The sequence below is a fragment of the Pinus tabuliformis genome, chromosome 5_2, assembly GCF_031772625.1.
Source record: "Pinus tabuliformis cultivar Carrire ecotype Pingquan chromosome 5_2, CPIR1, whole genome shotgun sequence".
Classification (NCBI taxonomy): Eukaryota; Viridiplantae; Streptophyta; class Pinopsida; order Pinales; family Pinaceae; genus Pinus; species Pinus tabuliformis.
The window spans coordinates 584,117,500-584,261,678 of NC_142306.1; the positions used below are offsets into that span (position 1 = coordinate 584,117,500).

At 36.2% G+C, this 144,179-nt stretch overlaps 1 protein-coding gene and 2 pseudogenes across 1 annotated transcript; all 3 read left to right on the forward strand.

Moving 5' to 3' along the window:
• Positions 1–31,083: 31,083 nt before the first annotated feature.
• On the forward strand, positions 31,084–36,584 carry LOC149160340 (putative cellulose synthase A catalytic subunit 5 [UDP-forming]; annotated as a pseudogene).
• Positions 36,585–39,071: 2,487 nt separating this feature from the next.
• Positions 39,072–41,998, forward strand: LOC149160341 (putative cellulose synthase A catalytic subunit 1 [UDP-forming]; annotated as a pseudogene).
• A 1,320-nt stretch (positions 41,999–43,318) lies between these two features.
• Positions 43,319–88,776, forward strand: LOC149160342 (uncharacterized). The gene is made up of 5 exons (XM_089434588.1): positions 43,319–43,447; positions 43,605–43,658; positions 43,761–43,837; positions 86,628–86,840; positions 87,150–88,776. The coding sequence occupies exons 1-5, from the start codon at positions 43,319–43,321 to the stop codon at positions 88,096–88,098; spliced, it is 1,422 nt and encodes a 473-aa protein (XP_089290714.1). The 3' UTR covers positions 88,099–88,776.
• Positions 88,777–144,179: the final 55,403 nt, after the last annotated feature.

Sequence of the window (144,179 nt, forward strand, 5' to 3'; positions counted from 1 at the left end):
GGTCTCTGCTAGGTTGGAGAGTTGAGTTAACATCTTGTTTGTCTTATATGTTTAGTTTGTCAGAGTAGGAGGTAGGATTTTGTTTTTATCTTAATATCTATATTAGTCAAAGGTAGTTTGGTCGGTTAGGGTTATTTACTTGTCTGTCTTTAATAAGCAGTAGATTAATAATTGTCCTGTCATTTTAAGAGAAAAAGACAAATGTGTCTAAATGTAAAATCTTGTCATAAAGATAGAACCAAATACTTAATAGTTATGTAACTATAAGGTCTACAACTAAAGGTAACTGCACAATTTCATTAACTGTAGACAAAAGCATATAAATGTAACAATGAAAATCATGTACAGGGTTCAACATTTCTTTGCATTCAAGTAATAATAATAACAGAGAAGACAATTCAATCCATCTGTGTGTTTAATTATATTTTCGTTTTGCTTCCTAATTCACTAAACATCTGAATAGACAATACAATGCTCATGGACCAATTCAGTTAATTCTTTTTGTTTTCCTGAGAAGACAGTCCAGACAGCGAGACAAAAATGCAAATGCCAGAACAAGGGTTTGTATTTCCATAGAAGAAAATAGCACTGATTAAACAGGAGCGAACGCAACTAAGTACCAGGACAAGTAAAGCACCTACAGGCCATACAATAATCTTTAACTTTGAAATCGACCACCAAACAAATTCACAGAACAACCACAGAAATTTTCTGTTCATGGAAAAGCATACAAGCACAGTCGCAAATCAACAATTGAAGTTCGAAGGCGTAGAATCCAGATTGAAAAGAATGACAGCCTATTCATATCATTAAAACTCAGGTAAATTGAAACCGATATTCTTTCCTGAAAGTTTCCTTCAAAATACAAAAAGAAATGTATGAGAACATACAGTAGAATTCCAAAATAAATCATGGATAGTCATATAAGCCAATGGTCGACAAACCCTAGGTGAGGGTTTTGAGAACTGTTTTCATACATAGAAAGTTATAGCCAACAATCACCAAAACGAGAAAGCCTGAAGACAACAAAACAGCCAAAACGCTGATTACAATGGGAAGCCACATCAACTAAGTATCAAGGGGAGACAAACCCTCATACCCACATGCCTATTCTAAAGACAAGAAAAAGACTGAAGATAATTTACGTTGGCAGAGCCTAACAGGCGAAGACCGACGTGTTCGTTCCAAGTATAACCAACCACCAACCCCAACACCTATAGAGGAGCCAACACACTGTTGTTAGCACAAATTGACAGAGGAAAACGAAACCACAGTGCATGAAAGCAAATATACAGAAGATACATTCACCATACCTGAAGGATTTGTAGTGAGAATAGAGGACAAGTCTTCAACCCACGTGTTCCAACCAACGGCTGAGATGAAGGAGCAGTCACATTAGAAACAGAGGAATGAAAGTGGCAAATTGAATCAAGGAGAGAGGAGGCTACCTGCATTGAAGCCGAAGACCAGAGAACACCATTGTTTCGAGCCCTGAATGCATGCCAAACACTAAGTTTCCCAAAGAAGACAACATCATACCAGACCATGAGCTCAAGGAACAAAAACCAGTTGAGACAATAGTAGAAAAGGCACAGAACATTACTTACATAGGTGGCGGCAGAATCGTTTTTTGTTGCCCAACGAACCAGGGCCAGAGACTATCGACAGAGGCATAAAGAAAACAAGCACGAGAGTCACACTCTCAGACCAGCAAACAAACCAGAAGGTGCGCCCAAAAGTTGCAGCGCAGCAACATACCCAACTAACAGAACCATACCAGAACAAACCCTTGGAAAACACAAGAAAAATGACTGAATGAGCAACAAAGGAGGATTTTTGGCAAAACAAGAAGCGGGAAATGCGACCCGAGGTGAGTACATAACATTGATTGCCAAAATAAATGCTACCTATCACTTTCCATAAATATCCAAGGCATTGATAATCACAAATTAATCCACAGTTAAATCACATTACAATCATTTAATTATTGATAGTCCGAACAGTGTTGGGCTGGTCCCATCAAGAAGACAGAGAGCAAATTTAACATTCATCCATCTATACTATCATCTTAATACTGTGTAATTTTATTTCTCAATTATTAAATTCTTCAGCAATGACAAACAAAGTACAGGCATACAGTTTTATGTTTTTCCTCTCTTAATGAACAAAGTACTGTCAAATGCATACAAGTTTCCAGGACCAGAACGGATGAATAGTAAACAAGCTTGTGGCCAGGAGAATGTCAACACAGCAAAACAATTGAATGAAGAAATCAGAATCTGAGCATCGATTGGACAAACCAAATAGAGGTAATTCATTACAATCTATTAAACACCATTTCTTTTCCTTTCCAAATGAAACAGAGACAAAAAAAATATAACTGTTATTATTTAAGAGTCCAACATTACATTGTCGAGACAAATAGAGGAAACAATGACCAAGAGACAGGGCAGACCCTAGTCAAGGGTTTGTCATCGCGTAACCCTCGTGCCCAACTAAAGAGTTCAACCAACATGAATTACAAACTGGAACTGTAAACAGAGGTGTGCCCAGGTCATGTAACGACTCAAACAAGAGGCAGCAAACGAAAGTCGAGGCGCGGCCACCAGAAAACTACAAACCCTAGCTACAGTCCTACAAGTCTGTGGTGACAGAGCCTACCAAAAAAGCACCGAAGGGTTTGCAAACCAAAGCGTTGAATCCATCCACGCCCGAGGTTGAAACCTTGACCTGTGCAACCAGAACAAGCCATTGTCAATCACACCACGCATAATAGGCAAATGAGCAGAGTTATAATACAAGCAAGGGGAGAACGAAACCTTACTTGGGAGTGTGTTTGACCAAGAAACTGCATGCCACAGAGCCACAGGACACATAAAATTACCTGAGACAAAAGGAGCAGGCATTGTTAGCAATTGAACCAGGAGAAGGAAGAAGTAAATCATGGAGAGACGAATTACCTGAGAAGACATAGCAGAGCGAGCCAATGTGCCTATAACCTGAGCACACAGGAGTAGTAACAAAACAATTTTAGCAGCAGAGCCGTAGCAAAATAACCAACAATAGGAAGGAATGGTTAGAAACCAAACATAACCAACCAGCAATCGATTCTAAGTTCGAGCAGATGAAATAACCAATTGTGTAGAGGAAAACGAACAAACCAACCTCTAGAATGTGTAATAGGACCATACAGCAAAGAACATAGTCGCCAACAGCACAGGCAAGCCCGTGGTTCCACATTCATTCGCAGACAGAACCAAAACATGGCATCACCACAGAAACCCTCACGGAGCTCTGACATTAGAACGAAAATGTCGAAATGACCAAAATGCCTCAGGGTTTTACGTAATGACCAAGTGGGAAACAAGGATTGAGGCAGGATAGGTCAGTATCACATTAACAATCCATAACAAATGATTGCAACCACCACTGGAAAATATCCATTGATCATAATTGTGATTAAAAGCCTAATCATCAACCAAATCGAAATTAATCAATAGTGCGGACAAACATTGTGTCAAGTTATACATTGGAGTGTGGGCTGGGTCCCATCATAGTGGTATCAGAGGCAGATTTTTTTTTTTTAAGGTCAGTTAGAGAAATGGAGGTAGGAAGGTGAGGTCGTGGCAGAGGTGTTTGAAGGATAGTAGAGGAAGGACTGAGAGAGGAGATCAGGATTCTTACTACCCATTTGGAGGCAGTTGAGGCAGGGAGAAGAAGAGATCCAGAGGTAGGCGATGATAGTGAAGAGGAAGCTGAAGTGACAACAGATGGATCAGATGGAGAGGGCCCAGAAATGAGATTGTTGAGATAGGTCTTAATAGCAAGCAGTAAACCCAAACCAGAACTCCCAAATTATGATGGCAGCCTATCCACAGAGATTCTGTTGGATTGGATCAGCGAGCTGGATAAGTATTTCGAGTGTGAGGAGGTCAGTGAAGACCATAGAGTTAAGTTCGTTGCGACAAAGTTGAAGGGACACACAGCCCTATGGTGGAACAGTGTCCAAACAGAGAGAAGGAGATTGAACAAGTTGCTGATCAAATCCTGGTCAAGGATGGTAGCCAAGTTGAAGGGCAGATTTCTGCTGAAAGATTATCAGATTGCACTACACAGACAAGTGCAGAATGTGAAACAGAAAGGGATGATAGTAATGGAGTACACTAAAGAGTTTTATCGAGTGAACCTAAGGGCCGGTTATATAGAGGATACCATAGAAAAGATAGCCAGGTATGTAAATGGTTTAAGGCTAGAAATTTTAGATGAGATTAGTATGTTGTCTCCAAAGAACATTGAAGAAGCATATCAGAGTGCTATGAAAGCTGAAGAGAAAATTACTAGAAGGTAGAATGCTAGGAGAGGATGAGGAACTGGTAGAGGAAGAGTCCAATCCTATGGCAGAGGACGAGCTGCTAGTAGTAATGAGGAAGGTAGCAGTTCTAAAGCTTCCAGATTAGTAGATAAAGGTGATAATACGAGAGGTGGCAAGGCATATCACCGAGGCAGGGGAAATGGCTGAGGTAGAGGAGCTGGTTATCAATGTTACAGGTGTCATAAGTGGGGACACAGATCATTTGGGTGTCCAGAGGTAGACTAAGCTAGACAGAGGGGTGCATATGTTGCACAACCAGAAGAAGCAGAGGTGCCTCCCCAAGAAGCAGAAAATGCTCCAGAAACTGAGGAAGCCTTAGTTTTGAACAAGGTGTTGTTGAAACCAGCCAAAGAAACCACCGAACAAACGCAGTAGAAAGATTTGTTTCGGACAGTTTGTAAGTCACACGGTAAGTGCTGTAAGCTAATTATTGACAGCGATAGTACAGATAACTTAGTGGCCACAGAGATGGTGGAAAAGTTGGAATTGAAGCGGTCGAAACATCCCACTTCTTATGAAGTTTCATGGCTACAAAAAGGCCATTAGTTGCTAGTAGATGAGTAATGCAAGGTGGAGTTTCAAATAGGAAGATATAAGGATAAGGTCATTTGTGACATAATGCCGATGGATGTATGTCACATACTACTAGGCAGGCCATGGTAGTATGATAGAAAGGTGGTACATGACGGAATGACAAACTGCTATAAGTTTGTGAAGGATGGAATCAAGGACACACTTGTGCCCATCAAGGAGGAAGGAACATTAGGGACAAGTGAGCCAAGAGCATTGTTGGTAAGCTGAAAACAGTTTCTGAAACAAGTTGAGGATAGTGAGATGAGTTGTGAAGTTGTAAGAAGAGAAAAAAATGGTATTGTTGCATACAGAGGTGTCACATTTGCCCACAGAAATTCAGTAGTTATTGTAGGAGTTTCTGGATGTAGTGGTAGATGACTTGCCAGATAAAATGCCCCCCAAAAGAAGCATAAGTCACCATATTGACTTCATACCCGGAGCAAGTTTGCCGAATAAGGTAGCATATCGGATGAGCCCCAAGTACAAAGAGGAGATTAGAAAGTAGGTGCAGGAACTGCTAGACACAGAATTCATAAGGGAGAGTTTGAGTCCTTGCACAGTTCCAACAGTTCTCACTCCCAAGAAAGGAGGAGAGTGGTGGATGTGCACAGACTCGAGGGCCATCAACAAAATCACCATCCGGTACAGGTTTCCACTACCACGGATGGACAACATGATGGATTGCCTAAGCGGGGTAACATATTTTTCTAAGATAGACTTGAAGAGTGGGTATCATCAGATCTGAATTCAAGAGGGGGATGAGTGGAAGACAGCCTTCAAGACTAACGAGGGACTGTATGAATGGTTGGTTATGCCATTCGGACTGAGCAATGCGCCCAATACATTTATGCGGTTAATGAATGAAATGTTGAAAGAATACATTGGAAAATTTGTGATAGTTTACCTGGACGATATACTAATTTTCAGCAGGACAAAGGAGGAGCACCTTTGACATGTTTAGAAAGTGCTGGAAAAATTACAGCAAAGCAAGTTGCTGATAAATCTAAAAAAGTGTACTTTTCTGCAAAAGAATTGATTTATTTGGGCTTCGTAATAGCAGAAAATGAACTGAAGATGGGTCCGGAAAAGATTGCAGCGATAGTCAATTGGCCATCCCCAAAAAGCTTATTTAAGATATGTAGTTTTCATCGGCTGGCGAGTTTTTACCAGAAATTCATAAGAAATTTTAGCAAAATTTGTGCACCTATGTTGGACACTATTAAAAAGGCCAATTAGCCTTCTCGATGGACTGATGCAGCAGAAAGGAGTTTTTAGGTACTAAAGAAGAAGATCACAGAGAGACCGATCCTGAGATTGCCAGATTTTAAAAAGCTCTTTCAGGTTCACTGTGATGCTAGCGGTATGACTATTGGAGCTGTACTCAGCCAGGAGGATAAACCTGTTGCATTTTTCAGTGAGCAGTTAAATGAGAGCAGGCAAAAATATTCATCTTACGACAAGGAGTTTTATGCTGTCATCCAGGTACTAAAGCACTCGAGACACTATTTGCTAGGAAACTAATTTGTGTTGTTTTTAGATAATTTTGCAGTACAGTATGTGATGCAATAACACAAGCTGAATCACAGACATGCCAAGTGGGTGGAATATTTGTAGAGTTTCACCTTTGTGTTGAAACACATCAGCGGGCAGGCCAACAAGGTGGCAGATGCATTGAGTAGGAGAGCTTTACTTTTGCAGGAGAGTACTGTACAAGTGCTGGGTTTTGAGCACTTAAAATATTTATACCAGACTGACACAGATTTTAAGGAGGCCTATGAGGCATGTCAGAATCCCTTGGTGAGAGATAACAGTCCATGGTTGGACTACAACTTGCAAGAGAAACTGTTGTTTAAAGGAGGATAGCTATGCATTCCTGACTTCTCGATGAGAGAGAACATTATTGGGGAGAAGCACAGTGGAGGTCTAGCCGGACATTTTGGCATAGACAAGACACTCGAGCAGCTCTGTCATTTTTACTTTTGGCCAAGAATGCGAAGGGATGTACAGCGATTTGTGACTAGATGTAAGGTGTGCCAGTTAGCAAAGGGTCATAGTCAGAACACGAGACTGTATACATCATTACCTGTTCCAAGCAAACCGTGGGACTCAGTCGGCTTGGACTTCGTCTTGGGTCTACCTAGGACACAGCGGGGTTATGACTTGGTGATGGTAGTAGTGGACAGTTTCTCAAAAATGGTGCATTTTATCCCTTGTAGGGAAACTAGTGATGCCACTCACGTGGCCCACTTGTTTTTCACGGAGATTGTTAGGCTACATGGTTTGCTTAAGTCTATTCTTTCTGACCAGGATGTGAAGTTCACAGGGCACTTTTGGTGCACCCTGTGGAAGAAGGTGGACACACAGTTGAGTTACAGTTCTACTTATCACCCACAAACCGACGGACAAATAGAAGTGGTAAACAGAAGTCTGGGAAAACTGCTACGAAGTTTGATTGGTGGAAATTTGTGGATATGGGATCGAGTGCTTGCCGAAGCAGAGTTCATTATAACAAGTCGCCTAATCGCAGCACAGGTTATAGTCCATTTCAGATCCTGTACAACATGCATCCTCACGGAGTGCATGAATTGCGAGATCTCGGACAGCAAGAAAGGCGAAGCACAAATAGAGAAGATTTCGCTAACGCGATGAGAGATTTGCATGAGCAGGAGAAAATTAAATTACAGGATTGCAGCTAAAAGTATAAACAACAAGCAGATTTGAAAAGAAGGGAAGTACAGTTCAATGTAGGAGATGAAGTCCTCATGAATTTGTGCAAGAAATGCTTCCCTAGAGGTGCATACAATAAGCTAAAGTATAAGAAGATAGGCCCCTGCAAAGTCCTCCGGAAATTTTCAGCGAATGCCTATGAGATACAACTGCCACTAGGGATAGGCATTTCACCCATCTTTAATGTGGCAGACCTATTCCCTTACACTGCTGACCCAGAAGAAGAAAATAGAACCAGACGGCCTACATGGAATACCCACGATGGAGGAGAAACCTGGATGAGACAGATGCCTTACGTTCAACCTCCCGAGATCAAGAGAATCCTCGACACTTAGGTGGCCAAACGAACTCGGCGGAAGGAATATCTGTAGTACCAGGTCAAGTGGAAGAACCGTCCTATTGAGGACAGTTCATGGCTTGATGCCAGGCAAATTGAGCAGGGGAGTTTTTCAGTCGAGAAGCTCATGGACCAGAGTCATGATTTCTTTTTGCCCCGGGAGCCTGATGCAGGAGTATCTAGCTAAGATAGCATGACGAGGTGTTGGTCTTTGCCAGGGTGGAGAGTTGAATTAGCATATTGGTTTTCTTTATGTTCAGTTTGTCAAAGTAGGATGGAGGATTTTGTTTTTATTTTTAATTTCAGTATTAGTCAAGGGTAGTTTGGTTGGTTAGGGTCATTTATTTGTTTGTCTTTAATCAACAGTAGATTAATAATTGTCCTGCCATTTTAAAGGAAAAATACAAATATGTCTAATGTAAAATCTTGCGATATAGGCAGAACCGAATACTTAAATAGTTATGTAACTATAAGGTCTACAACTGAAATAGTAACTACACAGTTCAATTAACTGTAGACAGAGAACATAAATGTAACATCGAAAATCATTGACAAGGTTCAACATTTTCGAATACAAGTAATAAAAGAAGACAAAGAACAAATTTAACATTCATCCATCTGTACTATCATCTTAATACTGTGTAATTTTATTTCTCAATTATTAAATGCTTCAACAATGACAAACAGAGTGCAGGCATACAGTTTTATGTTTTTCCTCTCTTAATGAACAAAGTACTGTCGAACGCATACAAGTTTCCAGGACCAGAATGGACGAACAGTAAACAAGCTCGTGGCAAGGAGAATGTTAACACAGCAAAACAATTGAACGAAGAAATCAGAATTCAAGCATCGATTGGACAAACCAAATAGAGGTAATTCATTACAATCTATTAAACACCATTTCTTTTCCTTTCCAAATGAAATAGTGACAAAAAAAATATAATTATTATTATTTAAGACTCCAGCATTACATTGTCGAGACAAATGGAGGAAACAACGACCAAGAGACAGGGCAGACCCTAGTCAAGGGTTTGTCATCGCGTAACCCTCGTGCCCAACTAAAGAGTTCAACCAACACGAATTACAAACTGGAACTGTAAACAGAGGTGTGCCCAGGTCATGTAATGACTCAAACAAGAGGTAGCAAACGAATGCCGAGGCGTGGCCACCAGAAAACTACAAACCCTAGCTATAGCCCTACAAGTCTATGGTGACAGAGCCTACCAGAAAAGCACCGAAGGGTTTGCAAACGAAAGCGTTGAATCCATCCACGCCCGAGGTTGAAACCTTGACCTGTGCAACTAGAACAAGCCATTGTCAATCACACCACGCATAACAGGGAAATGAGCAGAGTTATAATACAAGCAAGGGGAGAACGAAACCTTACCTGGGAGTGTGTTTGACCAAGAAACCGCATGCCACAGAGCCACAGGACACAGAAAATTACCTGAGACAAAAGGAGTAGGCATTGTTAGCAATTGAACTAGGAGAAGGCAGAAGTAAATCATGGAGAGACGAATTACCTGAGAAGACATAGCAGAGCGAGCCAATGTGCCTGTAACCTGAGCACACGGGAGTAGTAACAAAACAATTTTAGCAGCAGAGTCGTAGCAAAATAACCAACAGTAGGAAGGAACGGTTAGAAACCAGACAGAACCAACCAGCAATCGATTCTAAGTTCGAGCAGATGAAATAACCAATTGTGCAGAGGAAAATGAACAAACCAACCTCCAGAACGTGTAACAGGACCATACAGCAAAGAACATAGTTGCCAATAGCACAGGCAAGCCCGTGGTTCCACATTCATTCGCAGACAGAACCAAAATAGAGCATCACCACAGAAACCCTCGCGGAGCTCTCACAGCAGAACGAAAATGTCGAAATGACCAAAATGCCAAAGGGTTTTGTGTAATGACCAAGCGGGAAATGGGGATCGAGGCAGGACAGGTCAGGATCACATTAACAATCCATAATAAATGATTGCAACCACCACCGGAAAATATCCATTGATCATAACAGTGATTAAAAGCCAAATCATCAACCAAATCCGAGTTAATCAATAGCGTCGGACAAACATTGTGTCAAGTTATACATTGGAGTGTGGGTTGGGTCCCATCAGCTTGCATGCTATGAAGATGAATGATGACCCCCTCATTAGTGCTTCATAAAGGCACAAATGGACCTTAGGAAATTGAGCACAACATTTTACTAAGGTTTTAGTAGACTAGTTTCAATGCAATGCAAGGGACACCTATCCTTGTCATTTACAATAAGATCCTCACATCACCATCATTCAATCAACAAATCCGGTGTAGGTTGGGGGAAAGGGGGTTAGAGTTGCGAGAAATAAAATTTAAACATCTAGGAATCTAGTATGCTATCCATAACTATAATATCTTTATTGGATGTTTGACATACTAATATAATTTAACTTAAATCAATTTCTTCTAAGAGTTTGATTTCACACTCCTATTGTGTATTGATATTATTGTACATAACAACCCCTGCTTGACTTATTCATGATCTCTAATTGGTTTGAAATTACTTGCAAATTATTTTAATGTTGAATCAAGTTAATATTGCTATTTACAAAAGAATGAATGTTGTTGAAAGCCTTGTAATAAAATAATTCCAAATTTAATAAAATATGTGTTATATTACATTAAAATTTAAGAGCATACAGAACCCCACACTTTATATTGTTTCCTGTTTTGATCACATATTTTGAAAAGAGCCAACAACGAGGACAATTTTGTTTATAACACGTACTAACAATGTGAGCCAACAACCGAGACCAGTTCTGTTCCTAACACATGAAAGCAAATCCTGATAAAATAGAATATGGTTTCGCTTGGTATGTCAAAAGCGTGTACGCCCTTTGTTGTCAAAGCGAGCTTTAAGTTCTGAAATAGAAGTCCAGATATAGGAAGATGTATTCTTAAATTTGAAGATGTAGATAAACAGGAATTGCAGCTCACGTTAGTTTAATATTTGGTTTAGAAGTTGTATTTTGCTCATTTTTACCATGGTTAATCTCAGACTCGGAGCTCAGCGCCCGAAGGAAAAGCACCTCGAATTATATCATATCGTTTCCAAAATTCTGCAACATGTAAGGATCACAACTATCTCATTACTCTATTCTGTTCACCGGAAACACTTTAACCTAATATTATGTTATATATATATATATATATATTTATTTATTTTATATTTTTTCATTTTTTTCCTCAGCTATTTTGCTAGTTCAAAACATTTTCGATTTATATTTTATTGGAATATTATTTTCTTTTACTTCCATAATTATGTTAGCCATAAGGGTAACCATAATAAGAAAAGAATTCACAGGAAGATAATTTTTTCCACAGTTAAGTTAAGTCGGTGTAGAAGAGGCCAATAGCTTTTTGCTTTTTTTGGATGGAAGAATTATTTATCTACAAACTGGATGCTATTATAAGATTATATAAAATTTGATGGAGCTTGCACCATTTTGATATAGTTTATTTTCCAAAAATAATTTCCATTTTCAATTCCTTGCTATAGATCGAAAACAGCATACAAACTAACTCATAAATCAATATATACACTTTGCTAAATATTATAATACTCAAAATATATTGTTTATATAGAAATAATATTATATATGTTTCTCCTTTATTTTGTTGGTTTTAATAGCTCGAAACAAACACACTTACAAATAAATTCGAAAAATAAGAAGCAACAAACACTAAGAGGAATAGACCCCACAAAAAAATTAATAAAATTAAGAGCACCCCATGTTACATGTAGTGTACAACTCTACTCTTATATAACTATAGGAAATCTTATATCAACCTTGTGTTTCCATTTTAACCATTTAACCACAATATACGTTCACTCCTGCTCTTCATCTCTAGCTTAATTTCACTGGTAACACAGAAATTACTCCAACACAACCATGATTATAATTTGAAAAATAATCAATTATACCATCCATATTACATGTAGTGTACAACTCTCATAGAAATTACTCCAACACAACCATGATTATAATTTGAAAAATAATCAATTATACCATCCATGTTACATGTAGTGTACAACTCTCCTCTTATATAATTATAGGCAATTATAAGAGTTTTCTCAATCTCTTTGTTTTAACCAACCACATAACCGTTCGGCCATATACTCCATCTCTAACCAGCCTTATTTCTGGGATGGCAGCTAAGAATTACTCCCAATTTCACTAAAAAAATCCCTTATAAATACACTATTGTATCGCCATATTTTTTTCAAAGGAGTTCCGAAGATGTTGTGACCCAGAAAAGATAAATTAAAGAGTTACTTCTATACATTCTAAATTTTGACTTGAAATTTTTACCAAACAAGCGTTCTTCTGTCTTGGTTTGGGAGGTTATGCAAATTATTTTGATTGTCAGGCTTTACCTGCTTTGAATTTTGAGTCACAGTCGTTGTGGCTACTCTCCAAACCACCTCGTCACCCACCGCTGCATTGAATCGAGTGAAATTCCAAAGTTCGTTAGTTTAGTAATGATTGGTGTGCAGAAGAGCTAATCTTGAGATATCTCTGGACTCTGGAGTCATATCTATAGGCTTAATCCTCTCGGCAAATGATTAAAGGTGATTCCACCGTACCTAATCGTAAACTACACTGAAAAGTGGCCTACCAATGAATTTTTACGATTGTGGTTTATCTTTAAACAACTTTCTGAGGTCAAAAAAAATTGATTCATACCAATGAATTTTTACGATTGTGGTTTAGCTTTAAACAACTTTCACGGGTCAAAAAAAATTGATTCGGTGAATGATCGGATAGCTGAACTCCATGCACCATACATATTACAAACTACCAACATGGCTACCTGTTAAGCAACGTGGAGTTACATCTAAAGCCGAAAAGCCATTCTGCCAGAACCCCACAAATTTACATGGAAATGCAAAGGTGGATGGCAGTCCAAACCACGCTTATAACGAAGTGCCCACGTGATGTCAGATGATGATGAGTACGTTTCAATAAAAGAACACTTGCCCTGCATCCTGTAGACTCGCGCTATCGACAAGTGATACAAGGTTGCACAATTCATCGATGCAATCGCTCAGAGCATGTTCACTCAGCCTTCAAGTTCTCAGGTTCTCCATAAGTGTAGGCGTTATATTAGAGTCATATAAGAGTTTTTCAAGGTTCCATTCCATTGGAGAACCACTGTATTAGTATCTGCAAATACCATCTAGAAAGCCCAGAAGGTTCTTATTCAGATGATAATCAGGCTGATGATCATGAGTATCCTCCTTATGCAGACGACGCCCAATATTTTGACATTGATATTTCAGTGCCCTTCTCCCCATCTGACACAACCCCAACCTCAAGCCCAGAAAACAATCGAAGCGAAGATCAATTTGCATTCAATTTCTCTAATTATAGTGCAAACTCCGCAAATCCAAATCACTGCATGTCTCCTGCAGATAACTTGTTTTACCAAGGCCAACTGCTTCCCCTGCAACTAATTCCCACGCCTCTTCCGTATGTTATTGATGTTAGGAATATTCATGCCTCACTGCACTCTTCTAATAATGTCCCTCCAAGAATCAAGACCCACTTCCCCAGGCTGCTCAAAACTGCTACCAGGTTGAAGATAGATTTGTTTGGATTTAGAAAGTTGGCTAAACATGGCATGGAATTGCAGTCTCCTCCTGCTAAATATACAGGTACTGGTACTTGTATGGGCTCTCCCGTGCCGAAGCAGAATAGATTCCTTACAGTGAAATTCAACCTGGAGGACGTACCGCTGGTGTCTCTTTTCACTAGAGATAATTTTATGAATGCGAAGAGAGATGACAACAATCATGGGTTTCAAAAGAAACCAGAAATTTTTTATGATGGAGAAGGTCAGATCTGTCAAAATATGTATAAAGACAAGAAGCAAGCAAAGGAGATTGTTGGGAAGTACGTGAAGAAGATCAAGCTTCTTTAGGTTCAGATTTCACAGAGGTCTAAGATAAAATTAGGTCCAGAGATGTGGAGGAAGCGGGATTTGCAAATGGAGTGAAAAATGGCAGATGTCAGGTTTCAGGAAGAAGTTACAAGCAGATGTCACTCTCAGATTTTTCTGGTATGTTGAAGATGGTTTACAAGCATTTGGGCAAGGCCGGGAAACAACCGCCTTCTGTTATGCAGCAACAGCTTCCTAACTACTATCGTAGTGAAAGTACATTGATGGAGGTAGAGAGTGTTATCCAAGAAGCCATCGCCCACTGCAAGCAGTCCTATAACACTCATTTATGGTAAGTAGGTTGGTAGCAACCCTACTGTCTGCATACTACCATTCCTCTTTTGCAATGATGCTTGGTAAGGCTGATAGACATTTCTCTTCTTGTTATCCTTGCTGAACTTAATGGGCGTTCCTCTTATGTTTTCGGTGTTCACAGTGACCATGTAGATCCTGATAGGCATTGCTGCCTATCACTCTTATTCCTTCTGCAACGGTCTCTCTATACCCTCGCAGTGTTCATTTGTCACTTTCTCATCACAATTGATTTTGGTTTTGATTTTGAGCTGGCTTTGTCCAAATCACGGCCCTTATCGAATGCTGATATTCAGAGCTAAAATGTTTAGAATTCCAAATTCCATCTGATTAAACATCCAAGTTCTCACCCTCATTCCCCTTCCTCATAATTCAGAGCTCAAATATTTGAATTCCAAATTCCAGCTTACATCCATGTTCTCACTTTCATTCCCCATCCTCATTGACATTATTCTCATTACCCCATCGTCATCGACATTCCATGACTGTCGCCCTGATGCAGACTAGACATTATCTTCTTTAATTTATTATCAGAATTGTCTCCAAGTCCAGAATTAGTTGTGTGATATCTCAAATGTGAACTTAAAGTATACTCCATGAGCATTGGACTAGAAGCTTCTCAATTTTTCTTATTACGTATTATGCATAACTGTCAAATTTCAGATCTTCCACTGAGACGTAGAAGAGGGCTCTTATGGAGGATAGCAGCAGGGTTATTGCTCGAAGTTGACCATTGAATACCTGCAATTGTGTTTTCGAAGATGTGACAGAGAGCTGTTGTAGATCTCCAAAGGAAACCAGGTAATTAGAAGAATAGGAAATTTTGAATGCCACTTGTTTTGACAGGTCCGTTCTTAGATGTTATTTGTCCAAGGTTTATCACTATTGTATATATCTTGATCCTTACGTCACTATTATGCACCCAATAGATATATCACTGTAATTAAAGGATATCTTCTCAGTTCGCTTTGTTTGTGATATTATACGCTATAAATTATTTAGGCAGAGTCTTTTCTTCCACTCAAAAGCAGCATACCTACAGTTTCGGTCAGAAGGGCTGGCATTGTAGTGTCTTTCCGTATTCTCGAGTGGGTTGTGATACATTTATGCCACATTTGAACTGAAATGTCTTTTGTCGTCGGGATCAGTTACCTCTATGTTGAATTTAAATTTGATGTTGGTTGTTTAAATTGCTCGTGGTCCTTCTAGTGCTTTGCTTACTGATATGCATTTTATCCGTCGAAGCTTTAATTTCATTAAAAAAACAAACTCATTCAATTTATTTCTATGTGAACACTAATACATGGCATGGCAAACTGGTGCAGAGTGAATGTTCGACAATCTTGAATCAACTAAAAATGTAATGCAAATGAATTGCAATTAGATCCCAATTTTGAAATCAAATAAAATTGTGATGCGAATGAATTGCAATCAGATCCTACCAAGTCTGTCGTATTCCTAAGTTGCAACAGTCCTAAGGTGGAATAATGTTATAGATAAAACTTCTGGGTTTAAGTATGGATAACTCCCAGTATTAAATTTTTTGGATTTTTTTCGACAATTGCCAGTAGAATTTGATTATGCCATTGTTGAAATTTGATAATACAATTTTGGTAAATTCCACTTTAATTTTGTTCAAACTGTTATTTTTGATGTATAGAATGATCTAGTGTATTGAGAAACCCCTAATCCATTTAAATTATGCCATTCAACAACTAGCTTATGCAATTCCAGTAATTCTTATGAATTTCTAACTAGATTTTGGGAAAAATAATTTAGAAAAAACATCCAGAAAAGATTAAAAAATCAATTATTTAAACTACAAGGATCAAGATTCATAAATTTCCACATTTTCCTGAATATCTTTAGGATCCACAATTTTTTTAATCATGAGAAGCTTTTTCCTTCTTTCTACTTTCTGTACATGGTTGTCTCTCACTGAAATTGTTGATTTAGTGGTACTTATTCCTATCTCAAATCACCTTTTCCAGTATTTGATTTAATGAGGGGATTCATTAAATACTACATTTAATGATGATTTTGTGGCAAGTAGGATCATATAATCTATATCCATTAATTACATCTTCATAACCAACAAAGACATATTTCTTTGATCTACTATGAGACTTAGAATGCTAGATTTTAGAACTAAGAGCATAGGCTTCACATCTAATTTTTTTAAAATTTGAGTAATTAGAAGAACAATTTGTCCACACATATTTAGGAATTTTACAATCTATTGCGACTATATGGTACGAAGTAGTTGCTGCCTCTTCCCACAACTCTGGTTGCAAATTGGCTCTGTTGACACTACTACACCAAGGGCACTTTTAAGACAAAAGATATCTTTTGTCTTAAAAAAATCACTTTTTATTTTAGTTATTTTACATTAAAATTTAATATCAATTGAATTGTCTTAAATATAAACTTTAGAGACAAAAATATTTTAACACAAAACTTTATATTTAAGACAAAAATATTTTAAGACATAAGTAGTTTGAGACAAAAATATTTTAAGACAAAACTTTATATGTAAGACAAAAATAATTTAAGATGAAAATATGTTGAGACAAAACTTTATATTTAAGACAAAATACAAAACTTTATATTTAAGACAAAAATAGTTTAAGGCAAAATTATTTTAAGACAAAAACAATTTAAGACAAAATTATTTTAAGACAACATTATATTTAAGACAAAAGCAGTTTGAGGCAAAAATATTTTAAGAAAAAACTTTATATATAAGACAATGACCACTTTAGATTAAACCTATTTAATACAATTAACAATTAAGACACAAACATATCAATTTAAGAGAATATTATCTAACAATTGCAAAATTTACTCTCACAATACACCCTAAGTCCACGAGCTTGTAGGCAACTATTGTCTTGCACCTATACCGAGGTTGCTATTTTACTTACCATTCACGTTATCTTATATAAAGAAAACGATTTGTTGGGCTCTTTGTTTTGTGGGGGTAGTCGACTAAGAAGAACAAGACAAGTTTTACTAACAAGATTTCTCAGACATCAATTCTTCATCTATCCCTTTCATATATGCTCATACGATTAGAGACAACTTGTCTATCGTTGCATTCGGCACTGCTACATGGGGGATTTTAAGACAATTTTTTAAGAGAAAAGAAATATTTTGTCTTCAAATTTTCAATATGAGGCGATAGTTAAAAAAGGTAAAGGTAAAGGATTAGAGATCTATCTACTAGCATTCACCAAGTGGTTGGTTTACCATGGTTGTGAAGTGATATTCAACAAAGGAAAAGCATTCCTAAGACACATAGCCACTGGGCAGATAAAGCTGATCAGGATTCGTGTGAAGAACCTGTATAAGCTAGATGTGGAAGACTGTGCTACATTAAGCACTAAGGAAGAGAAAGTGAAGGTCGCGATGTCGATGAACTTTGGCACAAAAAACTTGGTCATTTGCATCATGGTACTCGAATATCATAGAACAAATAACCACTAGCCTCCTAAATGAGTACTTAAGCAGTAAGATATATGCAAAGGATGTACGTTGCAAAAGTACATAAAATCTGCATTCCATGATCGGGACAACAAAGCACATGCAGTCCTAGAAAGGATCCACTATGATGTTTATGGAAATTTCTCGACAACCTACACTGTCAGGCACAAATATTTTGTCATTTTTATTGATGACTTCTCATGGAAGTGTTGGATCTTCTTCACGTTGAATACAGATGAGACATTCTCTAAGTTCATAGAATTCAAGACACTAGTTGAAAAAGAAGCCAGCAAGAAGGTGAAGGCTCTGTTGTAGAGGCTGCAACACCCTCCAAAATTTTGGCCTGCACTTAAATTTCAGAGCCTACTATGGATATTGTGATTGATCATTCCTTAGTCACTTATTGGTAAGTTGATGATCTCAAGCTCCCCTTTTCGATCTTAAGAGTTGTTCATGCTTTTATCTTTACATAGAATGTGTCATCTTTGGGCATGGGTGTAATCACTTGTCATGCAAAGGGAAGTTTGTTTTTCTTCAAGGGGAAATATTTATGAGAATGAGTTGTCCTCACCACATAGACATGTTTCACACTCATTTCACACACTATTACACAAGTGTTGCCTTTATCCTCCCAAAGTCTATAATCAGAGCCGCCCTTGTCGTAAGTTGCCACAAAGGTTGTTGCATTAAGCTAAGTATGTGTTATATGTTATGGATGGTCTACATTGTATTGCTAAGTTTTCAAGTATGTGATCATAGTCAAGTTTTATCATTGTTCACATCAGTTCCACTGATCCCACAATTAGCTAAATTTCGGAGTTTCCTTAGCAACCTAGCCTCATCCAACTTTCTTGAACTACACACTTCACATGTGTAACCCTCAAGCTTTTCCCTTGCCTTTTGGAACTATGTAATGTGCATAAATCCCAACCTCCCTTACCATTCAACATTGCGCAGTGGTTTCCTCTTGTGTCCTTCCCTCAGCTGGAACCAACTATCTCCTGAAACTATGCAGTTTTGTGCCGTGACTACAGAGTTTGCTTTGCATCCTGAAATTGTGTAGATGTGTCCTCCTAGGGCCTCATCCCATAGCAGTGCCTTGCATCCTAAAACTATGTAAATGTGTCCTCCCAGGGCCTCATCCCGCAACAGTTACTGCCCGTTGAAACTACACAATTATGTCTCTCACGGGCCACGAAGAAAGATGACATGATAGATGACTCTCATGGAGCTGAGGAGAAAAATAGGAACACCAAGGAACCCAAGGTATGACAGAATATCGGGACCGCATGAAGACTCCATCTGATGCATAACCCTTTGGAGGCTAGGTATGGAAAACAAAGCACATCTTCTGAAATACACCTCTTACTGTAGCTTAAAAGTTTTATAATCATTGTCGTATCAATCTCTCTTCAATGACATGCATGGTTGCAAGAACTGAAAATCATTCCATGTGTTTCATCTACGTGTCTTACTCCCTTTCACTTGCTTATTACATAGCTTAGGAGATGAAGAGTATTACCACTTGTTTATTTAAGCTACGGAGGTTGTGACCAACATGATCTTATGACTAACCAGGCACAATGCAAGGCATCCTAAGTGGGATGAAAGATGTTTGATGATATGTATATAGTGAGTACACTCCTTTTCATTACTCCTTTGCATTAATCCTTGCTTTGTATCTTGCATGTACCCTCATTGCTTGTCAGATTTGGCTACTTGTTGCCAGTAGTCTCTTAGCTCTTTCCTGACAAAGTAGGGGAAGGAATTTCCTTCAACCTAATTTCTTCAAGACTCTTCATAGAAATTACAGAGCTAAGAGAAGGAGATGTGGAATCTCACTGTCAAACTCTTGAAAATAATTTGCATGTTTGAATATATCCAAATGATTAATCTGCCACTCAACAACATTGTCAATCTTGGAAGACTCAAGAAAGATCACATCTCTAGATATTATAAAATTCTTATTCACTTCATCATAGAGATGGTATGCTTTGGAGGTATGAGTACCCAAAGAAGATACATTTGTGACTCCTTGAACTGAGTTTTTCTATCTGTTCGTTAGGTATGAGGGCATAACAGGAGGAACCAAAAACCCTGAGATGCCTCACCGAAGGAATGTGGCCATACCACATTTCATAGCGAGTATTGTTTCTAATAGAAAGAGATTGACACCTATTATTTATATACACAACACAAAACTAGATTAGCCCAAAACCTTATGAACTTAACGTGTGAACTATGCCAAGTTCATAGTGAAAGTAATACATTCCAATGAACTATGTGTTGAAAAATGCGGCAAGAAATTCTCAATTTGATTTTTCCTTGATTAAATTGAAAAATTTGAATTTCCACATCAACAAACAACTTGGATGATGTTAACTTGTGTGAAATGGCTTGTGTCACCTAGTTTACTCAGTAAATTCGAGTTGGAGGAGGTAGAGTTCAGTTATGCATATGTGATTGCTAATTTGTAGCAATAAAGGTCAATTATTTCAGGTTGTTGTCAGTTAAACTAGTTCTAACTTTTCGAGGAACTAGTGGAAGGTCATCTAAGCAGTGGGACTTCACTCAACTTGGTGATCATCTAGTTAACTAATAAATCAACCCAAAATAGTTGGTACATGAAGAGAAGTCAAGTTCCCTAATATTGGTGGAGATTCCAAGGCATTTTTAATTTCTTGTAGCTCACATACTTGCAAGAACTTTCTATAACCATAGTGGAGGAGGTAGCTTGAATAGGAGCTTATTGTGAAATTGGAGAGGGAGTGATTGTTGGTATCATTAATAGCCTACCAACAATTTGTTTTGCACCACACTTCAATGTTTTAGGCAGGGTTTTTGAGGGTGGATAATTTTTCTGATGCTTTTTTGTCATACACGTCCTCACTAAGTAACTTGGGAGGTATGTAATAGTTCCTTGCATCCATGTGCTCACTAAATATGTTTTGGGATGTTTGTACTGGGTCCTTGCAAAATTCTATTTCCCAAGGCTTAACTACTTATGATCTTAGGTGCTCACAACAATCCAACAGTTTATGCACTCTCCAAATCACCGTTCCTGAAAGGATCCAACAAAATGATTTGACATGAAGATGAGAAGGGCACACTCTTATTGGAACTAGCCTAGAACTAGTGGAATTGGTTGGTCCCAATGGTTTTAGAGTTGTACTAGTCTAGTTTGGTGGTTCAGATTGGATAAGGTTGGTCTTGTATTGAACTAACCTTAAAACACCAAAGTCACTAGTTCTCTAATAAACTGACCAATTCTGAAGAATGTAGTGCAACATAGCTAATGACCACGAAATAATTTTTTGTAATTAAAAATACTTAAAAGGAAAAAAAAAATATCTTAGCCGAGGGCCCTACAAAACCTAACCCTAGTAATTAATGGTAATATTTAATTTTTACAGTTAAAGTAAAAGTTGACATTCTCCTTAACTTTCCTTTTTGAAAAGGAAAGATAAGGATAATGCCAACTTTTACTTAAATTTTTAATATTAACATTAATTGTTTCAGGTTGTTTCAGAGTGGTTCCAACTTCATTCAATTTTGAGAAAGTGAAATTTTACATCCCATTCAAAACTTAGTGGTGATTGTTTGAACCGCTTCTCTGTAATGAGTCCTAGACTTCGACTTCCAATTTTTCAGGTGCATTTATTGCATAATCATATTCCTCGTGAGACTTTGTAGCAGAAGTTGATCTTTAATCAATTGCAAGCACTTGACCTAGCTTAGGGAACCATCAGCTACCCCTCCCAAGTTGCTCCTCAACATTGAAATTTTATTTATGAGGAGACATTCATTTTATCCATTAGATCATTTTTTCCATTATGGCAGTCCAACAACACCCCTGCTAGCATATGCTTAACAATCCATCTCATAATTACCGCTACCTTATAAACACTCTTAAATATTGTGTCTCGAATCTAAAGTAGGAAGAACCATAATGTTCCTTCTTGGCCATCTTCACAACCCACAACATGTTTTTCTTCTCTCTTGTGCTTACACTCTAGTCCTCTTGCAGCTTCAGAATGGTGAATCTTAAACACAGTCTCATGATGTGCATTCAGGGAAGCATAATTCACCCTTGCTTTGAATCAAATTACCTCCCTAGCATTCCCTTTACCTTTACATGCAAGCATATATTTTCCTTGTGGAGGATTGTTAAGCTTCCCATCTCTATTTCGCATCCCTCTCCTACCCTCATGAACCTGATAAGCTGAATTTAACAAATCTCACTATATCTGAGATAAACAACCCATCCAAATGAGTAGATTGAGTTGAGACCCTTTTAGAAACTAAATTCATCCCTCCACAATGATATATCCTTCTCCAACAACACCATCATGTTGTGTTCGAGATCTATCATTCCCATGATCACCATAAATTTCCTAGTCCTTCACTTACATCTTTGGTAACGTCATCATTCAGATCACTTATACTTTGTTGTATTGTTTCTTGTGTTATGATTTCCTTTAATGGAAATATCTCCCTAGTAGGCACGAGTAACGAAATTCAAGTTCTTATTGAACTATTATGTTAACATACTTAATTTTCATTTTGACCTATTCGATTTCAAATTCTAGTGTGGTTGGTTTACTCATTGACTGCTGCCATTCACCAAGTGGTTTTTGATGATCACAGTTAGTTTAGAGTGAACGTTGGACTTTTCCTTGAAAACCAAGCCCCAAGAATATGCAATTATCATGGAACATTTCAGAGCCCGTACTAGTGGAAGGCCAATTGTGTAGTACGACTTTAGTCAAACTCATTGATCATCCAGTTAACTCATCAGTCAACCCAAAATAACTAGTGCATGGAGAATTCCAGTTCCCCAATTGTGGTGGAGATTCCAAGGTAGTGCAACAACAATTGTATACTAGCCTTGAGTGTACAAGTATTGCATGCAATCAGATGATTGACCTTCGGAATTTCGCAATCCATTTTGTGAAAATTCCTAAATAATAGGGGCTTAATTTCTCAAGGAATTGCGCAAGGAAATATGGGCTCAAACAGAGGTAGAAATTTACTAATTGTGGGTTAGAGCTTCTCAGTGAGCAGAGAGATAGGTTATTCAATTGTAGGTTGTGCTCAGTTGAGCAAATAAATTGCAATACATCTCTATTCATCATATTAATGCAAGCAGAGTTTGGCTTTTTTAGCATGTTTCTTTCCCCAGGGAAAATTATGTGTGCATGTGTGTTATTTCTTATTGTATGTATGAAATTTTTGTTCTAAATTGTGAATTAACTTCCAAAGAGTAGTACAGTAGGTTTGTGTCTTGTGATTTTGATTAAAACTTCATAAGTAGTTTCAACTCTACACCATAATTTCTACAAGGATGGTGGAGGCAAATTATAGAATATTTGTTAGTGGACAATATGCCTACCTCAAAGTATCTATGACAACTTTTGTGAGAAGAAGATGTTGAGGATAAAAGATTGGATTGTGGAAGAATTAGTCACAAAATTCACAAGGTCAGTAATTTTGGTTGCAGGTGTGAAGGTAGATGGATTAAATATAATTTTGGCTGCAGGTGTGTAGGCAGACAAGTCATAGTTACTCCTTTGATATTTTTTGACAATGAGTTACTATTTGGTAGATTGACCTCTTTTGATCGGTCTCTGGATTCCTTATGAATAATAATAAATCTCATATGATTTCTTCTTACCTAGATGATGCATTGGTACTGGAGGTTTATCATATTTTTAGTCTTATCTCCACTGCATTGGATGCAGATTATAAATATCTTAGATTTATGCTCCAACCTAATTGTTATGGAATTAAGGATTGGAGTTGACTTATAGAGAAAATCCACTGTAAACTTTTATCATGGGCACACAGGTGGCTCTCCCAAGGAGGCAAGTTAACTCTAGTTCAAGTAGTCATTCAGAGCATCTCTGTATATTGGCTTCATATTTTTGCTCTACCTAAGAACATCAATAAATGTATATGTCTAGCTTAATCTTGGCATGGGACAAGTGTCATAAAGGACAGAGTGGGCATGGTTTTTGTTTACTCTGTATGGAGGTAATGGATGACTAGGCTCATCTATTTCTTTGATTCTCCTTAGCAAAATCAATTTGGAATGGTGTATTTAATATGTTGCATTTACAGGCAGATTAGAACTACTCTTTTGTGGTTGATTGTATTCGAGACTAGATTATTGAATATAAAACATTTGGACCACTTCCAATATACATTGGGGTTTCGACCCAAAGAATGCATTACTATCCCAAGCTCCTTTGTTGTGATACATCCACCTCCATCCTTGTCAAAAAAGCTAAAAGCCTCCCTGAACTTAGACATAACCTACATCCCATATTCCTTTAGTAGATGAAACCCTTCTCTTATTTTCTAACCATTCCAATCTACCCTCCATCCCATATTCTCTCATGAGGCCTGTGTAAACCACCATTTTAGTCAAGGATGGGGATTTGGATGCGTACTCTAACCATATTTGTTAAATACTTCCCCCTTTTCTTGCTTATGGTTTCTTGAGTTGGCCTCCTCTAAATATGCCCTACTCTCCTTAAATTATTTGGAAGGTAGCCTTTGGCTGCTAACCCCATTTTACCGGAGATTCTTGACATGTCCCTTGAAATTTTTATTCGGCCCCATGATCTATTTTATGCTACTGAGTCAAAATATTTAGATTTATTTGCCACATATTCATTCATGACCAAACACTATACCACTAGTTCTAAGAATCTCATGGATACTATCACCACAATAAATGCATATTGTATTTTAGAGGAGACAAGAATTGTATATTTCCCTTTGGGACACTTCAAAAATATTTTGATGCACCCTATTTCTCTAACTCTCTAGTCTACTTTATGGCCTTAATTCCCATTCCATGTTCATCCATGTGTATGCACTTTATGATGTTCTAGGACAACCTAATGTCCTTGTCAACTTCCTCTTATCTTCCTTGTCATGTTTTCTAGGACTTGTGTATCCAATAAGAAATTTGGGAGATGAATTCCATCAAGGTAGAAAATCAAGGGGGTTTCAAGTCATTTATTTAGGGCTCCCACTGGCATAGTCCCACCATATGATCCACGCAATCCCTAAATTGGGGTCTAGTGCTATTTCAATTAATTATTAGATGATCATGGTGGGCCATAATTCCAAGTTAAGTGTTATGACTCTTCATAGGATATTATTTGAGATACTTGAGGGGACATATTTTTGGCTAAAGGGTTAAGGGAGGATTTTGACTTCAATATCGAACCATCAACCATATCCTCAACATTTGTCCCATCAACCATATCCTCAACATATCAAACCAAAAATCAAGAAGACAACTGAGGTTAAGCATGGGAATCCTCTCTTGCCCATGTTATTCTGGATATATATCAATCTATGAATGCCTCTACACTTCACCAACTGTGCATCAATAAAATTTTGTGTTTCCCCATTGTCCACCAAGATGGATACACGTTGTCCTTGCACTATGCCTCTGATTGCCAAAATTGAAAAATTGGGATTTTCCATGTCAAAATTTTAATTCAAGTCTGACCATGCATTGGAAGGAAATTAACACAATATTAAGACATAAAAAATGACTAATTGACACAATCCCAAATACAATACATAAATTGAGTTTTATTTCACAAGGTATGTAGATGCTAATTGAGTAAGTTCACATGAAGAGAGAAAGGCAATGTCATGATACATTGTTCAATTTGTAATCAAGAGCATTATCTTGGATAAGGGAGAAGTAACATTCATTTTCTTTCTCATATACAAAGGAAAAAATATGAAGCAATGTCAAATGTCATTCGTGAAGTGATGTTGTGGCAAAGTGTGTTAGAAGGATGGCATTGTAGGCAACACCCTCACACCATACTAGATTGTGTTAACCAAAGCATGTTAACCATGTGCAGTGATCTCAAATTTCATGAGCCTGTTCAATGAGTGACCATAAATGAGGGGTGTCAGAGTGGCTAAGGATCATAGTTTATAGTGGATGATTGTCATCATACATAACATCTGTGGTCCAAGTCATTTGTTTGGTGCCCAATGTTGGTGAATCATTGTATTGCATCATGGTAGCATATATTGCCTTTTTTAAAGTAAAAATATATTGACAATAAATTAAGTTATGTCTCATGCAAATGTTCAATATTGTTGTGTTGTGAGTGGATTTCATATGATATGTATCATATATCTATAATCACTTATTTCAAGCCTACTTTAAGAAATAAAGGAAGAGGTGCAGGGCCTTGCCATAAGGACTCACACCAACTCCTCTCCTCGTAGAAATCTTTTAAACGTCAGCCCATAAAACAAACACATGCCCTTGTTTCTCTATTTTGGAAACCCTTGGATGTATCTGACAATGAACTCCTCCCAACCACTACTTTAACCATCTATTGAATGCCTTTGATTGGTATGTGTAAAAGATTTTGATTGATTCTTGGAGAGGTGTGAAATCTAATTTTGCATTGACATAATACAAACACCAATTTTAACCCATGGTAGCCAAAATTCCAGCCTTACAACTCTCTCCTGAAATATTAAATACTTCACTAATTAGTCGTGGGGTAATCTCCTTAACAATATATTAAGTATTAGAAGCATTCATATTAATAGAAAAAATAAGAATAGTATTTAATATTAAGTTATAATGCAGGTAGCTGCTAAGTTGACATATGAGACCCCCTTGTTTGTGAGACAAGGGATGTCTTCCATTAAATGCTTTAACTATTTAATATATGGATGTGTACATAGCTTAATTTCCTTTAGATCCAATCCTGTGACCTAAAGAGGAAACACTTTAACACAAATCGAACAAGTAAATACAAACTTAATTTGTATATGTATCAAAGTTACTTGAGAGTTTCATGGCACACTTAATTTTGTATAGAAGCAAAGGAAAACTTGAAGGGTTAATCACAACAAACATGTATGGTCAATGCCCCCGAAATCTGCAGTTCTTGGTCGAAGACCACTATGTTTTCCTGAATGCTTTGAACATTAGAGTCGATGCTGATAGGTTCGAAAGTTTGTAATGGGCTGCTAGGGTTTAAGCATGCCTCGACGAAATTTATTGCCTCAATCAAGAAACCTGGTGAAAGAGATAGTTGTTCGGTCAAATCCATTGATATTGCTATCTAGATCTAGATGGCGCTTCCTACCTAACCTAATCACACCTAACCTAGTCACAGTAAAACAAATTAAACTTTGAAGTTCCACTTTAATTCTTCCTGCTAAGTTTTTACCACAATCTTAAGGGACCTTGGTAAAATAAGTTCGTCGATGATTAGTCGTGAAATTATAGTGTAATAATACTTGTACATACCATAGAGTACATAACTCCACGAGTTTGGTTTTTGTATTAGTCAGTATCGAATATTTTTAATATTTCTTTAATCTTTAGATTGCGATTTTTTATGGGTGGCAACTGGATATATATAATTAAATATGTTACTGGTTATCAGTTCTTTGTTTCTTGAACCCCTTTGCTTCCATGCCATGGCAATCTCTTCAACTACTGCTACAACAATATATTCCTCTGAACATTAGAGTTGATGCTGATAGGTGCAAAAGTTTGTAATGGACTGCTAGGGTTTAACCAGGCCTCGACGAAATATAGGGTCTCAATTGGGAAACCTAGTGAAAGAGATAGTTGTTTGGTCAAATCCGTTGATATTGTTTTCAGGATCTCAGATGGCATCTCCTACCTAACCTAGTCACAATAAAACAAATTAAACTTTGAAGTTCCACTTTAATTCTTCTCGCTAAGTTTTACCACAATCTTAAGGGGCCTTGGTAAAATAATTTTGTTGGTGATTAATCATGACATTCTGGTGTAATAATACTTGTACATACCATAGATTACATAACTCCATGAGTTTGTTTTTTGTATTGGTTGGTATCGAATATTATTAGTATTTATTTAATCTTTACTAAAACTATACTGAAATATCAAAATAACCATACTCATATAATGCCCAAGCCAATCATTAAAAGATCTAACTAGTGTCAGGTCTTTGGCTTTGGAGCCCGACAACTTAGTTTGAGACATGCACGGGATATGTTTCTCTATGCATGCAAGGAAAGCATTTTGTTATTGGATTTGGTGTTGAATTAACTGAAATTCCTTATCAATTTCTTGAATTTCATCTGTAGGACCTGAAATGCTTGTAATACTCATTATCAAAGCCTTCGCTAGAAGGGTCATCATCAACCAAAAAATAAATAAAGATTTTTAATACTAAGAGCAGCAACCACGGGTATGGCTTGGGTTCTCCTCCAAGACTAGTCGTTGACCTAGTTAACAACCTTTACTTCCCATTAATCAATTGTCTAGTGGGCATGGGGGTGTGTATTAGTTCTATGTGCTCTGGAAGTTGCTAATATGAATCAAGTTTTGGTCCCATGTCCTTGACCTCTCTTAGCACAATATTTCTCACTCCCATGCCATCAGCCTTGACGTCTCCCCTAACTTGCATTATGAATGTGACCTTGGTGTGTCGTTGGTCGAGACATGAACTTCGATTCATTATTGTTGTATGGAGATCTAAAGTGTACCAATAAGGCGAGGCTCCGACTTACAAGTCTCGCAATGCGAACAACAAAAAATTGATTGGGAGGATGCCCAGGATGGATGAGCCCACAAGTTAGTTTAATTAAGGAGCCTGCAGCGTCTACGGGAACATAAACATGACAAAGAAAATAATTAAACCTCACTCTAAGGAACATATCCTTAATATATTCATGGATTTGAATTACGAACCCATCCCAATTCTCTTGAAGGTTCTTTTATGTATGGTGCATGAATTCCTCATGAGAATAAGAAATATCACCCATAAGCCAGTCACAAATTTCCTTTCTCATAAATTGCATGAAAGCAGAGTTAGAAACATAAGGCTCTATCTTGTCTTTTATAAAAAATTGAGAAGTATCCATATCCCAAGGTTTCCAAGCTCTTGGGTAGTCGGGATTACTAAAATCAGTCAGGGGCTTCCTGTTGAAAGGCCTCCCGACCGCCGATATGCAGGAAAGAGGGTGAACCCCATCCCATCCATTCATAGGAGGGCTAAACTCTACATTAGTCCATAATTTCTTATCTAGACCGACCATCCCCAACCATATACAAAACATTTATATCACAGAAAGAATTGAATTCATAGGGAAGAGAATCTGAACATATGAGGAAGGACTGAGAAGGAGAGGATGTGTCACACCTTCAACTTCCTAAGCCTGGGTGAAACTTCCATTTCCGAGAACTTCCCTAGAGAGATGCCTAATCCACAAAAAGCCTGTGGAGGAAACAACTTTTCCAGTTGCTACGAGTCTGAACAGATTCAAATCCAAATACGAAAAATACCCTCTCCCTTTGTGACTTAATTGCCTTGACATCTTATGCATGATAAGGTTTTTGTGGGGGTGGCCATTCCACCACCCTCACTATACCTTCAATAATTTCATGGCAGCAGTGCGAATCCCACCGTGCTCCTCCTCTCGACTCTCACCTTGATCGAGGGTAATTCATAATGATGATGCTTGTTTTTTTTTTTTTACCATAGTGGATCGGTAACTCATTGGTGTGATCTAGGCTAGCCCTAGGATTAAAACTTCAAATTGCCACGATACCTCTAAGAGTATATCGAATCTACCTATAAGACGAATATACCAGGAATATATGCCTTAGCAAGAGTTGAGACATCTCGTATTGACCACAAACATAGTAACTCCCTGGGGCCACATATTCCTCTAACCTCATCACAACATGCTTAACATGTCATTTCAAGGAATTGAACTTAGGTGGAGAGGGAGTTAACGTCTTGTCTTAACCACTCAGTTAACCTTGAGGGTTAGCTCAATTAGTTGAGTCCTTATTCTATTGTTTTACAATTGGCACTAGCTCACTTAGTTAAACATTACTTTATTGAGGAAGTGGTCTTGATTTCAAATCTCTTTGTCTCCTAGTAGAACGACCTAGTAATTGGCACACTGGGATGTTATCCTGTCCACCCATTTTTCTAATGAATTTATAATGACATTTTATATGCCATTTGAATGTGCTGGTTAGGGTTGTGACTTAAAAATAAAGAACTATTATAATTGTTTTAATAATTTTTTTTATATTAATTAAGATTTTTGATATAAATTTACAAAGATGTTTTATATTCAATGCCAGTGTGTTGGCTAGGGTTGTAAGCTGAAACGGGATTATGATAAGTGATTTTGACATGGGTTTTTGACTTATTAATACGATTTTATGTAAATTTGACATATTAATGATCATTACGGTCTAAAATGAAGAAGATAATGTGTATATCCTTAAAACATTTAATACACAAGTAGAGTGTGCTAACTAAAATTACAACATAAAATTAATGGGATAAGGCATTCACAACTTTACAAGAAGGTTGTACATGCAAATATAAAACATTAGTTAGGGCTTTGAGTTAAACTCAAAAATGTGTTTGCCAATAAATCTCAAATACAAATATGAGATGTTTGGTAAAAACATAATTGAAAATATGAAAAGTTTGGTAAAACAATATTGAAAATAAAAATTAAAGTATGGTTTATTTTTGAAAAAGATTAAATGTATAATTATCACATACTAATCAAAATTCAATTACAAATATGACATGTTTGGTAAAAACATGATTGAAAATATGACATATTTAGTGAAAGCATGATTGAAGAAAAGAAGAAGCATGACTTATTCACGATTTTTTTTATTTTTTATTTTTTTATTTTTTTTATGTTTTTATGTATAATTATCCCATATTAACCAAAATTATGATTTAATTCATAAGATTCAAATGAGTTAACTTTTCATATATTAACTATAGTCATAATTTAGAATAAAAAATAAAACATATATTTTTATATTTCTAACTTTTTTTTAATATGCTAATTTAACAAATTTATTAATCTATAATTTTTCTTAAAACATGTAAATTAAAGCTATAATTAATCTCAATAATCATATATAAAATCATTTATGAGATGGATTTGTAGACCCGCGAGCGAAGAGCCTAAATTTTATGGGTTTTTTAGTTGTTTTTCTAATTCATAATAAGCGCCAAACACATTATTGGTTCATTTTATGAAGTGGTATTGGGAATAGAAGGGGTCTCATGGTTTTGCATAGTTTAGTGTAGAGTTGGGGTCATTTAGCGCAATGTGGATATGGGTTATGCCCACCACTGCAATTTTTTTTTATTTTTTTGAAACATTGCCTGAGATTGCATAAAACAAAAGCATTGAGATTGCATAAAACAAAAGCATTCAGATCGGGAGATTAACCTGAGAGTTACACTATGGAGGCCAGTGCTGGTATGATTGTAGGTTCTCATAAGAGGAATGAGTTGGTTTTGATTCGCCACGAGGCAGAGATTGGTGTAATTTTCTAGAATTTATCTTTTTTCTCTTTTGGATCTAGAATTTGGGCTTGTATCCTTTTGGATTTTCATAAGTAATTAAGCTTAGATTGTTAATAGATGTGGGATTCTTGTGATTTCTTTTACTTTTAAAGATCTGAGCAAAGGGAAGCTGAGAAGAACAACATTAAGTCCTCTGCTCTTTCTGTAGAGTTTGAGGTTGTTCTTCCATTGGTTTGGAACATATCTGGCCCTGGTTTCCAGTTATTAGGTTAGGTATTAACCAGAGGTAATGATAGATGGAAAATTTTGGACCTGGATCTGAAGATATATTAACTTTGGACATTTCATTTTAGTTTTATCAGAGTACCCACTTCGTATTTTTGGTTGAAAATAGTCCTACGTTATAACTTGTTCTAGAGAACACCTGATAGGGATTGCGCTTGGGAGTGCAATTGAGAAATGACATTGCGTTGATTTTTGGTTCGATAATACCTTAGAAAAATTATCGTGGTTGGGTTCCCAAAAGTCCAAGATGAATTGAGCTGAGACTTCAAACATAATAAAAATAAACACAATAAGTTGACAGTGCAATTTAATGGGAATGGAACAATTATCATGAGCACATGAGACACCTCAATCGGCCTTCTATTTTGGTATCCAATAATAATGCTAATATGATGCAAGCTTACAAGATTTACAGACTCAGATCCCATGACTTAAAGACTGATGAATGTTTGACTAGGTCAAAACCATAATATGATCCTATATTAGGCTATCAGTGGTTTCTTTGATTCAGCAGAGCAGCACAGAGAAGAGTGGCCCAAGTTGTAGATTTGATTTTTCAACTTTTGTTTGTTTGGTTTGTGTCATTGAGACTACGTGTTTATTAGTGTGCAGGCGAAGCCTCTAAAGCACTCGAGCGGACAAGTATGCCAGGTCTATGGAGATAATGTTGGTGTGACAGTAAATAGGTTGCTCTTTGTTGCATGCAATGAGTGTGGATTCCCAGTTTGTACGCCTTGCTATGAATATGAGCGTATGGAAGCTAGTCTTGTCCTCAATACAAGACCAAATACAAGAGACACAAAGGTCATCATATATATTTTTGTTTTTTGTTGTTTTGGTGTTTAGCAAGTCATGGAAGCCCCACATTGCACAAAGGATATATTGCACAAATGATGGTGGCATTTTTGCAGATCTAGACTATGGGCATTTTAGTCTAGTTGGTTGTCTGCTTAGCAGCATCTAGGTAGTAACTGATAGCTATATTTAATATTGGGTGTTTTTCCATAGCGATTCCAAGAGTGGAAGGTGACGAGGAAGAAGACGATGTTGATGATTTGGAGAATGAGTTCAATTACACTCGTGGTGGAAGAGATGACAGGAAACAAAGGGCAGAAGCGATGATGCAGTGGCAGATGCATGAGCGAGGGGAGGAGATCGATTTAGTTACCTCTTTGAGACGGATCCTCACACTCCAATTCCTCTTCTCACAAATGGTCAACCAGTATAGTGTCTAATAGATTCTGAGAAAACTGCACTATCATTCTCCTTTAGCTACATCTGCGGTTGGAATTGGGATCTGAAATGTGACTGTATGGGCTACTATTTACAATCAATTTATCTTGTATGGGTTTAATTGTAATTGTAATTGTAGTTCCTTTTGGTAGGTTTCTAAGGAGTTTCAATATGTCTCCCCCGAGCATGTTCAAGTCATTTGTGACAAAGGTCTATTGCAATGTTTTGGGTTTGGCTTCCATGGTTGACTCATTAAGGAAAATGCTTGTATATTAATAGTCATTTAAATTGTTGTGTTAAATCATTGCTCAGCCAAATCTACGCATGCTCTTGCTTCCTTGGCCTTTATCGCAATTTAGCTACATCTTGTGATTAATATTGTGGATAGCAAGAAATTATGTTAAAACTTCAAATGCCATGATGGTGATTGCTGGAAGTTTGTGGTTAGACTAGTAACCATTTGGTATTAGGCTTTCTATATTTTATTTAAAGTTTACTTTCGTATGAAGTTGATTACGTAATATCTGTGGTAGAGATATATGTCAATATTTTTGCTTTGGTTTTTATGGTTCTCTCAATAAGGAAAATAGTTATAAAGTAATCGTCCTTTTTAATGTTTGTTTTAAATAGTTTTGCTTCATTCTTTGCATAGATCTTTGTAGCAACAACACAACTTTGAAAAAGTTTTCAAGCATGGTTTGCTTGAATTTGTTTATAGCTCAATTTTATTTTCTATGTTATTTGACCTTTCAACTCAACTCACTTGACTTAATCTCATCCCATCCAGTCATTTTCAATGCATCTTAGTTTTCTTTTTGCTTTACCAAAATCCTTAGACTAATAAATTTAGGCATGGGACTCTATGTTGAACTAAAATAGTTGTGGACCACTTAAAATTACTATTAGATGAGGTGGAGTCACTTCTGAGTCTTTTTCATGAATTTTCCATATGACAATTATTTCAAATCTACCAGTGGCAACCTTTTGAAAATTGTTGCCATAAGCCTAGTTTTCTTTGCATTATTTTAGACTCAATTATCTAAGAGGCATAAGTGAATGTTTATCTCATAGCATCGACTTCTTTCAATAATATTGATATGGTGACACCCATTAATAAAAAATAGGGGTGATAGCTTTTTAGATGGGCCATTATTAGTTATAAATCAAAGCATGGTCGATAATGGTCTGGTTGGGCATGAGTATCAACACTACATAGATGACTAAATTCAAATTCGTTAGTATCATAGGATCTTATAGGCTATGTCATGACCAAAATTACGAAAATTGATTTTTATGTGATTTAGATTAATTATTTTATGTTTTGATTTTTAATTTTGGTTATAAGATTATGGTTATGGTTAATTTTGTAATTCTTGATTATTTAAAATGTGTTTCTGAATGGGAAAATGGATTCAATACTGAGTTTGAGTTTCAAGATGTCTCCCCCGAGCATGTGCAAGTCATTGGTAGTGGAGATGGAAAGCGTGTTCACTCGGTCCCCTATGATGATCCCAATCAACCAGGTATTTGAATCATTTATGTAATATCAGCAAGCTTTGCTAATTATAGGATTGAAGATTAAACCAAATAAATAACAATATAATCTTGAACTGGTCTTGGGATTTCACTGGACAACTATGTTCATTTGGGGTTTGAACTGATTTACTTGAAAAATCTCATCAAATTGGATCAATAGATTTCAACTGCGACCAAGAATTTGAATAAACAAAATTATTAATTGACCAGAGTGATGTAAAAGATAAGAATCCAGTTGTAGATGTCTGTGTGCATATTAATTACTTACTTCTTATGTAATGAAATATATGGTGTGGAAGAGAAGTTTTCAGTTTTAATATAGATTTGCAAATTGATAATCCACTTCTTGCTGATACAGATGATGGATATGAATCGCATCACTTCAACATTACTAAAGAAACTATCGACGAAGAGAAGATTGAAGATTCCATTGCATGTATGCAAAATGGCCATGTGCTATTGAAGTGTTAAACTAATGAGAATTGGTTAGTTTTCAAAATAACACGTTTCTTTTTAAAGATGAACCATAAAATAATGAAGAATGTGAGTGGACTTTATCTTACTTCTCAAATGTCATAAAGTTGAATCAATGGATTTCAGCAGCAACCAAGAATTTGAATGAACATGATTGTTAATGCAAGTAATTGGAATGAGGGTGATCGATCTAAACTTCTCTGTGAGAAACAAGCTCTGGAAATTTTACCACAACAGGCATCATCCAGTGAAGTTCACGATTGTAAGGAATGCACTATACAGTACATTTCAGCTACTTCTGTTCAGGAAAATCCCATCTCACTTGTTAGTAATGAAACTCACAAGTATGGGTTTAAGAATTCAGAAACAATTGAAAGATATCAAGATCATGTAGTTGAAAAAGAAGAGAAAATTGAATAGGTTTCCAAAAGTGAAAATCACGATGATGAAGAACGAAGATCACATAAGAATTATAATAGTAGCTAAAATGATGGTTGTCCCATGTTGTCTGATGCAATTTCTTTGAAATTTGGATATCATCAAATGATTCATTCATCATACAATGAACCTCAAGAAGCTTATGAGAATATTTGAGTTTCAGATGTTGGTCTGCAACCTCATAACTCAGCTATTGAGGATGAAGTTCATGAAGACAAATTTCATTATTCAGACAATGAAAAACAATTTTATGGCCTTGATGAATTGTATGGTTCAAAAGTGGATAGTGTCTGTAGTATGTCTGAGCCAATGCCTAGTGTTTCCCAGCATGTAGGTGAGTCATCTGATTACAAGGTTGATGGGATTCATGTCCACACACAAATAGAGAGTGATACTTCAAGGGAGCAATTAAGCTGTCAATGCAATTACAATGAAATAGAACCAGACATGGCTGAGGAGATTGTTGATTCTTCAAATAGTTTTGAAGGCACTATTCATGTGTTCACTTGTTCCAGTATGCCTTGACTCTATTCTAGTTCCCCTAGTATTAATATTAATGACGTGTTCCCTCTGCTATAATGATTTTAGTACTCCATTAAACAAGCCTTAACTTACCGACAGTAATGACGTGTTCCTTCTTCAGGTATGGATGAATCTATTCTTGAAAAAGCAGTCACGACTGAGGAGACTATTCGCACTAAAATCAATTATGAAGACAATACTGATTTGTTCCCTTTTTCAGGCATTATTCTTCAAGAAAAAAGATGGGTTTCCCCTGTATTTATAGTAATGATGTGTTTTCTCCACATTTATAAGTCTTTTTACTCCATCAAACACAACCCAGCCACTAATGATCTGCTATAATAATTCTAGAACAAATTAAATGAGCCAAGCTTCTAGGTAATAATGATATGTTGCCTTGTTCAGGTATAACTGATTCTATTCTTGAAAGAGAGGCATACATTTCAATCGATTTTGTAGACTGTAACAATGTGTTCCCTCTTCAAGGTATGTATGGTTTTGTTCCAGATAAAAGATGGATTGTCTCAGTAATGATAGTACTGATATGTTGTTCCCTCTGATGTAATGACTCTTGTACTCTTTTAAACAGGCTCAAACCTATAGACATTAATGACATGTTTCTTTGTTTAGCAATGGATGATTCTGTACTAGACAAACTCCTAGAGAGTCTTACAAAAGAGGCCTGTAAGCAGGAAATGCCCCAGTTAAATACTCCGTTGAAGACCCCTGAGGTTACTAACAAATATAATATATCTCCCTGTTTAGTCACTTTGTTCAGACTGGAATATAGTACTGCATCCAAAAAGCCAGAGCTTGGACACTGTGACGTGGAAGAGAAGATTCCAGTTTCAAATGTAGATTTGGCAAATAGTCCACTACTAGGAGACATAGATAATGAAGATGAATCACATGATTTGGACATTACTGAAGAAGCTACCGATGAAGAGTAGATTGCAGATTTAGTTGGAGGTAAGCAAAAAGGTAATTTGTTAGTAGAGGATCAAGTTCTAGAAGGTCCAGTGAAGCAGACATCAAATAGTGAAGCTCAAGCCGATGAAGAATGCAGTAAAGAGTATCTTCAAGAAAATCCCATATCACTTGTTAATGATGAAGGTTTAGAGGATGAATTGAATGATTCAAAAACCAATGAAGGGTATCAGGTCTCTATAGTTGAAGAAGAATAGAAAATTGAATAGTTTTCCAAGAGTGAAACTTAGAATGCTCAAGAAAATGTATCTCCTAAGAACTGCAATGAGTAAGCTCAAGAGGCTGTGAAGGATGAAGCTCATGAAATCAAGTATTATTTTTTAGACAAAAGCAAAGTGTGTTTTGGCCTTAATGAGTTGAGTGGTCCTCAAAAGGAGGAAGATGACAACCAACAGATTTACGAGAATGAAACATATGAAGGTGAATCAATGGATTGTGGCAACACTCCATAATTAAAAAATAAGCTTCAATTTGATGCAGACAATTTGAATGGTGCTCATCAATTCAAACTCCTACCAAAGGCTTTGTCTCTAGAAAATCTATCACAACTGGCATCATATAGTGAAGGTCAAGAGCCTGGGGAATGCAGTGAGGATGAGCTTTAGTTCTAAATGATGTTCAACAAAGTCACATCTCACTGGTTAATGGTGAAGCTCAAGAAGATAAATTGAGTGATCCCAAAATTAGCGAAGGATTTCATGACTCTGTATATCAAAGAGAGGAGCATTATAAACTTGCTTGAATGGTTGAAACTGAGGATGTTGAAGAAACCATCTTTCACAAGAAAAATGATGGCTCTCCTGATGCAGTTTGGATGAAAGTGCAAAATCTTGAACAAGTAGATATGTCCAATGTACTTCAAGGAACATATAAGAACATTCAAGCTTCAGAGTATGAAGTGTATCAGGACAACTTTTCAGACAATGGAAATGAGTTTTACAACCTCAATGAGTTGTATGGTTCAACTCCTCAAAAGGAGGAAGATGTAGTTGAGCAGATCACCAAGAATGTTCAAATTCCCTTAATAGATGTTGATCAAGTGGAACATGGATCTTATAATGTAGTTGTGGAAAAGAATGAAGTTGAAGATGAAGCATATCAGGAAAGAATTAGTATTGTTGATGGCATAACTAATGCAAGTCCAATTAAAGAAATTTTTTTTGATATGGACAAGCATAGAAAACTCGAGGGATTCATTGCCCCTGACAAAAGTGAGGGAAAAGAGGATGACCAGGAAGAACAATCTATACAGAACGGAGCTACAAGGACAAAAGAATTCAAAGTTGGAGAAAATATACAACTTTTGAAAATACATACAGTGGCCAACAACCAGGAACCTTCTAACATGGATACTCAATTGAAGATGCCTATGCCTACAAAAGGCCTTGATATATCTCCTTGCTTGAATTCTTTGTTTGGACTGATCTTAGTGATCCATTAGATAATCCCAAGCTGATGGCGAGTAATGATGCATTATTTTGTTCAGGTATTGATTATTCTCTTCTAGAAAATATCTCAGAGATTGTTACAGAAGTTTCCTACGAGTAGGAACATTTCCAATTGGATAATCCTTTGAAGACCCCTGAGGTTAGAGAGGGATATAATATAGTTCTGGAAAAAAATGAAGTTGAAGATGAAGCATGCCAAGAAATCATTTTTATAGTTGATGGCATAATTGATGCAATTCCAGTTAGAGAACAATTGTTTGATATGGACAACAACAGAAAACATGAGGGATTCATTGACCCTGCCAAAATTGAGGGAAATAATGGCGAGGAAGCTGGATAGACCAAAATTTCAAAGTTGGAGAAAATATATAGATTGTGGTGAGCAAGCAGGAACCTTCCCAATTGCATACTCCATTGAGGATCCCTGAGGTTACGAAGGGATATAATATATCTCCTTGTTTAAGCACCTTATTTGGCCTGGACTCTAGTATTTCATCCAAAAGTTTAGAACTTAGAAAAAGTTACAATATATCCCCTTGTTTAAGTATGAATGAATCTCTTCTAGAAGACAAGGATGTGTGAAATCAACAACTTTCCCTGGATAAGCCATTGAACAGGCTTGAACATGCTGAGGGACATGAATATGATACTGCAGTGAAAAAGCTTGAGCTTATAGAAAATGATGTGACATCAGAAACTGAATATTTGTCACCGCATGTCCCACTTGGAGACCATGTGTTTTTCATGGAGAAGGATGCTATGGTTTTGGAAGGGACATAGCATTTCAAAAGTATTCTCCTCACAGAAAATCTTGTAGAATCTAGAGAAGTAGCTGAGGGTTCTACTATTTTGGCTGATATGAATGTTCCTAGTAAAGGGGATTCAAAAAGTCCCAAACTTGTAGAGAGAATACTGACTTTGAGAAATATATTGAAAACTTTGCAATTTTACTTATAAGGACAATTGCCAGAGTCATTATATGCTACGCCTTCCAGAAGGTTGATGAATTCAAAACGTAATGGAAGCACAAAGAAAACCATAGGTACCGTTTATGTTTACAGGGCACGACAATACAAAGGAAGTGATGAGGCTATGCATAGTTCATTGAAGGAGAGTCGTGCTGAGCTGGTGGGACAACTTAGTTTATGGAAGCTACAGAATCTACACAAAGAAAATGAAACTACAGCAAAGGATTCTGAAAAGGTAAGCTAAATTATGTATGAGCTTCATATTTTTCCATCTTCTTTATCAGATTCATCTTAAGGAACATAATACATAGTTGGTGCACTGTATGTATGACATTTTTTCATTTTTTTCCTTTCAGGAGATAAGTAAACAATTTATTTCATAGAATTTGTCATCACCTGCACTGGAACAGAGGATGGAATCCTTGGACACACCACTGAAGACGCTTGGACATATTGAGGGCCACGATATATCTCCTTGATTGTACACATTATTTGGACCAAAATGTAGTACGCCATTGACAAATCATGAGCTTAAAAAAGATAATGATAAGGTTTTTACTGGCACACCATCTGTAAATGCTCTGCAGCTGCCATTAGTGACTGAATCAAGGGGAGTTGACAATTTTAGCAATGAATTGCCATGGTTAGTTTATGTATCCCATGAAAAGAGGCCTCGTTTCCAACTCCACAAGAAAGTCGGTGTAATGAATGCATTGGTATATTGCTAGCTATGTACACATCTCTCTTTTTCTATTCATTTCCTCATATGAAATCAATTAATTATTATGATGACACTGATGATTGTTATCCATTGCTCCACTTAAGTCCAAGTGTCTGTTGTCCTCACAAATGGCTTGTTTCAGTTGAACCTTGATTGTGATCATTATATAAACAACAACAAAGCTATTCGTGAGGCAATGTGTTTTCTAATGGATCCAGTTCTTGGGAAGAAAACTTGCTATGTATAGTTTTCTCAGAGATCGACATGATTGATATGCTAATCATAACATTGTGTTCTTTGATGTAATCATTGATCAACACCCAAAATGTTTTCTTATATGCAATCATGAAATTTTCATATAATTTTAGCTTGGCATATTAATTCTAAAATCTTTGCAAATCACCCTAAGAGGTTTCGATGGTATCTAAGGGCCTATTTATGTGGGTACAGGGTGTTGTTTTAATAGACAAGCACTCTATGGTTATGATCATGTTCTCACTGAGAAGGATCTTGAACCAGCATGTTTTTTGAGATGTTGTTGGGGATCTAGAAAGAAGAGAAAAAAATCAAACAAAAGGTTTGATGACGATAAGAAGAGAAGCAAGTGAACTGAATCTACTATACCCATCTTTAGTTTGGAAGACATAGAAGAGGGTGTTGAAGGCGAGTCCATGTCCAAATGAGTGATTTGTATTTTTTGACAACTCATTTAGCCTTAAACATTGTTCGCCCTCAACCTTCTTTGAAATTTTGTATTGTAGGATTTGATGATGAGAAATCATTGCTCATGTCCCAAAGGAGTTTATAGAAAAGATTTGGTCAATCACTAGTGTTTATTCAATCTACCCTCGTGGAAAATGGTGGTCTTCCACAATCTGAGAATCTTCTTCTTTATTGAAAGAATCCATTCATGTTATGAGTTGTGGATATGAAGACAAGTCAGAATGGGGAAAAGAGGTATGAGTAGAGGTGGATTTGCATCTATTTGATGATGTTGTGGATTATTTTTAGTTCATTGAATTAGTTTTTTCTATAGGGAAGTTGTATAAACATTTTTCCTAAATGCACATAAATTCTCTTCAAAATAACGCAACATTTTGTTTAGGCAACCAAGCAATAGGCAACTGTTCTTGAAGCAAAGATCTAATATGAATGGGTTCTCATATTTTGTGCAGATTGGATGGATTTATTATTCTGTCACAGAAGATATTTTGACTGGGTTTAAAATGCATGCTCGAGGTTGGATTTCAATATACTACATGCCTGCATGTTCTGCATTCAAGGTATCTCCACCAATCAATCTTTCAGATCATTTGAATCAAGTGTTCTGATGGGCCCTAGGTTCTGTTGAAATTTTACTGAGCAGGCATTGTCTAATTTGGTATGGCTACACCAATTGCAGAGGCTAGCATACATCAATACCATAGATTATCCTCTCACCTCCCTCCCATTGGTTTCATATTGTGCTCTACCAAATGTTTGTCTTCTTACAGGGAAGTTTATCATTCCCGAGGTAAGATTGTCAACCCTTACTGACCTCAATCTTGTCAAGCTTTACTCACCTCTAATACAACTTGTCTTTTATATTTTTTTTTTGGATTTTGTTCGTGTACAATGCTTCACATTTTTCTCCTGATTTTTATGTTTATTTTTATCTGCGGATTAGCAAATTTGCAAGTTTGTTCTTCATATTATATTTTATTTCCTTTTTTATTCTAGAGCTACGCTGGAGTAAAGTTGGCATTGATGAATGGTGGAGGAATGAGCAATTTTGGGTTATTGGGGGTGTATGAGCACATTTGTTTGCTGTCTTTCAAGGGTTATTGAAATTTCTAGCGGGGATTGACACAAAATTTACTGTCACATCAATATCTTCAGATGAAGATTGTGAATTTTCTAAGATTTATGTTTTTAAGTGGACCAGTCTTCTCATCCCTCCAACTACTTTTCTTGTGGTAAATCTTGTTGGTGTAGTAGTAGGTGTTTCCCAAGCTATTAATAGTGGTTATCAATCTTGGGGTCCATTGTTTGGAAAACTATTTTTCTCTCTGTGGGTAATTGTTGATCTTTATCCATTCCTCAGGGAATTAATGGGTCGCGAGAACCAAACACCAACAATAGTTATTGTTTGGTCAATTCTTCTTGCGTCCATATTCTCCTTGCTTTGGGTGAGGATAAATCCTTTCACAAGAAACATAGGATCATCATCAAACACACAACAATGTGGTGTAAATTTCTAAAACCCCTGTTAGTGTTCATTAGAAGCAAATAAGGAGGAACTAAAAACACATCCGAGGGCCAACAATATCTCAAATTCATTTGTATCATTTGTAGATAATAATATTCGAGATGAAGGGGCTTTAAGGATATTGCTTTCTAGCTAGTTCCAGCATAGGGACTAAACCTTGTACTTTGTCCTTGATTGATAGTTAAGATTGTACGGTGCAGTTGGTTCTCTATTTCAGCCAAGACAATTGAGGTTTACTTGAAGTCATTCCTGTTGCAGAACTGAACTGATGCCACAAAATAGTGGGAAATGGATTATTTGGTTTGATATTGAAGAATGCATTTAACAAAATATTTATTCATTTTTAAGTGACATTCCTGTCATGAACAAAATTATGGCATGTCTTAACTGAATATCATCTTTTTTTAAATGTGAAGTGGTCAATATCAAATAATTGTGTCATGTAGGAGCAGTGGCAGTTATTAAGAGTTTATGCATACACAAGTGCCTATGAAAATGGTAAATGTATGTTGTTTGTTCATTTCATAAAATACAATTATAAGTGCCTAGGAAAATAGTAAATATGTGTTGTTCGTTTGTTTCATAAATTAATAACTATGTTCAGAAATTGTTGACCCCATCTTTGACAGTTGCATTGCATCCAAAATGTTATTTTTGCGATGCATTAAATAAGATGTGTGCTTTGACCTAACCCTGAATCATCTAAATTTGAGATTTTTTTTAGAAGTCTTTATTCTAGGTTTTTATTTAAATTTCAACGAATGGCAGTTTTAACTCTGTTAAACTTTCTTATCAAAGAACTTTCTTAGCACACAATTCTTCATCTTTCTTTTGATACATTTAGCTGCCCGGTAATATTTCTCTGATTGTATAAAGAGAACATTATTGTTGGATGCCCAAGCTCTTCTTCTTGGACAATGTTGCGAGCTAAAGAGACATTGTCCTAGACCCTTGTTGCAAAAGTTCCATTGGAAAGGAATTTTGATTATTAATAGGTGTCATCTATCTCACCAAGAGAATAATATCTTTTTTCTGATATTTGTAGATTGCCAGAATCTACTCGATCAAACATGATTTGTGTTTACAATTACTACTGGGTAATCTAGCTATTCCTTCCTCTATTTTATTTTTATCTCTCTATTTACTGTAGTATTGTTACAGTGGATTATAGTGGGTATCTTAAAATTTTCATGTCAACATTATATTGCAGGTAGCAGTTCACCAAGATTACTATGGTATTTTAAGGAATTCTTTTGGAGGATGGTATTGTCAGCCATGTGAAGCTTTAAACTAGCAATACCAACTCCAAGGCATGAGGCATCCAAATGTAGCTAGCCATGGTATGCCTGGTTGTGGTATGAACTGTGCTCTATGTGGTGGTTTGAGTGGTGGTTTTAAGAGGACTACTGATGGCCAGTGGGTTCATGTATTTTGCGCTGAGGTAAAAATCTCTGATTGAATGGTGTTCACTTCAGAAGAATACAAGAAGTTAATTATGCAAAATTGTATTGTTGATTTTAGCTTGTGTGTTAATGATTTGGTGAGGAGCAATATATTTTCTCCCTTATGGTATCTTCATTTCCTTTGTGAACCTGCAGTGGTTGTTCAAGAATACGTTCAGGAGGGGTCAATTAGAGCTTGTTAAAGGGATGGTACATTTAAATTGAGATGCTGCTTCACTACCAGTAATGCATATAAGTGAGCTTGCTGAACTATTTTGTTTTACTTGTTTTGTGCATGATTGTTGCATCTAGATTGTGTCTAGTGAGATGTTGTTAGAGACCTCTATTAACATCCCCAAAGCCCAACCAATATTTTTGAGAAGAAACAGGTAATGTAAAATTGTATTTTCTTGGTAGTGCCCGCCTTGGTGTTGGAAAACACTATTGCGATATAGTTTCATGCCCCACTATTCTCTTTTATTTATAGTATCTTGTTACCTAGAGATGGAGGACACAATTATCATTATAGAATATAGTTTTTCTATTTTTTGTTTATATGCTTCTCTTTGTTGAACACAAAAGCAAAGAGCAACAAGATTTGTTGTATCTAGATACAATCTTAGGAAGGTATTTAGCTTTTTCAAGATTGGATACCTTCTTGAAGAAAGATCAGAAAATGGTGCTCGATGTTGATGGGATGCACGGAATGGATTGAGTGTTAGGTCAAGCCTTTCACACCCTTGTAAGATCATTGGGCTAGTTCAAGAATTTGTCCAGCAAAAAGAGCTCCTAAAACCTGGTCACTTTTACTATGTACAAAACATGCATTCATATATAGACCATTTTAGTCGCTGGAATGAGTGATGAATGCCAGTTTAAAGGTGACTTGCAATCTCCACCTCATTATTTGAAATTTAGATATTCTTTGGAGAAAATATAGAAGTATTATTACCTCTAACAAAGGTGTTGGAGAATTGAAATTCAGTCTCAAAAACTTCACTTGTAAAATATTTTCATTATTTCCCTTATGTAAATTATCCATATGATATCGAATTTCAGGATATGTATTATAATATACCCAAATTTCCACTTTGCAGATGGCTCAAATTTAACACATTCATTGATTCAACAGTTTATGGAAGGTACTAATTTTACTGGGACATTTTTGCAAAAGGAGCAAGAGTAGTTGTTAGAAAAGAAAAATCAGTGTTTCATTTCGGCCAAGATGATTTCCCTACTTGGCTGAATCATTCCCCTACTTGGTTGAATCATAAATGCAAGCTTATGAATCCTGGGGAGACTATTTCGTATTTTGGCAGGTCCTTCAGTAAATAGTGTTTCAGTTGTAGTTTTTCAGAATTTGGTTGTTGGAGATGGATAATAGCTAAGTTTTAAAAAAGAAAACTTCAAGCTTGGAGTAATATTGACCTACTACTTTCCAAGAATATTGCAATTTTTGATAAATTTCTAGTTGCGGGTCACATTGGTTTGTGTGTCTGTTTCTTTTTTTCTTTTCAAGTAGCCTATAAAATGCTGGAATAGGTACTTCAAAACTTTTATTGGGAAAGCAAGGTGGGGTAAAATCGATTGATATGGTGTCTTTGAGTTTTATTTAATTGTGCTTTCCATACATTTCGCTTACTTATTGACTTCCACATTCCCACTTTTATCGGCATTCCTTTGCACTTCTCGGTGCAATTGCTAGTTTTAAAACGAATGCCTATATATGCAATTTCAAGGACTACCATAATTCTCACATAATTCTTTAAAGGGTTCTAGCTCAATGGTAGAGCACCTACTTTATAAGCAGGAGGCTGGTGGTTCGATTCCACTGTGTCCTAATATGAATTAATCAATGATATTGTAATTTATTTTTAAATAAATACTTTTAATATTGGTTTATTTCAATGGTGAGATAATTTTCTAGATTCATTATTTTATATTGTCTCTAAAGAGACAAAAGCGATCATGTATTATCTCTGAATGTAATTTTTTATTGTCTCTCAAGAGACAATAGTTAAGATCAAAGACATTGTCTTTTTAAAGACAATATGTCTTTATTTCCAACTATTGTCTCTAGAGAGACAAAAATGAAATTGTCTTCGGAGAGACAAAAATGAAATTCTCTAGAGAGACAAAAATGCTTGTGTTATATATTTTCTTTATAGAGACAATATTTTAAGACAATTTAATTTTAAGACAATTTAATTTGGGACACCCACTTAAAGACAATAGACAAGTTTTCTTTTGTCTCAAGTTAAGACAATTTACCCAAATATTGTCTTAAAACTCCCTTTTGTGTTGTAGTGTGAGCATGATCTTTGTGCTTTTTACAAAAATCATGTTCATTTTTGCTATGCCATATTGCTGGAGAGTATATATGGTGGTTTTACATGTTTTGGTCCCAACTTATTTGCAATATTTTCTAGATTCTAACTATTTGAACTTGCTTCCATTACTTGTTCTTAAATTAGTTATTAAACATTTTGTTGCTTTGTCAATTATATTTTCTACTATAATTCTAAATTGTTTGAATATACTAAACACAAAAAATTTCCTTTTTAAGACATAGACTCACACCATTTTAGAAAAATCATTTATAAATGTTCAAGAATATGATGGTCTTTCAAAATAACTTGTAGGGGATTCCCCCAAACATCTTAATAGATATAATGTAAAACACTTTTCCTAGTATGACTTTGTAAATTATACTTTTGTTCACATTACTTTCTAAAATACCATGTTTAGATAACTTCAAATTCAAAGATTCTAAATTTGAAAGAAATTTACAATTTATCAATACCTTTAGTTCTTTATTGCTCATATGACTCACTGAGTAATGTCATAAACGAGTAGACTCATTCACCTCCTCAGATACCATTGTTGCTTAATTTATTTGAGTACTCTCTTCCATCTTGTAAAGGTTTCCAGTCCTTGTAAAATTCATAACCACCAAAGAACCCTTGGACACTTAAAGAGCTAGAGTGTGACTCGTCCATTTGCAAACTCTAGAGTACAAAACTCCCAAAGAAACTGAATTATTTTTTACTTCAGGCACATGTTTATCCTCTACCAATCTTATTATATTACCATCAAAAATTTTAATCTTAATGCTCTCAAACCCAACAATTTTACAAGAAACATTGTTTCCCAGAAAAATAATACCCCCATCAAGAGTTTGATAAGAAAAAAGTTGGATTCTATGTGGAAAAACATTATATCAAGCACCCCAATCTAACAAGCATTGAGACATTAGAAATAAATAATACTTCATTAACCATACCTTGATTCAACATGAATTGCTTCCTTTTCAGAGTTTTCCTCGGATTGCTAACCTCTTGGAAAGAATTTTCTTGAAATGCCATGATTTGTTATAATATCAACAATTGAGTTTACGAGAGTATTTTTATAAGCAAAATATAGCGAAAAGTTGAAGATTTAATATAATATTTTAATGATGACAAATATGTTATATTATTTAAATATCTCATAATTTACTTTATTTCAAAACCTTACTATTATTTTTTGATATAAATAAAAGCAACATATATCTCATAAGGAATCATATTTACTTAAGATAATATTTCAAGTTTGGTAAATATTTTATATTATTTAAATATATCATAATTTTCCTTATTTGAAAACCTTATTACTACTTTTGATATAAATAGCAACAACATATATTCACTTACTTTTACATGGCTAGGAGAAAATGGGAATCATATTTGTGTGTGGCCACAAGAAAATTGGAAGCATATTTGTGTTGGTCTAAGCGAATGATTGTCTCTGATGACATGTTAATAGTAATTGCAAACTTAGAAGAACAATAATATGTTAACTTGGAAAAATTATTAGAGGTAATTACATAATGAGTATATGGTTTAAAAAGTTGAAATGTAGACAAATGAATTACCAAGTTCCGAATATATAATTTTATTTTTTACAGATTTTGTTTAACTATTTGAATTTTGAATTCTTTTATCATTGGTATCTTATTTTGCATGCAAAATATAATGCATAGTTTTCATTAGTGAAACCTTTGAGTATCGGGAGGGACATTAGCTGTTATGTACCAACCAACATCATTATGACTGAACTAGAAGTGTTGCAACCAAATGGGGAATCTATCAGTTTAGGGTGGTTGTAGTGACTTCACCTCCAAAATGTCAGGATATCTCCATATCTATCTCCTTCCTAACCCCTTATAGTGATGGAATCATTCTACAAAAACTTGTAGAGTTGTAGAGAATAGACTTTGCACAACTATCTTTTCAAAATTTATCATATAGGGGTTAGGAAGGAGATAGATATGGAGATATCCACACATTTCGATTGTAGAAAAATGAATTACCAAGTTCCGAATATATAATTTTAATTTTTAGAAATTTTTTTTAACTATTTTTATTTTGAATTTTCTTATCATTGGTATCTTATTTTGCATGCAAAATATAATGAATAGTTTTCATTAGTGAAACCTTTGAGTACCGGGAGGGACATTAGTTGTTATATACCAACCACCATGATTAGGAATGAACTAGCAGTGTTGCAACCAAATGGGGAATCTATTAGTTTGGGGTGGCTGCAGTGACTACCCCCTCCAAAATGTGTGGATATTTCCATATCTATCTCCTTCCTAACCCCTTCTAGTGATGGAATCATTCTACAAAAACTTGTAGAGTTGTAGAGAATAGAGTTTGTCCAATTATCGTTTCAATATATATATATATATATATATATATATATAGATGTATGTATGTATGTATGTATATGTATATATATATATATATATATATATATATACATATACATATACGTATACATATACATATACATATACATATCTATATATATATATATATATATATATATATATATATATATATATATATATATATATATATATATATATATATATATATATATATATATATATATATATATATATATATATCCTCTGAATTGCAAGGCCTTCCATTAGCACAACCTAAAACGATCTTAAGATTATCAAAAATTCTTTTTCTCTTAGATTGTAGGTCTTAATGTCCTCTAGTTTACCATATAATTTATTTTTGAAATGGTTAGGGCCCAAAAATGTTATAGTGGAAATAGACAACAAATATATTTTTAGATTTTTAGATATGTCAATAGAAAAAATATGTTAGAAATAGTAAACATTGTTAATTTTTGTTTTTTACTATGCATGAAGAATCAACATAGTTGACTCTATATGTGTAGATAGTATCATGGACAACATATTTTTCTATCTTCTAGAAAAGTATATATATATATATATTCTAAAAAATTGATGTTTTCATGTATTTGCACCACAATCACCACGTTTGTGATCATGAACCTGTAAGCAAAGAAGCCGAGTCATAATGCACATAACATTCTCGTTAGGAAAAGTTTATATTCAAAAAAGAACGTGGACATTCCTCACTCCAAAAATATATGTGTGTTTGTAGCTTGAAAATGTGTGCACGTTCCTAGTACGAAAAATGCATGCACATTCCAAGTGATAAATATGTATGCATGTTCCTAACTCTAGGAATGCATGTGTGTTCCGACAAGTAGTTACTTAACACATGAGAATGGTTGAAGTGTGGTTACGAGGGGGTGGGGAGGGGAATAATGAGTTGGTGAGTGAGGGGAGAGAGTGAGTTTGAGTTGAAAAGTGAAAAATATATGGAAAGAGGGTGGGAAAGGGAGATAGAGGAAGATAGTTGTTGTTGACACAAGGAGGAAGAGAGACAAAAAATGAGAGGGGCGTTATTATGATGGAGGGGTTTTAGGGGGGGGGTGGGGTGAGGGGAGAAAATGAGAGAGGGGGAGGGAGTTAGGGGGAAAGAGTGTGGGAGAGAGATAGAGAAGGATAAATGGTGGGAGATAGAGATATATTTGGGTGGAAAAAGAGATATGAGGAAGGAGGTCGAGTGAGGAAGAGAGGGAGAAACAAACTTAAAACAGGATTATTGTGAGGGATAGAGAAAGACAAGAAGTAGGAGAGATAGGGGTAGTAGTTAGGATGGTTGGGGAGAGAACGAGAGAGGTAAGGAGATAAAAATATAATTGGAGAGAGAGAGAGAGAGAGAGAGAGAGAGAGAGAGAGAGAGAGAGAGAGAGAGAAGGGGTGAACGGGAAAGTGGGGGGAGAGAGAAAGATAAGAAGTGAGAGGAAGAAGGGCAGAATGATAGAGACGAGTAGATATATAAAGAGAGATAGGTAAATATGTAGAGGTTGGGGGAGTTGAGACACATAGATAGATAAGAAGAATGGAGGAAGAAAGAGATAGACTTAGAAAGGGGAAATGGAGGGAGGATTATAAAGACAAAAAATAGAAAAAGGGGTGATGTGAGAGAGTGAGATAGAGAAACAAATAAATGAGGGAGGGAGAGAGAAGAATACATATATGTATGTGAATGGAAAGAGAGAGAGAGAGAGAGAGAGAGAGAGAGAGAGAGAGATGGGGGGTAAAGAGAAAAAAGGAAAGAGGGAGGGAGGAAAGGGAGAAGGAGGAGAGGGAGATAAATATGAAGCTATAGGGGGGAGATAGAGAGAGACAGAGAGTTATGGGTTTGCTACAATTATGCATTTTTCTACTTGCAATTCAATGAGTTTTTTGCAAGTGGTTCATGTTTATGTTCTTCAAACTCTATTGTGCCTCTTAGTTTATTCAATCCCCAATAAAAGAATTCCCTCATATGAGGAGTGATCAATGTTTCTCTAAGCCACATCTTAGATGATTGTATGGAAGTTGATACTTTTAATTTCTGGTTATGCACATCATTCCCAACTCTTCAAGGTCTCCTCAACAAGACAAACCCAACAATAGAGAGGAAAAAGGATAAGGAATTTTGATGCACTTATGTTGAGGAGGTTGTGTGTTTTAGAAATGTGGTACTCATTGTGGAATTTTGGCATTGGTATCTTTACCTAGACCTAAATGGTGGGATTTGGTATGTGTTCTTTTTCAAATCTAATGTGTGTTCACTATAAAATATTAAAGTAAGTGTGTTTTGTGCCATAAATATCAAAAGTGATCTAGCATAATTTGGTGTAATCAAACTTAGATCTTATGCATTCTCTTAGTTGTGGATGGTGAATGATAATTTAGTTGGGGACATTTGTAAGAGAGATACATAGTAATTTGATATTTTCATATCCAAATATGGAAAATCCATTGGCAAATTCATATTTAAATGAGTCCACTAGGGTAGATGGATAAAATTACACAGATTGGAAGTTTAAGGTGTATATGTTAATTAAACGCTACAAGGTTTAACCTATAGAGTCTAGAGTTGAAACCAATCCAATAGTACCAATAACCTTGGTTCAGGATTGAAAACATAGAGAGAGAAAGGCAAAGGTACTTTGACAATGTATGCAAAAGACAAGATTATTTTAAACATTAGTAGGATTGTAATACATCTCAAGAAACATGGGACACACTTCAGAGGTTGTATGAAACTTCAAATACAAATCGAGTGTTTTTCCTAAAGAAGACATTTTTCTCAATTAAAATGGAGATAAATGAAAACATTATTGACTTTCATTATAGAATAAAAAAATTTCATGATAGGGTTGGTGCTATTAGTGAAAATATTTTAAACAATGATCTAGTTATGGTTACAGTAAATGGGATGTTAAATGATATCATAAGTCCATCACTGGACTTGTAGGTAGAGAAAGGTCTTTTGCATTTGATGAATTAATAGGTATTCTCCTACAAGAGGAAGAAAGAAGGAAATATGAGTAGCATATCTCAGACTTTATATTTAGTGTTTGTTTCCAAAGGGAAGTAGTCATAAAAAGGAAAACCATGGGACAAGAACAATTGAGGAAAATCAGAGTCAAAACCACATAAGGGCACAACACCACCAAGGAAAAAGATCGATATGAAGTGGAAGGAGGGATGTTTATACTGTGGAAATCCTATAAATTTTGTTAAAAATTGCAATAAAAATAAATTTGATGAGTCCAAACACACAAGGCATTTAAGATTTTTTTTTTATAAAGAAGCCACAATTAGTAATAGTCTAAAAACTATCAAATTATTCATTTTAGATGTTTATTTATTAGCAAAAATTAATGACGTTAATCCATGATTTATTAATTTTGGTTCTTAAATTCATATGACATGCAATTTAGTCCAAAATTCATTGACAAATATTGTGTCCCTGTCTCAATTGATGCTCCTTCGTATCCCAAAGTGCAGCCATACTTTTCCAAAGAATAAGTTCACTCCTTACCCACTGATGTTTTTCTTTAGTGTAACAAAACATACATCTCATTAACCTTCTCAACCACCATGAACAAATAGTCATGTCCCTTCTTGGTTGTTGGTAAACCTCCCACAATCTCCATGTAAATTCTTTCCCAAAGACAAGTAGGCATAGGAAACGGATACTATAGACCCTATTTCCTCCTGTTACTAGGGTTGTTGGTATAGAAAATCATGCATTCTATTATTAATCTAGCTACCTTTACTTGCACTTTGAGCTAGTACACATACCTCTGCAAGTTGGCCATTATATTCCTCACACGAATATGCCCTACAACCTTAGAGGTGTGAGCCTCTTTAATAAACTATATTCATTCACCTTTAGGAGCACATTAATCATATAAAATATACAGAAACTTGTTCTATAGATGGTAGTAAATTATGTTGTTTCCATCATGCACATAACTCTCGCTCTACAACTACTAAAACACCTCCTTGAAGTCCTCATGCTCTTTATATGCTTCTCTATATGCATCATAGGTGAAAGGATCCATGTTCATAAGAGTTCCCAAAGATGTGATATTTGATGTGGGTGTATTGGAAAGCATGGTGGAAAACTTGTTTGTGTTTCCCTTATTGTACTTGATCACTAAATGAAATTTTTATAAAAACCCCTTCCACTTGTAATGCTTAGTCTACTGTAGCTTATTCCAGGCATGTAGTTACTATATTGGTTGGTTATCTATGTGGATTAGTATGTCCTTTCCGATTAGATAATGTTTCCACTTATTCACAGCTTATACCAGGCCATAGAGCTCCTTATCATAGGTAGGGTAGTTGAGAACCACCCCATGAAATATTTCATAATGGTAGCATATAGGCCTTCCTCCCTCCATCAACACTGCTCCAATAACATACCCAATCACATTTGTCTCCACTTTAAAGGGATGCTAGGAGTTCAATATTATGAGAACAAATGCTTAATTGATCTTCTTTACCTCCTCAAAGGCCCTCTACTAATGTTTTCCATAGTGAAAAATACTGAGACTCGTTGTTATGGCATGAAGTAGTGTTGTTACTGCCAAAATGAAGGCCATGAATTCCCTCAGGTACTATGCTACGCCAACAAAAATCCTGAACCCAAAAACATTAGTAGGCATCAACCACTTCATGATGGCCTCCATATTGAAATGATCCATCTTCTACTCCCCGCTACCTATCAAATATCCCAAATAAACAAAAGACTACTATGCAAACTCACATTTTTTGATATTTTGCAATATTTCATGCTTCTTCAATGTCTCTAGCACCTACATCAATAGTGAGATGTACTGCTCCTAGGTACCACTATATTCCATTATATCATCCAAAAAAAAAAAAGAACAAATGAATCTATACAAACCTACACGACCAACTACTTATACAAACCTAGCCTAGTTTTGAAGGTGGTCTTTCATGTATATTCTTATCTAACACAAACTTGGTGCTATTTTGACTTTAACTCGAGCTAGGTGAAGTATTTGGCTTTCTAATACTGATCAAATAGATCACCTCTCCTGGATAGTGGGTACCTATTCTTGAGCATAATTTTTTTAAATGCCTTATTATCTATACACATCTACCAAGTCCCATCCTTTTTTAGTACAATGATGATGGGTGACCTAGACGATCCACATGGTGAAGTATTTGGTTGAATGACACCATGTTCTACTAGCTAATGCAATTATTTCTTCACCTCCTTTACCTCTATATCAAATTTCATATACAACCCAATGTTTGGCAATAAACAGTTTGGTAATAGCTGAATCGTGTCCTTCACTTCCTTATTGAGTGGTATCCTTTTATGCTCCTAGAACAGTCCCCTATATGAATATAAAAAATCTTCCAATTGTTGTTTCTACTCCTTAATGCACCTGTCTAGGGATGACATAACTCTCGTTGATTCTTCTATGGATTGATTTTTCTCTCAAAAATAACAAAACCTACATCTTGGTAGATTTGATCATCTTTTTGGCTTGCTTGGAACTTACTAGATATATATTTGACATTCCCTTATGCATGTTGCTAGTGAAGGATTTTTTGTAATTCATGAGGTGTACTAATTAACTCTCCACATGAAGATAACATCCTAAATGTACATATAGGGACTCCCAAACACAAATACACATACATAAAGTGGAAATATAACCAACTCTACTTCATCAATAAAATCAACACTGATAGCATATTTCATTCTACAATATTTAGTTAGTTTTATCTCTGCCTCCTTGTTGACCCATCCTAATGGATATCGGTTAGGATGGTCATAAGTCTTGAGTCCCAATTTTTTGACAAAATATGTTTCTATGAGATTCACATTTCATCTTAAGTCAAATAAAACATCAATTTTCATCTTTTTGACCTATATCTTTATATGAAATAATCATGTCATTTCCTTCTCTTCTTGTTGTTGAATGCTACTCAAATTCGTCACCTTCTATACTAATGTACTCAAAAACTTCTCATCCATGTTTGATATCATTTCCACTTGATTACTCAAATCTATGGCCATGATAGTTTTCTTCTTAGAATATTTATTTAAGTTCTTTGTGTTGAGCTTTGAATGAAACTTCCAACACTTTTCCCCTACATGAACATCAATGTTATAATGGTTGTAATGGATGTCAGGAGCTTTGCACTATTGTGTTGTCGCCATTGTATTTTTTCCTTTCCCCCTATTAAATTTTTCTTCCCCTCCTTGCAAGGTTCTTGGTTCTCCTTCTTCTTTAAACCACTTGATTGTCCCTTTCTCTAGCTTATTTTCTCCAAGTACTGTGCTTATATACAAGTGTCATCTGCTATTACGGATTCGAATAGTGTAACTTGGTTTCACAAATGGATATATAGACCCCTCGGAATACTTGACGAGTATGTCTAGGTTATTTAGGGAGATACCTAACATTATTTCCATATTGTTAAATTTTCTAGTGTACTCCAATACACCCTTCTCCTCTCTCCCCTTGAAGTAATGCCATCATATCCACTAGTCCTCTACATACCTAATTGGGTAGAATTATGACTTCATGAGTAAAATTCCCCCACTTAGTCACTAAAGGAGCTTGCTTTAGTCTCAAGGTTTCCATGTGGCTTTCCAAGGAGATCATGGCATGTCTCTTTAATTTTATACATATGAATTAGATTTTCTATTCTTCCTCTATATGGTGAACACTAAAATAAACATGTAACTATTGCGAGTAGTGATTTAACTTCAAATTGTAAATCTCACCTTGATATGGCTTGATGTAAACCTTTAGTTCCATCCTAAACAAAAACTATGAATGGTTCACGACACTTGAACTAGATTATTCCTTTTTAGGTTATTAAATAGGATCCCTCTCTAGTTATTCTCAATCCCACGATATTCACTCATATATTAACTCTACATTAGAGCCTCCATATTCTATAAAAATACTAAGATTATTGGTGAGGGCCACCATGAGGAGGTTCACATTATGGTTTATATCCACAACTTGTGCTTCCAATTGTGCAGGGCTTCTCCTCTATGGGATCTTGATAGTTATGTTGTAGTGGCTACAACCACCCTCCAAAATTTTGGCTCGCATGCAAATTTTGGAGCCTACCTTGGATCCTGCGATCGATCATCCTTGGTCACTTATTAGTAAGCTAATGATTCCAAGCTCCCCTCCTTGATCCTAGGAGTTGTCCTCGTTCTCATCTTTATGCAGCATGTGTCATTTTCGAGCATAGGGGTTGTTGGTTTTCATGCAAAGGGAATGTTGTCTTGCTTTAAGGGAATTGTGTGTGTATGAGTGGTCATCATCATATACACATGTTTCACACTTACCTCACACACTATTGTCACGAAGGTTATTGCATCAAGAAAAGTATGTCTTATACATTTTGGATGGTCTACGTTGTGTCACTAAGTGTTTGTGTGCGATCATAGTCAAGTCATGTCATGTTTACCTATGTTTCACTGATCTCACACTTAGCCATTTTCCCAAGCAACCTAGCCTCATCAAAATTCCATAAACTGTGCGATTTCCTTCTGCAACCATCAAGCTTCCTCCCTTGCCTGCTAAAACCTCACAGTTCGGGGAGACACCAACCTCCCTTGCCTACTGAAACCCTGTAGCCCGCAGAGACTTGAGCCAACACTTCTCTCCAGAAATGCATAGAGAAGTCTAGCTGCACTGCACTTAGAAATTACGCAGAGGTGTCCTCCTAGGACCCCTGTCCCGCAACAGTGCTTTGAGCCTCAAAAGTGTGCAGTATTTTCCAAGTTGTCTTGTCAGTATTACATGTAGAAACTATGAAGAGGGGCCTCCTGGGGCCTCATTCTAGCAGCAGTCACTGTCCACTGAAATTGCGCAGATCTACCTCTCAGTGATTGCAGGAAAAGTTGACATATTGAAATCACTTCCAAGGAGTTGAGGAGAAGGACCAAGGAACATAGTAATGGAGAAGATCAGGACCACATACAAACTTCATCAGATGCATGCTCATCTTGAGGTAAGTATGGTAAGTAAAGAACATCTTCCAAGGTACACCTCTTAGTTCAATTTGCAGGAATACTTGTCATTGTCATATCATCATGTCCACAGTAACATGCATCTGTTAAAAAATGAAAAGTCATCTCATGTGTTTCTTCTACATGTTTTGCTTATTTTTCACTTGTTCAACCAACTGTCGTCTTCCACACGTTCATTACTATGTCATTCTTGCGACCTCGTTCTGGTGATGTTGAAGGTTGTGTTTCAGTTGTTGTTAGGTTCCTATACTACTAGTGTAACCCCTTATTGTTATTAGTGCAACCCCCTTATTATATTATTGTTCCCATATAGTCCCCATGTTGTTATTATTATGCCCCATAGAGGCCCACTATTGTTATTGTTGTGCTCTACAATATTATTGTTATGTAGGCTCTGATTGTATTGGGACCCCTTAGACTCCTATATATAGAAAGGAGGTCTTGTCATTTGTATCATCCAAGAATGGTTCATTTATGTAATTTAAAGGAGGTTTCCCCCTCGAAGAGGCTGCTTTTGAAGTCGTTGATCTATATATTCTATCTTTTTGTGAGTTGGTTTCATAAAATTTGGTATCAAAGCTTTGGATTCTAGGGTTTTGCTGCTCCAAATAGGTCATCGTGACACTTTTTCTATAACTTTTTCTCTACAAAGTTTCAGAAGCTAAAAAAAAATCCATTTGAGCCTAAATCGTTGTAAAAGTTGGGACTAAATTTCAGATCTGGTCTTGTTATATTTTGAGAGATATGATCTAAGGAAATTAGGGTTTTTGCAAGCTCCAAAATTCCATCTCAAACAGGTCATTGTGGAATTTTTTCTATAATTGTTTTTCTACAAAGGTTCAGACTCTGACATTAAAACCCATTAGAGCTGAAATCTTAGTGAAGCTTGGGCCCGAATTTCAGATCTTGTTTTGCTATATTTTCAGAGATACAGTCCAAGGCATTTAGGGTTTTTGCAAACTCCCAAATGACATTCCAAACAAGTGAACTTGGTAAAATTGTCATAACTTTCTCTCTGAGCATCAGATTGAAATTTTGTAAGAAGTTACACAAAGAGGATGGACGGTACTTTTCGTTCAAGGTCAAAAGAGTGACACATGGAAGGTCATACAATTTCACTCTACTAAATCAGTCTATAATTACGTCATCGTAGGAGATTTGGCATAACTCATTATTGAAGAATCCAATATTGATCAGATTGGTAGGGTTAGAAAGAGGACTCAGAGGGATACCACAGGCCAAAATTTTAGAACATGAAGATCTAAAATTATAGAGTTACAATCGTTTAAATATCAATCTCCTAAAAGAAAGAAAAATAATGACTTGAATCAAGAAAATAGAAACACCTAGCAAGAAAAATTGGATGCATGATTTCAAGAATGCAATCGAAGCTAAGATAAATAGTCTTATATGTGCCATGGAGCTAATATCGATGGTATGGAAGCAAATTCGAAGAAAGGCATGGAAGATTTGAAGAAAGACATGGAAGGTTTGAATAAAGGTGGGACAAATATGCTACAATAAAGGCATCCTAATGACGAAAAAGGCAGTAGAGGAAACTCATGATGAGAAAAAAATAAATGTTAATCATGATTTCATCGAATCTAAAATTGGATTGAAAACCTGCGATATTCCAAAGATCGATATGAGGAAGTTTGATGGCAAGGATCCCATAACATGGATACTATAGATGGAGAAATATTTTGATGTACATGATGTGCAACTGTTACAAAAGGTATGTATTGCATCTTTATATTTAGAACCGAATCAATTTTTATGGTACAAACAGATTTTTTCTTGTAAACCACTTGTCACTTGGTCAATTTTTATGGAGGAAATTATACCACATTATGAGGATACAAAGATAAGCACCTATTTTAGCCAATTGATAAATCTCAAACAAAAGGATTCAATGATGGAGCACATTAAGGACTTCCAAAAATTGAATATAAGGGTAAAAGATATTCTAGAGGAGCATAGGATTGATGTGTTCATAGGGAATTTAAAGGATAACATCCAACATAAGGTTTTCCTTTGGGAACCTAATTCATTGGAGAAGGCATTCAGGTTGGCAAGAAAAACGGAAATCAAAATTATGGAAACAAGGAAGCCTACCACTGACAACTATAAATATGGAAGTGTTGTTTCTCCTTGACTTTCACCACCTACAAGGTTGACAGCACAACAATTGGAAGGAAAAATAGCAAAAGGGATTTGTTAACATTGTGATAAAAAATACACTAAAGGTCATAAGTGTGTTAAGAAGAAATTAATTTACATAGATGGGGGAGAGGAGCAAGTAAAGGAACAAGAAACGTCAAAAGAAGAGGATATACACCAAGAACCAATCCCAGAGAAAGAATAAATGAATTTGACCATATAATTTAATGCCTTGATGGGAATTACCACTCCTCAAACTCTCAAGATAGAAGGGCATATCAAGAAGAAAAAGTTAATAATGTTGATTGATTCGGGAAGTACCCATAGAATGTCAAGTAATGGTTGCAAATGGAGGAACCATAAATTTCTTTGGAAAGTGCCATAACATCAAGCTATCCATGGGAGAATATGTCTTGAATAGTCTAATGCTTTCCATTCCAATGGGTGGTGTGGGTGTTGTACTAGGAGTTCAATGGCTACAATCTTTGGGTACAATAGCTTTTAATTTTCAAGAACCTTTCTTGAATTTTTTTGGGAAGGAAAAGAGGTTGAATTAAGGGGTATCACAGGGAAATCAGAAAAGATAATAAACTCTAACAGCATGACAAAGCTTCTAAAGAAAGAATAATGGGGAAAAATTGCACAATTATGTTCACTAGAGGTATCCACATCGAAATAATTTATTTCTCTAGATCTCCAAAAAGTTTTGGACAATCATTCTAAGCTATTTGAGACTCCCACAGGCCTCCCACCTATTCATGATCATGATCATGCTATTCATTTGTTTCCAGGAAGTGTTCCACCAAACATCAAGCCTTACATATATCCATATGCCTAGAAGAGTGAAATTGAATGTATCATTGTAGAAATGCTAGAGGTTGGTATAATTCAACCTAGTCAAAGTTCTTTCTCTACTCGAGTGGTATTGGTACATAAGAAGGATGGATCATGGCGCATGTGTCTAGATTATAGGGAGCTCAACAACCTTACTATTAAAGATAAATTTCCCATTCCTATCATTGATGAATTATTGGATTAATTACATGGAGTAATTTACTTCACCAAGTTGGATCTTCGTTTAGGATATCATCAAATCAGAATGAAGATTGAAGACATTCCAAATACAACATTTAAAACTCATGAGGGTCATTATGACTTTTTGGTCATGGCTTTTGGCCTTACCAATGCACCTTCTACATTTCAAGGTTTGATGAATTCCATTTTCAAACCCTTACTTAGAAAATTTGTGTTAGTATTGTTTGATGATATACTAATATACATCAAGTCTTTGAAGGATCATGTTCAACATGTTAATAGGTTGCTCAAACTATTGGAGGAGAAATAATTATATACAAAAATCTCTAATTGTTTCTTTGGAGTACAAGAGGTGGAATATTTGGGTACTCAGTTAGCTCATAGCTCATCTTATCATCCTCAATCTGATGGGAAAACTGCGACAGTGAATTTTTTTTTGGAAGGATATATTCATTGCTTTGTATATGATAAACAGACACAATGGGTCAAGTGGTTTCCTCTCACTGAGTGGTGGTATAACAATTCCTTCCATACTGTAGCAAAAATGACCCCATTTATGACACTTTATGGATATCATCCATCATCCATCACATCATATTTAAAAGAAAATTCTAAGGTTCAAGCAATGGAGGATCACATCGAGCATCAACAACAATTTATTAAAATATTGAAGGATTACCTCACTTTCATGAAGAATAGAATGAAACAATAGGCAGATCAAAATCGCAGTGAAAGAAGTTTTGATGTAGGTGACTGTGTATTTCTACGACTACAACAATACAAACAAATGTCCCTCAATAAAGCTAAGATGTATAATAAATTATCACCAAAGTATTATGGTTCGCAAAAGGTGTTACAAAAGATTAATACTATGGCATACAAATTGGAGCTTCCTACATCTTCCCGAGTGCACCCAGTTTTCCATGTTTCATGCTTGAAGAAGGTTATAGGTGAGAAGATCCCAATTCAAACAATATGGACAGAGCTTGACAAGGAAGGAAAAATCATATTGGAACTGGATGCAGTCACAAAAAGAAGAAATTGACAACTACGAAATTGATCAATTTCAGAGTATCTCATCAAGTGGAAGTACTTACCCGTTGAAGATTCCACATGGGAGGATGAGAATTTTATATAGAAGAATCTAGAACTACTCAAGTGTTGAGGACACCACTCTTTTAAGGAGAGGGGCATGTTATGTCCCTATACTACTAGTGTAACCCCTCATTGTTATTAGTGCAACCTCCTTATTGTATTATTGTGCCCATATAGTTACCATGTTTTTATTATTATGCCCGATAGAATCCCAATATTGTTATTGTTTTGCCCCTACAGTATTATTGTTATGTATGCTCTGATTGTATTGGGACCCCTTAGACTCGTATATATAGAAAGGAGGTCATGTCATTTGTATCATCCAAGAATGGTTCATTTGTGTAACGTAAAGGAGGTTGCCACCTCGAAGAGGCTAAGTTTGAATTTGTTGATATATCTTTTCTATCTTTTAGTGAGATGGTTTCAAAACATTTGTGTTCGCCATGTACACATCTATTGCACTCACACACAATGTTGTATTCATTATCGCGCTAGTGTTGTCTCAGTTATTCAATGATCTATCACAAGTGTTGTGCTTGTCGCTCAGAATGTCGGTCAGTCACACTGAGTATGGTGTCTTGATGGTTTGAAGACTCTTATCATCAAGTCATGTTAAGTGTGTGTTCATAAGGTCGCCTATGCACAAGTTCACTCACTCACATACACAATCATTTTGATGAAGTTTTGACGACCGGATCACCCTCCAATAGTCGAACCTTTTCTGACTTGCATCATGCATTTTCAGCCCTGAGTGATCATGTATTGCTTCCAAGGATTGCGTAGAGCTTCAGGCTGTCTCCCAGGGAGCCTGCACTACACAATCCTAGAATCTCCTGGATTGATTGTCACACAGAAAAAGCACAGAAGTTACTCACGAAGCAATTTAAATTTGCATTGCTCGCAAGCACATCAACCAAGCCTCCACTTGGTCAACCAGAGAGCTTAAATGGGCAGTGACCCCGGGAATCACTCCCCCAAAAAATTGTGAAAAGAAGCAAAGCATGCCCACTCCACTTACTGAAGAAATTGTGTAGATATACCAGAGAGACACCCTGTGTCCGTCACTGTCTCTCTCAAAACATTACACTGTCTTTCTAGCCAGTCACCCAGTCAATTGGCCTGCTTCTCACAGGGAAAACTACACAGTTTTCATGAGCAGTCTCTCAACTGCCCAACATCCCACTCAACTCAGAAACCGCGATGGGATGTTTAGTAGGCTAGCACCCAGTAATTGCGCATTTTTTTCCAGGAGCACTCGCGTAGCCCGCTTCCAGCTCCTTGGAAAAATTGCGTATTTTTTCCCAAAAAGCCTCTTGCATCCTACTACCAACTCCCTAGATGAATTATGCAATTTTATCTACCAAGCCCCTTTGCTGCCTACACTGCTTCCCTAAAAAAAATGCTCAGATCTTCCCTCCAGCCGAGCTAGATCCCATGGACAGTCGCTGCTGGTCTGTATTGTCCATCTTAGTCTCCTAGTGACTTCTATACAGTTTTAATCAGTAGTGCTCGAAGCTCGCATCCCAGGTTGAAATTTTCCTTGCGCAGTTTCATAGCCTTGTCCTGTCTCTCAGTCACCTGCATCCAAAAGCGAACGAAAATGCATCATGGTAGACTAGGAAATTGATGGATTTGATTTTGTCTCATCATGAGTGATTACAGATATAGGTACATCGATGAGACATGACACAACAATGAATGAGATGAACAAGGAGAGCACATGCGAGGAGATTTGTTAGTGAACAGATGAATGAACAACACATGCAAGGAGATTTTTTCGCGAACAGACAATGCATGCGAGGAGATTTTTTCACAAATGGAAGAACATGTGAATCATGCGAAAGTACAAGTGAAGGAGGAACATGCACATGAAAACATCAAGTGAACACCAATACCATTGAAGGCTTCGCATACCGTACCATATAGAGATGAAGCTATGATACACCAAGAGCACATCCATCACTCAGCAGCACTGTAGCTTGACATGGACACCACCTGCAACATGAACATACCAGCACTATCATGCCGAGTCATGTCATGAGTCATGTCAGCCACATCACTATTGTCGAAAATATTGTTGTAAATCAATGTAGTGTAACGTGGAAGTCCAAGAGATCCACATGTAATGTGAAGAGTCATGTAAAATTGAAAATTCATGAAAGTCAAACAGTCATGAGGGAAGTCAAACAGACACAAGGGCCAGTTTTACCCTTACCTATAAACACCCCTCATTTGTATATGAAAAGGACTTTTCACCTTATCTCCTCCCACATAGCCTTGAGAGTTTGTAATCTTTTATTTTAGGAGCAAGCAGTGGCTCCAATGCCCCACCTACGTGGTTAGTGATGTATGGTGTACCGATGTATCTTGGAACTTTTGCTTAATTCAGAAGCCTGATAACATGCCATCACATTTTCACACATGTATTGTAATCGTTTGTAAGACTAATCTTGGAACACTTGTAATGCACGTTTCTTTAACATGTATTAAAACCGTTCAACTCTTTCGCTTGTTCTAATACATATTTTTATGAAAATGTGTTGTATAAGTTGTTAATGTTGTATTTCCCACATGGTTTGCATCACTAGACCTCAGACAGAACCTTTCCCATAAATTTGTTATAACGATAGTCGCACTCACACATAATACTCCATTGAGTGTTGTACATGTTATTCCTTCCTCTGTGTGTGGTTGCCATATCTGTGTGGACTGCTTTGCCGGAAGCAACACATGTCATGTCGTGTTGTGTGTTGCTGATAGAGTTGGGACTCTTCCCGTTCGACTGGAGACTCACTTCCACCCTCTCCCTCTATGGTGAAAGAACCTTGACACAAGTAACACTATCACTCACCAGGAACATGAACCTCATTGTTCAAAGAAAAAGCAAACCACTCTCATGTGATGACAAGCAAGAGCTAAGGAATATCCTTAAGATAATGGCAACTGGGCCCTCATACAAATGGGACTCCTACACCAAATGGTGTGAGGTCTAGTTGGGACTTCATACTAGGGAGATCCCCTAAATGTTGGGAGGTCTAGTACTGTCAAAATTTCTAGCACTAGAAAGAGGGCCAGATGACAGGCTGAGTCCTCACAATCTATTTTGAATCTCTGCATACTTATCATGACTAACTACAAAGTTTCTCTTCTAGAGTGTGTGTCTTATGGAAACAACTTTGAAATCTCGGAAGAGCTCTGGAATAACTTGTCACATAAAACATACAATGGTAGAGGTCAAGTAGCCTTGGTTAGACACATGCTTGTAGGCTCCTGTGAAAGACAATAAATATCTGAAGATTACATGCCCTGTGCACTGTTCATAAACACGCTTCGACGACACCCAATGAATTTGTGTGCCATGGTACCCGAAAAATATATTCACTCTCTTGCTCATCTGGTCATAGAGATATACCGTGCTTTCAATCATTTTGACTGTAAAGCACTCGATAAAGAGATTATGAAATTACGAAAAGCATCTAATGAATCCGTTGAATAGTTTCACACATACTTTTGTAATCTTGCATACCGATTTCCCAAAGATGAAATTGATTCGTAATTTCTCGATGGAAGATTTGAGTATATTCTTTACATATCTGAAAATCCACTATTCTTGGAATCATTTGAACCCCTCCTAGCACACCTCGGTGTCATAGCTACCAAATCTAAGATGGAAAATGTCTCTATCACAAGCGATTGTCCATCCTCTTCTCATCAAACTTCTCTAGCTCCGTAGTGCAAGGTGGGATAAGGTGCACGCACATATATTGAACTATCACATCCTCCTACCCCACCTACTCTTCATATCTACATAGATTTGGCTTGCAAGCCTGCTTGTTTTCATGTGGATTCTCTCCCTCAACCTTCGTCCCCACGTTCCATTGATCCTTCGGATTGTACTTTCTTGTGTTCTTCCATTCTAGACTCCACACATGTTGTGAACGAGGATCAAGTTTTCAACAAAGTTGGTGTTGTGCATCCAACCTGTGCTATCATTCATGATGAGCATGTGCAGGAATCTAAGGAAGAATCCACGGTGAAGGATGGCTCTCTTCCATCTGTGCCTAATCTTCTCTATCCTGGCATCCCTTGTGATTCTGGCATTGTTGATTTCCCGTGTCAAAACTCATTTCCAGATGTTTCTACTTCCAATCATTCATAGCACACACTAGATGTCAGTCTATCATTAAGATGCAAAGAGGACACATCTTCCTCTGAAAATCCATCCCATCTATCATCTATCATTTTTGAAAACACAGAAGGTGAACATCCTTGCTTCTCATCTACCCCTCTGCACGATTCATCAAATCATGAGGATTCCGACAAACATCCCAAATTTTTGATCGCGATTGCCATGATCTTTGTACTTCTTCATTTGATCACGATGTTTATTCACTCGCTGTTAATATGTCTAAGCCACTGGTCTCTAATGATCTACCTATTGACAAAGTGGAAACCCCGTAGGATGTCAAGGCACTTCAGCCTAGGTTGATGGTTATTTCAAGCCCTTGCGATCCTAAGGTTAGTTCCACTTCCAATTAGAAAATTTTCGAAACACCCAATGCTCCACATCACTCTCTGCTTCACATTGAAGATAAATAAAACACCAAGATTTTGCTTCCTCCACTTGAATCACATGGTCCATCACTCGAGATTAGTAGGAATATTACACAGCGAGAGCGCTTGTAAAGAATAAGTCGTTGGTATTTCTCATGTTCGCTCGTATGTCACAATCCAAAGATTGTGTATGTTTACTGTCTACATGGAGTGTTTCATAGCACCATGTTAAGTCCACAAAATGTTTGTCTTGTGCATTCACTCTTTTCTTTTCTATGGATGTTTTAGAACTCTGATCATGTTCGTGTTCATTGTTATATATTTTGTGTTTGTTGGTTCACTTGATCGTGCTTCTCATTAGCCATGCCTTGACCAAAATGGTCCAGCCAATGCACCGGTGGCTGCATTGGAAATATCACTTCACATGAGTAGATCGATGCACTGTTTAGCATAAGAGTAGTAGTAGTATTTGCTTTGCTTTGCTTTCTGGTTTGCATGTTTGTTTTCTTACTTTCTTGCTTGCTTTTCTTACATGTTTTTGTAGGTTTTAACCCCCTACAGAAATTACCTGCATATGAATTCCAAAACACAGAAAATAAACAATGCGAAAGCATAGCACATAAAACACATATACAAAAATATTTTCCCCTAGATCCAAAAATCGGGACTACCAGCTTAATTTTGCATTATGTTCCTTTCAATGTTACAATACATATTTATACAGGTCAAAGCATCCAATACAATGGACTGAAAACCATCGTGTCCAAAACCATGGAGAGAAAACCATCGCGTCCAAAACCATGTGCGAAAAATCATGCACCCCTTAAACCCAATGTGACTCCCCCCACTACGCAATTGGCACAACGAAGGGGGGGCTTCACCCCCCTTCTAACCCCCTGGGTAACTATGTGGGCTAGTCATGGAAAGAATATAACACAACCCAACATTCCCCCACTTGTTGTTTTCTTTCCACAGGGGGGCACAAGAGAGCTTAGTCATTTATCCAGCCCTGCAACACTCACTGTTTCTCTACAAAAAGAGAGCTTCTCAGAGCTCACATATTTTGTCAATGCATCTGCAGTATTCTTCAAAGTGTCCACATCTACCAACAACACTTTTTTGTCTTCCATCATATCCCTTACAAAGTGACACTGAACATCAATGTGCTTTGTCTTTGAATGATATGAAGGGTTCTTTACCAATAAAATTGCACTTTGGCTGTCACAGTCTATCCTTATTGCTCCAAGTACTAACCCCATACTTGAACACATTCTCTGCAACCAAACTACTTCCTTGCTTGCATGAGTGGCTGCCATGTATTCTGCATTTGTAGTTGATAGTGCCATTACAAATTGTTTCTTAATCATCCAACTCACTACACCTCCAAATAGGTTAAACACATACCCACTTGTAGATCTTCTTTGATCTAGATCTCCAGCCCAGTCTGCATTAACATAGCCATGAATATCCAACAATCTATCCAATCCTGGTCTTCCTTGGTAGCACAAACCAATAATTACTAGTGCCACGCAAATACCTGAAAACTCGCTTCACTGTTGTCCAGTGCTCCTTCCCTGGTTTTGACATAAACCTACTCAATACTCCCACTGCATATGCAATGACTGGTCTAGTACAGACCATCGCATACATCAGGCTACCAACTGCACTTGCATATGGAACACGGGACATGTCCACTTCCTCTTCTTGTATCTTGGGACACTGTTCAACTGATAACTTTACACCTACAAGAATAGGAACCTTCACTGGTTTACTATCCTACATATTAATCCTCTGCAATATTTTCTTGACATACTTCCTCTGGTTTAACCAGAGCTTCCTCTTTGTCTGATCTCTTTTAATTTCCATGCCCAAAATATAGTTTGCAGCACCAAGATCTTTCATGTCGAATTTGGAGGTCAAATGGGTCTTCAAATCTTGGATAATTTCTTTGTCATTTTCAACTAGCAACATATCATCCACATACAAGACCAGATAAATAACACAGTCACCAATTAATTTAAAATAAACACAGTGATCTTTGCTTCTGGTGAAGCCAAGTCCCCATATAAATGTATCAAATTTCTGATACCACATCCTTGGTGATTGTTTTAACCCATATAGAGACTTCTTTAACTTGCATACTGGTTATTTCTTACCCTTCACCTCAAAGCCTTCAGGCTGCTTCATGTAGATCTCCCTTTCCAGATCCCCATGAAGAAATATTGTCTTCACATCCATCTGTTCTACCTCAAAATCAAAAGCAGCAGCAACAGATAAAAGTAATCTAATAGAAGTTACCTTGGCAACAGGAGAAATATATCACCAAAATCAATTCCCAGCACCTGGGAATAACTTTTTGCTACCAACCGAGCTTTGTATTTCTCCACCTTTCCTTCTACAATTGTCTTCTTCTTGAACACCCATTTGCTGCTAATGGTTTTCCTTACAGCCGACAATTCCACCAAATCCCAAGCCTCATTTTTGTGCAAAGACGCCATTTCATCAACCATGGCCTCTTTCCAGAGTTTTCCATCCTCCAAATCTACTACTTCCTTCACAGTTATGGGATCATCATCTGTAATAGATAAAGCAAAATTTGAACAAAATGCAGATGGACTATACCTTTCTGGTTACCTTATTTTTTGAACTGATCTTCTCACACCCCGAGTTTGTGGCTCTTCATCTTCTGATTCCTCCTTTGTTGTAGACTCTAATTCTTCCTCCTTTAGCTCAAACTCTATCTTCTCAAGTTCCTTTGGTTGGAATTCATGTTTAATAACATATTTCACCTCTCTGAACACCACATCTCGGATGTACACAACCTTCCTTGTTACTATGTTCCAAAGCTTATAACCCTTTAAACCATCCTTATACCCAATAAAGATGCACTTTTCAGATTTACTATCCAGCTTGGTTCGTTTCTCCTTTGGAACATGTGCATATGCATCACATCCAAATACCCTCAGCTGTGAAAGAGAGGGTTTCTTACTAGTCCATACCTCTTGTGGAGTCTTATCCTCCAACGCTGATGAAGGTGATCTGTTGACCAGGTAGCATGCTATCTCCACCGCCTCTGCCTAGAATTCCTATCCTAACCCAGCACCACTGAGCATGCTTCTTGCCCTTTCCACCAACAGCTTGTTCATTCTTTTTGCAACTCCATTTTGCTGAGGTGTAGATGGAGTAGTCTTCTGTCGTGCTATACCAAACTTCTTACAGAATCTTCAAATTCCTTACTGCAAAACTCTCCACCATTATCTGTCCTCAACACCTTTATCTTCTTCTCTGTCTTGTTTTCCACCAGAGCCTTAAATTCTTTAAACATGTCAAAGACTTCATATTTCTTCCTAAGGAAATATATCCATGTATTCCTTGAGAAGTCATCTATAAATGATACATAGTACATAGACTTACCTAGTGATGGAACCTTCATAGGTTTAAAGACATCACTGTGCATGAGCTCTAATATCTGTTTGGCCCTCTTACCACTAGAGGGGAAACTCACCCGATTCCACTTCCCATATACACAATTTTCATAGAAATCAAAATCCAGAGAGCCATTACTCATACCTTCTACCATACCTTTACCATGAAGTATTCAAAGGCCCTTCTCTCCAATATGTCCAAGCCTTTGATGCCACAACATGGTCTTCTCTCCAAAGACCACTAGATTTTCTGCTCCACTTTCAGGAACCACAGAACAGTTGCACCCATCAATAACAGTGCTACCTTGCAACTTGTATAGAGTTCCAATCCGAACTCCCTGCATCAATACCAATGCCCCCAGAACCATCTTGCGGGTATCCTTCTCAAGCACTCTTTTTGCACCTGCATCATCCAACTTGCTTACAGAAATTAGATTTCTGGCTAATGCAGGAACATGCAAAACACTCGTAAGTGTTCTAACCCTTCCACCTTGCAAATTCAACTTTAATTTTCCACGATCAATGATTCTAGCCTTTCTGTCATTCCTCAAAAAGGAATCACCACCATCATATTTCTCATACTCACAGAAACCACTCTCTATGGGGAGTGAAGTGAAAGGATGCACCTGAGTCAATCAACCATGCCTCATGATCTCCATGTGTACTTGAAGAAGCCAAGTACACATCCCCACCTTCATGTGAGGTGGTTTTTGCCTCTGTAGAAGGAGCATCATAAGATCCCTTTCCTTTGTCAAGAGCTTTAGATTTACAGTCCCTTTTGTAGTGCCCTTCCTTTCCACATTTCCAGCACACCATCTTTACAAGTTTTCCTCGAGATTTAGATCTCCCTCTAGATTTAGATCTCCCACTCGATGACTTATTTTTGTTTCTGTTCTGGGACTTCCCTCGTACAGACAAGGCATCACCATTTTGGCTCTCCATATTTTTCTATCTCATCTCCTCCGTCAGCAAGGATGAGACTATTTCATCAAACTGCAAGGCAGTTGCATTGCTAACTATTGCAATAACCAGACTATCCCACAAATCTGGTAGAGAACACAACAAACTAATGCACTTATCTTCATCTGAAATTTTGATATCAACAAACAATAACTGACTTACCATAGTATTAAATGCATTCATATGCTTTATCGCCGAGTCTCCATCTTTCATCCTCAAGTTATACAACTTTTTCCATAAGAACAGTTTATTCACGAGAGACTTAGATTGGTACAAATTCCCTAACTTGTCCCACAAAGCCTTCGCCATAGCTTCCCCTGATACATTCAGCAATACTGAATACGAGACCAACAATCATATTGTGCTCTTTGCCTTCCAATCCAACCTCTTCCATTCTTCACCAAACACTCTCGTTGGTTTAGTACCTGGATCTACAGCGATCCACTAATCTTTATCCACCAATAGATCCGCCATCTTGAGTTTCCACAACACAAAACTCTGACCATTAAATTTCATGATCTCTATCTTTCCACTGCTTGCCATCTTCTTTCACTACCACAATCGATCCCACAGATGTCCCATTGAACAGGTTCTACCACAGACCCGAGCGAAACCCCTCAGCAACAAAGGCATCCCCTTGAAGCCAAAACAAATATGATACCAAATGTAGGTTTTAACCCCATACAGAAATTACCTACAAACAAATTCTAAAACATAGAAAATAAACAATGCAAGGGCATAACACATAAAATACATATACACAGATATTTTCCCCTGGATCCCAAAACTGGGACTACCAGCTTGATTTTTCATTACGTTCCTTTAAATGTTACAATACATGTTTATACATGTCGAAGCATCCAATACCATGGACTGAAAACCATTGCATCCAAAACCATGGACCGAAAACCATTGCGTCCAAAACCATGTGCAAAAAATAATGAACAAAACCATAGGTAGGTCCACCCAACCTAATATAAGGTCCAAAAACAAAATTTTCCAAGGCGCTTCCCCGGACCCCATAGAGTGGGTTTACCTGCACCCCTTAAACCCCCTATGACTCCCCCCGCTATGCAATCAGTGCAACAAAGGGGGGGCTCCGCCCCCCTTCTAACCCCCGGGTTAACTATGTGGGCTAGCTATGGAAAGAATATAACACAACCCAACATTTTTCTCTCGCTTTAACTTTGCTTTTTTCTTTTTTCTTTCTTTTCTAGCTTGTACCCATAGGTTAGCCTCTTGTGAAACCGTGTTTGGCTCTCGAGACAAGCTGGGAAAATCTAAGACGACTTGTACAACTATCGACATGTGGTTATCTTTTGTCCTATATCTTTATGAAGAACTTGTTGTCTTCAGTCGATGATGCCCTAATGGAAAATATGTTATGTTTAGAGTGAGTCTTTGTGAAAACACAATGCTTGTGCTCTAACTAGCACCACCTACTCTAGTCAGTTTCTTTCGGTTAACCCTTGTCGGCTCAGTCAAGTAGAGTAAGGCGAGGGGGTAAACCTTAAAAAGTATGTTAGAGGTATATATAACATACTTCTATGAAGGAACAACCTCTTCTTCTCTCAATAAGTTGGGATTCCTCTTCTACCTATGAAATAAATAAGTGCCTATGCACAGTTCTTTGAAAAATGAAAATTAAAAAAATGAAAATATGAAAATTTTTGAAAAAATGAATAAGGCAAAGGAAGAGAAAGGCTTCCTGCACAAATCAGTGATGAAGGTAACTCCGTTAGGGTACTGACTAGGCTTGTTGGCAGTAGAGTGATGCTTGTGTTGTTGCGTGACTCCGTTAGGGTACTGTCTAGGCCTGTTGGCAGTGGAGAAACATGAGAGATGAAACTTAAAATCTAACAGTCATATTACTTGTGCACAAATATACCTGTTATGCCCAATTGAAACAACTGAGTTGACTTGGGTTGTAATGTGTGCTGATTGATCAAGAGCATGGCAGGTGCTACATCTTTCAACCAAGCTAATGTGGAAACCACGATGATGAAAGAATCAAACAATACTTCCAGGAGGGTTAAACTCGCTTTTCATGAAACAAGGTCCATACAGAAAGCTGGAGTTCTACCAGTGTGTCACCAAATGTTGTAACGGCTACAACCACCCTCCAAAATTTTAGCTCGTATGCAAATTTTGGAGCCTACCTTAGATCCTACAATCAAGCATCCTTGGTCACTTATTGGTAAGTTGATGATTTCAAGCTCCCCTCCTTGACCCTAAGAGTTGTCCATGTTCTCATCTTTATGCATCATGTGTCAATTTTGGGCATAGGGGTTGTTGTTTTCCATGCAAAGGGAATTTTGTCTTGCTTTAAGGGAATTGTGTGCGCATGAGTGGTTGTCATCACATAGACTTGTTTCACACTCACCTCACGCACTCTTTTCGCAAAGGTTTTTGCATCAAGAAAAGTATGTCTTATGCAGTCTGGACGGTCTACATTGTGTTACTAAGTGTCTGCGTGCGATCACAGTAAAGTCTTATCATGTTAACTATGTTCCACGAATCTCACACTTAGCCATTTTCCCAAGAAAAATACCCTCATCCAGCTTCCATGAACTGTGCAGTTTTCTTATGCAACCATCAAGCTTCCTCCCTTTCTGCTAAAACTTCGCAGTGCATGGAGACACCAACCTCCCTTGCCTCCTGAAACCTCTCAGCCCACAGAGACACCAGCCAGCATTGCTCTCTAGAAATGCACAGACTAGTCCATCTGCATTACACTCAAAAATTGTGTAGGGGTGTCCTCCAAGGACCCATGTCGCACATTAGTGGTTTGAGCCTCAAAATTGCGCGGTGTTGTTTGAGTTTTCTTGTCAGTCTTGCATGCAAAAACTGCATAGAGGGGCCTCTCGGGGTCTCGTTCCGGAAGCAGTCACTATTCACTGAAATTCCATAGATCTACCTCTCAGTGATTGTAGGAAAAGGTGCCATGTTGAAATCGCTTCTAAGGAGTTGAGGAGAAGGAACAAGCAGCCAAGTAATGGAAAATATCAGGACCGCATGCAAACTCTGTCGGATTCATGATCATCTTGAGGGTAAATATGGTAAGTAAAGAACATCTTCAAAAGTACACCTCTTAGTTGAGTTTGCAAGACTTCTTGTCATTGTCATATCATCCTGTCCACAATAACATGCATGTGTGCAAACATGAAAATTCAACTCATGCATTTCTTCTATATGTCTTGGTTCTTTTCCACTTGTTCGACCAACTGTCGTCTTCCCCATGTTGATTTTCATGTCATGCTTGCGACCTCATTCTCGTGATATTGGAGGTTGTGCTTGATTTGTGTTTTCCATGTACACATATATTGCACTCACACAAAATGTTGTATGCATTGTTCTGCAAGTGTCATAGTGGTTGTTCAATGATCTATCACAAGTTTCGCGCTTGTCGCTCACACCATCAGTCAGTCACACTGAGTATGTTATCTTGAATCATGTTGAGTGTGTGTTCGCAAGTTCACGTATGCACAAGTTCACTCGCTCACACACACAGTCATTTGGCTGATGTTCTGACGACTGGATCACCCTCCAATACTCGGACCTTTGTTGAGCTACATTGCATAGTTTGAGCCCTTAGTGATCATGTATTGCTACCCAAGATTGCGCAGAGCTTGAGTTTGTCTCCCAGCTAGCCTACACTACACAATCTTGTAATCGACCGGACTGACTGTCACCCAGAATAGCATATACGTTACTCAGCAAGCCATTTCAATCTTCTTTGCCTACAACCACATCAACCAAGACTCCAGCTGGTCAATTGGAGAGTTTGACCAGGCAGTGACCCTGACACTCACTCCCCCAAAAAATTACGCAAAAGTTGCTAAGCATGCCCACTTCATTGACTAAAGAAACTACGCAGACATGCCAGAGATATACCCTGTTATTGAGCCTCCATTTTGTCCAGATTTTCATGATTTTATTGAATAATTGTGTGCTTGTAGTAAGTGTCTATAATCATTATTATTCCTTTTTATGCATTATTAAGTTATTATTTCGAGGCATTTAGAGCTGACAGTTGTTGATCTATGAACTCTTCTTGTTTTGTTAAATTAATGTGAACATTTCATTAATGTTAGGCTATTTTGTGGCAGGTGCTAGCATTCATGTACTAGTTGTGCCTGCACCAACATTCCTGCACCAATTGTGCCTGCACCAACATGCATGCACCAATTTGGGGCTTTCATACATTGACACATTTCTAGGAAAATATGAAAGAGGTTTTTGTTCAAAATGTTGTTTTAACACTTCCACATAAGTAAAGATACACCCAAGTTGTATGGATTTATGCTTAGGAAATAATTAATGCTTCAGCCCCAAATTTGCAATAGTTTCCAGATTGCCAACTTCTACCTCGATTACTGTGCAGGTGAAGGCGAATAGAGAAATTATGGAAAATGGGTTTTTTTCCCAGTATAGCAAGTTGACTAAGCGTCAAACATATTTCTAAAATTCGTAATCATCTAAAAGTTACATAAGGGTCTTTGAGGATGTTTTATAAAAAGAGACTACTTTTCAAAATGTTAGGATCTCAGATTTTAAATAGTCAGAATGGGGCACAATTTTCAAGGAAATGGAATTGAACCAAAAAATTATGAGAAATGGTATTGTTGTAAACATACCAACTAGGTTTCTTCCAAACAACTTTCCCAAATTTGTAATGGTTAAGGAGATATGTAGAGTTATTTGGAGGTAGTCTGTTAAAAATATTCGTTTTTCTAGAATTCAAGAAAAATTCCTTCTATAAATTACAATGGTTGTTAACAGCGTATTCTTCCTTTTGGAAAATACTTTATCACTTGGAATCAGTTGTTGCAAACCATAGATCATCGAATCTCTTCAGAATTTTAAACTCATATGGGTTGATCCGAATAATGGGAGGCAACGTATTCATAAATGGGAAGACTGTGTATTAGTGCAAGATGATAGATTGTAGATTGTGAATCACATTATTTGTAATGTAGAGGAATTAGATATTTGCTATGCAGGAGGGGAGGAGTTTCACACCAGTGGTATGATTCCTAGAGGGGACCACTAGAGCTAGCAAAACATTGTTTTATGATTTTGTAACAGGACTTGGAAATTAATTTATCTAGCATCCAATTCTGCGTTTTTGTTCTTTCTGAATCTTCTTGCATTGTGATTTAATTTCTGAAAGGGCAATGAGCTGGGTGGTTGGGTCCACAAGCCAGTCTGTTTCCCCAAACCTCTTAAATTCCTTTGCTGCATTTTTCTTTGCATAGTGCTTAGAAGTATTTGATTTCAATTTACACAATCTTTTGTTTTTGAGATTGATTTCATTTCTGGAAGATCGGTACAAGCACACTACTTGTACTAGTGCATTTTTGATGCTGCAATTTCATTTTATAACTCTTATTTCAGTCATTTAATTTTCACTTTCATTCCACAAGCTTTATTTTACTGCTATGGTTATTTAAGTTTAATATCAAAGCTTTTGGATGTATTTTCATAAAGGTTTAACTAAAGTAAACGGTGAATGTTTTAACTGTGTCTCTTATCTATTATTACAAAGATTTACCGTGATCTCATTGCTGCATAACAAAGTTTATTTCGAGGACGCAATGGTGAAATAATTGCTGAGCAAGAATTCTAGTTAACTTAACTTAACATGTATTCATGATTGCCTTTGAATGAGATTGATTCCTGTACTTTTGCAGAAAAACATTTATTCTTGCACTTTTATAAGCAAATGCCAGGATCAGCATAAGGAAATATTGTGAATCTTGTTGACAAAACACTCACAGAATTCTTCATTATAATTAAATGTTGCATATATTATACAGAATATTTTGAGGAAGTATTTAATAACATGAGGGTAATCAACACAAATTATATATTTATTTCATTGGTTCTTATTGCATATTTTCCTTATAACTAAAGTACTGAATTGCCTTTAAGAGAAGCAATGTATTATTATCTCGATTCTTTTTAAAGCATTCGATCATTTCCTTAGATTAGTTGGAATGAAGTTGCAATCTGATTTCTAGCTTAATTTCATGCTTGCAACATAGCATCAATTTTTAAGAGGTTTTGCATTCTTTATTTCTTGAATCACATTCTTTTGAATGGGGCCTACATTCCTTTGTCTTCTGGACAACTAAGGAAGACTTACTACAGGAGCCAACTCACCCCAGAAGAGGAGGTAGAAGTAGATTCCTGGAGTGTTTTTACTTTTCTTTGAAGAGTCTTGTTCCTTTTTCCTGAATGATGCTTCTTTTGAATTTCTTGTGAAAGCTTGATTTTTATTTGACAGATCCTTGAGGTCATATTCTGGCATATATTGTGCTACACCTTTAAGTCTTACAACCCCAGATTTAAAAATTAAATGTTGGTCTAAATCTTGCATTTATAGCGCCTGACACTTGTGTCTGTCACTATCTCCCTCAAAAAATTACGTAGTTTTTCCAGCCAGTTACCTAGTCATCCGACCTGCTGCTCACCTAGAAAATTATGGAGTTTTCATGAGTAGTCTCTGAGCTTCCCAACATCTCGCTCAGTTTAGAAACTGTGATGGGATGTTCAATAGGCTAGCCCCCAACATTTACGCATTTTTTTCCAATGCAATCCAGAAGGCCGCTACCAGCTCCTTGTAAAAATTGCGCATTTTTTCCAAGAAAGCCTCCTATAGCTCGATGCCAGCTCCCTAGAGGAATTGTGCAGTTTTTGCTGCCAAGCCCCTCTGTTGCTTGCACTGCTTCCTTAAAAAAATTGCGCAGATCTTCCCTCCAGCCAAGTCAAATCCTGTAGACAGATGCTGCTAATATGCATTATCCATCTCTGTATCTGAGTGAGTTCTGTACAATTTTCACCAGCAGCTCCTAGAGCCCGCATCCTAGTTTGAAATCTGTCTTGCCCAGTTTCATAGCCTTATCCTCTCTTTTAGTCATCTACATCCAAAAGTGAATGACAATTCATCATGGTAGACTAGGCGATTTATGGATTTGATGTCATTTCGTCATGAGTGATTGCAGATACAGGTACATGGATGAGACATGATGCGACAACGAATGAGATGAATAAGGAGAGCACATGCGAGGAGATTCATATGCGAACAGACGAACAAACAACGCATGCGAGAAGATTTTTTCATGAAAAAATGATGAATGCGAGAAGATTTTTTCATGAAAAAATGATGAATGCGAGGAGATTTTTTCGTGAGCAAATGATGCATGCGAGGATATTTTTTTGCGAACGGACGAACATATGAAGCATGCCATAGTACAAGCAAAGGAGGAACATGCATGTGAAAACATCAACCAAACACCAAGACCATCGAAGAATTCGCACACCTTGCCATACAGAGATGAAGCTATGATACACCAAGAGCACATCCATCACTCAGCAGCACTGCAAATCGACATGGACACCACCATCAACATGAACATACCAGCACTGTCATGTTGAGTTGTGTCATGATTCATGTTGGCCACATCACTTATGTGGGCCATACTATTGTAAATCAATGTAATGTAACATGGAAGTTCAAGAGACCCACATGTAATCTGAAAAGTCATGTAAAGTTGAAAGGTCATAAAAGTCAAACAATTATGAGGGAAGTCGAACAGTCACAAGGGCCAGTTTTATGCTTGGCTATAAATACCCCTCATTTGTACATGAAAAGGATTTTTCACCTTCGCTCCTCCCACATAGCCTTGAGAGTTTATAATCTTTTATTTGAGGTGCGAGCAGTGGCTCCAACGCCCCGCCTATGGGGTTATTGATGTATGGTGTATCGATGTATCTTGGAACTTTCGCTTAACTCAGAACCCTGATAACAGGCTAGCACGTTTTCACACATGTATTGTAATTGTTTGTAAGACTAATCTTGGAACACTTGTAATGCTTGTTTCTTTAACTTATATTAAAATAGTTGATTTCTTTCAGTTGTTCTGATACATAAGTTTATGAAACTGTGTTGTATAATTTGTTGACACTATCCTTCCCATGCGGGCTGCCTCATCAGACATCAAGTAAAACCTTTCCCATAAACTTATTATAATGACTGTCGCACTCGCGCAAACTACTATGTTGAGTGTTGTACGTGTTATTCCTTCTTGTGTGTGCAATTTCTACATTTGTGTGGACTACTCTGGTGGAAGATGCACATGTCCTGTCGTGTTGTGTGTCTCTAATAGAGTTGGGACTCTTCCCATTTGAATTGAGACTCACTTCCACCCTCTCCCTCTACGGTGAAAGAACCTTGACACAAGTAACGCTGGCACTCACTAGGCACACAAACCTTGTTGTTTGAAGGGAAAGAAGACCATCCTCACATGCTAATAGGAAAGAACTAAGGTATATCTTTAAGATAATGGTAACCAAGCCATCATACCAGATGGGAACCCTACACCAAAGAGTGTGAGGTCTAGTTGTGACTTCATGTCGGGGAGATCCCCTGAATGTTGGTGGGTTCGGCACCATGAACAGGTTATTAATAGGTTCATCAACCATGGCTAGGGTTTTATGAATTTCTTCTTAAATCGATCTGGATCCCCTACAACTTAGCAAAAATACCCAGAGACACCTCCTTTGATACCAATATGATTTGTAAATTGTGGTGGATATTACATTAGATAGTTCATCACAACAAATGTACTAAAACATATTTGAAAATTTGAAATATACACTATGAGGATTATTTTTTCCTTATAGTTATGGATTCCTTAATTAATATGTTATTATTATGTATGCAATAGATAAAATATGGAAAATATATAATAAAAAAATAAAACTCACATACCATAATGAACATAACATATGATCTGGGAAATCCTTACATGAGAAAAACCAGTTGGAAGATGAGGCTAGTCCACTCTCCCTTTCTCTTAATGGAAATGTATGCAACTACAAAGGGTACATACCTGAGGCCCATGGGATACTATAACACATAACCCTCTATTTTCCCTCTCTCTTTCCACTCTTCACTACTTTTTTCATGTATGGAACAAAGCAAAATTGAACCTTATTTCCTCCTAGTGCCCAATTATATAACATATCGAAAGCTTACTAGTGGTTAACTTTGAATCCTTAAAATCTTAAATAGAGTTACAATATTGAATATTCTAGATTCTTCTTCATCAAGATCTTGTCGTTAGCTCATTTTCCATGAATAATGAGGGCTAACATAGCATCCTCTCAAATCATGATGGTCAAAATAGGAAGGTCAGCTTTCTGGTGGCATAGCTTTTGTATACGAACCTTGTTTGAGGCGATTCTTATGCCATTGGAAAGGTATCTACGTGTAGAATATAATTATGTTTTCTCACCTAAGTGGAAATTTTTTTACCCCAAAAAAATGCCATTTAATGCCTCAAACTTATTTTGAAAGGTTTCATGCCCCAATTCACCAAGTTGGGACCCACTGGTAAAAATCGTCCTACGAGATTATTCCTCCAATTTTTCCACTTTGAAAGCCTGAATATGGATGAAAATTAATATAATGATCTAATCTAGATCACATGTAGTGTGCACAGGGATCTATAGTCCCCACTTCTTGAGTATAGGTTTGCGGATGGGATAACAATGCATGACCTAATATGTCTGCTAATGTCCTATTAGATATTTGAAACATACCCATTATTTAATTTGATTTAGTTTTTCTTTCCCCATCCTTGTTTCTCATATTTCATAGTAATTCCAAAATGTGCTTGATGCTATAAAATAAGAGAAAGTAGCATGTAAAAACTCCTTCTCAATAGACCTAAAAAATGTGTCTCATCCTTTGTATACATATTCCACCTATAAACCAATGTAAGGTGGATATAGTATCATGGTTTAACCTCATACATGTTCAAAATACATGTCAAATCCCTTAAGTATGCAATATTACTTTCGCAATAATGCATATTTCTTTGAAATTTCCAAACTCAAGAAATGTAAGCTAGGTGTGAGAAAAATACATGCCACACTAAACAAAATCATGCCCTATCTTAAAAATAGAATGAGCATGATTTATTTTCTTTGGACGACCTTTTCCCATGCTCAAAACCCTATTGTTGGTTGACCTTTATTATTGTGGCATTTTCTCCTCAAATATAAGTGTAATATAAAAAGAAATATACTCACTATAGCATTGTTATAAACATGCTTTTTCCTTTTCCTAGTAATAAATCATCCATGTAACTTTTGGACTACAAATTTGATAGACTATTCCTCTATTTTCATGTTTCTTATATGTTTTGAACTTAGTTGTAGAAAATGTAGGTCACAATGCATGTTATTTTTTCCTATCAATGGTGGGTGGATGATTTCACAACACTTGAATATGTCAAAACCAAGTTAAAAAACACACTAAGTATGCCAGAGATGCAATATTCCAATTTGATTGGAGGCATGTCAAGTGGGATAGGTGGAACTCTAGGCAAGATGCATAAAAAATGGAAAATGTAATGAAAAATGGTTGGGGTCATCCAACTTACGTTTAAAATAAACAAGTTTTTTCACAAAATCTTATTTTGTTGAAAATATATTTGGTCCAAAAAGCTTAGAATCTATGGGAATCCAAGGTTATTCCCACATGTTCATCATTCCATTAATAAAAACTTCTAATAGTTAGTTGTAATTCTTTCAACAAGAAAAAATATCCTTTATTTGGTTAAAAAGAATTGCCAAACACCTTCACCCTTTTGCATGTTTCAAATAGTCACTCATCTTCGTGTATCCACCAAGGAATCTACATAAATTGATGTTGTAGGTGCCATGTTCTGAGTTCCATCTCAACATGTGCGACATTGTAGGTGCCATGTCAACATATGTCATATGATGGGTGCCACATCAACATGTGTTGATGTGGTACCTACAATGTGCCATGTGCAACATGGCATTGAGGCATAATGTTGATTAACATTTGGAATGTTGATGACTTGACACTATTATATTGATGTTAAACCTACATCTGATGAAAACCTATTTTAAAAGTAAATCAATGTTGAAAATGGCAACAAGAAATGCTAAAAATAGAAGTGCTAAAAATAGCACTGCTATAAATAACATTGCTAGAAATAGCATTTCGTGATGGATTCCAGTTTTAGTTAGTCCCTGAACTAAAATAGAGAAGTAAAATTCGAATTTGATCTTAGTAGTTGTTTGTAAAATATTTAATTAATTCATCTTGAGTTAATTAGTTGTAGAAAATCAAACATGAAGTCTATGTGGGGACATGCAACAGTTTCTCCATTGATTGAGGAATTTATCCATCAGTTAAAGAGACAAGGATGACTTGTAATCTTGAGTTGTAATTAGTTGGCTCGGTTAACTGAGTCAAGTCCAGTTATATTAATTCAAATAGTTTGTTGAATTAATTGTGAGTTCAGTTAGTTAATGCTTGCATGCATGTAACTGTTGCACTTCAGATAACTAAATATTCTATCATAAATAACTCATGCATGTGAGTTCAGTCAGAGACCCAGTTGAGATCAGAGGAAGGGACAGTGTACTATTAGTTGGAAGGTTTTTCCTATATAGGAAACTCATCCATGCAAAAGGAATTATCTCCTTTAGGTTTCTGCAATTATTTCTGAGCCAGGTGAGCAGTGTCAGGTGGGAATTCACATAAGTGGAAGCACTGGACCCCAGGAAAAACTGCGCAAGGAAATAGGAGGCTTGGAGGGCAGAGGAGAAGGTTGTGAGAGCCTTTGACTATCTATGAGCATCAATATTTGATTACAGAGAGAGCAGGATAGCTTGAGAGCTGATTCTTTTTGTATTTTGAACAAGATTTCCACTTGTATGATAATACAGAGATTGGGTTTTAGGTTGAGGCTTTCCCTGGGTTATTTCTTCTGTGTTATCTCATTCTCAGTTATATGTGTTCTCACTGATCTTGCTAAATTTGATTAAGCTTCTACAAAGTTTATTGTAGAAGTAGATCTTGTATTTTGCTTTAGTCTATTGCAGAATCTGTTGATCTACAGTGGGAATTTCTACATGGTATCAAAGCAAAGGTGATCAAAGAGAAGAACAGTATACAAGAAGGGAGAAGTTCGAAGTTTGAGGTTCCTGAATATAGAAATTGAGTTCTTATCACATCTAAATTTCACTAATGGCGTTCAATTGTTTAAGACTCGACTATGCCCTTGATGGTAGCTCGAATTATATAGCCTGGATGGATCGGATGGAAGCAGTATTAGAGGATAACGATCTAAAGGACTTCATTGATCAAGAAGTCCCCAAGTTGACTGATGCTACAGAATTGGCGAAATGCAAGAAATGTGTGGCTAGAGCAAGGAGAATCCTTCTGGATGGAGTTCGAGACAACATAGTCTCGAGACTCCATGGGAAGGAGAAACCATTTTCAATGTGGAAAGCATTGAAAGATATATATCAGAACAACAACGATCAGAGGAAGCTGGTGCTGAAAGACAAGCTTCGGAAAATCAAGTGTTAAAAGGGCGAGACGATCTCTACATATCTGAGCAAGCTCACCACCTGCAGGGATGAGCTTGGAAGTGTAGGGATCATGACAGATGATGATGACATGGTGAGTCTTACACTCCTTGGCCTTCCTAAGAGCTGGCATAGCTACCATGACTCGGTTAATGGAAGAGAAATATTGCCAGATTGGGAACGGCTTTGGTTGGATCTGATGCAGGAAGAGATAAGAAGAAGCACCAGAGATGGTTCTTCATCCAAGGAGGATGAAGAAAACTATGCCTTAGCGAGTAAGGAAAAGAAAGGGAAGGAGAAGGACTCTCATTCCAAATCGAGTTCTTCCTATGGTGGGAAGAAGTTTGACAAATCAAAAGTGTGATGCTTTCGTTGTCATGAGGTGGGCCATTTTGCTACAAATTGTCCACTGAAGAAATCCAAGATGGGATCCAGGGAAGGATCTGAAGGTGAGGCATTGGCCTCACAGTTTGAGTTGGATTTCACCCTCTTCGCATGCATGGTTTCATCCATGGTGGGATATGGTTGGTTTCTTGACAATGGAGCTTCATTCCACATGACCGACGACAAGAGTTTGTTCAGTACCTTGGAGGAGAAGGATCTCCAGATACTCATAGAGATGGGTAATGATGAAAAGTATAGTGTCTCAGGTGTACGCATGGTTGTTTTTCAGAGGGAGCATGGAGCTCGCATTACCTTGACAGATGTCAAGTATGTACTAGGACTAAAGAAAAACTTGGTGTCGATCGCAATGGTGAAGCCACAATTGGTGAAGCAGCTTCAGGAGGTTGTGGAGCAGCCACAACTTGAGAAGTCTAGAGGAGACCAAGTGGAGGCATCCACTCATGTAGAGACCTCTAGTAGGGGCAAATTTCGGGCCAAGTGGGCAGAGAGATCACATGCATCCATACCTCCAAATCCGAGGTGGCACAATGTGGAGTGACAGTTCCAAGAAGGCTAGAATAGGGGCAGGAGCATTGAGGTACCCAACCACTTTGATTAGACCTTTCTATGGGAGCCCCAACAAGGAGTAGCAGGATTGGTGGAGTGGTTAGAGACGGATGCAGATGGAGCGGCAGAGAGAGCTATAGTGCAGGAGTCCCAAGACTGTGTAGAGCTATGAAGCTGCAACAATGCGAGAGGCATAGGAGTGTTGCACCAGTTCAGGATGGCACAGAGAGGTGTGCAACAATGCAAGATGCATGGAGTGTTGTAGCAGCTCAGAGGTTAGAGAGGGAACACTTGTCAGTGGCAGAGGGAGCTTCAGCATCAAAGGATGTTTTTAGCCCAATAGGGAGGTCAGTTGGGAGACTTTTTTGTTTGTAGAGTTGTTGGAGCAACAATACTTGGGAGAAGTGTTGCATGCAGAACATTCCAAAGGTTCAAGATCGGGTTCAAGTTGAATGTCTTTCTTATTGAGAGGGAGTGTTGAAAATGGTAGCAAGAAATGCTAAAAATAGAAGTGCTAAAAATAGCACTGCTATAAATAGCAGTTCAGGTACCAGTGTTGGATATAGCAACAAGGAATGAAAACTGGAAGTGCTATATATAGCATTTCGATATGGATTCCAGTTTTAGTTAGTCCCTGAACTAAAATAGAGAAGTAAAATTCGAATTTGAACATAGCAGCTGTTTGTAAATAATTAATTAATTCATCTTAAATTAATTAGTTGTAGAAAATCAAACATGAAGTCTATGTGGGGACATGCAACAGTTTCTCCATTGATTGAGGAATTTATCCATCAGTTAAAGAGATAAGGATGAGTTGTAATATTCGGTTGTAATTAGTTGGCTCAGTTAACTAAGTCAAGTCCAGTTAGATTAATTCAAACAGTTTGTTGAATTAATTGTGAGTTCAATTAGTTAATGCTTGCATGCATGTAACTGCTGCACTTCAGATAACTGAATATTCTCTCATAAATAACTCATGCATGTCAGTTCAATCAGAGACCCAGTTGAGATCAGAAGAAGGGACAATGTACTATCAGTTGGAGGATTTTTCCTATATAGGAAACTCATCCACACAAAAGGAATTATCTCCTTCAGGTTTGTGCAGTTATTTCTGAGCCAAGTGTACAGTGTGAGGTGGGAATTCATACAAGTGGAAGCACTAGACCCCAGGAAAAACTGCACAAGGAAATAGGATGCTTGGAGGACAGAGGAGAAGGTTGTGAGAGCCTTTGACTATCTATGAGCAGCATTGTTTGATTGCAGAGAGAGAAGGATAGCTTGAGAGCTGATTCTTTTTATAACTTGAACAAGATTTCCACTTGTATGATAATACAGATATTGGAGTTTTAGGGTGAGGCTTTCCCCGAGTTATTTCTTCTGTGTTATGTGTGATTGATTTCTCATTCTCAGTTATATGTGTTCTCATTAGTATTGCTCAATTCAATCAATCTTCCACAAAGTTTGTTGTAGAAGTAGATCTTGTATTTTTCTTTAGTCTATTGCATAATTTGTTGATCTATAGTGGGAATTTCTACAATCAATATTTATAATGTCCCTTTACCATGAGAAAATGACTTGAAAAGTAGCGGCGTCTCAATATTTGCACATTAAAGAAGGGGATGAGGATTGAGCGAATCAACATAATATTCTATTTAATACAAGAATGACATCCTAAGAGATGAATAAATAGGAAGGACCATAAGTAGCGTAAGTAATCTCGTGCTTTGAGTAAATAGAGAAGAGATAAGCTTTATCATATAGAAGATAGTGCTTTTGATCTACCATGTACTATTTTTCCTATGAATTAGGGGTGCTAACTGCAATGTGCATACGATAGCCAACGGGACATTCATAATTTATGTAGACTCATTGACTCATGTTATTCAAGCAAGATTTGAGAAGAATAACTTTCATGTGAATTTAAGGTAATCTATCAACAAGTGTGATGAATGAGATAACATATAAACAAATATAATTAAATGTTTTATTTGGTATATTTGAACTATTTATAATGAAAAAGTGTGTATTTTGAATATGATATAATTGGAAGTGTGTATTTTGAATATGATATAATTAGAGGTGCTTTTTCTTCTAGGAAAACTACGTGGAGTATGGTCTTTATCGAACATAGTTTTTATTATTGACTTTACAGATATTAAATAAGCATGGAAAATTTTAGGGTTTAAATTTTGCCAATAAATTAATTTTCCTTTTTTTAAAAATAAAATTTTCATTTATTTTTGTTAAATAATTTCATAAACTTTATAAAATAAAAATATTCTATTTTAAAAAACCATTTTTTTTTTTATAATTATATAGAATATTTAAAATTTAATTATTTTTACAAAATATTATTAATAAAAACCATTAAAACAAATGTATACTTAAAATTAAAAATAAATAAATATAAATCCATAAGTAAAAAAATCATAATCCGAACAAGTTATTACAACCTGCAAATTTCAATAATAATAATATAGAATTACTTGTACATGTTATTTATACATTTAAAAATTTAATTGGTCAAACCTACAAATATAGTGACATTAAAATTTAAACACATACAAAAGCCGACACCATTTCTATTGTTGCGTGCGTTGATCACATATTTTGTTTCAAAAGTGAGCCAACAACCAGGACAATTTTGTTTCTAACATATACGAGGTAAGTGGGCCAACCGCCAGGATCAGTTTTGTTTCTAACACAGATACAGAGTCAATATAGTAATATGAATTCTTGGATATAAACAGATGTAGACATTCCACAATGTGCGTAGCCAAAATAAACAGGGATTGGTTTGAGATTGTACTATTGGAATTCCTGCAAAGTGTTTATTTGACTCATATTTACCATCGCTAAACTCAGATTCGGAGCTCAGCGCTGGAAGGCAAAGCACCTCGAATTATATCATATTGTTCCCAAAATCCTGGAATAAGTTTTTACATATAAAGGATCACAACTATCTCATTAAACTGTATTCCGCCGATCAGAAGCATTTTAATTTTTTCATAGTTAGTTTACCATAGTGGGTCAGTTTACCAACGAAACAAAGATACTAAAATTATGAGAAGCTTGTTAGAAATTGGTCATCTCATAAAATACTTTAATTCCTCCAAAAATATTTAAACCTAAAACTTAAAATCCAACACTATACAACTAATAAATCATTACATATCCGTAACCTAAATATATACGCTTTTCATAAACATTACAATACTAAATATATATGTTCAAGGAGTATATATATATATATATATATATATATATATATATATATATATATATATATATAGATATTGCACTGCTCAATATATATTGTTTATATATCAATAACAGCGTACATGTTTCCCCTTGGTTCAAGTCACTGATAAACACACTATTTTGTCACCGTATATGTTCGAAACTAAACACGCTATCGTGTCACCGTATCAGTTCGAAGGAGTTTCGAAGAGGTTGTGACCCAGCAAAATTATGATTATGAAATTTTTTTACCAAACAAGCGTGCTTCTGTCTTGGTTTGGAAGGTTATGCGATTTTTTTCCGATTGTCAGGGTTGACCTATTTTGAATTTTGATTCACAGTTGTTGCGGCTACTCTCCAGAGTCCAAACCACCTCCTCACCTACCTCTGCATTGAAAAGAGTGAACACCAAAGTTCGTTGGTTTACTAATGATTGGTGTGCAGAAAAGCTAATCTCAAGCATAGCTATAGAGCCATATTTATAGGGTTAATCCTTTCTGAAAATGATTAAAGGTATTTCCACCGTACCTAAGGGCAAACTAACACTGAAAAGTGGCAAACCAATCTTTTTTATGATTGTACTTCAGCTTTAAGCAACTTTCTCAGGTCAAAAAAATTGATTCGGTGAATGCTCAGATATCTGAACTCTACGCACCATACAAACTGCCAACATGGCTATCTGCTAAGCAACGTGGCGTTACATCCAAAGCCGAAAAACCGTTCTGCCAGAACCCCACAAATTTGCATGGAAATGCAAAGGTGGATGGCAGTCCAAACCTCGCTTATAACGAAGGGCCCACGTGATGATGATGAGTTCCGTAGACTGGTCGTATCGATAAATGATACAAGCTTGAACAATTCATCGATGCAATCGCTCAGAGCATGCTCACTTAGCCTTCAAGCACTCAGGTTCTCATAAGTGTGGGCGTTATAGTAAAGTCATATCAGAGTTTTTCAAGGTTCCATTCCAATGGAGAATCATTGTATTAGTATCTGCAAATACCATCTAGAAAGCCCAGAAGGTTCTTATTCAGATGATAATCAGGCTGATGATCATGAGTATCCTCCTTATGCAGACGATGCCCAATATTTTGACATTGATATTTCAGTGCCCTTTCCCCAGCTGACACAACCTCAACCTCAAGCTCAAAAGAGAATCAAAGCGAAGATGAATTTGCATTCAATTTCTTTAATCATAGTGCAAATTCCGCAAATCCAAATCACTGCATCTCTCCTGCAGATAACTTGTTTTACCAAGGCCAGCTGCTTCCCCTGCAACTAATTCCCACACCTCTTCGGTATGATATTGATGTTAAGAATATTCATGCCTGCCTGCGCTCTTCTAGTAACGTTCCTGCAAGAGTCAAGACTCACTTCCCCAGGTTGCTCAAAACTGCTACCAAGTTGAAGATATATTTGTTTGGATTTAGAAAGTTGCCTAAACATGGCATGGAATTGCAGTCTCCTTCTGCTGAATATACAAGTACTGGTACTGGTACGGGCTCTCCCGTGCCGAAGCAGAATAGATTCCTTACAGTGAAATTCAAGCTGGAGGAAGTACCGCTGGTGTCTCTTTTCACTAGAGGTAATTTTATGAATGCCAAGAGAGATGACAACAATCATGGGTTTCAAAAGAAACCAGAAAGTTTTGAGGATGGAGATGGTCAGATTTGTCAAAATATGTATAGAGACAAGAAGCAACCAAAGGAGATTGTTGGGAAGCATGTGAAGAAGGTCAAGCCTCCTTATGTTCAGATTTCACAGAGGTCTAATGATAAAATTAGGTCCAGAGATGTTGGAGAAGCAGGGTTTAAAAATGGAGTCAAAAATGACAGATGTCAGGTTTCAGGGAGGAGAGACAAGCAGATGTCATTCAAAGATTTTTCTGGTACCTTGAAGATGGTTTATAAGTATTTGGGTAAGGGGAAACAACCGCCTTCTCTTATGCAGCAGCTTCCTAACTACTACCATAGTGAAAGCACATTGACGGAGGTACATAGTGTTATCCAAGAAGCCATCGCCCACTGCAAGCAGTCCAATTACAGCCATTTATGGTAAGTAGGTTGGTAGCAACCCTACTGCCTCTATACTACCATTCCTCTTCTGCAATGGTGCTTGCTAAGGCTGATAAGGACTCCTATTTTTGTTATGCCTGCTGAACTTAATGGGGGTTCCGCTTATGCTTTCAGTGTTCACAGTGACCTTTTAGATCCTGATAGGCATCACTACCTATCACTCTTATTCTTTGTGCAACGGTCTCTGCATAGCCTCGCATTGTTCCTTTGTCACTTTCTCATCACAATTGATTTTGGTTTTCATTTTGAGCTGGCTATCTCCAAGTCTCGGCCTTAAATGCATATCTTTAGAGCTAAAATGTTTAGAATTCCAAGTTCCATCTGATTAAACACCCAAGTTCTCACTCTTATTCCCCATCCTCATAATTCAGAGCTCAAATATGTAAATTCCAAATTCCAACTTATGGATGTCTTATCAGACATCCATGTTCTCAGTCTCATTCCCCATCCTCATTGACATTATTCTCATTCCTAATCCTCATCGACATTTTTCTTATTATTTTCAATTCCGAAACCAATGAAAGAGAACCCATAATCTTGAGACAATTTTTATCTCCCAAACAAATGTGGAAGTGTGCCTAAATCTATACCAATGTTGAGGTCAAATAGGCCTGGAGTATGTTTGAGCACTCAAAATCGAAATCAAAACATATAAAATCTTACCACTAATGTTGAACAGCCATTGAAGATGCATAAGCTGACCTAGATTTAGCCTTTACTCCATGACTGCTGCCCTGATGCAGACTAGACATTATCTTCTCTAACAGATAATCAGAATTCTTTCCAAATCCAGAATTAGTTGTATGATGTCTCAAATGTGAACTTAAAGTACATTACATTAGCATTGGACTAAAAACTTCTAATTTTTCTTATTACATATATTCATAACTGTCAAATTTCAAATGTTCCGCTGAGACGTACAAGAGGGACAAAAGGGTTATTGCTCCAAGTTCATCATTGAACTCCCGCAATTGTGTTTCCGAAGATGCCACAGAAAGCTGTTGTCTATCTTCAAAGGAAATTAAATAATTAGAAGAATGATACACTACTATACATAATTTTCCTGTTTTATGAAGATGTGATAGAGAAAAAATGATGCATAATATGTGGGCAAGATATACAGAGTATGAAGTTTTTCTATATGTTGGAAATGTTATGATGTACATGTTTATATGGACAGATGGACTGGTTTATATATATCAATATAGTTTTTTTCTTGCCGGTAAAAAGAATTGTAAATGCTAGTTGTTTGACAGATCCATTCTTAGATGTTGTGTCCAAGATTTATCACTAATAGTATATATCTTGATCTTTATGTCTCCAATAGATCTTTCGATGTAATTGAAGGAAATGTTCCCAGTTTGATGGTATTCACCCTATCCTGAGGAACTGAAGGTGAAGGTGAAGCTTTGATTGTGATATTTTACGCTGTAAATTATTTGGCCACAGTTTTTTCTTCCATTCACATGAAGCATACCTCCAATTCCAGTCACACGAGCTGACATTGTAGTATAATCCCCTATTCTCAACTGGGTATGTGATACATTTGTGATATTTTACGCTGTAAATTATTTTGCCACAGTTTTTTCTTCCATTCACATGAAGCATACCTCCAATTCCAGTCACACGAGCTGACATTGTAGTATCCTCCCCTATTCTCAACTGGGTATGTGATACATTTATGCAACATTTGAACTGCAAGTGTCTTTTGTCGTTGGGATGACTTACCTCTAAATGTTGAATTTAAATTTGGTTGTTTAAATTGCGGTTGTTTAAATTGCTTGTGATCCTTTTTATGCTTTGTTTACTGATATGAATTTGATGTGTTTTTGATGTGTTGAGGTTATTGGAATTGGTTACTTTAATATTTTGCTAATTAATATTTTTGATTTGATGTTTTAAATTGAAAGAATTTAATATATTTGGAATGGGTCCTTCAATTATTTTGTTAATTATTTTTTTTAATCTAATGGTTTAAATCGGAAAATGTCACGATATCTAATAGTGACCACTCTATCTATAAATAAAATTGAAAATTTTAACTTGCTTACACATTTAAATTAAATATATAAAGCAGGTTAAAAAATAATTTTTACGACATCACGATTTAAAATTTATTGTATTTTTTTAACACCACTAGAGAAAAATGAAGACACTTATATAAGTTATTGAATAATCATATTAAAAATAATAAATACAATTAAAACGTCCGCGTGCTCTTAACTGTATTAGTTACAATCTAAATAGGGTCATTACCAAGTGAGTTACAATTAGCACCATCATTAAATTGTGTGGTTTACAATTAGCACCATGCACATGACCATTGGTGGTTGAAGTTAACTTTTGAGACCATAATTGTTTTAGGTTTTAATTTCATTATAAATATGATATAAATTCGTTTTAATGTCATATAATAAGACATTGTATACGGTTAATTCTAAATGTGAGTAAAATAATGTATAATAATATAAACGGTGGTAAATGATAATGGTTTATAATTTGGTCAAAGCGTATTACATGACACTTTTTTAATTTTATTATTCCTAGGTTTTTAATGTTTTAATATGGAGATGTGTAGGTTTTATAAAAAAAATATTGTTTTAATTTCATTATTTCTTAGGTTTTTAATGTTTTAATCTGTAGATGTGTAGGTTTTATAAAAAAAATAGGGTTTTTTATTATAAGGTTCTTAATATAATAGAATATGTTTTATTATTATGGAATTTATATTTAGTTTTGTTATTAAGTTAGGTTTTTTAATTATTATTATAGTTTTTTTAATAATTATTAATTTTTAATTAAAGTAGTAATATAAAAATAATATTAAGTTTTATTAGATTTATAATAATATTGATATTTTTGTTACTAAAATTAAGTTAATTTATAATTTTATTTATTTATTTATTTTTTATATTGAAATAATGTTTCATAATATTATTATTTGTATTAACAATAATATAAATTGTAATATAATATAATAATGTTACTATTATCATAGCCATATTTACTATTGTGGTTGATATACTTTATGGTTAATCAATATTACGTTTAATGGTCACCTTTTGTAGTCAATGTTTAAATACTCGATTGCGATGAAATTTGGTCAATTTATATTAACTATATTTGTCAATAATCAACCTTATTCAGTCAAAGATCCTTAGTTAACATGGCTCAACCATATTCAATTAAATTGAACCATTGTTGACAAAATTCATTCATTTCCAACCTTAGTCCACTATGATTATCAATCATATTCTACTAATAATCATATTATTAAAAAATTAATATTATTAATTATCAATCATATGGTTATCAACCATCTTCAATTATAGTCAACTATTGTTGACCAAAGTCATTCATTTAATATTTGGCCTATAATATTCTGGTTTCTAATATTAGTCCACATTTACCAATGTGGTTTCTCATATATACGGGTTTCTGATATATTTCGTAAATCTGGTTTCTCAATATGAAAATCAACCATGATCAACCATCCTTATTTTAGGGTTTATAATGTTTATCTTATTGTTTATATACGTTGGTTTTTAATATTAATGCCTTGGTTTTAATATTATTCACTTGGGGTTTTAGTATTAATCTTGTGGGTTTATTATTCCCAAGGGAATAATAATAAAAATATCATGGGTTTATTAATCTAGGGGTTCAACAATGGTCAAGCATGATCCAACGTTCCATTGTGACCAAGATTGTGTCAATATGAAAATCAACCATGGTCAACTGTGTTTATTTAAGAGTTTATAATATCTATCTTAGGGTTTATATACTTTGGATTTATATTATTCCCTTAGGTTTAATATTATTCATTCAAGTTTATAAACCCTTTGGTTTTTAGTATTAATCCCTTTGGTTTATTATTCCCTTGGGTTTATAATATCAATCATGATCAATCGTGGTCAATCATGGCAACACATGGTCAACAATGGTCAACCATTTTTTATAGAATAAACATCAACCATATTCCAACATTGCATTGTGACAAAGATTGTCTCAATACGAAAATCAATCCTTGGGTTAATATGGTCTGACATCGCATTGTGACAAATATTTTTTTGATATGGAAATCAATCATGGCCAAGCATGGTCAACCATCATCCTACATTGCATTGTGAAAATGACTCTCTCAATATGAAAATAAACCATAGTCAACCATGTTTATTTTAGGGTTTATAATATTTATCGTAGGGTTATATACACCAGGTTTATAATATTCATCCCTTGGGTTTAATATTATTATCTTGGGTTATATATTGAATTAAATTCAACCATTGTTGGCTAGAGTCATTCATTGTCAACCTTAGTCAACTATGGTTGTCAATCATATTCTACTAATAATCATATTAGTAAATATTTAATATTATTAATTATCAATCATATGGTTATCAACCATATTCAATTATAGTGAATCATTATTAACCAAAGTTATTCATTGAATATTTGGTTTATAATCTTTGGGTTTCTAATATTAATCCACATTTACCAATGCGGTTTTTCATATATTCAGGTTTCTAAAATATTTGGTAAATGTGGTTTCTCAATATGAAAATCAAACATGGTCAACCATATTTATTTTCGGGTTTATATACTTTGTGTTTATAATATTAATACTTTGGTTTTAATACTATTCCCTTGGGTTCATAATCCCTTAGGATTTTAGTATTAATATTGTGGGTTTATTATTCACAATGGAATAATAATAAAAATATCATGGGTTTATCAATCTAAGGATTCAACAATGGTTGAGCATGGTACAATGTCGCATTGTGAAAAATATTGTCTCAATATGAAAATCAACCATGGTCAACCATGTTTATTTAAGGGTTTACAATATTTATCTTAGGGTTTATATACCATACGTTTATATTATTCCCTTGGGTTTACTGTTATTCCTTTGGGTTTATAATCTCTTGGATTTTTAGTATTAATCTATTGGGTTTATTATTCCCTTGTGTTTATAATATGAGTCTTGTTCAACCACAATCATCGTCCAATAACACATTGTGACAAAGATTGTCTCAATATGAAAATCAACCATGCTCAATGATGCTCCAACGTCACATAATTTTGTCTCGATATGATAATCAATCATGGTCAACCACGGTCACATATGGTCCTATGCTGCATTGTAATAAGGATTGTCCCAATATGAAAATCAACCATGGTAAACCATGTTTACATTGTCAACCTTAGTCAACTATGGGTATCAATCATATTCTACTGATAATCATATTATTAAATAATTAATATTATTAATTATCAACATATGGTTATCAACCATACTCATTTATAGTCAACCTTTGTTGACCAAAGTTATTTGTTGAATATTTGGTTTATAATATTCGAGATTCTAATATTAATGCACATTTAGCAATGCAGTCTCTCATATATTTTGATTTTAATATATTTGGTAAATGTGGTTTCTCAATATGAAAATCAACCATGGTCAACCATCTTTATTTTATGGTTTATAATATTTACCTTAGGGTTTATATAGCTTGGGTTTATAATATTAATCCCTTGGTTTTAACATTATTCCCTTGGGTTCATAATCTCTTGGGGTTTTAATATTATTCTTGTGGGTTTATTGTTCCTAAAGTGATAATAATAAAAATATCTTGGGTTTATTAAACCAACGGTTTAACAATGGACGAGCATGGTCTAACATCACATTCTGAAAAAATATTGTCTTAGTATGAAAGTCAACCATGGTCAACCATGTTTATTTAAGGGTTTATAATATTTATCTTAGGGCTTATATTATCCCCTTGGGTTTAATATTATTTATTTTGGTTTATAATCACTTGGGTTTTTATTATTAATCCCTTGGGTCTATAGCATTAATCATGTTCAACCATGGTCAATGCTGGTCAATGTTGGCAACCATGGTCAACCATGTTTTATAAATTCAATCATGGTCAACCATATTCCGAAGTCACATTGTGACAAAGATTTTCTCAATATGAAAATCAACCATGGTCAACCATGGTCAACCATTTTTATTTTAGGGTATATAATATTTATCTTACAGTTTATATACATTGGGTTTATAATATTCATCCCTTGGGTCAAACATGGTCCAACGTCACTCTGTGACAATGATTGTCTCGATATGAAACTCAATCATGGTCACCTAGGGTCCTAAATTCCATTATGACAAGGATTGCCTCAATATGAAGAGAAACCATGGTCAACCATGTTTATTTTAGCATTTATAATATTTACATTAGGGTTTATATACCTTGGATTTATAATATTAATCCATTGGGTTTAATATTATTCCCTTGGGTTAATAATTCCTTGGGGTTTTAGTATTAATCCCTCATGGTCAATCATGGTCAACGATGGTCAATTTTGGTCAACCATGGTCAACAATGTTTTATAAATTCAATCATGGTCAACCACATTCCAACGTCACATTGTGATAAAGATTGTCTCAACGTGAAAATCACCCCTTAGGTTAATATGGTCTGATGTCACATTTTGATGAATATTGTCTTGATATGAAAATCAATATTGGTTAAGCATGGTCAACCATCATCCTACATCACATTGTGACAAGGATTGTCTCAATATGAAAATCAACCATGGTCTACCATGTTTATTTTAGGGTTTATAATATTTATCTTAGGTTTGCTATACATTGGGTTTATAATATTCATCCCTTGGGTCAACCATGGTCTAGTGTTGCTTTGTGACAAATATTGTCTCAATATGTTAATAAATCATGGTTAACCATGGTCACCTATGGTCCTACCTTGCATTGTGGCAAGGATTGTCTCAATATGAAAACCATCCATGGTCAACCATGTTTATTTTAGGCTTCATAATATCTATATTATTGTTATATACCTAGGGTTTATATTATTAATTCCTTGGGTTAATAATCCCTTGGGGTTTTAGTATTAATCCCTTGCGTTTATTCATTGATAGACAACTATGGTCATCTATGGTCAACGATAGTCAACAATGGTCATTAACGGTCAACCATGGCCAACAATGATTGTTTACAATAGTCAACGATGGTCAACCATTGGTTACAACCATGTTTAGGCATGGTCAACAATGGTACAACATCACATTGCTACAAATATTGTGTCAAAATGAAAATAAACCATGGTGAACCATGTTTATTTTAGGGTTTATAATATTTATCTTAGGGTTTATATATCTTGGGTTTATAATATTAATTCCTTGGATTTAATATTATTCCCTTGGGTTTATAATCATTTTGGTTTTTAGTATTAATCCCTTGGGTTTATTATTCCCTTTGGTTTGTAATATTGATCCCTTAGGCTTATTTCTCTAAGAGTTCATATTCCTAAAGTATAATATTATTCATAAGGTTTATAATATAATAATTAGGGTTTATATTATAATTATTATTATAATATATTTTTTGTTATAATAAAATATATTTATTATTATATCAACATTTAATGATAATATAATATAATTATTATAAGTATAATAATTACAATAATAATTATAATATTCATGTTTATAATATTGATTTTTTAAATATTTTGGTTTATAGCATGACTCATAGGTTTCATATGTTAATATTAGAGTCTATAATATTAATCCTAGGGTTTACAACCATGGTTTATCATGGTCAACTATGGTCAATCATGGTTTACCATGGTCAACCATGTTTCAAATGTGGTCAACCATAGTCGCATTGTGAAAAGGATTGTCTCAGTTTGAAAATAAACGATGGTCAACCATGTTTATTTTAGGGTTTATAATATTTATCTTAGGGTTATATACATTGGGTTTATAATGTTCATCCCTTGGGTTTAATATTATTCTCTAGGGTTATATATTGAATTAAAGTCAATCACTATTGACCAAAGTCATTCGTTGTCAACCTTACTCAACTATGGTTGTCAATCATATTCTACTAATAATCATATTACTAAATAATTAATATTACTAATTATGAATCATCTCGTTATCAATCATATTCAATTATAGTCAACCATTGTAGACCAAAGTTATTCATTGAATATTTGGTTTATAATAGTTGGGTTTCTAATATTAATCCACATTTACCAATGTGGTTTCTGATATATTGGGGTTTCTAATATATATGGTAAATGTCGTTTCTCAATATGAAAATCATTTTGTAATAGAGTTCAGGCTTTTGTGATCCATATCAATTTAGAGAGAGATTCTTCAGCGAAAATCACATGGAAAATCATTTTTCGACGCGTTTCGAACCAACAAGTGTGGTTCATCATCAGGACAAGTTGAAGAAACAGATCCAGCTGAGCGAGTTAAATAGGCAGAGCAGAGACTCCTGACCAACGGCTAGTTTGACTCAAGAATCGGGGTCAAAAATACTTTATTAGTTTAGTTAGCAGAATTAGGACCAAAATATAAATAGAAGGGTAATTTAGTTAACTAAATTACCCTTCTATTTATATTTTGGTCCTAATTCTGCTAACTAAACTAATAAAGTATTTTTGACCCCGATTCTTGAGTCAAACTAGCCGTTGGTCAGGAGTCTCTGCTCTGCCTATTTAACTCGCTCAGCTGGATCTGTTTCTTCAACTTGTCCTGATGATGAACCACACTTGTTGGTTCGAAACGCGTCGACAAATGATTTTCCATGTGATTTTCGCCGAAGAATCTCTCTCTGAAAATCATTTTGGTCAACCATGTTTATTTAAGGGTTTATAATATTTATCTTAGGGTTTATATACCTCGCGTTATATTATTCCCTTGGGTTTAATGCTATTCCTTTGGGCTTATAATCCCTTGGGTTTTTAGTATTAATCCATTGGGTTTATTATTCCCTTAGGTTTATAATATCAGTCATGTTCAACCATAGTCATGGTCCAACGACACATTATGATAGAGATTGTCTCAATATGAAAATCAAGCATGGTCAGTCATGCTCTAGCATCATTTAAGATTGTCTTGATGTAAAAATCAGTCATGATCAACCATAGTCACCTATGGTCCTACATTGCATTGTGACAAGGATTGTCTCAATATCGAAATCAACCATGGTAAACCATGTTTACATTATCAACCTTAGTAAACTATGGTTATCAATCATATTCTACTAATAATCATATTATTGAATAATTAATAGTATTAGTTATCAACCATATTCAGTTATAGTCAACCATTGTTCACCAAAGCTATTCATTGAATATTTGGTTTATAATATTGGAGGTTCTAATATTAATGCACATTTACCAATGCAATCTCTCATATTTTTGGGATTCTAATATATTTGGTAAATGTGGTTTCTCAATGTGTAAATCAACCATGGTCAATCATCATTATTTTAGGGTTTATAATATTTATCTTGGGGTTTATAGAGCTTGAGTTCATAATATCTTAGGGTTTTTGTATTAATCTTGTGGGTTTATTATTCCCAAGCTAATAGTAATAAAAATCTCTTGGGTTTATTAATCTAAGGGTTCAACAATGGTTTAGCATGGTCTAATGTCACATTGTGACAAATATTGTCTCAATATGAAATAGACTATAGTCAAACATGTTTATTTAAAGGTTTATAATATTTATCTTAGGGTTTATATACCATGAGTTTATATTATTCCCTTGGGTTTAATATTATTTCTTTGGATTTATAATCCATTGGGTTTTTAGTATTAACCCCTTGGGTTTATAATATCAATCATGTTCAACCATGGTCAAACATGGTCAATCATGGTCAACGATGGTTAATGTTGGTCAACCATGGTCAACCATGTTCTATAAATTTAATCACGTCAACCATATTCCAATGTAACATTGTGACAAATATTTTCTCAATATGAAAATCAACCCTTTGGGTAATAGGGTCCGATGTTGCATTGTGATAAAGCTTGTCTCGATATGAAAATCAATCATGGTCAAGAATGGTCAACCATCATCCTACATCGCATTGTGAGAAGGATTGTCTCAATATGGAAATCAACCATGGTCAACCATGTTTATTTTAGGGTTTATAATATTTATCTTATGTTTTATATATATTGGGTTTACAATATTCATCCCTTGGATCAACTAGGTCCAACATCAATTTGTGACAAAGGTTGTCTCGATATGAAAATCAATCATGGTCAACCATGGTCACCTATGTTCTAACATTGCATTGTGACGAGGATTGTCTCAATATGAAAAGAAACCATGGCCAACCATGTTTATTTTAGGGTTTCTAATATTTATATTAGGGTTTATATACCTTGGGTTTATAATATTAATCCCTTGCGTTTAATATTATTCCCTTGGGTTTTAGTATTAATCCCTCATGGTTAATCATGGTCAATGATGGTCAGCCATGGTGAGCCATGTTTTATAAATTCATTCACGGTCAACCATATTCCAACGCCAGATTGTGACAAAGATTTTCTCAATATGAAAATCAACTCTTGGGTTAATATGGCCTGACATCGCATTATGATAAAGATTGTCCTGATATGAAAATCAATTATGGTCAAGCATGTTCAATTATCATCCTACGTCACATTGTGATAAGGATTGTCTCAATATTAAAATCAACCATAGTCAACCATGGTCAACAATGTTTATTTTAGGGTTTGTAATACTTATCTTAGGTTTTATATAAATAGGGTTTATAACATTCATCCCTTGGGTCAACCATGGTCTAGCGTCACTCTATGACAAATATTGTCTCGATATCAAAATCAATCATGCTCACCTATGGTCCTACGTTGCATTGTCAGAAGGATTGTCTTAATATGAAAAACAACCATGGTCAACCATGTTTATTTTAGGGTTGATAATATTTATATCAGGGTTATATACCTTGGGTCTTTAATATTAATCCCTTGGGTTTAATATTATTCCCTTGGATTTGATATTATTCCGTTGGGTTAATAATCCCTTGGGTTTTAGTATTAATCCCTTGGGTTTATTTGTTGATAGTCAATGATGGTCATCTATGGTCAACAATGGTCAACCATGGTCACTGATGGCCAACCATGGCCAACGATCATGGTTTACCATAGTCAATGATGGTCAACGATGGTCAACCATAGTCAATGATGGTTAACATTTGTCAACAATGGTCAACCATGGAAACCATGTTTAAGCATGGTCAACGATGGTACAACATCACGTTGTTAGAAAGATTGGATCAAAATGAAAATAAACCATGGTGAACCATGTTTATTTTAGGGTTTATAATATTTATCTTTGGGCTTATATACCTTGGGTTTATAATATGAATCCCTTGGGTTTAATATTATTCCCTTGGGTTTATAATCCTTTGGGTTTTTAGTATTAATCCTTTGGGTTTATTATTCCTTTTGCTTTATAATAGTGATCCCTTGGACTTATTACTCTTAAGGTTCATATTCCTAAAATATAATATTATTCATAGGGTTTATATTATAATTATTATTATAATATAATTTTTGTTATAATATAATATATTTATGATTATATTAAGATATAATTATAATATAATATAATTATTAATATAATATATTAATTCGTGGGTTTATAATAATTTTTTTTTTTTGTAGGTAAAGATGGTGCCCTTCTTTTCTATTTATATTAAATAGGAAGACCAGATACGTTGTTTTGGTGGCCTCAACCTGCCTCGTAGGGAAACCAGGTTTTGTTGGCCACCTTAGTTTACTATAAGTGTTCCAAAAGAAAAATTTTACAAGTCTCTCCATACCGGCTATGTGCACTAAACACCAGAACCTACCTATTAAGTTACTGATTTGCATAAAAACAGTAAAAAGGAAAATTTAGAACACTACAGCAGATCCTCATGGGCCTCATTTCTTACTGGTTCCATTGTTTTGGTCGATATCCATTGGGATTTCCATTCGTCCCTCCTGAGTGGTGTGCATGCCCGCAGACTAGGATAGAACCTAAGCCATCTCCTCTAGTTTGTCATTTTGCCTGATCATAATGGTCTGAAATTTTTTCATCTCCTTTTGTAAATTGGGCACCCCATTGGCGATTTCTGTCATTTCTTTTGCAACCTATTCCATAGCTTTCACCAGGAGACATTTGAGAACCCAGTAGATGTGCAGGGACTGCTTATACAAGGTCAGCCTGCCTCTCGTATTTCCTGGGTCCCTGATCATCTCCGCCCATTCTTCTGTCTCAGACGCAGACTGTTCTTCCAGAACATTGGACTCTAAATTTTGAATTATCCTTCTGATATCCTCATTTGTTCCTTCTTGATAGGCTTGTGCTGCTTCCTGAACCACTGATTAGGTGGTCCTTCTCCCTCTCCGTCGATTACCCTGGTCATCTATTTGCCTATCTTCCGGGTTGCCTTGCCTAAGGCGGCCTCTTCCACCTCATCCTCGTCCATGACCCGTGCGCACCATTCTTTTTCCTTTCCTCTCCTATACACAGTCATCAATTGCAGGTGTCAGCTTTTTAAACTTCTTATTGCCTTCTTCGCTTACTAGTTCCTTTTTGGCGGCTCCTCTGTTTCTGCTGCAAACCCCTTCGTTATTTCGAGTCTGGCTCTGCTCTCCATTCTCACAATATAATAGATGGATTAAGCCTTCTATCATTTGGGTCAGATATTGGGTCATGGCCTTAATCTTCGGGTCCCCGCTACCCCTCTTCTCTTCTGCTCCTACCATGGGGTTATTGTTTTGATTTTCTACTGCTTCCCTAACACTGCAATCCCTGCTATCGTTTTCCTTTCCCCCGGGAATCACCTCCTGCGACTAACCCATCAGGCTCTCATGCGGGTTGTCGAGTGTAGGCTTATCTTACTCCGACCCTTCTTATTATCATGGATTTCACTATAATCTAGCATATCCATACTATCTACGGGAATGGATACTAAGGAAACAAGAGTTTTAGATGGCACATACCTGAGAATGCTAGCTTTCCTGGTAATTCCTGCTGGCTGCACCACGTTTGGCTCCCTCTTTGTCCTGACTGGAGTGCCCTTTCCTTTGCTGTCCGCCACCTTCATATAATTTCCTTTCATCACCCTGCTCGTTCTGCCTTTACCACCTCCACTATTTCTAATCATCCATACTCCACCTTTCCCACTCCAGTTCCTTGTATCGTGTGCCAGCTTGGTAATCATGATTTTGTTTGGGAGGGCGGTTTTATGCCTACAACCACTGCCAATACTCCTTACCTTGTAATTATCACTCCTGTCATCCTCAACCACCCTTTTTTTCATCCCGATCAGGGGTCCTCTGTCTCTACTACCTTTGGGTCATAGCTTCATTATCGTCCTGATTGAGAATCGTGCTTAGCTGTTCTAGATATGAGTCCTTATTGTGCATCTTCCATTTACTATCTATTTTCCTTCTTTCTTCCTGGCTTCCCCAATTTGCCAGGAAGTCCGTTGCTCTGTTAGCCTCTCTTCTAACATGCTTGATCGTTATATATTCAAATCTCCTTAGGATAGTTTATAGATCTTGGATGAGGCTAGCCGTTCTCCAGCTCTTCGAAACTTTTTCCCAAGATGCTCCATTATTTAGTTTTTTGAGAATTTGAACAACCAGCTGGGAATCACCTTCCTATTCCAGGTTATTGTATCTGTTTTTGATGGCTATCTGTAAACCCTGTTGAACTGCCATCAGTTCTTCCTCGTTGTTACTCATGAAGCCACCATTGTCTGCATATATCCATTTCTTTCTTCCTTGATCATCCCTGAACAGACCTCCCATCCCAGCTGGACCTGGGTTTCCTTTGGAGGCGCCATCAAAGTTTAGCTTTATGAATACAGTCGCAGGACAAGAAAAAAGCATATTGTCATTATAACTTGTCTTGGGTTCTTTCCATAACTGGGGGGCGATCATTGCTTGGTTTAGGTTTAGTCTCCTTAGAATCTGTTCCTCTTCCTGTGTCACCTCCCAGCCTTCTCCATTCCAATTATCCAATAGAATGGTTTCACGGATATGGCTTAAGGTTTTTTCCCATATCTGGTTTTTTGTCATTTCTTTGTTTTGGAAGATTCTTCTGTTTCGTTCCTTCCAGATCATCCACATATTCATCCCAGCTGTCAGGCTCCAAGCGCATCTTACCATCGGGCTCACAAATTGACCACTTCCCCAAATTTTAATAGTGTTTTTGATGCTTTGTTGCTCTCTATGTGATTTTCCAAACATCCTCCTAACCTCTTCCCACTGATGCTGGGCTTCTAAGCATGAGTTAAGTAGATGTTCTTGTGTTTCCTATTCTTGTTTGCATAGGGGACATCTGGGGTGGCCCTGAATGCCCCTCTTCTGGAGTTGGTCCCGGGTCAAGATTCTACCTTTGATCACGAGCCATATGAAATGGGTTACTTTCGGCCACCAGTTACTATTCCATATTTGTTTCCAGGTATTTACCATATCCTCTGGTCCACTAGTGCTTAGAATTTGATAAGCCTCTTTAATAGAAAAAATTCCTTTTATTTTGTATCCCCATCTTAGAATGTCCGGGACCGATTTTATGGGGATTCTCCTTGTTTGCATTTCCTTTTGGTATGCCTCTTTTTGCTCTCCAGCTACTTGTTCCATCCATTCTTCTGGTCTCCTCCAAATTCTCCAAACTTCATCCAGGCTCTCCCTTTGCCAGAAGTCCCTGACTAGTTACATTCCTTTTCCAGCTGCTTCATGACCTATATCCGTTAGAGCTTGTTAGTTATTCATTTTTTCTCTTTGCTTCCATCCCTCTTCCTAGAATCGCGCTAGGCTGCCATCCTTGATTTCCCAAAAAGCATGTTGAGTTATCAAATCTTTGTTGAGCCTGGCTAGATTCCATATTGTCGACCCTTTCGGAGTATCCCTTATCCTCGGTATTTCCTCTGGTTTTGTAGGCATATTGTATTTGTTTGTCCATATTCTTTTCCATAGGTCGTTTTCTTCCGTTCAGCCATCACCACCACAGCTTGGCTCCCATTGCTTGGTTCAAAACATAGGGATCTCTGAGGCCTAAACCTCCTTCCATCTTGCCTTTCACTAAATCTTTCCAGGATACCAAAGACCATTTTCTCTGATTCTTCTGACTTCCCCATACAAATTTTTTGAAGATCTCTGTCATCTTTGCACATGCTCCTTTTGGGGCTGCCATTGTCGATAATTGATAAGTAGGGATAGATTGTAGTACTGCCTTTACTAGAACAGCTCTACTCACAAAGTTCAAGGTTCTGAAAGACCAATTTTCTAATTTTCTAGCTATTTTGTCGATGGTTTGCTACCAATTTGAAATCCTCAAGGGATTTAGAGCTAGAGGTGTTCCAAGATATTTGGTAGGAAGCTCCCCTGAGCGAAATCCCAAGGTTCTAGTCAAAAAAATTCTAATGTTCCCAGTAGTGTTAAAAAAATAGGTGCATGATTTTTCATTATTAATTTGGGTGCCTGAAGCTGTCATAAAAAGGTCTAAGGTTGCTTTGATCCTACGGACTTCTCTGAGAGACACATTATAGAACAACATTATGTCGTCCACAAATTGTTGATGGGTAATAGAAAGGTTGTTTCCCCAAATTTGGATCCCTTTGAGCTTCTTTTCTCTAACTTCTTTTTTAATATATCTCCCCAAACCTTCACAACTATTATAAAAAGGAAAGAGGACAGAGGGTCCCCTTGACGGAGACCTCTAGATGCTTTGAAGGGTTGGGAGGGGGTACCATTCACCAGGATGGAAAAATTGGTTGAAGAGATCATGGCTGATATCCATTCTATCCATCTATTACAGAAGCCTAAAGCTCTTAACACTTCTCTCAGATAATTCCAGTTGAGACGGTCATAGGCTTTAGAAAGATCAAGTTTAATCATCATACCTATTTCCTTTTTGACCTTCAAGGAATGAACCACTTCTTGTGAGACTACTAGCCCATCCAAGATTTGCCGACCTTCAACAAAGCTGGTTTGCTCCGGGGATATGATGCTTCATAGCAGAGGCTTGAGTCTTTTAGTCACAAGGGTAGCAATGATCTTGTATATCACATTACATAAGGCAATCGATCTAAAACGCTGGGGAACTTCAGACTTTGATTCTTTAGGGATTAAGGATAAAAGGGCTAATTTTAGACTTGTACTTACCTTTTGGTTCCTTCTTGACTCTTCCACAACATCGAGGATGTCTTGGCCTATGAAGTCCCATCTAGCTTGATAGAACTCCATTGTGAATCCATCTAGGCCTGGGGCTTTATTCTTTTTCATTCCCTTCACTATCTCTTCTACTTCTTCCAGCATGGTTGCCCTCATCAAGGCCAGATTTTGTTCTCTAGTTATCTTGCTCAGGATCTCATTGTAGATTCTTCTAGTAGCTTCTCCTCGGTTGACTCCTGGTTCTGTGAGGAGATCCTTAAAATGTTGTACCAGGACTTGTTCTATTTCCTCATGCTCCAGCACTCTTGTTCCTGCATCATTTTTAATAGAGAAGATTCGATTTCTTTGCCTTCTTTGGATCATTGCTTGGTGGAAAAACTTTGTGTTCCGCTCCCCTTCCCTTAACTAGTTTATCTTGGATTTTTTCCTCCACACGATTTCTTCTTGTTTTCGCCTTTCTTCTAGCTTCCCTATTAGCATTCCTTCCTCTTTAGCCAGGTCATCACTTCTCCCTGTGTTTATTATTTCTTGTTGGATTTGCTCCATCTTTTGTTCTAACATCTGTTTATCCTTGAGAATATGTCTGAATTCTTCCTTGTTCCAGTTCTTGATGTTCCATTTCAGTTCTTTCAATTTCATCTGAAATGTTTGCATTTTGTTTCTTCCTCTCTGGCTGCTTTGTTTCCACCATTCTTCCACTTTCTTCATAAAGTTTTTGTCCCTAAGCCAAAATGCTTCGAATCTGAAGGGCTTTTTCTTTGGGCTGGCTTTTATGTCTAGTTCTACCTTGATCGGCTAGTGATTCAATCCCATTCCCAGTAGGATTTTAGCTTCAATGAAAATGTCCCAGTTCATAATCTGTTCAGACAGTAGGAATCGGTCTAATCTAGAGGCGATCTAGTGTCTGCCTCCCCTCCTGTTATTCCATGTATGTATTCTATTTATTGTCTGTATGTCTACAAGTCTTTGAGCTCCTATCCAGTCTCCAAAGGCTTCCATGCCTATCTTTGTTCTTTTGAGCCCGCCCTTTTTTTCACTTAGAGATTTTATCATATTGAAATCTCCACCCACTATCCAAGGGGACTCTGGGTACATGGATCTCATTACTCTTAGGTTCTGAAGGAAGGTCCTCCGTTCATTCTGAATATGGGGTCCGTATACATTTGATAGCAGAATCCATTCTTGGGATCCTAAGGGTCTAAATCTTCCTGAGAGGATGCGGGGAGTGCTGGTCCAATCTTCAAAATGGACTTCCTCTGGGTTCCAAAGGATAGCAACTCCACCTGCACTCCCTATTACATCTTGACCAATGATCTCATAATACGGCTTGAAGCTGTTCATCACTGCCTTTAGCTTGCTTTCCTGTACTTTTGTTTCTTGGATTAGCATAATGCTTGGTTTATCTCTCTTGAGTCTCTCTTTCAAATACCTCTGCTTTCCCTTACTGTTTAACCCTCTGATATTCCAGGTTGTGATAATCATTTCAAAAGTTTAAGGGGTTGTTGGAAGACCTCCGACAATGGTACCACTTTCCCTGAGTTCACGAGCATATCTCCTACCATTTGAATGGTTTCACTCATAGGTCTCCTTCCTCTTTTCCTTCCTCCTTTTCCTATAGTTCATGTTTCTGTGTTCTGATCTCCTTGTGATCCAAGTTGCTTCGGTTGCTTTGCTGTCCTGCTTCTTTGTTTTTCCTTGTATCTTTGGAACATGTCCTTATAGAGTTGTGTCTGATCTTCTGGTATGAACCGTTCATCCAAATGCTTCCATTCCTGTAAAAGTTTTCTCATGATCTATTCCTCCTCCCCTTCTTGCTCCTGTTGCAAATCTATTTCCATTTGGATCTGTTCTTGGGCCTGATCTCGATCCTCCTCATCCTTTGCTTTTTGTCCCTCCAGTACTGTGTTGTTTGTTTCCTTGTTTTCCTTCCTGTTTTAATTTTGGATTTCTCTTGTATCTTCATCCTCCTCTTCGCCTTCCTCTTCCATTTCCAGGTCTCACAGGATTTTGAACTGGTTCTGGCTCTTCTGATGGCCTTTTGGGAGAGAAGGGTTGAGTTTGGACTTGCCTTTTTGGGTTCTCTTTCTTTTCTGGACTTCTGTAAATCCTCCTCTGTTTCCTTCATTTTTCTTCCTTACTTGCTCTGTGCTTTTCTGTTCTGACCCCTTATTTGCTGGAATGTTGCTATCATTCTACGGGCAATGTTTAAACAAGTGGCCATATTCATGGCACCGTCTACACCTGAAAGCAATATGTTCATAATCAACTGGCTGCTACCATACATAATCGTGATATTCTATTTCAATGTGATCTGGCAATGGTTTCGTGATGTTCATGTACACACAGATCCTGGCGTAAGATGTGTATCTGCCTCTTTTGGTAGTCTCTACTATCTTCACAAAGGTTCCGATTGAGTTCCCTATTCCTTCTAAGATCTCTGGGTCCCAGAACTCTATTAGGAGTCTAAAAAGCCTGACCCAAACTGGAGCCGCCATCATCCTTTCTTTTTCTGGGTTATAGCACTCTTCCCATTGCCTCATGAATAGTCCAACATTATTGAAGAAATATGGGCCTTCTTTAAAAACCCTTTCCTTATCCTCCAGGTTTGTAAATATTACTGTGAAAAAACCCTTTGCCCCTAATTTAAGATCTAAATTCCCTTTAGGTTTCCACTTCCATTGTATCCATTTCATCAAGTCTTTTTCAGATGGCCATGTTCCTACAGACTTGTAGATAAGTGCGTGGTATTTCATATATCCTCTATACTGTTCTAATTTGTTGTTCGGGACTACGTACCTAGGTTTTTTGGCTGCCCTCGGTAGACATTTGTTACCTGATCTCGCCTGCCATGCTTCTCCCATTACCAGCACTGTCCGCCACGATGCCCAAGCCAACTTCTTGCACCTGCTCGACTTGACTCCCCTGCTGTGATCTCCTTATAGGAGGGGATCTCCCCCCACCCCCCCCACTTGCTTCAGTCATTTCCTTACAGCTTGGCCCGAACTCTCCACTTCTACCCTTTTTAATCGGCACTGTTTTGTTGTGCAGTCCTGCAGGTGGGCACGAGGGCCCCTGCCCCTGGCCAGGAGCAGGTCCGACTGGCTTCCCTGGTCTCAAACACTAACCCTTCCACTCACAACTCCACACTCGTATCTCCTTTATGCATTTACCCTGTGTGTATATTTTATCTCGTGGGTTTATAATATTAATGGGAGTGTTTGATATTAATAAATTGGGTTTAGAATATTGATCCCTTGGTCTTATAATATATAAGAAAATAATTTTTAATATTGGTACCTTGGATTTATAATATTAATCATTTGGATTTATTAACCCCTTGGGTTTAAAATATTATTCCCTTAGATTTATAAAAGTAATATTATATTATATTTTAATTTAGTATATAGCCTATATAGTTAATATTATACATATGCTCCAACTATACATATAATAGACTTAAAAGATACAAATATATAATAATTATTTACCATAACACAATGGCGAGAGATAAATAAGTAATAAGTAATAATAATAATATTATATTATATAATAACATAATATTATATTATTATATAATATAATATTAATATAATAATTGTAAATTAGTAAATATACAGTGATATGGTTTTTATTATTTATGTGGTTATTAATAATCAGAAATCATACACCTAATAAATATTAATATGGTTGATATATGCCTATCGACATATATCAACCGCCTTGGTAAATGTGGTTGTAAACGTGCTTCATATACGCCTATCGGCATATATCAACCACATTGGTAGATGTGGTTGTGCTAGTTTATTTACCATCGAAAACTAATTCAATTTATTTCAAAAACATAAATTTCAAATAAATACATGCACAACTATGTAACTTGAATTTGGTTAAATACTGAATTAAAAAATTTGTACATAAATATTTCGTTTAATCACTTTGGCTTGGATTAGTATATCGAATTAAAAACGTCGTACATAAATCTTTTTGTATCACTTTGGATTGGATTAGTGTTGTAGCTTCACTGAGCATTGTGCATATGTGAAAATTAAAGCATGGAAAATGCATTTAAATCATTAGAGAAAGATGGAAATAAACCGATGTAGATATGAGAGAATACAATCTTGAATAAACTAAAATTGTGATGCAATTAGATCTTAGATTAATATTCTGCAATCTTGAAATCAAATAAAATTGTGATGCAAATGAATTTCAATTAGATCCTACCAAGTTGGTGATAGTCCTAAGTTGAACAATCCTAATGCTATAAGTAGAACTTGTGGATTTGAGTATGGATAATTCCATTTAATGTTTCAATTCTTTTGGACAATTACTAGTGAAATATGATTATGTCATTGTTGGAAATTTGATAATATAATTTTGGTAAAATTGCAATTTATTTTTGTTCTAACTATTGTTATTTTGGATGTATAGATTGATCCATCACCTTGAAAAACGTTTGATCCGCCTAAATTATGCAATTTCAACAACACATATATGCAATTCTAGTAATTCTTTTAGATTTCTAACTAGATTTTGGGCAAAATAAATCAGGAAAAAACAACCAGAAAAGATTAAAGAAATTGAATATTTAAACTACAAGGATAAAGATTTAGGAATTTCTACATTTTCCTATATATCTTCAACATCCACATATTCTTTATCATCAAAATATTTTTCCCACTTCCTAGTTTTTGTAGATGGTTGTTTTTCTGAAATTATTGATTTAGTGGCACCTTTTTTTTTTCAATAGAAAAAACATAACACTTCATTAGAGAAAATGTTTTAAATACATCATACTTCATGTTGAGGAATTGGCCGTTGTCATACATGAGGGAACTGACCTAATCCAATGTTAGGTAGACAAAAAACCTCCCTGAAACTTCTAAAGCAATATTCATTTGATCTCAAAGGAACTTTTCCATTTGAATTGCCACTTGGATTCAAGAACAGAGAGAATTACATGAAAACAAAATGGATAAACCCAACAGAGAGATAATTTCACACAGGTACCTATAAAAAAAATACAGAAGGAAGTCTTACTAAATCACAAAAAAACCATGACTTTGGACAACCCCCTTCGAAAAGAGTTCAAAATACATCATCTGAGGCAAGAGAGACTCAGCACACTTAGATAAAAGATGAGCCTCAAAATTTTGTTCTCTAAAAACATGTTGCAAGGATATCGACATGAAGAGAGACTTTAATATTGGGATCCTCTACATCCAGTTGAAAAGGGAAGGAACTTGTAGGGAATTTTGATCTTGTATCCATCTGATTGTAGAGAGAGAATCCCCAACAACTAATAGGTTATCAACACTGAGCCATTGTGAAACCTGTAAGGCACCCCATAATGAAAGAATTTTTTCCCTACAGTTGTCCCAAAGCCAACAAACCACTTGAATTGATAGGATCTCCCTGGATTAATGTGGAGAGAAACTCCACAACCACAATGACCTTTAGCTGAGGCCCTGCTAAAGAAGAAAATCGGAAAAGAGTTGGACAATCAGTCAAAGAAATTGTCATGGAGGATTTCATGGGGCTCCAAGGACCAATTTCTTGAAAGTAGGCAACAATACAAAGAGAAGAAAGTTTGACCTTAGGGGGAATTCCTTCAAAAATATATTCATTCCTAGAATGCCAGATGCCCCAAAAAATGTATAGAGAGATAGACTTATATGATTTAGAGTAGCGTTCGCAAGAGCTAATCCATCTTGTGATTTAGGAGTTGTCTCCACCAACTTAAATCCCCAACATAGAGCAAACCTCGTTCCAGATGTCTCAAGAAAATGGGCAGAGAATGAATAAATGTAAAAAATCCTCCAGGTCATATTTGTAGAGATCACAACATCCAGGCCCCACCATTCCTTTCTTCATAAGGGAATCCCAAGTTAAAATGTGGTTGTAGATTATAAGCCAAGTGAAACATAAGAGTTTGAGGGGGTCATCCCAAGTCCACATATGAGCTGAGAGGTCAGCATAGGGGAGATAATTGACACCATAAGTGATATATTCATAAACTTCGGAAGCCACAATCCTACCATCCATTATGTGACCCCCCCAAACCAATCTATCTGGACCATAAGAGAGTGTTATACTAGATTGACAAATATTTTCCGTATATGCTTCCCATTCAACCCCCAAATGGGTCAGAATCCAATTTCCCAAGCGTGATTCTAAGTTGGATTTGACAAGGCACTTGCATTAGGGGAATTTTGAGGTCTAAAATGGGCCTCCTATGGAAATAATAAAATAATAGTGGAAATAATAAAATAAGATTAGATCACATCATCAAATTTTAGAGGGAAAAAAGAAAAACAAAAAAATTCAACTCGTCTTTTCATCTTACCTCCCTATGGGTTTACTCAAATTTCAAGCATAACACCTCGTTGGATGCAAAATTTGATTCCTCATCCAAGGAGTACCCATGTTTCATACTTTTGATTCACCGTCCTACATGAAAAATGAGAAATACATGAAAAACGTGATTGCAATCACGTTTTTTTCATGTATTTCGTATAGCAGGTTGGAACAAATGTATGTAACATGGGTACTTGCTGGATGAGGAATTAAATTTTTCATCCAACAAGTACTCCTGCTCGAAATTTAAGTAAAACCTTAGGGAGATAAGTTGAAAATACGAGTTGAAAAAGTAGTTTTACTATTTTTATTATTTTTTAATCCTTTTACTTTTTTACTCCAAAAATAGGTGAATCATCCCCCATTGTTGACATCATCATCCTAAATCCTATTGTTTCTTATAAAGTTTATTTTGGTTGTACATTTTTCTTAGGAGACCCATTTTAGAGCTAAAAATACCCCTAATGAGGACCCCTCCTAATACTTGCCAAGTTGGAAAGACCCATTTGATTAAGGGAAAATATAATAGGGGTTGATAGAGAGTGGCTACCATGCATTCCTTTAATAGCATATAATCCCACCAATACCTTCTATCCATCTCGAATGGCCCATCGAATATTGGTACCAAATGAAGGAATTGTAGTTTGTAAGCTTCTCCATAAGGCCAATTTGTCATATTTCGATGTGGATCCCTCACTTATCCACTCCTCCAAACCACTGTGTCTGATTTATTTTTTTGTATGATGCTTTTCCAAAGCCCTTGTTCTCCAAAAATATTCCATGAACTTGTAGCCAAGGGACCTAAATTGAAGCTTCTAAAATTCAATATTCTCCAACACCATTTATTTTTTGAATGAGAGATTAGATTGAAACTAGCAAGGGGAATCTTTCTTTTGTTTCCCAACCCAGACCATAGGAATTTAGACACAATAGATTCAATTTTTTTAATAATTTCTTGGGGAATATAGAAGATATGCATCCAGTATACTGGAATACCCTGAAAGACTACTCTGATCATGATGACTCTGCCTCCTAAAGTAAGCCATTTATGATCCCAGTGAAATAACATCTCGAATTTTTGTACAAGCCAATCCCAATCAAAGTTTTTATATCCACAGGGCTTTAAGAAGTAGCCCAAATATTTGAAATCGATAGATAGAAGGCGTAAATCAACCTAAAACATATTTGCAATTCTTTTTAACTCCATTGAGTCACCTTCATAAGTGATTAGGTTTGTTTTATCTTTGTTAATTTTGATACTAGAAGCCTTATAAAATTTATGAAACATGTTATGGAAAGCTACCCATTTTGAAAATCTACCAGTCCCTACATAGAGAATGTCATCCACGAATAGTAAATGTGTGAGATGACAATTGCTAGTAATTCTACATCCTTTAATTTCACCAACCTCCTTCCTAGCTATTATCCCCCTGCTAAGGGCTTCCATAACTAGGATGAATAATAAAGGAGATAATGCACATCCTTGTCTCAATCCTCTGTTGATTTTGAAAAACTTGGTGGGCTCTCCATTGATGAGAACAACCATAGATGTCGATTTGATACATGCCATTATCCATTGGATGTGCCTATGTCTAAATCCAATTTTATATAGTATCATAGAGAGGAATTCCCAATCCACACAATCATATGCCCGGTTGAGGTCAATCTTCATTAAGCATGAATTTTGTTTCCTAGATTTGACTGAGTGGATTGCTTCTTGAGCTATGGCTATTGCATCCTGGATTCTCCTGTTTGACAGAAAACCAAACTACTCCAGCAAAATATGAGGAGAGATGATCTTTTTTACTCGGTTAGCGATGATCTTAGACATCATTTTATAGATAGAGTTACATAATGATATTGGCCTATAATCTTTGAAACACATAAGAAAAGATTAATTAGGAATTATATTAACGAAAGGTGAGTTGATTGCACCTAGGATTAATCTAGACATTCTGACATCTTCCATCCTCTTGACCAGTTCATCACCCATCAAGTCAATGAAAAAGAGAAAAGATTAACTAGGCCATCCATTAGACCTGGGAATCTTGTCCTTATCCATCTCCTTAAGGGTTTGATGCAACTCTTCCACTATGATTTGTCCATCCATCAATGTAGTGTTCTCTACATTGGCCCATGTTGGAAAGTGATTGACCAATTCCATCTTTTTAGCTATATAGACCTCCTCACTTTCTTGGAACTGATTTAGTGAAACTTATTCCTATTTCAAATCACCTTCTCCAATATTTGTTTTAATGAGTGTGGATTCATTAAATACTACATCTTTTCTAATGATGATTTGCTGATGAGTTTGTGGCAATTAGGATCCCATAATATAAGGATAAAGATTCAGGAATTTCTACATTTTCATATCTTCAACATCCATAGATTCTTTATCATCAAAATATTTTTCCCACTTCCTATGTTTTTTAGATGGTCGAGTCACTAAGGTTGTTAATTTAGTGGAACTTATTCCTATTTCAAATCACCCTTTCCAATATTTGGTTTAATGAGGGTGGGATTTATTAAATACTACATCTCTGCTAATGGTGATTTAACAATGATTTTGTGGCAAGTAGGATCCCATAAGATATATCCCTTAATTACACATCATAACCAACATAGACATATTTTTTTCATATTGGGTGTAACTTAGAAGGTCAGATTTTAGGAGTAAGAGCATAAGGCTTCACATCCAAATTTTTTAAAATTTGAGTAATTACAAGAATAACCTGTCCATATATCTTTATGAATTTTACAATCTATTGCAACTTATGATGATCAATCTACTATATAGCAAGCAATAGCCACTACTTCTTCCCACAACTCTTGTTGCAAATAGGCATTGTTGAGCATGTTCCTTGCACTTTTTACAAAAGTCATGTTCATACATTCTACCACACCATCGATAAAGAGTATATAACTTGGTTTTATATCTTTTGATCCTAGCTTCCTTACAATATGTTTTAAATTCTAAAGGTTTTAACTTGCTTCCATTATTTGTTCTTAAAAATTTGATTAACATTATCTATTTCTAAACATTTGATTGTTTTGTTAATTCTATTTTCTACCATAACTCTAAAATGTTTGAATATATTTGTTGGCATTATGGTTAGTGTGTTGGTGTTGATGTCAACTTGAATGATCTGGTCACATTGTGTCATCATGAACTTGTCACACTATGACACCCTTGGTATTAGCAAGACAAAGTGGATATGAAAGGGAAAAATATTGGATAAACTGTGGGTGCATTTTTATGACTTATTTGTGATTTTTTTTGGAACAGATGTGCACCAGGGTTTAAGGAGGAGGCTCAGATCCAACTAGTCAATGCGAAATTTGAAGGAGACTTAGTTATAATTCTTCATATCTTGTTTTTTCCTTTGATATGTGAGGTCACTTGTTTGCAAGGGTCAGATTCAATGAAGTATTGAGCAATATGAAGATATGATAACATGATTTATGCGAAGGTTTGAGAGTGTTAACATTCTATTTTACTACAAATCTGATTATGACATTGCAGAGATCTAAGACATATGAGCCGAAAGGTTGTAAGGAGCATAACTTGTGTTTTCTCATTTGTTTATTGCAAGATCTATGACTACTAACCCATGGACTTCATGATTTTTTATTTGAATGTGCTAAATATAATGAGTGGATATGCATAGATTTGCATGACAAAGACTAAATGTCAATGTTGAAAAATGAAACAAGAAAATCCTAATTTAATTTTTTCCTTGAATTAAATTGTAATTATAATTCTCATAGCAACTTGTAGTAGTTAACAAACTTAATTCAACTTAGATGACTAAGTTAATTCGAGCTGGGAGCCTATCTAGTGTCATGTAGAGTGGTTCCTAAATTTTACAGGCCCGGGTTGATTTCTTTTGAGTTGTAATTATTTAATTCAGTTTAACTGAGTTAAATCCAGTTAAACTAGTTCCAACTAATGGAGGAATTAGTGGGAGATCTAGTTGTGGGGTGTAACCTATAGTAGTGGGGTGTAACTGTTAAACAGACATGGTCAGCAAAGAATGTGAAAGATAAATCAGTGAGTTCAATTTTTTATTAACAATAGATATACATTTATAGTACAGATGTGTGACTCTTGGGATTCAGATCCCAAGGTCTCTTGGACTGCTTTTGTCCATTCAAATTCCACACTAACCCTTTAGGATTAGGTGTCCAACATTCCCCCCCTTAATCCGAAGGGTTATGTATGAGTCCAAGAAGAGAGCTGTAATACAAAATGTGCAAAAATACATGGCAGTACTAGGCTGAATGTGCTCTATGAATGTAAAAAAGGGGCGGTGGTTTAAGGATGACCACCAACACTGGAACACTTAGTGCAGTTCCCGGAACTCTTCCAAGACTGGCAAGAAACTGAAGTTTTCTGCTAGAGGAAGTGATCCTATTGTTTTAAAGAGGGAAACCTTCAACCATAAAAGGGAGGTCTCACCCCGCATAAAAGGTAAAACTTCAACCTGAAAAGGGAAGTCTCAACCTGTGATGGTTTAAGGATAACCAACAACTCTGGAATGCTTAATGCAATTCCTGGAACTCTTCCAAAGCTGGCAAGAAGCTGGTGTCTTCTGCTAGAGGAAGTGTTCTCAATCTGTGATGGTTTAAGGATGACCAACAACTCTGGAACTCTTCCAAAACTGGCAAGAAGCTGGAGTCTTCTGCTAGAGGAAGTGTTCTCAATCTGTGTTCACGGGCATCTTTGTCTCTGGCTGCAACTCTGAAACTGGTGTGGCAGGTTGTGGCTCAGGCTCGCTTGATGTGGCTTTGAAGCTTGTAGATGACCATCATTTCCCCCCTGTCAGGTACAAGGTGAGAAGATGGAGAAAACTCAACTGCAAGACTGTTCAATACTCTGGAACAAGTTCTGACATGTGTTTGGAATATCTTCTTGGCTGTTGATACCCATTGCCAAGAAGCGATCCATCCAAGATGAATCTTTGTTCTTGCAGGACATTTGTTTTTGAAGCATCTGTGTGAAGAATGGCTGGTTTTATGACAGTGCTCACATGGATGAAGATCAAAACAGTGATCTTTCAGATGGCCAACTCGGTCACAGTGTTGGCATTTCACGATCTGTTGTTTTTGTTGTTGTTGTTGTTGCTGTAGAAGAGGGGCAGAGTCTGGAACAGCTGAAGCTGAACTGTCATGAGGAGCAACTGAACTGTCATGAATGAATCCAGCACTCTGAAACTGAATGGGCTTGGCATAGTCTGGAATATGAAAGGACAAATCCTTGTCATATCCAAGACCAGTTCTGTGCTTGTTGTGGACAAGCTGTTCCCAAGGTCTGATGATGGGCTTGGGAAGTGCAGACTGAGTTTCTGCATCTGCATGTACAACTGCTGCTTTATTTGAATGAGTGGTAACATTATTGACTTGCTGTTTATGGAAGTCTGTTTCATTGTTCTGAACAGAAACAGGTTCAGAATGATGACTCCATTGGTGTAATTCTTCCTGCTGTAGCTTTGTTTCAAGCTGCAAAAACTCAATATTCTCATGTGCAGTTTGCAGAGAGGTTTGGATGTCAAAGAGAGTTTCTTTGTTAACTTTGACCATCTCATCAACAGTGGAATGAATTAGGATATTCAATAACTTTAATGCATCTTCAAGTCTGGCCATTTTTTCTTCAATGTCACTTAAAAAAAAAAAACACAACTGAGGCAACAGCAACAGAAAAATAATATTGTACTCTTACTACAAGATGTTGTAAGGGCTTATCAAGTGGCAACAATGTCGCGAAAATGGTTGATGGAGCAGGACCTGAGTAAGCTGGATGTTACCAAGTTAAACTCAGAGATAGTGAAACCTGGTATACACACTGCCCAGAAAAAGATGACTAAACTCAGAGATAGTGAAACCTGGTATACACACTGCCCAGAAAACTTCAACTCAGTTATGTTATAGATATGCACATGGAAAACACAGCTCAAATTGTTTGATGGTTGAAGAGGCTCCTCCTGATATCCCTTCACTTCTGGAGTTGAAGCGCATATACTATGAACTGATGATTAGGTATTACTCTCACAATAATGATTATCTGGAAATCTGCCGTAAGGCAATTTATGATATACCTTCGGTGAAGGAAGACCCAGCACAATCCAAATCTGGAACTCAATAAACTTCTACTGTACCAACTGAGATTCAATAGCTACATCAGAACTGATAATTTTTGGCTGCAAGAAAACCAAAGACAAAGGAAGCCACATCTGAAGTCGGAATTGCAGAAAGCAAGAAATACCAATATATGCTAACGGACTCGTCAGAATTCTTCTTAAAGGCACACATTCCTTTGCTGGCTGGAGACTTGAAATCTCTTCATTAATTTGAAAGTCTTGGAAAATTTCAGTGTTTAGAGAAGACTGGGTTTCGTATAATGTCTCTAATCCACTTTCGTAGGTACCTGGGATTCTTTCTTCCTGTTGAGCAGTGGAAATGTGAACATTCGGCAGAGACGAGCATTGGATTTCAGCGGGTGGAGATTGTCGTGACGGTGTCTGCTCAGGAGATTTTCAGATGCAAGAAATTAGAGAATCACCTCCGTTAGGCCTGTGGATATTAATTCCCAAAGATGCACTAATAAAATGTAATTTCACCAGAAATAAATCAATATGCAGTAAAGATCTGCTCCAACATCAATGCCGAACTGCTTTGACAAATTCCCGTCACTAGCTGTTCTCAATTGAAACACCACAAATCTTTTGATAATTTTCAACACATGCTTTTGATAATTTTCAAATCTTCTCCGCTCTGTACAGATCTCGTAGCCAATATAGATGGAAAAATAAATTTACAATTACTTCAAAAACTAAAGCTAGAGGTGCCCAAATTCGAGGGCGCATGCAATTGCCCGCAGCGTATTCATTGCAACTTTCAAGGAAAATCTTTCGCAAATTGCCTCAGATGTTCAGGATACTGCAGATGAGCTTGAGATTGGAGGATTTGAGCGCAGGCCACGGGAAGGATCCGCTGAGCGAAAACCCCTTCTTGCCAATGGAATAGATTCCAATGTCAAGGCCGAGCTTGAGTGGTATAAAGGAGAAATTCGAAGGCTTCAAAATGCTGAAGTTTCGATGCATAAACAATTGTTGATTACCTCAATGACTATTTGCAGGTCCGAGGTTCAATAAAGTCAAATGGACCAGTTACTGTATTAAGCAGGTCCAAGGTTCAATCCCACGCACAGCATCCGAATTCGAAACAACTGGAGAGATGATATCAGCGGTGGCTTCGAAGCCCTTCTTGTTTTGAAGTTAGGGTCCTTCCTTTTTTTTTTTTGTATAAAGGAATTTATCACTCAATTCCCTTGAAAGGTTATTGAAAAATCAGACGCTCAAGCCACACAGAGAACGAGAGTCAAGAGTATTGCTCCGTCACGAAATCTAAATCCCGACAGAAGGATTAGCAATTATTACGGATGATAGGTATATTTAAAGACCAAGAGGCCCCAAGCAGGCGTAATATGGAACCTCAACTTTCTGAATGTTCGGAAATGTAATGAGGATGAGGCTGTCGCGACGACAACTCCAAATTGTCAAAACATTCACAACAGGGAACCAAAATTTAGGTCGAATTTGACTGCATATCAGGATTTGCTCGCCTTACCACCGTGCCATGATGTCAATGCTGTTATGCGGACCTATCTGAGCATTCTAAGATGATTTCAAGAGACCAGTCTTTTGCAAAGAGGCGGCCAAGATGATCAAATCTATGAGATTTCAGTAATTGTGATAACGTGATAGATTAGCATAAAACTGTGCACATAAAGAGACGAAATCATGTTAGATCAAAAGCAAGATAGCTGCTTTTGTTTTTCCCTTCCTTTTCTTTCAATGTTTGCGCGACAACTGGAGCGTCTCAAAGCATTGGAGGCCATCGAACTCTGGTGCAATCTTTATATGCTTGGAGCCCTTTCCAATATCCACCACCATGTTATATACACAAAACAGAAATCAAATGAATGGATACCATGTGATGTCCAAGTCACAACACCTCAGGCAGAGGCTTACCAGGCTGGGGACACATTATACCTCCTCGCAGAAGGAAATGCGCTGTCTCGTCGGTGCTCGTTCACAGGAGCTCTGGAAAAGGGTTACGGCTATCTGAGCATGGCTGTAGTCACGGGACTGGCATTTTGGTATCTTTTCATTTTGGTCGGAAGCTAGCTTCGAGTCTTTGCATGCAAATTATCTCGTCGGCGGTGAATATCTGAACAATTCAGGCATGGTTGCAGTAACGTAAGATCTCTGAGGTCATGGCAATCAGAAAAATCGTGAAGGTTGATCGAACCGAATCCTCTTCCTGTGAAACGCCTAATCCATTTGCAGCCATAGAATTTGTTTCACCTATTGCTACTCCGCAAGTGGTAGACGGCAGACTGAGAGGGAGGAGAGCGAGAACAGGCCGCAGAACAATCAATGACTCTTAACCGATACGCAGAGACCCAATGACACGCAGGACAGAGGCATTATGGCAAACGTTCAGGCAGAGGTGCCAGGCAAACGTTGAGCATTTACTATGTCAGAGTGCGCAGTCAATAAAATTGACAGACAAGCATCTCAGAACCGTTTTGGACAGATGCGTTATATGGAAGAGGTAGCATGTCAGGGGCGCTAGAAAAGAATATGGCAGAGGGCCAGGACTGACATGACATGTACATAACAGGCCACAGAAAAACAAGTGGCTCTGATACCATGTTAAACAAACATGGTCAGCAAAGAATGTGAAAGATAAATCAGTGAGTTCAATTTTTTATTAACAATAGATATACATTTATAGTACAGATGTGTGACTCTTGGGATTCAGATCCCAAGGTCTCTTGTACTGCTTTTGTCCATTCGAATTCCACACTAACCCTTTAGGATTAGGTGTCCAACAGTAACCAACACTTATCAACTAGTAAACTAAAGATTCACTCATAGTTAACTCATGCTTGTCATATCAGAGAAAAACCCAGTTGATATTATAGTTTAGGGACAATGTACTATCATTTGTAAAATAATCTAAATTAAAGCGATGGTGCATGCAATCAAAGGAAGACGTATTGATGGATTGCGCGATTATGGATGAGGAGTTTCCCAGTTAAATATGGGATGATTCCCTAGGAAACTGCATAAGGAAATAGGTCCTTGGCAGGAAGCATATTTGGCTAAGTATTGGTTGGAGCTTGTTTGTGAAGCAATGAGTTAGATTGTGATAGTGAAAAGTTTGCTTAGGCTTGAGCAAAGCATTGTAATCTTCTCAAATTTTCTGATTAATGCAATATACAGATAGCAGTGGTTTTTAGCTATGGCTTTCCTCAAAAAATTATTGTGTTATGTGTGATTGAATTCTTCCTTTTTCTACTTCGTGATTTCATCAATAAATTATTAATTCCATTGATGAGGAGAGTAGATTCAAGTAAATTATTTTAGCATATTACAATCTGCAGTTTGAATCTACAAGGAATTTCTACATGGTATCAGAGCTAAAATCACAATAGAAGAGGAGAATATGAATTTTTATTTTGTAGGAGAAATCAAATTCACAACATCATACTTTAGACCCAATAGGATGTCTTTCTATGGATTGGGGCACGAATATGCCCTTGAGGGCAGTTTGAACTCTATTTCTTTAAAGGAGAGGATGGAGGTAGTGTTGGAAGACAACAGGCTTAAGGAATAAATAGGCAATGATATTCCTAATCCTCCAACAACTGATCCTCAAGCCCTGCTAGAGTGGAGATAGTGTGTGGAAAAGGCGAGAAGCATTATACTAGAAGGAGTTTGTGATCATATTGTCTCAAACCTCCACGGTAAGGAAAATCCATGTGCAATGTGGAAGGCCTTGATGAATCTATTTCAAAATAGTAGTGACCACAAGAATCTAGAACTGAATGACAAGCTCAAAAATATCATGATGGAGAAGGGCGATACAATACCTAAGTGCTTGACCAAGTTCACCCAATGTCGGGATCATCTTGGAAGTGTCGGTGTTACAGTTGCTGAAGATGATATGGTGATCCTAGCACTTCTAGGACTTTTCAAGAGATGGCACAACTACCAGGACTCAGCTAATGGGAGGGAGAAGCTACCAAAGTGGGAGCGATTTTGATCTGACTTGGTACAAGAAGAGATCTGATGGAACACCAAAGAGGGATCCTCATCCAAGCATGATGATGAGGAGAATTGTGCCTTAGCTAGAAAGGCGAAGAAAGGGAAGGGTAATTAATCACATTCCAAATCAAATTCTAGTCAGGGAGACAAGAAGAAGGACATGTTTAAGATTAAATTATTTCACTATCACAAGCTAGGACAATATGCCATAAAGTTTCTGCATAAGAAGACTAGTAAGAAGCCCTCGGGAGGAGCGGCAAGTGAAGCTCTTGCTTCACAATTCGAATTGGATTTCACCCTCATCACTTGCATGGTGACATCGGTGATGGGTGGTCTGTGGTACCTGGATAGTGGAGCCTCATTCCATATGATTGACAACAAATATTTCTTTAGTGACTTGGAGGAGAAGGACCTCCAGATGCACATCAAGATGGGAGATGATGGGAGGTATAGTGCGACCAATATCAATACCATTACCTTTTAGAGGGAGTCTAGTTATGCCCTCACATTAAAATATGTCATGTATATTTTTGGTTTTAAGAAGAATTTGGTTTCAGTTTCCATGTTGGAGGATCATGGCTATGATGTGATATTTCACAAGGGAAAGGCTTTCCTTCATAACATAGCCTTAGGGCAGGTGAAGCAGACCACAATTTTGGGTGAATAAACTCTACAAATTGGATGTAGAAGACTTCACTACTTTGAGCACAAATGCAGAGAAGGTGAAGAGCTGAGAAATCAGTGAGTTGTGACATAGAAGATTGGGTCACTTGCACCATGGAGCTTTGAAGATCATGAGGAAAATTTGTACAGGACTTCCCAAGGGTGCACTAGAGTAGAGAGACACATGCAAAGGGTGTACAATGGGGAAGTACACCAAAGCTTCCTTTCATGATAAAGGCAATTGAGCACAAGCAATCCTTAATAGAGTTCAGTCAGATGTGTGTGAACCGTTCTCGACCAGATCCATGACAAAGCATAGGTATTATGTAATATTTGTTGATGATTTTTCTTGTAAGTGTTGTATTTTCTTCATGCAGAAGAAAGATCAGATGTTTGCTATTTTTTTTGAATTTAAATCACTTGTTGAGAAAGATACTGGCAGGAAAGTTAAATCTCTCAGAAGCAATAACGGTGGGGAATATGTATTGAATAAATTCAAGAACTTATGTTTGTTAAAAGGATTTCGATGGGACTTAATAGTACCTCATATCAAACAATAGAATGGGGTGGCTAAAAGGAAGCACAAAAGGAATATGGGAGCTGAATGGGCAATGTTACACGATCAGGGCCTACCGTTGCACTTGTGGGTTGATGCATGTAACACAACTGCTTATTTGCAGAACAAAACTCCTCATCGAATTCTCAGGATTAGCACACCAGAAAAAACTTTTTGAGGTAAGAAACAAGATGTGGCACACTTTAGTATCCTTGTTTCATCAGTCTACTATCACATTACCAAGAATGCATGAAAAAATCTAGAGCCAATAGTTGAGTTGGGCATATTTGTGGGGTACATTGATACACCTTGCGAATATAGGGTATACTTTCCATCCACCAGGATTACAGTGGTTCGTAGATATGTGAAGTTCGATGAAGATAAGGCCATGAGATGTTCCCTTGAGAGGGAGGTTTAGTTACATCCAGAAGCTGAGCTTTTAGCTCCAAAGGAGGAACCTCAAGATGATGTGGAGCAGCCACATACAGAGGAGTAGAGAGTGAAGCATCCACTCATGTAGAGGCTTCCAGAGATGGAAGGAAGCGCACTGGAGAGGCTGACAGATTGATTCATGATACTAGAGAGAATGAGGGAGGAACCACATCACAACGTAGGCAGAGGAGCTGACTAGATCAATACGTTGGCTACATGGATCTAATGAGCGAGAGTGTAGATATTGAGCCATCCCCATTCGAGGAAGAAATGCAAAAAATAGTATGGGATGATGCCATGGTTAAGGAGTATCACTCCACTATCAGAAACAATGTTTGGAAGGTGGTCCGAAGATCAAAAAACAAGTCACTGGTGAGTTCCATATGGCTTTACAAGGTAAAGCAAGAAGCATTTGGGAGTGTGGAGAAACACAAGGCTAGATTCGTGGCCAAAGGGTTCTGTCAGGTGGAGGGAATTGATTACGAGCATAACTTTGCTCTAGTAGCAAGGTCCTCTTCAATCAGATCTATTCTAGCACTATTAGTGTAGATGGGATGGAAGATACATCAAATGGATGTGAATAAAACATTCCTCAATGGTATGGTTGAGGAAAGGTGTATATTGAGCAGCTGGAAGGACTTGAGACCTTCAATAGAGAGCCACATGTGTGTAGACTCAGGCAAGCATTGTATGGACTAAAACAAGAACCTTATGCTTGGTACACTAACATTGATAGTTATTTCACTGAGTTGGGATTCACTAAAAGTGACGCAGATGTGAACCTTTACCATATTGTGGTAAATTATTGATTATAGTATTATATGTCAATGATTTGATTCTAACAGGTGATGGGAAGCTGATAAAATATTGCAAAGAGGATCTTGCAAGAGAATTCAAGATGAAGGACATGGGGCTCATGTATTACTTTCTTGATATGGAAGTATGGCAAGGAGATAAGGAACTGTTTATCTCTCGGGGAAAGTATGCGAACAAGATACTAAAGCAGTTCCACCTCAAGAGTAGAAAAACTATGGAGACTCCTCTAGTAGGTAACTATAGGAAGGAGGATGCCATTTCAGGTGAAGTAGTGGAGGCTACTATTTATAGACAGCTTGGAGGTTCACTTATGTATTTCGTGAACACATGACCAAACATGTGTTTTGTATTTAATGAGCTTAGTTAAGCCATGGTTAAGCCAACCAAAATTTATTGGAAGGAAGATAAACATGTGTTGAGATACCTCAGAGGCACCACTTAGTTTAGTCTTTGGTATAGACGGATAGAGGGAGTGAAGCTTCAAGGCTTCACAAATACAGATTGGGTAGGGAGTCCATCTGACAGAAAGAGCATATAAGGGGGAATCTTTAGTATTGGGTCAGCAACAGTTTCCTGGTACAACAGGAAGGAGAGATCAGTGACACTCAGATCAGAAGAAGTAGAGCACATGGTTGCTAGTCAAGCAACTTGTGAGGCTATTTGGATGAGGAAGATTCTTGTTGGGTTATTTGGTCAGTAGATGGATCCTACAATGATTTATTGTGACAATTAGAGTTGTATCAAACTCTCTAAGAATCTAGCTTTTCATGATTGGTCCAATCATATCGACATCCGGTATCACCATATATGAGATTGTGTGAAGAGGAGAATCATGTTGCTGGAAGACATTCCTACAAAGGAGTAGGATGGAGATATTTTCACAAGGGCATTGTCAAGGTGCAAATTCTAGCTTCATAGAGGTAGGATCGTGGTAGCAAATAATCCCTTTCTTGTAGAGAGGGAGTGTTAAAAAATGCAACATGAACATCCTAATTTAATTTTTTCTTTGAATTAAATTAGGAATTAAATTCTAATTCTAATTCTAATTCTCATAGAAACTTTTATCATTTAACTAAGTTAATTTGACTTTGGAGTCTATCTAGAGTCATGTAGAGTGGTTCCTAAATTTTAGGGGCCCAGGTAGAGTTCTTTTGAGTTCTAATTATTTAATTCAATTTAACTGAGTTAAATTCAGTTAAACTAGTTCCAACTGATGGAGGAATTAGTGGGAGATCTAGTAGTGGGGTGTAACATGCAGTAGTGGGGTGTAGCCAACACTGCTCAACCAGTAAAGTGAAAATTCACTCATAATTAACTCATGCATGTCATATGAGAGAAATACCTAGTTGAGATGGAGTTCAGGGACATTGTACTATCAGTTGTCAAATAATCTAAATTAAACCGATGGTGCATGCAGTCAGAGGAAGGCCTATTGATGGATTGCATAGTTATGGATGAGTATTGTCCCAATTAAATACAAGATAATTCCCTAGATAACTATGCAAGGAAATAAGAGCTTGGTAGATAGAAAATTTGTCTAAGTATTGGATGGAGCTTGTTTGTGAAGTAGTGAAATAGATTTTGATAATGCAGAGTTTTCTCGGGATTGAGCAAAGCATTGTAATATTCTCAAATTTTCTAATTAATGCAATAAAAATATGGGAGGGGTTTTTAGCTATGGATTTCATTAGAAAATTTTTGTGTTATGTGTGGTTTAATTCTTCCTTTTTTTTCTTTGTGATTTCATATATAAATTATTTATTCTGTTGATGATTAGAGTAGGTTCAAGTCAATTGTTTTAGCATATTACAATTTTCATTTTGAATCTACAAGGAATTTCTACAGTCAATAATCTTGTAACAAGGGTTACTTTATCCAACTTTTCTTTTTTTTCACATAGAGATTGAGTGCTAAGATCTATATGCTGGGGACCTAGAATGTAATGAATGATTATAGAGGTTCTATGAAAAAGTTTTGATTGACTCCTCAAAGTTTGTATGATCTATTGGTGATAGATATTGAGATTCGTATGCTTGGTGTTTTGCTTAGTTAACACAATATTGTGATAGAGGTCTAGTAGTGCTTCATGATCTTATCATGCTTAGAGGTTAATGTTGGTTTGAGTCACTTATATTTCTCCTAGTTTGATTGATGAATATGGGTTCAGTGGGTTTGATTTCATATGCTAAAGTAATTTCAAGTTGTTTATTAGTAAACAAGACTTTATGATGTTGTTGCTTGGCCTTTTAGAAATTTTATTCAAGGATTATTGTTGCTTAACTACAATGAATATATATTAGATTATAGTATTATCATTATATGCTTTTCCATGGTTGGTGCTATGTGTCATTAAGACTCATATGTCCACTGATGTTATGAATTGATGTCATTGTTTGTCATTTGTAGAGTTCAATTCCCAAAATGAAGACTTCATGGTGATTCTTCTATGTTAATGATTATCTTATGTGTCTAGTTGGAGGAGTTTGATGTGTGTTTGATTAGAGAAATTTTTTATGTTTTGAGTTTGTGCGTATTGGTATCATGTAAAGAATGGCTTTGAGAATAGTGTCATGATAGTTGCATTGAGTTAGTTATAGGGATCTTGTTGTGTCTTATATTTTGATTGGGTTTTGGTATTGTTGAGAGTTGATTTTTTGTTGATTGTGAAGGAATGTATTGATGAGTATGATGATTATAGATGAGTATGAGAAAATATTTTGGCTTGGTATTTGACAGTGCTGATAAGAAAAGGATTTGACTTGGTATTGTTGGAAATACTACTGAGAGGGGGGTGAATCAATATTATCATATCAATAATTTAATTTCCCAAACTGATTTATATATGCTGCTTCAGCTAAGTGAACTATCATGTACACGCGACTCTACTTAAAGCAACCAACGTATATGTAGAGAACTTTTTGATTTAGATAGTTTATCATGTATTGAACTTTAACTAGTATATCAGATATTTATTAGATAGTGTAGTAAAAGCAGAATAAATCATCACACATAAGCAACACACATGAATACTAAGATATAAGGTGGAAACCCAATGTGGGTAAAAACCACCTATTGCTACCATCTCTATCTTCTTTTAATAATAAGAAAATATGTTTACAATCTTGTACTAGTGTAGACTCATACCAGTATGCAGGCACCCACCTGCAGAAGGCTACGACCTTCTCTTGTTCTCCAGCTACTACTAGAAGAGAGCTACAACCCCCTAGCTCTTGTACTAGCCAATATGTTTACTAGTACGTAGGTGCCAGCCTACAGAAAACTCCACTCTTCTACCAGGGACCACGTTTCATAAATTTTCAGACTGGATACTGTTAGAACACAACACCACAATCTGAAGGCCACATTTCATCTAATTTTCATACTGGACCCATCAACAACATCATAACTACAATATAATCATCAAATATATGTACATCAACCACTCATTGAAACTTAATCATCATAACCTAAATCTAATCATTCAGAACACTGTCACCAGAATACAGTCACCAAAACCTAACCAAAACCCAGAACTATGCAACAGCAAAGAGAGACAACTGAAACATACTTCATAAGGTATACGCTACTTCCATGTGTCGAACCAGCATGTATACATGCTTTTATCAAAGCCAACTACCGTACACATCTGTAAATATTAATTCATAATTTTGTAGCTATTCTAGACTTTAGTTATACCCAAATCATAACATTTATAGAATAACACATGCGTCAATATTCAGATCTATATTATACATGATCAAACCATATAATGATAATTCTTTTCAAACCTTAAGATCTTGATCCATCATTAGATCTTATCCCTCATCAACCGCTCAGGTTCATCCTTGGTTCAGATTAAGCAAAGCACCATAAGCCAGTAATCTGCATACTAGATCTCACACTTCATCAGATATTCAATACTTGCACACCTTGGCCTAATGATCTTCTCCTCCTTATATAGTTTTAGGCCTTTCTCAATACCGTGGATCAAAACCACTTATGACCAATACCTTGGACCAAATACCTAGGGTCAATACCTTGGACATAATACCTTGGACCAATACCATGGATCAAAATACCTTGGACCAAATACCTTGGACCAAAAACTTAGTTTTCCAACATGTACATGCTTTTCCTTCTGTGGAAGTGCGTGTGTACATATAAGTTACTTGTGTTCAGTGAACCTGCATGTATACGTAGCTTGGTTAAGGTGAACCTGCATATACCTCTCTTTCTTCATTCTTTGTAGTCTGATCTGTAATTCATTGTTGTTGACATGTTGCATTGTGATCTTTCATCTGAGTGAGTTGCCATCAAGGACAACACTTGTATCATAATGCCAACAGGTATTTGACAATGTTGATGAGAAAAGACTTAATTAGCTTGGTATTTGACAGTGTTGATGAGATAGAGTGTGATGACTTATTCAGAAGATTTGGTTGTTTAGTGATTTATTGTAGAGAGGTTTTCATATTTAGTTATTCACTATGAGAATAATGGTTTATGTGGGTCCAATTCGAAAATTGGGTAAAACATGACCTACAGGTTTTTAGTTCTGATCGAGTTAGGTGGACCCAGTGTGAAAAAAATTGAAACATGATCCATAGAAAGACTGAGGGTTGGATATCTCAGTGAAGGAGGGGTAGCTTCCTTCCAGTAATGACAAATAAACTTGATCATGGAGTAGTAGTTTCGTTCTAGTCGTAGCTAGAGAAAAGAGGAGTTGGTAACCTCCAAGAGGTAGGGGCCTGAACAATGGTAAGAGACTGTGCTAGTGGAAGATGTAAGAAGATTTTCTTAATAATTAGAAGAAGATATAACAAAAACAACAATGGTTTTTCCTAGTTGGGCTTTCTATCTAAAAATCTGTTGTCTCTATGTGTTGATGTGTTGATGAAGTATTGCACTCTTATATGATCTTAGTTTAATGTTTATCATGGTTTATTGAATATCCCTAGATATACAACATAATGTGTTTCTACTGAAATAATTATTCTGATAACTTCGAAAATGAAAGCATAAAATAAGTAAAATTTGATCTGCCATGAAATAATGATTCACCCCACCCAAGTATTTCTAAAAATTGGTATGAAAGCAGAGGTCATTCAAGAAGTAGTTTCTTCACTAGAAGTAAGATCCAACAAGATGACCAGTTACGAAAAAAATTTCTCATCCAAGCCACATTTGTTTAATGGAAAAAACTTTGTGTTTTGGAAGATCAAAATGAGGTCTTATTTGCAATCTCTTTGAGTTGATGTTTGGGAACTATTCCAAAGGGGATATCAATATCCTATATTCATACCTGCATATGAGAAATGAAATAAATAGTATGAAAGCAATGCCAAAGCAGTCAATTCCATACTAGGAGGACTTGTAAAATCTGAATTCATGAAGGTAATGCAGCTCGACACCACAAAATGTATGTGGGACAATTTGATCAACAATTATGAAGGTGATACAAAGGTAAAAGGTGCTAAGTTATAGTCATATAAAATGTAGTATGGGCCCCTTAAAATGAGTGAAGATGAAAGCATTGCAAATTTGTTTCTTAGAGTAGATGAAGTAGTAAATATTATGAACGGTATTGGTGATAAGATTGAGGATTCTACAGTTGTTGAGAAGAATTTCAGATCACTAACTCCTAAATTCAATTCCAAATTTTCATCTATTCAAGAAATGCAGGATTTGATTAAGCTATCTCTAGAAAGACTCCATGGGATTCTGACAGCCTACGAAATCAAGAAAAAAGAAGACACATCAGAAATTAGAGAAGTTGTCTTGAAAGATACATACAAAGGAAAACAAAAGCAATATCCAAAAGACACTGGATTCATTGTAAATGAAGATGAGGAAAAACCTCATTAAGAAGCTGCAAATGATAACTGGTAAATTCATAGGAAATCTTCTATTTAAACGTTTTACTTGTGGAAGGGTTCGACACTATGCTGCTAAATGTCCATACAAAGAAAATATTGATAATGGAAAGAATTTCTCTAAGAAAATTTGTCAAAAGGAATTTCTCTATGAAGAAAACTTTTTATTCTATTGAAGACATTGAAGGTACGTTAGATGATCAAGTAGATGAATATTTAGACTCTAACTCCAACTACACAATTCTTATGGATTTTGAAGATCAATTGGCCAGTGAATCAAATAATTATGAAAAAGGATGATTAAATGAATGCTTTGAAAGAAATTGATAGACTTAGAAATATAAACAAAGATATGGGAATTAAAGAGGGTAATAATGTTGAAGAAATAAACTTGCTAAAGACTCACCTAGAAGAAGCTGAAAGAAGTGAGGATGCCTTGATGAAACAACTTCAAGAGAATGAGAGGCATTGCGAGAAGTTAGAATAAGAAATTGTGGGCCTAAGGAAAGATTCTGAGAAAATATATTGGAACCTCAAATGTGTAAAGGCATCTAAATCATTAGAGAATATTATTAATGTTCAACACTCTCCTTTAATAAAGATAGGTATTGGATACAATGTTTCTCATAATCACAAGGTTATAGATTCGATAGGCACAAAGCCACTAGGTGATGACAAGGACCTTAATAAGACTCATCAAAAGAAAAATGAATCAAGTCACTCACTAGAAATAAAGCAACCAAGATCCCAGATAAGACCAATCCTCGTGTATAAAGTTGGTTTAATAGTTATTGTTGTATCTATAAATTGTTTAGCAATAAGGTTATTGATTACAGATCTAGTAGGTTGAGTAAAAGCAAAAACCACCAAAGGTTGAGACCTGACACCAGTATCAAACAAGCTTCTTATTACATGGGGTGTTATGTGTGTCACAATATTGGACACATGGCCAAAGATTATAGGAAGACCAAAATTTTCAAGCCATCCAACTAAAATAAGCAAGTAATTAAGATTTGGAGGAAGGAGCAACAACCAAAGATGTAGGGGAGGATAATCCCCATTGCAGTCTATTGTATTTGATGGATATTTCTAAAAGGACTACATAAATGAATGTGAGGTGCATAGCCTCATGGGAAGAAAATGATAACAACATAGGAACTTGATGACTATCAGGTCCATAAGATCAACTAATGCATGTGCTTAGGGGGAGAAATGCATCAAAAGAAGGTTTACATGTTTTTGGTTCAACTTTATTGATGACTCCGTGCGTTGCTATATTATTATTTTGATGATGACTTATAATACTAATGTGGGATTTGGGAAAGTTATTGCGATTAGGATTATTGATGAAAGATTGACATAAGTTTAGGCAGATCATCTTGTATGCTTCTAATAGTTCATTATTGGCATTATGGTCACTTACTAGCAGAATAAGGGAAAAGGAACATCTTAGAGAAACTTCCTTTGAGGATTCTATAGTTATTGTATATATGTTGTTTAGATTGTGTATGAGAGGGTGTTGATTTATGACGAACTCATAAGTTGGTGATGGTGGCACATTCCATATTATTGTTGTTGTTTTATAGATCAATTTTATTGCAATTCCTCCTTTATGCTTTGTTTGTTGTTGGTTAGCACTTTCATTTATAAGGAGGATATACATGTTGTTGTCACTAAGTCATGATATTTGTGTTGCTGCTAGAGAATGTTCATTGTTGGTATTTGTTGGTATTTGATATGTTGTTGACTAGTCTTAATTTGTTGTTGTGCTTAATGGCTTGTGAGGATTTTAGATGCTCCAAAAGGTATTCATTGAGATCAAATTTATATGTTAATGAAAGAACCACATATGTTGCTACTGAGATTCTTATTTATGGTTGAGTTGTTAAGAATAGACATGTGTTATCATATATAATGAATTTTTACTTCATAGAGCACATATCGTTGTTCATGGATGCCATGTATTAGTCACATCTCATTGTATTGATCATGCATAAAAGAGAGAACATATGTGTAATATGTAACTTGAGTCCATGGTTGGTGATAGGCATACTCATAGAATTGTCATATATCAGTCATATGTAATTACCAAAGCCATATATTTTCTCCAGGGAGCTTTGAATTTTTATTTCATATCATTGTTCATCTCTTGCACCTAGTAAGAAAAGTGGAAGTATTAGTATAATAAAGAGAGTTTTTTTGTAGCCCCATTATGTACTCAAGGGGAGAATGGTTAGCATGAGAAGTTATGGTATTCATTAGAGTCATATTTTGTAGTTGAGTTTCTTATTTCACATTATTTGTAGGACATTAAATTTTATTAGAAGATTAACATTTTAGGGGGAGTACTCCTCTCAATATGGTACTGCCCTTTTCCCTTGATGTCAAAGGGGAAGACAAGAACTCGGTTTTTGTAGGAGGTTGACATCAAGTACAAGGGGGAAGAGTAGTGGAATTTTGGCTAGTGTGCATTCCTTGATGTCAACATAAATAATCTTGTCCCATTATGTCATCATGATCTTGTCACAGTATGACACCCATGTCACATTATGTCATCATGATCTTGTCAAAGTATAACACTGTTGGTAAGTGTGTACAATTGAGGAGCCTAGATAGGTCTTGGTTGGATGATGTCTCTTAATCAGAGAGTATTTTCAAGAGACTTGATGATTGCATAGGAGTTTCAAAAGGTTGCATAGGGTTTGGAGCAATTGTAGGAGGATGGACGAGGTTTACAGATGTTTGAAAGTGAAGAAAACAGAGGTAACATAGCTGACTGATTGAGGAAGGTTTAATGATGCCTACATATATTGGTGAGGTTGATGAGATGCTATTGAGACTTTATAAGGCTTGGATAGGTCCTATTGGTGCTAAATAAGGCATCCCAGAAGTTGGAAGCAAGTTTGGTTGAGGTTTGACTGAGTCTTGGGCTTGAAACTAGGGTAACGCAGGTTTACTATGCACAAGGAGAATTATACACCAGGGTAACACAAGTTTCCAGTTCAAGAGGAGCATTATAACACTCTTCCTAAAAGGCTAGGGAGCATTATTAACTGTAAGTGTAGAAAAAAAAAACTTGGGGAAAAACCATGGATTTTCCCAAAGTATTCTTTTGCAGAAGGCCGAGCAACATCTATTTAATCCTGTCAAATATTACCATCAATAAATCCCATGGATTTTCCTGTTGTATTAGCAAGACAAAGTGGCTATAAAAAGGAAATGAATTGGATAAGTTGTCTTCACATTTTGATGAGTTATTTATAATTTTTTCTGGAACAAATGCACACCAAGGCACAAGGAGGAGGCTTCGATCTAACTAGTCGATGAGAGATCTAAAGGAGACATGATCATAAATCTTCATTGATTGGATTTTCCTTCAATATGTGAGGTCACTTGTTTACAGGGGTTAGAAACAATAGAGTATTGAGAAATTTGAATATATGATAGCTTGATTTATGTGCTGGAGAAGGTTTGAGAGTGTTAACATTCTATTTTGCTATAGATCTAACTATGAGATTGCATAGATATGAGACATATGAGTAGAAAGGTTATACGAGAAGAGCTTGTGTTTTCTCATTTATTTATTGCAGGATCTATGACTACTAACCTATGATATGCATGATTTTTTATCTGAATGTGTTGAATATAATGAGTGGATATGTAGAGATTTGTATGACAAAGATTAGATGTCAATAGGCTTGTAACATGGGTTAATTTATGTTGTTATTTGTTTCTTATTTTTGACATAAATATTGAGTGTTGAGATCTATATGCAGAAGACCTAGAATATAATGAATAATGACATAAGTTATATGAATAAGTTTTCTTGACTCTTCAAAGCTTGTATAATGGATTGGTGGTAGAGGGTGAAATTTTTATGCTTGATGTTTTGCCTAGTTAACATAGCATTGTGATAGATTTCTAGCAATGGTTTATGATATTATTGTGGGCTAAGGTTAATGTTGGTTTGAGTCACTTAGCTTTCTTATATTTTCATTGATGAATATAGGTTCAATGGGTTTGAGTTCATATGCTAGAGTAATTTCAAGTTTATTATTAGTAAAGAAGAATTTATGATGTTGTTTTTTGTCCTTTCAGAGGTTTTATGTTGGGACTGTTGTTTCTTAACTACAATGAACATAGATTAGATTACAATATTGACATGCTATTCTTTCCTAGAGTTTGTTTTTATGTGTCATTGAAGCTTATATGGCCACTAATGCTATGAATCTATGACGTTTTTTTCCATTTGAATAGTTCACATCCCAAATTGAAGACTTCATGATGATGTTTCTATGTTAATGATACTATGATGTGTCTAGTTGGAGGAGTTTGATGTGTGTTTGATTAGAGGATTTTTTATGTTTTGAGTTTGGTGCCATTGGTATCATGCAAAGAATGGCTCTAAGAATAATATGATGATAGTTGTATTTAGTTAATTACAAAGATCTTGTTGTGTCTAGTATTTAGAAAGAGTTTCAGTATTGTTAAGAGTTGATTTGTTAATAATTGTCAATTAATTTCTCTATGAGTATGATGATGATAGATGAGTTTGAGAAAATATTTTGGCTTGGCATTTGACAATGTTGATAAGAAAAGGATTTGGCTTGGTATTTCATAGTGTTGATGAGCAAAGCATTGGCTTGGTATTTCACAATGTTGATGAGCTAGAGTGTGATGACTTCTTGAGCATATTTGGAGGCAATTAACTGAGGTGACATAGCTCTTGTCACTTAGTTAGCTCAATAAATTCAATTTAGTGGGCTTGGAGTTTAGTTTTCATGTGCTGATTTCTATTTTGTATCAATCCAATTCAATTATTTATAATTGTACTAAGTGGGACAACACTCTAACTCACAGATCATCTAGTTAACTTATCAATCATCCAAAAATAGCTCATGCATGCAAGGAATTTGAATCACTTAGTTGTGGTGGATACTCCAAGGTAGTGTAACATCAATGTAGACTAGTTTTGAGTGTACAGGTGTTGCATGCAATCAATGATCAATCCTTGGGAATTATGCAATCATTTTGGAGGAAATTCCTAAAGAAGAGGTGAAAATTTCCTCAAGATTTGTGCAAGGAAATAAGAGCTCAGGTGGGGGGAAAATTTGACTAAGTATGGGTCAGAGCTTCTCATTGAGCAAAGAAAACAATTATTCTTTTATAGGTTGAGCTAGAGCTAGAGCAAGCAATTGTAATAGATTCTTTATTCATCTTATTTATGCAAGTAGGTTTAAGGGGTTTTTACCAGTTCATTTCCCCTAGATACATTTGTGTACTTGTGTATGTGATTGATGCATGTTTGTGAATGTTGTTCTAAATTCTAAATTAATTTATGCAAATCCATAGAGGAGAATTGTATAATAGAGGATAATTGTATCTCTTGATATAGATTAAATTTCTTGGGAAGTTGAAATTCTATCACCATATTTCTACATGGTATCAGAGAAAGATTCACATTAGAACAATGATTTCAAAGTTTTTCCTTAGGAGGTTTAAATTTACAGCTTCAGTGTAGCAAGATTTCCTCATAGTTAGGAGAAGGACATTCAATGTAATGAGATTAGATTATGCCTTGGAAGAAAGCTTTATTTTCATTGTCTAGAAGGATCACATTGAGGCAGTTATTGATGATAATGGATTGATGGAATTTGTTAAGACATATATTCCAAAACCAAGATCAATTAACACCCAGAACCTATCCCAATGGAAGAAAGATAGCCAAGGCAAGGAGAATAATCCTAGAGGGAGTGAGAGACCACATTGTCTGAAATCTACATGGTAAGGAAACTCCTTTCGCAATGTGGAACGAACTAATTGAGCTATTCAAAAATGATAGTGACCATAGAAAACCTACCCTCAAAGAAAAACTTTGAAACATTAAGATGTAGAAGAATGGTATTATTTCACAATATCTCACCATATTTACATAAGTTTGGGATGATATTGGAGAGGTTTGTGTGAATGTTGCAAAATATGACCTGGTGAGCCTAGCTCTTGTAGGACTTCCAAAATCCTAGAACAACTATAAAGACTCTATGAATGGAATGGAAAATTTACAGAATTCGGAAATCTTATTGTTTTATTTGGTATAATAAGAAATCATGCGAAGAGATGGAGGTTCATCCAAGGGAGAGGATAAAGAGAATTTTGTATTGGTTGGAAAAGAAAAGAATTACAAAGGGAAGAGATCTCAAACCAAACTAGATTCTAGCCTGGGGGAAAGAAGAAAGACTTGTCCAAAATAAAATAATTTAATTCTCATGACTTCGTGCACTATACTACAAAGTGTTCACACAAAAACTCTAGCAAGAAGAACTCATGAGGAGTAGCAGGTGAAGCATTTGCTTCATAGTTCAAGTTAGGCTTCACCTTGATCACATGCATGGACAACACTGTGATGAGGAGTGTGTGGTACCTGGATTTAGGTACCTTGTTCCACATGACAGGGTGTAGAGTGTTTTTTAGTGACCTGGAGGAGAAAGAAATCCATATGCATATTGAGCTTGGGGGCTGTTTGGTAATTTAATTGATGTTAAATTACTACATAAATTATCGACTAGGGCTAGTATACTGATGAAGTGTATGTCTATTTTATGTATGAGAATTCTTTATTACTCAAGAAATTCCTAGATTAAATTGAGATATCGAGATGGACATGTTTTCATCACTCTTACATGAAAGTAAGTATGTCATTCTTTAAAAAAAATGAAATCAAAATTATTGCACTTTCTTAAAAGAAATATCACACTTTACTTGAAAGAATCATCACACTTTCTTGAAATAAATACCACACTTTCTTGAAAGAAATATCAAACTAGAATTATTAGACTTACTCAAAAGAAAGATCACACTTGCAGAAATACAATTACTCTGAAATCAAACACAAATTGTTTCAACAAGAAAGAAAGAAATAATCTAAAATATCACACTTAATATAAATCAAAATCTTCTTTAGTCAAATGTAACTTAACCTAAATATAACTCAAACTATATTTAAAATCCTAAATCAATTCACACTTTGTTATACTATTGTTCATGTGCATCAAAGATCTCGGCTTCACTCATTCATCCTACAACAAAATGATTAAACAAAACACACTCTATTATGAACTCTGTTATCACTGTCAAGATAATTAATTAACAATCAAAACTGGATAGTTAGACGAACTAATTGAAAACGATATAAAATGCATAACTGAAATGTTAATTGAAAACAATAAAACCTTATAACTATAGGGGGCATCCTGCAAGATGTAGGTAACTAAATTACTCCTCCAAAAGTTTATATACGCATCAAGATAATGTACAACAGGGATATCAAATAAAACAGGGTTTTTATAACTATAAACAAATTTTCAAAATAATATTCAAGACTATGTTTGTCATGCTGAGAGGTAGAATTATAACATCTACCAATAATTTATGAGACTATCCTACTCAATGGAGACTAAAAATATCACAAAAAGATAACATCTCATGATTTTCTATCAGAGAAGCAAATCAGGAGGCTAAATATCTACTTCCATTAATTTCCTCACTCACTTGGTTCGCCTTCAACTCCTTCACTTGTTGACTTCCACATTGACGGGCCCTATATGGTGTTCTTGTCATCGACTCAAATCATAAATATAGGAAAATATTTTTGTGCCAGCTAACCTTCCCATATCTCTTGTTCCTCTACTAGAGTTTTAGAACCTATTGAACCTTCAACTTTGCTGCAGAATCAATCCTTAGCTACAGAATTTGTGCAATTCAGTAGCTCATGCAAATATTAAGTTAAATAATAAAGAACAATGAAACTTATGAAAGAAAATATGTTCAAGTACCTAGTATTTCCATGAACCTTGTAGAATGATGCTCAATTAGAGTTATTAGAGTAAAAAAGAAGGAGGGCAGAGTGTAAGAAGATGGTCAAAAAGAGATAATTTTGGGCTTCAACAGGGATGATGGAATGTATCGTGCTATCAGGACTGGTAAAATAACCTTTAGGAGGCAGTCAATATCCCCTCTTCACCTAAAATATTTTATGTTTGTTCCAGGCCTAAAGAATAACATATAGGGTCCAAGGACTGCTTTACCTTGACACCCATTTTGCCCATATTTCCTCCTTTTTCCTATTCCTATCACCTAAATAAATGCAATAAACATATTTTTTTGTTAAGGTAAGCACTTAAATGTCCTATTTTTAATCTTTTTTCCATATACCTTATTTTTTTATTAAATTTTACATTCATCTACAGAATTGACCTGATTCTGCGGCTAATCCACAGATCCGCAACTACCTCCATTGTTGACAGGGTTTGAGTGCACCAGCTCAGAAAAATAAGATATGGATAGATGAGGAATGATACCCTCATGGATTCTTTCCTATTCTCTTGAGCCAATCCTTCAAGATAATCGTACTACAATGCCGTTAACCTCAAAGTAAACTTCAAGATCATATGCCAGAACAGAGTCCGAATTTCACGAAATATTATCAATTTTCTTTTCCAAATAGCAAATCGATGATTAAGAAATATAATTTGGTTTGATAGGGATCATAGTGAAGATACTTAGGCTTAAAATTATCATGTTGTTATTTGAAGAAATGTTATAAGAACAATGGTCACTCTATGTTTCGGTGTGCGCCGCTGTATGTAATTTTGAAGAACATCATGTTAAAACTAATTTCGATTAATAAACTTTGGTTCATACTTTCCACGTTGCATTGATTAAAGTTGTTGACTATCTCGTGGATGGCACCTGCTTCCAGATTAGTTCTTTGATCCATTGTAAATAGATTTCCTTTGATTTCTTAGAATTAAATTATGGATGCTTTGTTTTATGTTTTAAGATGCAGTCCAATGGAATTCGCGATTAAATGGATATTTTCATCAGAAATTTCATTTTATTTCTACCTAGAATAATTCAATTATTTCATTTGCTCTCTACCTAGAATAATTCAGTTATCTTATTTCATAGTTTGGTTGTTTTATAGCTTATCCATTTCGTTCTTGTTTTACTTTTGCATGAGTGAAGCTGCAATAGTTAAAGAGTGACAGTCATTTTCTTGGGAACTGAATTCAAGAATCATTCAATCCCAATTCGGTAGATTATATTTCTTTGCACATGCTTTCATAGTTATTCTAGTTTGGCTGTAGCATAAAATTCAAAATAAAATCAAAAACAGTCTAACATAGTAGATTTTAGGATCACTCTTCAACCATCCACAAAACTTGATTCAATTAAGATTAATTTTAGAATAACCATATAACATATTTTAGGAACAATACTCTAATATAGACAGTAACACCATTTCGATAGTAATTCTAAATTTAGACTTTAACTATAACATAAACATCTTAACAACATAAAATAACTTCTAGCACATACAGTGCACTTGCGCTTCATCAATTTTCCTGCCCTGGTCAATAATTTATGCTGACAATTTAAGAACATTAAATTGACTAAAAATTTTGGTGCCATTGCTAGGGAAGTACAAATAGAAGTTAAAAAAACAAATTAAAAAAATCATCAATTCAAAACATGATATGCGTAGGGATAGAGACTCTAGACATAGATTTGTAGGACATGGAAGAATCTTAATACCCACAAATCCACTCAATTCACCACGACTTCAAAATTCCACACCACCTACTCAAACTCGAATTCCATTTGCAGGCCAACAAAGACATGCTAAAGTCTCAAGATTAGAAATCCAAACTAGAACTTCACCTACTTCATCTACTGAAGCTATAATTGAAGAAAATCCTAGATCCCCAACTACAGGAGTAGATTTTCTATCCTCCATTGGTGAACAAATTCTAGGATAAGCATTAGGGATTCTCAGTGAAGAAGAGGAATAAGAAACTTATTTTGGCCTCCCATTGGTAGAGGAACCAGAAGAATCAGAACGACCTTACATTAGTTCTGAGGAATCTATCATGGTTGAAGAAGGGGAAGGACAGGTACACAATGTCAATGGTGAGGAAAATAGGATTGGAGGAGGTAGAGGTAGAGGAGGAGGTGGAGATAGGAATAGAGGAGGGGTAGAGGTAGAGGAAATCAAGATCCTTTTGGATTTCCTATTTTTGATGAAGATACAACCCTCACAATGAAAAATATTTCACCTTCTATTCTTCCTAATTTCCACAGAAAAAGAAGTGAATACCCAGAGACATTTCTCTTCAAATTTGAAATATTTTGCAGATCGTATGATTATCTGCATTATGCTCAAAAACTAAAATTATTCCCCACCACCTTAAAGGATTCAAGATTAAAATGGTTCATGAGTTTAGGAATGAATTCTATAATAAAATGCGGACAAATGAAAGAGGCTTTCTTAGGCAAATATAGAGATTATTGTATTCCTAGTAACATTAAAGATGGAGTCTTAAAAATGACACAAAAGGAAGATGAAAATATCGAAGACTTAGTAGAGATATTTGTCTATAATATTAAAAGAGAAAAAATGGATAATTTGGAAGAGGAAACTTTGAAAGCCCTCCTCAAAGTTATTAATGATGAATGGATCGATCTCCTTAACTTAATACGAAAATGAGATATTTCTCAATTACTATTTGTAGATATCTGTGATTTATGTGTACATATCTCAAGGGGTAAAGCACGAGTTGGAAAGAGCCCTAGAGACCCTCTCTTATAAAAAATTAATAAATCTACAGATGGGACAGTTAGTAGGGAAGAATTAAGAAGCTTGCTTGATACTTTCAAAACAGATATTTTAGGGAGTCTAAGTGAACATATAGACACCCTTAAAATATAGAATAAGCAAAAATCTAAGAATGTTGCATTACCCATTTTTTGTCCTAGATGTCGGAAGAAGCATGACCTAAGAAACTGTCCCTTAAATTCAAAAACTATAGAAACTTGTGCCATATGTGTAGATAACCATGATACCAAGGAGTGTCCTTCTTTACCAGGTCTCAGGGTTGTATTTAATGACGAAGGAATACAAGAACAAGTAGACCCTCTTTACTTTATAACCAAGAGACCATGGCAAAAATACAAACCAAATCAACGACAAGAGTTTAATATTCAAAAAATAATTGGAATCCATCTTGGCAGCCTTGGGCTCAACCACAATCACAATCTTGCAATGAAGGATGGAAAAACCCTTATGGGGCTTATGCTCAATATCAACAATATTCACCATCCTATCCTAATCTTCCACCACAATTCCTACCCCAATCTAATTGAATTCCTCAAGCCAATAAATTACCTCAAGTCCAAGTTCAGAGTCAAAATCCACATCTCTCCCTACCATTTGCACACAAACCAAATGAATTACCCACTCAACCACTTCCGAATCCTAATAATAAAATGTCACAACAACCTGTTTACAATATGGAAGGGAAAAATCCTCAAACCTATGTAATAACTCCACTAGATCTAAATAATGTCCAATTAACGTCTAGAAGTGTATTGCAAAGAAAACCCCTTGTTGTTATTCAGGAAGCAAGAACAAACCTTCAAAAACATAAAAATCAATCTGAAGAAGGATGGACCTCTCTCCCTCAAAAAGAAAATAATCAAACAGAAAATGTTCTAATAAATACTCATGTTATAGAACAACCCTCAGTATCAATTAGACCACCTTCTCTTTAATGGTTGAAAATTGATGAAGGAGTAGAAAAATAAATCACATTGCCTGATTTTAATATGATGTATGAATTAAGAAATGTCTTTATCAAAATTCCTTTATTACAAGCCATAAAAGAAATACCAATCTTTGCAAAAACAATTAAGGAGTTAAGTAATCAAAGACGAGGAAGAAAAAGAAAAGACATAAAAAGAATTCAATTAGTCAGGAAAATTGCAGACATCATGATGGCGAAAATGACAATCCAAAAATATCTAGATCCAGGGAGCCCCATTGTAAAAATTTAGATTAATGGAATTGAAATACCAAACACACTGATTGATCTAGGAGCAGCCATAAACATAATGAGTGAACAAGTTATGGATTCACTTAGGCTTCCTAAACTTCAATACAGACCAACACTATTACAATTAGCAGATAGGTCTATGATTAAACTTGATGGTGTGTTGGAATATGTTTGTGTATCCTTATATTCTTCAGAATATCATGTTGATTTCATGGTCTTAACACCCAAGAATAATTTAGGAGGACTTCCATTAATCCTAGGAAGACCTTGGTTAGCTACAGTTGATGCTTTCATCATTTGTAGATCAGGTGACATGTTTATCTCAGATGGAAATTCTACAAAGAAATTTACATTATACCCACCTACAAGAATAACAATAGAAATAGAGAATGAGGAATGGATAGATGATGATGATGATATACAACCTATTTTCACTACTGAACAAGTTAGAGAGGGGGAGAAAATTTTAAATCTATTGGAAAATAATGAATCTTCCTCACATTATGACCGTAGTTGAAATTAATATCTCTCATCTAGACAAGTATCATTGCTCTCCATGGAGAAATTTGGGAATTCTTTAATAGAAAATTTTCTAGGTATGTTAGGTCCCTATACTACTAGTGTAACCCCTTATTTTTATTAGTACAACCCCCTTATTATATTGTTGTTCCCATGTAGTTCCCATATTGTTATTATTGTGCCCCATAGAAGCCCACTATTGTTATTATTGTGCCCTTACATTATTATTGTTAAGTCAGCTCTAATTATATTACAACCCCTTAGACTCCTATATATAGAAAGGAGGTCTTGGCATTTGTTTGGTCGAAGAATTGTTCATTTGTGTAATGTAAATGAGGTTTCCCCCTCGAAGAGGCTGAATTCTAAGGCTTTGATCTATATTTTCTATCTTTTTGTGAGCTGGTTTCATAACATTTGGTATCAGAGCTTTGGATTCTAAGGTTTTGTTGCTCCAAATAGGTCATCGTGGTATTTTCACTATAACATTTTTTTGTGATATTTAAAAAGCTAAAAAAAAAACCCATTTGAGTGGAAATTGTTTTGAACTTTGGGTCCAAATTTCAGAGCTCGTTGCGCTATACTTTAGGATATATGATCTCAGGAAGTTAGGGTTTTTGGAGACTCCTGAATTACATTCCAAACAAGTGACCTGGGCAAAATTGTCATAACTTGTTTTTCTGAGCATCAGATTGAAATTTCGTAAGAAGTTTCAGAAAGAAGACAGTCTTTAGTTTTCTGTATATCAATTTCAGGTACTAATGTGGAAACAGTGACAAGTGGAGCTTCGTACAAGTTCGCTTCACTAAACTAGTCTATAATCAGGTCACCGTGGGAGAATTGGCATAACACTTCCTTGGGGAATCCAATACTGATCAAACTTGTGGGGTTAGAAAGAGGAATCAAAGGGCTACTGCAGGACATGATTTTACATATTGAAGATTTGCAGTTACAGAGAAACAACGGATTCAATATCGAGCTCTTACAAAGTCAAAAAAATGTGTGTAGTTTTTTTAAAATTTTGCATACGATTGGTTTGAAAAATTAGTTTGAAGGAATTCAAAGGGAATCGTGAAGAATTATTAGTATTAATTGATGCCCTAAAGAAAGGAAATTGAAGCAGCTAGTAAGAAACACGAAATCTCTAGCATGGCTTGTAAAGAAGAGGAAGAAATGCAACACGATATATCAAAATTAAGAGACCAAGTACAACTAATTTCACTCTCACAAAAGGTAACTGAAGCCAAGATGAATGGCATGGAAACTAATATGAATGGCATGCAAGTTAATATGGATGACGTGGAAGCTAAGATGGATGGCATGGATGCTAAGGTGAACGGCATGGATGCTAAGATGGAAGAATTGAAGATAAATTTGAATAAGTTGCTACAAGAAATGGTTACTGATGGTGAAAGGGTAGTAAAGGAAACTCATGATGAGGAAAAAATAAATGTTAATCCTGATTTCATAGACTCTAATATTGTATTGAAGACCCACCATGTTCCAAAAATTGATATGAGGAAGTTTGATGGCAAGGATCCTGGATAATGGATACTACAGATGGAGAAATTTATTGATCTCCATAATGTGGAAAACACACAAAAGGTACGTGTTGCAACTTTATATTTGGAACCAAATCAGTTTGTATGGTATCAATGGCTTTTGGGCAATTTTCATTTGGGCAATTTCTACGGAAGAAATGATAGCACATTATGAGGATACAAAAAGCAACACCTTTTTTACCGAATTGATAAATCTCAAACAAAAGGGTTCAATGATGGACCACATTGAGGACTTCCAAAAATTGAACATAAGGGTAAAAGATATTCCAGAGGAGCATATGATTGACATGTTCATAGGGACTTTAAAGGATACTATCCAATATGAGGTTCGCCTTTGGGAACCTGATTCATTGGACAAGGCATTCACGTTAGCAAGAAAAATGGAAAGCAAAATTATGACAACCAGGAAGCCTACCACTCACAACTATAAATATGGAAGTGTTGTTTCCCCTAGCCTTCCACAAGCTACAAGGTTGACACCACAACAATTGGAAGAAAAAAGAGAAAAAGTGCTTTGTTACATTTGTGATAGCAAATACACTAAAGGTCATAAGTGTGTTGAGAAGAAATTATTTTACATAGATTGTGAAGAGGAGGAAGAAAAGGATCAAGGAACATCAAAAGAAGGGGATATACACTAGGAACCAACCCCAGAGAAAGAAGAAATGAATCAGACCACATCTTGTAAAGCATTGGCAAGAATTACCACTCCTCAAACTCTCAAGATAGAAGGACATATCAAGAAGAAAAAGGTTCAAGAAGTGAAGTATCACATCGAGAAAGAAGAAATGAATCCGACCATATATTGTAATGCATTGGCTGGAATTACCACTCCCCAAACTATCAAGATAAAAGGACATATCAAGAAGAAAAAATTTCAAGAAGTGAAAGATCACATCAAACATCAAGAAATGAATCCGACCATATCTTGTAATACATTGGAAGAAATTACCACTCCTCAAACTCTCAAGATAGAAGGACATATCAAGAAGAAAAAGGTTCAAGAAGTGAAAGATCACATCACGAAATAAGAAATGAATCCAACCATATCTTCTAATGCATTGGCTTGAATTACCACTCCTCAAACAATCAAGATAGAAGGACATATCAAGAAGAAAAATGTTCAAGAAGTGAAAGATCAAATTGGGCATCAAGAAATGAATCGAACCATATCTTGTAATGCATTTGAATAAATTACCACTCCTCAAACTCTCAATATCGAAGGACATATCAAGAAGAAAAAGATTCAAGT

Bases quoted from the DNA above. Each gene is read 5' to 3' on its own strand.
- LOC149160342 (XM_089434588.1), top strand. From the start codon at position 43,319: ATGAGGCATCCAAATGTAGCTAGCCATGGTATGCCTGGTTGTGGTATG. The intron at 43,659-43,760 runs GTACATTTAAAT...TGTTGCATCTAG, and splicing joins TAGAGCTTGTTAAAGGGATG to ATTGTGTCTAGTGAGATGTT. The intron at 43,838-86,627 runs GTAATGTAAAAT...ATTGTACTTCAG, and splicing joins ATATTTTTGAGAAGAAACAG to CTTTAAGCAACTTTCTCAGG.